The following is a 118,955-nucleotide window of genomic DNA, read 5'->3' on the forward strand; positions in this document are numbered from 1 at the left end:
CCAGAAGCAGGTCGTCTACGAATGATCTAAGCACAGGTTCCCCACAAACGTGTGGTACGTGATGGGCAAGGGGGTGGCTGCCTTTCCAGCCGTGCCCTGTGTCCCTGTATGAAGGGCTCTCCACACCGGACCCCGGTCCTGTGAAGTCTACTAACTTTGTGATTGCCAAACATGTCAGTGCAATCTTGGTGCTTCAACAGGACAGTAATCACCCACTCTGGACTCCATTGGCTGCTCAATGAACAGTCATTTCTCCTCTCCCTTCTTCCTTAGTTATGGACCCTAATATTGTTCAGAAGACAACAGGAGCAGTGAAGTGGGCCCTGCCTCAATCCCCAAGGGATGTTTAAAGTTTAGTATAAGAGCCAATGAGACAACCTCATTCCCTTTTGCCAGGTACTTGCTTCCTCAGCATCCCTTGCAGCTTTGAGTATAAAATGCAAGAATAAAGACATAAATTGAGGTAAGAACTGGTAAGCAAGAAGAAACCAGGACTTGATGATTTGGGAAATTCTCAGCCTATCTAGATTGCAAAAGATGCTAAAATTAGGAGACTCATTGTTAGGAAAACATGCTTTAGAGAGAAAGCTTAGGGTGTGGTTGGACAAACTTTTGCTACTGCCTGGAAAGGATCAGAAGGCCAGAGTATCCTGTTAAGAGTGCTCCTTAAGAGATTTGGCACATGACTCATGGATCCCTCCAGATATTTCAGCAGAAGCCAGGAACAGAGATGGGATTATCTAGGAAAGAGGACTCTCTTGTCCAGTGAAGTGTCCCGTGACATACACAGGAGACCCACAAAATTCTTGAGGATGTTATATCAGCAAAAACTCTGCCGGCAAGGACTAAAAGGAACAAGAGAGGGGGAAATTAAAGAAAGCTCTAAAAGTTCTCTCAAAATATTAGGAAATATGCTAATATGCTTCTATGTTACTCAGCTACAAACATGTGCTACCCTTCAAGAAAAAGGAGTGGTGACTGTGAGGACGGAGGTGCAGGTCCAGAGGGTAGAGCTGAGAGCCATGGAGGATTACTTCCAGGCCTTGAAACCTAATGGAGTTTGCTAGGCTGGATTTCAAAATTGCTTGGAACCAGTGACTCCTTTTCTCTTTCCATTTTCTTCCTTTTTTTTTTTAATTGAAGTATAGTTGATTTACAATATTGTGTTATCCATTTTCTTCCTTTTATTTATTTATTTATTTATATTTTTTGGCCACGCCACACAACTTGTGGGATCTTAGTTCCCCAACCAGGGATCAAAACCAGGCCCATGGTAGTGAAAGTGCTGAGTCTTAACCACTGGACCGCCAGGGAATTCCCATTTTCTTCCTTTTTAAATTGAAATGTCCATAACTGTTATACTGTACCTAAACCAGCATCTTACTTTAGAAAGTGAGTAGATAATTTATTTCTTGAATCTTTGTGTGTGAACTCATTTAATCCTCAGCACAATCACAGGTTCATGGATGGAGAGGAATTTTGCCCCGGGATGGATCATACCCAGAATCTCAGTCATACCCTTTTAGATGATGAGATATGGGACTTTTGAGCTGATGAGATTTAGATGAAATTTTGAACTTGAGTTGATGCTGTAATGTGTTGAGACTTTGGGGGACCTTGGGATCAAGTGAATGTATGTTGCATGTGGAATGGACATAAATCTTTGAGAGCCAGACAGAATGTAGTAAGCTGAATAATAATCCTTGGAGCTTGTAACTATGTTACTTTAACATGATAAATAGGGACTTTGCAGATGTGATTAAGTTAAGGATATTGAGACGAGAGTATCTTGGTTTATGCAGGTGGATCCAATGTAATCACAAGGGTCCTTATAGGGAGGCAGAAAGGTCAGTCAGAAGATGTGACAATGCAAATGAACCTATCTATGAAACAGAAATAGAATCAGGGACATAGAGAACAGACTGGTGGTTGCCAAGGGGGCAGGGGGTGGGAGAGGGTTGGACTGGGAGTTTGGGATTAGCAGATGCAAACTGGTATACACGGAATGGATAAACAACAAGGCCCTACTGTATAGCACAGGGAACTATATTCAATATCCTGTGATAAACCATAATGGAAAAGAGAAAGAATGTATATATATATGTATAACTGAGTCACTTTGCTGTACAGTAGTAATTAACACAACACTGTAATTCAACTACACATCGATAAAAAATAAATTAAAAAAATAAAAGATGTGACAGTGGAAGCAGAGGGTCAAAGAGAGATTTGACAATTTTACATTGCTGGCCTTGAAAATGGAGGAAGGGTCGTAAGCCAAGGAATGCACATGGCCTCTAGAAACTGGAAGAGACAAGGAAACAGATTTTTCTCTAGTCTCTGGAAGAGGCATGGCCCTGCTGAGGTTTGATTTTGTCTCAATAAAACCCACTTCAGGGACTTCCCCGGTGGCGCAGTGGTTAAGAATCCGCCTGCCAGTGCAGGGGACATGGGTTTGAGCCCTGGTCCAGGAAGATCCCACATGCCGCGGAGCAACTAAGCCCGTGCGCCACAACTACTGAGTCTGCGCTCTAGAGCCCTCGAGCCACAACTACTGAGCCCATGTGCTGCAGCTACTGAAGCCTGCACGCCTAGAGCCCATGCTCCGCAACAAGAGAAGTCCCCGCAATGAGAAGCCCACACGCCGCAACTAGAGAAGGCCTGCATGCAACAACGAAGACCCAACGCAGCCAAAAATAAATTAAAAAAATTTAAAAACCCACTTCAGACTTCTGACTTCAAGAATTATAAAATAGTGTTTATGTTATTTTAAGCCATGAAGTTTGTGGTACTTTGTTACAGCAATAGGAAATCAATACAAGGTCACACTGAGCTTTGGTGTAAACAGCTTCTGAGATTAAAAACACAGTAGACAAGAGGAAAGTATGTAGCCAGTCTGTAGCAGAACAGAAAGAGGCAGATATGTGGAGTAGCTCAGTCATGTATGGACAGAGTCTGGGAGAAAAGCTGCACAAACTCTTGCCCTTCCTGAGCTAGGACAGGCCATTCCCTCTGGTCAGGCCAGGCTCCTGAGTGGGAAGCCCAGCGAGGCTGACTGCAATTCAGCTAAGGAGGAACTTTTAACAGGATTGTCTGGAAAGAGTCCCCATTTAGACTGGGGTGTGCCCCCTCAATGGAGGCGGTAGAGATGGAGGGAGGCATCACAGCAACTTCCGGCCTCCCTCTATTCCAATTCTCCGTGTGCTAAATGTATTAGTTATTTTAATCCTGTCTGCTGTTGGATGGGTGAGGCCCTCCTTCATTTCAGAGACTAGATTTTAGGCATTCTCTGGATTAGCACTTTTTTTTTTTTTTTTACTCCTACAATTTTGTTTCTGTTTGACCCCTCTGGGTTTCTTTAATTTTTTATTTTTAAAAATTGAAGTATAGTTGATCTGCAATATTGTGTTAGTTTCAGGTGTACAGCAAAGTGATTCAGTTATATATATATATGTATATATATATATGTATATACATATATTTTTTTTCCCAGAGTCTTTTCCATTATAGGATATTACAAGTTACTGCATATAGTTCCCTGTGCTATACAATAAGTCCTTGTTGCTTATCTACAGATCAGCACTTCTGACTCTAAATGTGCACAAGAATAACCTGGTGAGTTTGTTAAGCTGCAGATTCTGAATCAGTAGGTCAGGGTAGGGGCCCAGGGAGGCTGATGCTGCTCGTCTGCAGCAACTTTGTGTAACAAGGTTCTAAAGATCAGTGACTCTCAAACCTGAGCATACGTCAGCATCACCTGAAGGACTTGTTAACACAGACTGCTGGGCCCACCCAGAACGTGATTCAGTAGGTCTCGGTGGGGACTGAACATTTTCCTTTTAACAAGTTTGAAGAAGATAATGATGATAATAATCAGGAACCACACTTTGAGAACCACCACTCTAGAAGATTCTATGTGTGACCCACAGCTTTCACCCTTTTGGGAATTTGGTGTAGTGTCCCCACTGCTGGAGTTTTGGTTCTTTAGTTTACAAAGTCTTCTCATTGCTCCCAGAGTCGCTCAGGAGGAGTTATTCATTCTTCTTTGTGTTTAGCTTACTTACCTTTGTTGTTAAGAAATGTCTGAAATTTGTGTTTTATTAGCAGGACTTTGGTGAGATTTGTATAGACGAGGCCTCTGCATCTCTGCTGGCTCTGCGGACCACCGTTATGGAATCCTTACCATGTCCTAGGCCTGGCCTCGGGCTCTTTGCAGACTCAGTGAGACCATCCCTCCCTTGACTGCAGCACGGGCAGGCCCCTCTGGCACCACCTGTCCGTGGTCCTCACCTCACGGTTAGTGTCTGGGAATTTGTACGTTACTCTTCAGGGTGGAGGAAGCGTCTTCTTTACCTGTGTATGCAGCTCACCTAGTGCCTGGCATCACATGCTAGCCGGATGACCGACTTTACCACCAGATACACCATTCCCCTCAGAGGGTGCAGGACCCTGATGGTCTGGGGAAGGGTGGGTTAAGCAAGGGGACAACGTGAGCAGGGCAGCCTAGGAAGGACACTGGAAGGAAGGGGGACGGACGGGGCTGTCTGGGTTAACCCAGCCCGTCAGCTCCCAGCAGGGCTCCAAGGAAGCCAGTCCCGCCAAGACACCCAAGGCAGGAAGTCACTGTGAGGCCCACGGTGAAGGGGGTGGGGCCTGTGCAGGGTGGAGGCTCTGATGCGCATCCCCTCCACCCTTCCCCATCCCTGACTCTAGCCATGCTTGTCCAGTTCCTCCACTTCCTCTCTGGCCCCTAACTGCATCCCCACCAACCGAGGCAGACAGGCTGGCCAGGAAACAAACACAGCCTCCTCTTGGGCCCACTTTATTTGGGAGAGGCATGGGGAGGGCTCTAGGCCTGCTGCGCCCCTAGGAGAGCTCGCACCTGCCCAATCTGCCAGTCGACACTGGAGCGCGCAGTGCCCCCCAGGGCTGTGTACTGCTCCACGCTGTGTCCGTAGTCCCACACGTGGCTCACGTCTCCCGAGAACAGGGGGCTGGGGGAAAAGGAGGAGGTGGGCCTGGGCTGGCCTCGAGGAAGGCAGGGGAGGGGAGGGGAGGGGAGGGGAGGGGAGGGGAGGGGAGGGGAGCGCACCTGATGGTCTGTAGCTCCTGCAGCGACAGCTGGTTGAGGGCGACCCCTTTGGTCTCGGCCATGAACACGGCTTTCCCAGAGGCCTCGTGGGCCTGGCGAAATGGCATCTGGGGGTGCGGGGGGCGGGAGAGCGGTGCTGACGCAGGCTTCCTGAGCTCCCTGTTCTGCTGGGGGTGCCGGCCCTCCCCCCGCACCATGACCACCGCCACCCCCAGCCTGAGGAACATCCCTGTCCCCTCGCCCCTCCACCCTGGCTGCCCCACACTTACCCCTTTGCGGACCAGGTAGTAGGCGAGGTCAGTTGCCAGCATGTCAGGACTAAGAGCCCGTGCCATGTTCTCACGGTGAATCTGGGGACAGCAAGCCAGGCGAGTGTGAATCTGGGGGGCCCTTGGTCCTGGAGCTGCCAGCCTAAGGCCTAACCCCCCTCAGCCAGGAAGTCCCCTGCCTTGGGCAGATCCCCTCTTACCCACCCTCTTCTGCTTTCTCTGCTTGAACCATCATTTCATAATTATTGATCATTATTAGCTGTGCTACTGGGGTTGCCTCCTTATCTTTAGCATCAGAATCACCTGGAGGATTTATAATGAATACAGATCTCCGTGGCCTAACCCAGAGTCTCTGATTCAGCAGGTCTGGAGGGGGGCCTAGGATTGCAGGTCTGTCAAGTTCTCGGGTGATACTGATGCTGCTGATCTCGGGACAACACTTTGAGAACCACTGCTTTAGAGACACGTCCTGAACTATTTAGGAATGAAATGATGAGGGGGGTTTGCTTAAAAACAACGGTGGAGGGGGTAGTGGGTAAAGACAGCTGAAGCAAGAATGGCCATGGGTTGATTGTTGTTTAAGCCGAGTGTTGGTACATAAGGGTTCATGATACACAGCCCCTCAACTGTTGTATACTGAAATTTCCCATAGTAAATGGTTGAAGAAGAAATCTGGCCAGGCCAGCTGATGGGGCTCCTTGAGTCTAACCCACTTCCATTCTACTGCATTGTGTCTCTTCGCTCTTCCCAGGGCAGGAACAAGCACATGGCCCCTCCCTCTGCCCCACGGCCTCTGGACCCACCCACGCTTGCCTCCTCTCAAGATCACCCTCCTGGCATCCCAGCCCTGAGCTTAGGGGCCTCGGGGAGAAGAGGCGTGTCTTGCCTGCAGTGTAGAGATGACGCCAGTGGCCACCTGGATGACGGCGCTCATGGTGTTGGACACTTCAAACACGGCTTCCTTGTCCTCCTGGGAGGCACGTGGCAGGAGGTAAGGGCCCAGTAGCCCGGTGCCCAGTGAGGCCTTCCCACTGCCTTCCACTGGGAACACTCAGCATCTCGTACACCCCGCAGCAAGGGAGAGGAGAGCACTCCCAGGGCTGCGTGCGCAGGACAGGAGGTGGCAATTCTGTGGGGCCCCTGCCCAGATGAGCCAGGACCCCGAGAATTGGTATGCGGTGTGTGTGCAACTGGGTCCCCAGCCTCGCACCTGTAAGTCCTTGTTGTAGGTGCTCGGAAGTCCCTTGAGGGTCATCAGGAGCCCAGCACACTGAGGGGACAGGGAGGATCAGGGGGCTGGACCTCGGAGCCTGTCCTGGACGTTCCCTCAGGACCCTCCGGGTCAGCGCAGAGGCCTCGCCCCAACTCCCTGCCCTGCTTACCCGCCCAAACACTCGCCCCGCCTTGCTCCGGATCAGCTCCAGGCTGTCTGGGTTTTTCTTCTGGGGCATCAGGCTGCTTCCAGTGCTGGAGACAGAGATGCCGGGGCTGAAGGGGCTCCGGTGCCCCTTGGCTGGTCTGCTGGGCAGCTCTGCCCGGGGGTTGGGGTGAGGAGGAAAGAAGCCATGCTGGTGGGCGCAGAGCTGGGGGAGGGCAGGCGCAGCCTTACCTGTAGGCATCTGAGAGCTGCACCAAGTTGAATTCCTTGGTGCCATAGAGGATGAGATCCTCGGCCATCCTGCTGAGGTGGGTCATACACAGCGAAGCCCAGAACAGGAACTCAGCTTGTGGGAGGAGAGGGAGAGCAGGCTGTCTGGTCACCAGGCCTTGCCCCTCACCCAGCCTGGAGAAGGTCTGGTGGGCCATACGGGGGTGGTAGGAAGCTGGAGAGGAGGCAGGGCGGGGGGACAAAGGCAGCACGCACTGCAGGGGACTGGCCCTGGAGGGCGGGCGGGCTAGCGCCCAGGACTCACCCACAAAGTCTCGCTCACTGGTGGCATCCATGCTGTTGAGAGTGATGGCCCCAAAGTTCAGTTCTGGCCGATTCGGGAAGGCGAAGGCAATAGGGTTGGGCTGGAGAGCGAGGAGGGGCCTTCTCCCCACCCCCCCCCCCCAACCAGGCTGCCCAGCACCCCCCCCCATGACCCCCTCTCAGGGAGGAGGAGTAGGGAGGGGCAGGAGGTTGGGAAGGTCTTTGGTACAGGTCCCAGGAGGGAGGCGGGAGCCCTGAGTCTCCCCGGCACCATGCACCTCTCCCATGGCCTCCCCTTGCCTCTCTAGCCTCACTGGCCATAGATAATAGACCAGGGTTTTACCCGGACCCCTGCCCTCTCTAAGTGTGTGTCTGCGAGACCTGGCAGGTGCTGAGGGTGGTCTCCTGGGAAAGGAGGGGCAGGGTGCCTCACCTGCTCGGAGCAGCTCCCGGTCCACACCCAGAGGGTTGCCTGCGATGGCCCCGCTGCAGAGATGGGAGGGGTTCTGAGTGACCGGGGCTCCCGGCAGGCAGGCCCTGGCATGTACTTGCACGCACACCTGTGCTGAGCTCTGGTTGCCAGGGCTGCGGCCTGGTCGGCTTGGGTGCCAGACAGTTTGTCCCCACGCGGGGGAAACGGCACGATGTGAGCAGCTGGCTGGCTCTCTGGAGAGCTCTGGCCTGGCTGTGACACACTCATCGCCCCCATCTTAGAGAGAGCTGAGGATCCATTTGTGGTCTCCCTCCCACCGTGGCTGGGGAGGCTGACTGCCTGGCTTCTGTCCCCCTCTGCCCTTCCCGGCCCCTCCTCTTCTCTTGAAGCCCAAGGAACATGCTAAGTATGTGGCAGCAGCCCCATCCTTGGAGCACTGGGCCTCACTCACCTCCCCAGGGGCAGGACGTTGATCCGCTTCTGCACCTCCAGCAGCCTCTCAGAGTCTCTGGTCAGTGCCACAGCATGGCTGTGGGAAGCCAGGAGGCAGGAGGGTCAGGGCAGCCTGGGCTGGGCCCCTCCCCTCCACCACGCCCCTCCCTCACTGCCCGCTCACCTCAGGATCCAGTGGCTCCAGCGGATGGGCTGAGCCCTCTGCAGGTGTGTGTACCCTGGGAAGAGGATGTCACGTTCCCTGTAGGGGAAGAGTAGGGGCAGGGAGCCTGAGGGGCTCAGGAGGTTCAGGCGAGGCCTGCCTGGGACCCTGGGACCCTGCAGTCCTGGGCCCCTGTAGGGAAGAGCAGGGCAGGCTCACCAAGGATCTGCCTGCACAAGGGACCAAGTGATCTCCTGGGGACAAACATGGTGTAAGGGAAGGGTCGGGAGGTGGGGCATTGTGACTGGGCCATGGCTGGGGGGCGTCCAGAGGGTGAGCGTAGGACCAAGTAGAGATTACACCTTCAGCTGGGGCCTCTGCACCTTGGTAGCAGATCTGGGTAGGGGCCAGGGCAGGAGGGGAGGTGCACGGCAGGTACCACCTGGCAGTGAGAGGCCGAGTTTGTGAGCATGAGAGGAACTCCAGAGGAGCCCAGAATAGCTGGGGGCACTTTAAAGTAGGCAGGGCAGTGGCACAGGTGCTGTGAGTGACGGTTCTAATTTTTTTAAATAAACAGCTTTACTGAGATATAATTCACATACAAATCACCCATTTAAAGTGTACATTCAGTGTACAACCATCACCCCAAGAAAGAAACCCTGGGACCTCCCTGATGGTGCAGTGGTTAAGAGTCTGCCTGCCAATGCAGGGGACATGGGTTCAATCCCTGGTCTGGGAAGATCCCACATGTCACAGAGCAACTAAGCCCGTGCGCCACAACTACTGAGCCCACGTGCTGCAACTACTGAAGCCTGCGCGCCTAGAGTCCGTGCTCCGCAACAAGCGAAGCCACAGCAGTGAGAAGCCCGCTCACTGCGTGCACCAATGAAGACCCAACACAGACAGAAAAAAAGGAAAGAAACCCTGTACTCATTAGCAGTCAGTCCCTAATCCTCCCAACACCCACCCTGCCCTGAGGATGACAGTTTGGGGGCCCTTGTTTTCCCCCAGTGAAGTCAGTGAAACAGGGGTCACAGGGAGCTGGGGAAGAGGAGGGGTCAACCCTGTCTCTGACACCAAATAGAGACTTCTCAGAAGTCATGTCACAGAAGCCAAAGCTTGGGATGAAGCCAGTGGGAGGCAGCCCTCAGCTCTGTCCTTTGCCCGCCATGCTGTGTGGGGATGGGGGACATGGGGCACAGGCAGGCCAAGGAGTGACTCTCTGGTTGCCCCGGGCAAGCCGGCCCCTTTCCGCGGGCTTCGGGCCATTTGCCCAGTGCCTTAGCCTCTGGCCTGTGAACCCTCAAAGGGTGAGCTCCCCCTGCCTGCTAAGCTGGGCTGGCTGAGGGTCGGGGATGCCGCAAGAAATCCCCACTCCTGGCTGCTCTGCCTCACTCAGTCCAGGAGTTCTGGACTGGACCCGTGTACTCCAGAGCCTGGCCCCCCTACCCTCATCACCCTGCCACCTAGGTCTGGCATTCAGGCTGCCTGTCTGAGGGGAGCGGAGACCCTGGATGCCCTCATGCCCTCTCTGCCACCTGGTGTTGCATGCACTCACGCGTCTGCCCGATCCACCATGGTTCTGATGAGCTCCCGGAGGAGGGCAGAGAGCGTGGAGCAGTTCTGCCGCAGCCACAGCCTGAGGTCTGTGACCACCTGTTGGGAGGAGGATGTGGCACTCAGGGACCACAGATGTGTTGCCTCCCTGGGGAGCCAGGACCGCTGCTGAGCCCCAGCTCTGCTGTCTGGACCCCCCAAGGTTGGGAAGGCCCAGGGCGGGGAGCTGGGCAGGCTGGCGGCACCTGGTCGTTCCGACTTCGTCCTGTGTGCAGCTTCCCTGCGGTTTCACCGATGAGCTCCTGGGGGTGGAGGGAGACACGCAGTCGGGGTCTGCCTGCTTGTGGCCCTCCCTCCCCGCCCCAGGGTGCCCTGGTTCTGCCCGGTCTCTGCTAAGGCCTCCTGCTCTGAGGTCCCAGTGATGAAGGGAACAGAATGATGGTGCTTATGCTCAAAGTGGCCCAGAGAGGGGAGGGGCAGGGGTGGGGGGTGAGGTGGGGGTGGCCTCACCTTCAGACGCCGCTCATTGGCCGTGTGGATGTCCTCATCATTGGGGTTTAGTTTGAAGGTGCCCTGGGCCCACTCCTCAGCTACCTGTAGCAGATAGCAGCAACACGGGGATCAGGAGGTTGGGCATCAGCAGTTGAGTCCTGGCAGCGCTCCACCCCCGAGGAGAATCACAGGCCAAGAGCACGTTTGCTCAGGAGCCATAGGACCACAGGAGCATTAAGGGATGAAGAGAGCACAGCATGTGGTTAAAGGGCACCTCTCTAGGCATATGATCACTACGAGGGGAGATGACAGACTTGGGATGATACCGCAGCCTGCGCTCGCTCGGGGATTTGGTGAAAGCCTGGGACCACAGGGAGGGACGCTGGGTTGGGCCTGGGAGTGTGGAGAGTACCTTGTCCAGGCCCTGGAGTATCTGGTCCATCTCGGTCTTGGTGAGGATCCCCGCCTTCTGCAGGCCCCGGCTGTAGGCCTTGCTGCCCTGCACGTCCACCTCCCAGAGTTGCTGGTCATAGGTGATGGACGAGTTGAACTTCTCCATGATGGGGTCCACTGCGCCCACAAACCGGCCACCCCACAGCTTCCCGCTCTGGCCAGGAGGGCATGAGCAATTAGTCTCCTCCCCCCTTGAGAACAGTACCTCCCACAAAGGGCCCTCAGGAGAGTTATCAAATCTGACGGCAGTGGGAGCCAGCGGGCAGGGTTATTCTCACTGGACAGATAAGGAAACTGAGGCTCAGAGAGGGTTAGGAACTTGCCCAGAGTCACTCAGGGAGTGAATGTGGGAAATTGGCTGGACACTGAAGTTAGGTTCTTTCCCACCATGGGGCGCTGCTCCAGGGAGATGGTGGCAGGCACCCCTGAGACCACAGCAGAACTTCTGGGACCCTTCCTGCCACTGACCAAAGTGAGAAGTCACTCTGGAATCCAGCTCTGATGTACCAGGGATAATGACAATAATGCTGGCTAACATACGTCGCATTCTCACTGTCTGCCAGGCACCATTATTTGATTGTCACGCAGACAGCAACGCTGTGAACTGGGTACCAATACTATCCTGCTACAGAGAGGAAAAACTGAGGCACAGAGCAGATCTTTACCTTGCCCTTGCTGAGAGCGGCAGAGCCCGGACTGCACCTCGGCAGCCGGAAGTCGAAGCCCTGCTCTAAACCCCACATGCCACCAGGACCTCTCTGCTGGCTCTGCTGTTCTGAACATTTGCTGCAGGGACAGGTGAGGAGGCACTTGAGGAGCCCCATCAGTCTCAAATTACCTGCATCTCCCTCCCCCAGCTTGGGGTGGGGCCTAAGGTCCCAACCCCCCACTCTTCTGGAGAGCACCCCAGACACACCCATTATCATTGGCCTTCTAGGAGGTCACTAGCTGACCCTCTGCCCCCCAGAAGCCAAGGGCAGAGGGATGGGACAGAGACACCTCTGTTTTGAAAGAGGGCATAGGTCAGGGCATGGGACAGATGGGGGAGGGAGCGCAGAACCCCTGAGGGGCAGTCCTAGTGCCCAGTGAGCCAAGGACAGGAGGGGAGCGGTCCGGGGTGGAGATGGGAATGTTACTTCGCTGGCATCTTTTCTGTGGAAGGGGTCTACAGTGGCCACTGGGGACATATGTTCTCCTCTGTCTCCCTGCAATGTCGTAGACCTCAGTTAGCCACCTGACCATAGGAGTGTTATATTACCTCTCTAACCTTCAGGGTTGTCCCTTTATAAAATAGGAATAATAATAGCATCTATCTGATGGAATTGTTAGATTAAGCCATTGAACTGCATACATAGCACAGTGCCTGGTACTCAGTAAGTTCTAGGTATTGCTAAGGGAGGGGCCGAGGGCTGCCAGGGTCAGGGTGTGCCTTAGCTCCACTCGTCACTCCTGTGTGCACCCCCGGGACCTGGCCCCAGGGTGCTCTGGCCCCAGGGGGTGCTCTGGCCCCAGGCTGTGAACTGACCCCTCAGTGCCCAGCAGCCTTGGCTGCCAGAGGACTCTGCCCTGCAGATGTAGCCTCTGCCCCCACTCAGCCTTTTGAGCTGGACCTGCCCCTTACCCCCTGCTGCCCCGCCAGGCCTAGATCTCCAGCAAAGCACCACGTGGGGCCCTGGTCCTGACCACTGGGGCCAGAGGGCCAGGGCCAGCCAGTCAGGATGGGGAGGCAGGCTGCCCTTCAGCCAGGGGCCTGGCATCACCTCCCCCAGCAGGCCCCTGGACTCGCTTCGTGGGTTGCTAGTAATAACAACTATTTAACAAGTGGGGCCGCAGCCAAACCAATTAGTGCCAACCCACAGGACGGCCTGGGGAAAGCAGAGGTCGCCTGGCGCCCTGGTTTCCTGAAGGCAGCCCACTCCGCATTGGGGCCAAGCTCCTACCCTGCCGGCAGTCTTAAAAGGACCCCAGGAGGATGTTAGAGTGACGTGCCGCCACCTGGGCACTGAGAGAGGGGTGAGATGGTGGGAGAGGGCACTGCTGTGAGCCAGGGTACATCTGGGCCAGAAGGATCCCTTTGGGGCAAGGGGACAGGGACACTGGTTCAGGCTGGGATGAAAGAGCAACAGCCAATTTAGAACACATGGGAAATACCGGCGTTGTGTCATTAGCCATGATTTATTGAGCACCTGCTGTTGCTTCGCCCTGTGCCAGGCATTCTCCAGATGCTCTTACACCCTCCTGTGAGGTTACCCCTATTTTACAAATGAGGAAAGACATTCAGAGAGGTCGAGTGACTGCTTCAGAAGCCAAGTCTGTTTGGCCCCAAAGTCCAGGCCCTGCCACGGGCCCTCCACCATGACCCAGAAGCTAGTAGGGCAGACAGTCTTAACCCATTTATTCAATAAAAAACTGAGGCCCAGAGAGGAAGTGACTTGCCAGCTAATGGGGGCCAGGAGGGACTGGAACCCACACCTCCTGCTTCCCAGGCCCAGGGTTCTCTTCTCTGGCATCAAGCAAACAGCCCCTTTTACTTGAAGGGTTCAAAGCAATGACCTCATGATCCAGTACCTTACAGAGAAGGCAGACAGCTAATATTATCCCCATCTGCCGGGTAAATCAACTGAGACCCAGGGAAAGGAACCTGTGCCTCAGACTCCTGCCACTAAGTCAGAAAGAGAACCCAGGAGTCCTCTGGCTCTGAGGGAGAGAGGCCAATGAGACAGGAAGCCACCAGGTCCTGGGGCCACACGGCACGGTCCCCTACATCCTGGCTCTTAGCACACGCAAGAGTCCTGTGGACTCTTGCTACACAGGGACAACTGCTATGGTAGGAGAGGGGCACAGGATGGGGACTGACAGGAGGACGGGGGGTGGGGGGCGGGAAGGAAGGAATGAAGAGGTGAGGGTGCTGAATGAGTGGGCCGCACCTTTCCCGCCCGGCCTAGATCACGGTCAGGTCAGGGCCACCTTCCCCAGCAGTGTGGGTTGGTGCATTTGCCACAAAGGCTGCCTAGGGAGGGGTGAGGGACCGGGGAGAGCAGATGGTGGTGGGGATACCGGGAAGTCGGGGCAAAGCTCTCCTTAGGGCTCTGGCAGGTGCGCCGGGGCGTACCCACTGCCTGGAGCCAGCGAGAACAATTACCAGGAGGGTGGAGGGCGACAGGTCTGGCTCGGGGAGATCGCGTGCGCAGGTCACTGTCCCGGCTGGCGCCCAGGGCGCCCCTCCCCCTCGTTTGGAGGCCTGGAGGACCGGCGTCCTCGAGATCCCACTCACCTCCGATGCCATGTTGGGCGGTTTCTTGCCGTCCGGGAGCCTAGGTCCTCCGGGTCTGGAAGACAGGGCAGGACTGACGACCTCGGCGGCCACCGGGCGGTGTCCCCCGGGCGGGGCCGGCTCTGGGTTGGGGCACTGCCTTTGGAGCGCAGCCTGTGGCGGAGGCGGACGTGGGCAGTGCCCAGCCAGCGCTCGCGCGGGTCCTCTGCGTCCTCCCCTCCCGTCAGTCCCGCCAGTCCCGCCCGTCCAGCCCGTTCGTCCGCCGAGCACTTACCACCGCCTGGCCGCGCGGTGAGTCTCTCCACAGCCGCGGGGCTGGGCTTTTCCGGCCGGGAGAGCGTCAACAGCAGCCCAGCGCTGTCCCCGCCTCCTATCGGCGGCCGCACCAATCAATCCCAGGCAGCCCGGCCCCGTGGGCGTTGCCTCCGCCCTCCAACCGCCTCCGCCCTCCAACCCCGGCTGTGGGCGGAGCCGTCTCCGGAGCGGCTTTGGGCTGAGCAGCACTAGGGAGGCGGTAGGCGACTGTGAGGGTCCCCTACCCCCAGGGCGGCAGTGCTCAAGGCTGCAGACTGCTCCGGGCACTGGAGGGAGACCCAGGCTAGGGATAGAGGTAAAGACACTGGGCCAGGCCTGGCGGGCTCACAGGAGACACAAGGTGAAAAGCCACGCCCGATCATTCGTTCATTCAACAAACACGTACCCGCACCTCCTATGTGGTAGGTACAGAGTTAGACACTGAAGAAAAGGAAATGAGCATAAGAAATGATGCTTGCCTCAAGAAGCTCTAACAAAGCGTGGATAAGGTGTGCAGGGGGCACAGAGGGCAGCGCAGTGGGGCGTCCATCTTGGGGTACTCAGGGAAGGGTTCCCTGACACGATTAATTAATTATTCAACAAAATAGACAGCCTGGGTTCTGGCCTTAGGGGCCCTAGAACTTCTGCCCTGGAAGTTCCACATTCTGGGGGAGATGTCCCCTGAGTTGAGTCTTGGAAATAAAAGGGAGTTAGCTCAGCAAAAAAGGGGATTAGAACATTCCCTGCGCCGGGGTGGGGGGTGCGGGGGTCAGCCTGGGCAAAGTCCGGGAGGCCAGAGGCCAGAAAGTGAATGGCCTGCTTGCAGAACAGGAAACCAAGAGTGGCTATAACAAAGGGTCAGGGGCTTTAGAATGGAGGTGGGGAGGAGAGGTGGGAAGTAGGTTGGGGTAAGATTGTAAAGGGCCTTGAATGTCAAACGAGAGGGTTTGGTCTTGATAGGACCTATGGTCCTCCCATAGGTCATAGAGAGCAAACAGATGTTAAAAATTGAGGGAGCCAAAATTTTTTTAGAAAGATACTTCTGGCAACAGTACTGAGGATGGAATGGAGGGGAGAAGGGACCAGTAGCTGGGATACCTCATGGGTTGATGGTTTTTAGCCCTCACTCAAGAGTGGAATTACTTGGAGTTCCTAGAATGCATCAGGCTGTTGCAAGGTTTCCTAAATGCTCCTCCCTGTGCCTGGAATGCCTTCCCTCACTGTCTGTCTTGCTACTCCCATTCATCTGTCAGCATTTGAGCGAAGCATCATCAGCGTTGGGAAGACTCCCTGCTGATCCAGGTATCCAGCTCTGGGCTCCCATGCGATCCTGGAGAAGCATCTAGCAGTCTTTCCCTGAATTGGGAGCACTGTAGTTGTGGCTTCTGGGTCTTCTCCCCCACCCAACTGTAGGCTCCTTGGAAGCAAGGCCTCATCCTCTTTATCTCTGTGACCCCCTAACGTCTCCTGTCTTCTCCCACAAAAGCCCCAGAACAGGGCTGCAGCAGGCCCCTAGGTGGGCAGGGAAGCCCTTGAGACCAGCTGTGAGCCATGTGGTCCTGACAACTGAGAGAGTGCTGTGGCAAACCCCTGGGATCTACCTGCTAGTGTCTGAGGCCTGACATCCCCTCCTGGGAGGTCAAGTGTCAAAGCCAGAGGTACTTTGCAAATATGAGGTCACATTCCTGAATACCCAGCAACATACAGGGATCAAACCCTTTGGCAAATGAATTGAGGCTGGAAAGGGTGTTGGGGAAGTGTTAAAAAATGCTCAGTCTCACGGTTAAAAGCCTCATGAATCTGGATATGTATGGATGTGTGTGTGTGTGTGTACATATATGTACATATATACGATGTATGTATCAGCTTTATTGAGATTTAATTGATACACAATAATATACAAATATTTAAGTGTACAATTTGATATGTTTTGACATATGTACACCCATGAAAATACACCATAATCAAAATAGTGAATGTACCCATCATACCCAAAATTGTCCTTTTTGCCCTCTTCATAATCTCCTCTTGCCTCTCCCCATCCATCCCCAAGAAAACACTGCTGCGCTTGTAACAATAGATTAGCTTACATCTTCTCTCTATATATACATGGAATTATTATATATATGAAATTATTATATTTTTTTCATTTGTCTTTTCTCACTCAGCATAATTATTTGGAAATTTATCAATGTTAGTACATGTGTCAATAGTTCATTCCTTTTTATTGATAAATAATATTCCATTCTATGGATATACCACAATTTATCCAGCTGCCTGTTGATGGACATTTGATTTGCTTCCAATTTGTGGTTGCTACAAATAAAACTTGTATGTGCAAGTCTTTCTATGGACATATGCTTTCACTTCCCTTGCGTAAATACCTGGTTCTCAGGCCTTTGAACTTGGACTGAATTACACCACTGGCTTTCCTGGTCCTCCAGCTTGCAGATGGCAGATTTGGGGACTTTTTGGCCTCCGTATCAGCATGAGCCAACTTCTATAGATTATAGTTATAATAACTTTTAACATCCTTCTCTGATTTATTAATCCTTCTCCTCGTTACGGTTCATATTTTCTTGTCTTTTTACATACCTAGAAATTTTTGGATGCTAGACACGAGATCTTTATCTTGTTAGGCGTTGGATATTTTTGTATTCCTATAAATCTTTTTGAGCTTTTCTCTGAGATGCAGTTAAGTTACTTGGAAACAGTTTGAGTCTTTTGGGTTTTGCTTTTCATTATCTCTTAGGTCAGAAGCAATGCACAGTCTAGAGCTAATTATTCCCCACTAATAAGGGAAGACCTTCTTGAATACTCTACCCAGTGAATTATGAGTTTTCCCAGTCTGGCTGGTAGGAATAGGCACTATTCTTTTTAATCCTTTTGGATGGTTCTTTCCCCAAACTCAGATAGTTTCCTCACATGCATGCACTGATCAGTAATGCACTGAATACTCGCAGGGAACCCTCGGTAGACCTTCACAGTTCTCTTCTCCCTGTTACTCTTTTTGATGAACTCTAAAGTCCTCTGTCTCTCTAGGCTCCACTTTTTTCCCTCAACTCAGGGGGTCTGCCAGACTCTGTCTCGGTTCTTCCTCCCTGCATCATGTCCTTGGAACTTTATCAAAATAGTAAGCTGGATTACTATAGGGCTCACCTCTTTTGTTTCCTGTCTGCCAGGAATCACTATCTTTCATTGAAAAACTTTGTTTCATGTATTTTGCCTTTTAAAAAATTTTTATTATTTATTTAAGCTGCGCTGGGTCTTAGTTACAGCATGTGGGCTTCTTAGTTGTGACATGCGGGCTCCTAGTTGTGGCATGTGGACTCTTTAGTTGTGGCATGCATGCGGGATCTAGGTCCCTGACCAGGGATTGAACCTGGCCCCCCTGCATTGGGAGTGTAGAGTCTTACCCACTGGACCACCAGGGAAGTCCCTATTTTGCCTTTTTAATTTTGCTTTTTGGTTGTTTCACGTGTGATGGTAAATCAGATCCCAACTGACTCTATCTTGGCCAGGAGCAAAAGTCTGGTGGCAGATACTTAACACAAAAGGTAAGGGTGGCAGAGTCAAACTTACCTTGGCTTAAATTCCAACTCTGTCACCTACTGTAAAATGGGGGCAGGGCAGTCTTTTATATCCAAATGGCTATTTGATCTTTTTCCTCAGACGTTTAAAAGACATCTAAAAGTCAACATGTTCAAAACTGAACCCCTGATCTCCGCACTCCTGAATGTGATTGTCATTTTGTGTTTCCCATGACAATAAATGCCAACACCAACCATCTAGTTGCTCAGACCAAAACCCTTGGACTCCCGTTTTTCCTCACACCCGAATCTGATCAGTCATGTAATCCTGTTGGATCTATTTCAAACTATATCCAGAATCTGTTTCTCTCACTTCCACTGCTTCTTCCTGGACTGAGCCACCATCATCTTTTCCCTTGACTCTTAGTTACAACAGTCTTTCCTCTGGTGTCCCTGCTTCTACCCTTGCCCTTGGAAGGTCCCTTCTTAACGCAGGAGCAGAGGATCCTTTTAAAATCTAAGTTAGGTCACGGTACTTCTCTGTTCAAAACACTCCTTTGGCTCCCCATTCTGTTCAGAGTGAAAGCCAACATCCTTCCAGTGGCCTAGAACTCAGTGACCTGCCCCGCTTTCTCCTTCCTTACGTCTCTGTCCTCTCCTCCTGTGACTTTTCACTCTCTACTCCAGCCACACTGGCTCGGTGTGGTCCTCAAACATCCAGGCCTGGGGACTTCCCTGGCGGTCCAGTGGTTAAGACTCCATGCTTCCACTGCAGGGGGCACAGGTTCGATCCCTGGTCAGGACCTAAGATCCTGCAGGCCACGCGGTGAAGCAAAAAAAAAAAAACCAAAACAAAACAAACAGGTGTTTCTGCCATGTTTTTTTTTTGTTTGCTTGTTGTTTTGTAAAAATTTTTATTTATTTGGCTGCGCCGGATCTTAGATGTGGCACTCGGGATCTTCATTGAGGCATGCGGATCTTTTCAGTTGAACTTTTTTGTTGCACCATGCATGTGGGATCTAGTTCCCCGACCAGGGATCAAACCCGGGCCCCCTGCATTGGGAGCGCAGAGTCTGGACCACCAGGGAGGTCCCTGCCATGGGGTCTTTGTACTTCTTGCTGTTTGGTGTGTGTCACTCCCTCACCTTCTTCACGTCTCTGCTCACATGTCACCTTCTCAGAAAGTGAGGACTTTCCTTGACTACCTTGTTTAAAGGAGCAGTTTGCTGCTGCTTCTCTCTCGCCTCCTCGCCTTTATTTTTCTCCACAGCACCATCACTGTCTGACATACTGTATTTGTCATCTATTTGTTTATTTGCACTTGTCCCTGCACACTAGAATGTGAGTGATTTCTGTCTGTTTTATTTTTTAATGTACTCCAGGTACCTAGAACATTGAAGGAACACAATAAGTATTTGTTAAATGAAAAAAAAAATAGAATGAATAAATGAGTAAAAATACCTAGCTTGTATGATTTGTTGTGAGAATCTGAGTTAATAATATATGTAAAATCTCAACACGAGGTCTGGCAGGTATACAGTCGGGGCTCAATAAATGTGCTTTCATTGCTATTATTATTATTTTTAATTTTTGGCTGCACGCGGGCTTTCTCTAGTTGCTCTAGGTGCACGGGCTTCAGTAGTTGTGGCACGTGGGCTCAGCAGTTGTGGCTCGCGGGCTCTAGAGTGCAGGCTCAGTAGTTTTGGTGCACAGGCTTAGTTGCTTTGCGGCATGTGGGATCTTCCCGGACCAGTGCTCGAACCCGTGTCCCCTGCATTGGCAGGCGGATTCTTAACCACTGCGCTACCTGGGAAGTCCCTCATTGCTATTATTGATAATAATAACTGTGCTCCCAGGAGAAGAGGGAGTCAGGGAGGAAAGGGAGAGGTTCTTACCTTATTACATCTCCTGAGCATCATCCTCAGAAATCCAAAGCTCTGACTCCTGCCAGAGGGAAAAAAAAGTTAAGGAAGAAATTTAAAGGCAGCCTGAGGCATTTCCTATATATAAATAAAACAAGAAACAAACCAACAACGATAGCTGATATTTGTTGAGCTCTGTGTGCCAGGCACTATGCTAAACATATTATAGGGCTTCCCTGGTGGCGCAGTGGTTGACAGTCCGCCTGCCGATGCAGGGGACATTGGTTCGTGCTCCGGTCCGGGAAGATCCCACATGCCGCAGAGAGGCTGGACCCGTGAGCCATGGCCGTTGAGGCTGCGCGTCCGGAGCCTGTGCTCCTCAACGGGAGAGGTCACAACAGTGAGAGGCCCGCGGTACTGCCAAAAAAAAAAAAACATATTATATAGTGATTACGTACTTAGATCCTCACAACCACCCTTAGTGGTCAATGCTATAATTACTCCCATTCTGCTGATGGGAATACTGAGTCTGGGAGAGATTAAGTGACTTGCCCCAAAACACCCAGCTAGGAGGTGGCAGAGCTGAGAATGACTACCAGTAGTCTGGCCACGAAGCCTGTGTTCTGTGCAAGCAGCAATAACATCCGTCTGAGGAGCCTTGACCATAGGGAAACCTTCTGTGTCCATTCTCGTTGCCAGCTTGGGGGTCCATGACTGTTCAGACAATGGACCACACCCATTTTCAGCTGAGGGCTGAGTGCTGTACGGAATTTACCTGCCTCGGAAGAATGAAAACCTTGCCCAGCCTCTCTCCCCTAAAATTTCCACCTTGGTACAGCAAAAGAGTCTCGGAAGGGTCTAGTGCAGAACAGGGAGGAATCCCTAATGTTGAAAGGAGAGAGGTGAGGTTGGAGTTGGCCAGAGAACAGTGAGAACCCTGGCTCTGACACTTCCTGACTCCTCTCTGAGCTTCACTTTCCTCTCTGTGAAATGGGCTGATTATAGTGCTTAACTCTGAGGACTCCGGAGAGAAGTGAATGAGACCCCGCTAACGCCATGCCTGGCATGCATCCCCATAGGGATTTCGTGAGGATTAGATGAGTATACACATGTGAAGAGCTTAGATCAACTCTCTGGCAGCTGGTAAGCACGCAAGTCTTACTATTCTAGACTCTCCCTGGGTAACTTCACTTTAAAGGCTTCAATTTCTACTTATACTTTCAAAAGCTCTATCTGCTTATTTTCTTCTGAGCTCTAAACCTAAAAGCTTCAGTGTTCAACAGGACATTTCCACTTGGGGGGCACACGGGCTTTGTTCATTCTCTAGCCCTTTGTATGTATTTAATACCTCTGCCTAAAAAGCCAGCTGTTAAGGAAAACAAAAGTCATTTTCTAGGGTGGTGTGATTTGGGTGGCAAAGAACAGAGACTCGTTAGGCAGCCTCAAGTTAGGAAAGTTTCAGGGAGGCCCTGAGTGGGGACACGCCAGGCAGGAATTTCAGCTATGGACCGGCCCAGCTTTGTTGCCTGGGTTACCTGTTGCGCAGGCTCCTTCTGGGCAGCCTTCCCTTGGGGGAGGGCCTCTCTCCTGACTACTTGGCTGCCTCCATGCCATAGGTCGGGTGGCTGCATATAGCCCCCAAAGTCTTAGGGTAGCATCCCTTGGAGAACCTGGAGCTTAGCCATTTTATCATGGGGTCCTCAAAGGCACTAGCTTCTCTTCTGTGGAAGCCCATCCCTGAAGCCTTGGCCTTGTGTGTTCCTTCCTGCACCCCACTCAAACACCCCTGGCTTTGGGACGTCTCTCCACCTCATTAGTCATTTCCTCCTCTGTTCCATAGCGTCTAAACACAGCATATCGTAGTTATTGATGTCCAGAGCTCGTTCCCAACTAGGCTGTCAGGTAGGCAGGGTAGGAGGTGTGTATTATTCATATTGGTATCATCACCACCGAATGGGCCATCAGTACATGTTTGCTGAGTGAATAACACAATGGAGACTCTCCACATGAATTAGGCCAGCTGGGTCTGGGTTGGCATTTTATTTACTTGTTGATTTTTAAAGTAAATTAGTTGCTTTAAAAATATTTTTGTAGGGAGTTCCCTGGCAGTCCAGTGATGAGGACTTGGCATGTTCACTGCCGTGGCCCTGGGTTCAATTCCTGGTCAGGGAACTAAGATCCCACAATCTGTGAGGCGTGGCCAAAAAAATTTTTTTTCTTTTGTATTGATAGTTTAAAAATAACATGTATATCGAAAACTATTTTTAGGGCTTCCCTGGTGGCGCAGTGGTTGAGAGCCCGCCTGCCGATGCAGGGGACACGGGGTTTGTGCCCCTGTCCGGGAAGATCCCACATGCTGCGGAGCGGCTGGGCCCGTGAGCCATGGCCGCTGAGCCTGCGCGTCCAGAGCCTGTGCTCCGCAGCGGGAGGGGCCACAACAGTGAGAGGCCCGCGTACCGCAAAAAAAAAAAAATTTTTTTTAAATTCCGAATGTGTAAAATTAAATGTTAAAAATTCCCCTCACTTCTCTTCCAAGCAATCCCCACAGGCAAATAGCAGTAAAAAACATTTTAATGGCTTTATTGATATATAATTTGGATACATACAATTCACCCACTTAAAGTGTACAACTCAGTATTATTTAGTGTATTCACAGGGATGTGCAACCACTACCACAATCTAATTTTAGGATATTTCTGTTTCCCTCCAAAGAAAGTATCCATCAGCTTTCCATCACCACCCTAGCCCCTCTCCCAGCCCTAAGCAACCACTAATCCACTTCCTGTCTCTAGATTTTTTTGCCTTTTCTTGGACATTTCATATATATGTAATCATACAATATGTGTGTCTGGCTTCTTTCACTTAGCATGTTTTTGAGGGTCATCCATGTTGTAGCATGTATTAGTACTCTATTCCTTTTTATTGCCAAATAGTATTCCATTGTATTAATATTGCATATTTCATTTATCCAGTCATGTCACAATTTTTAAAAAAAGTAAATGTATTTATTTATTTTTGGCTGCGTTGGGTCTTTGTTGCTGTGCTCAGGCTTTCTGTAGTGGCGAGCAGGGGCTACACTTCGTTGCAGTGTATGGGCTTCTCATTGCGGTGGCTTCTCTTGTTGCGGAGCATGGGCTCTAGGTGCCCAGGCTTCAGTGGTTGTAGCTTGCGGGCTCTAGAGCGCAGGCTCAGTAGTTGTGGCACACGAGCCTAGCTGCTTTGCAGCATGTGGGATCTTCCCAGACCAGGGCTCGAACCCGTGTTCCCTGCACTGGCAGGCGGATTTCCAACCACTGTGCCACCAGGGAAGTCCCAGTCATTAGTCACTATTAACAATTTAATACACCTCCTGTATTTGTTCAGATTGTCTGGGTTTGAATCTCTACTGGACAAGTTCCTAGAGGAATGACTTTTGGTAAATTATAATCTCTCCAAGCTTGGCTCAGTTTCCTCAGTAGTAAAATTTGAATAACAAAGGAATCTACCTCATAGAGTATCATGGTTGTACTGTCACGGTAATTATTATTTGTTGAGCACTAAGTATGTGCCAGGCATTTTAGGTATCTAACAGATAGATCTATGATTTACAAATTAGGGAACTGAGGTTAGAAGTTAGGTAATCTCCCAGGGTTAAACATCCCCTAAGAAATTGATGGAGGTAAATAGAATCACAGGCTGCCTGCAAAGCCTGCACTATTACTGTTAATATCACGGAATAGCAAAGCACTTATCAAGGGCCTTGCAAAGAGAATGTGTTTAGTAAATGATCTGATATAACTATTAAAAAGTGGGGAAAAAAGACACCTGCCATTGTTAATTTTTGGCATATTTCCTTCCAGTCTTTAGGAAATATTTCAAACCATATCAAAATTCCAGAAAATAATAGACATCAACATTTCACCTTTTTTTTTTTTTTTAAGAACACAAAATTTAGTAGATTAGGTGGCTCTATCTCCCATACCCTTAGGTATTTTTTTCCCTATGCTTATTTTTCCTTAGGTTATTAGAGTCACACCACATCATTTTCCATCTTTTAAATCCTATCTTGAGCATTTCCCTAGCATATCAAATTATGCTACATGGTTTCTCATGGTCACATATATTGATATTATACTGTATGGTTCAAACATGATTTATCAATTTCTCATTGTTGGGTATTTAGGCTGTCTCCCAGCAAAATTATCATTACACATCGATCTTTCTTCAAGCATCTGATAATTCCCTTTCGACAAATTCCTAGAAAGGCTGGAAGGTCACAGACTGCTTGTCATTCAAGCTCTTTGTACTTTCCTGCCAAATAGCTCTGAAGAATGGGAAATGGGAGAAGGGAGGCGGAGATTTTTTCCCCCCACTTTTTAGAACGTTTTATTCAATTATAACACACATAGAGAAAAATGCACATAAGCGTGCAGCTCACTGACTTTTCAGAAACAGAACACATCGCGTACCCAGCACCCAGGTCCTGAAATAGAGCATTTCCAGCGGCCCCGGGCCGTCTCACCCCTTGCCATTGTTACTATTCCCGGGGTTTTTTTTGGTTTTTTTTTGCGGTACGCGGGCCTCTCACTGTTGTGGCCTCTCCCGTTGCGGAGCACAGGCTCCGGACGCGCAGGCTCAGCGGCCATGGCTCACGGGCCCAGCCGCTCCGCGGCATGTGGGATCCTCGCGGACAGGAGCACGAACCCGTGTTCCCTGCATCGGCAGGCGGACTCTCAACCACTGCGCCACCAGGGAAGCCCCCGGGGTGGGATTTTAATGCCGCAAAGGCCTACTAATCCGATTACGTCTTTGGAAATTTACTTTATTCATACTACTTAGATATAACTTAGACCACGAAAACGTGAGCTAAATCCTGTCTGCAAACGCTTAACAGTCTGAAGTCGAGCTGGGCGTAGAGGACAGGGCTCAGACGGCTAGAGGGGCATGCAGGGCTCGCGGCCCCGCCGGGTCCTCCAGGCTCCCGGTGTGCAGCGCGGCGATCCCGGCGTGCACCGCGGCGCGCGGAGCCGGCCCCAGGGAGCTCGGCGTGGACGCCCGGTGCGGCGGCGGGTCTGTGTGGAGCTTCGCTGGTGCTGTCGGCCGGAGGCGAAGAGGCGGGGTCGACATGGAAGTGTAAGCAGCTTGGGGCGCGTCGCTGGGTTTGGGCCGACGCTCACAGCTGGCGACCGCTAGACCCTGGGAGCCGGGAGACATGGGCCTGGGGCGACCCCTCGTCGCGGTGGGGAGGGCGACGGATCGGGAGCCGAGGGAGGAAGGGGCTCTCGCTCTGTCCCTCCGAACCTTCGCCCCCACGCCCACCGCGTGCCCAGTACACGGGGCCGAGTGCCACTTGTCTCGGCTGCCTTTCAGGGTGCCTGCTCCCTCCCTCATCCATTCATTAGCGTTGCAGGCGTCACGGTGGGGAGTCTGGCCCAGTGTTGGAGCGGGAACTCCGAAGGTACAAAGCCCTGGGTCCGGCCTGGAAGTACTTGGAGGAGAGATGGGTAAATGCTGGGGTAGAGCTTTGCTTAGGGGCAGTGGGCTCCTTTGGAACCCTAACTCAGAACAGGTGCTGTCCAAGTTTGATGAGAAGCATTTAGCTATTTGTGTGTGTGTGTAGGGAGGGAGTAAAAGCCATTCTAACAGTTTTAGCTCCACATGGTCTTTTCCGTGTCTGCTCATTGTACCGGGTGCAAATGGAAGTTTTTGTAGCTACTCTGTATGTGGATTTTTGCACGGTTCACGTTAACTTGTAGGCATACTATATTGTGTTCTCTTTGCTACCGATTATTTAATATTGATACTTTCTTTTGTGTTCTTTAGCCTGTTTAATGTCTACATGTACTACTGTTTTTCAGACTTTTAAAAAAACACTGTATGTATATGTAACTGAAACGAAAGCTTCATGAGACAATGCAGTGTGCAGTACACTCTGATAGTCTCTTTTATTAAAATAGGGTGTAGACCGACTAAATTGATTTTGCAATCCACTAATGGGGTTTAATCTGCAATTTGAAAAACATGCATAATATTACTCTAGCCCAAGCCGTCATTATCAATTTTTCCCTCTTTATTAAGCATTTCCTGTCAGCATACAGACCAGCTTTAATTTATCTATCTTAAAAGAAAAATCCCTTGTCTGTCCCCACATCCATGTACACCTGTTGCTCCCTCTCTGCTTCCTGTCACCAGAAAACTTCTTAGAAATGTTGTTTATCCCCTCATTCTCTCAATCATTCTTTTGGGCTTTCATCTTCACCAGTCTACAGAAATGGGTCTTAGGTAGGTTACCTGAGCCTTCCATCTTGTCAAATTCAGAAGTTGATTTTCTGGCCTCAACTTCCTTGATCCCTTAGCAGCAATTGATACAGAAACTCAAGACACTCTCTTGGCTTTGTGACCTGCTCTCTTGGATTTCCTCCTACATCAAGGACTACTTCTCAGTCTTCTTTCCTAGCCCCACCTTCCTTCCTTGCTTGGGCTTCTAAATGTTGAAGTATTTTAGGGCTCAGTCCTGGGACCCTTTCTCTCCACATTCCCTTGGTCATTTTACCCATCTGTATGCAAATGATTCCCCAGAATATATTTCTAGCCCTTTTCTCTTATCCATCCAGTTGCTTAAACCAGAAATCTAGCCCTCTTTCCTCACTGCTAAATCAAGTCCATCAGCCAGTCCTGTCATCTCCACGTTCAGAATGTATTTTGAATGCAGCACCATCCCCACTAATTTTGTAGTTCATCATCTCTGGTCCAGATTAAGCAATAGCCTTTGGTTTCCACTCTTGCCCCGCCCCCTCCGTTCTGTTTTCCACACAGCAGCCAAAGTGAATTAAAATATTAATTGGATCAAATCACCCCCTGTGTAAAAGCCCTTCATTGCTTTTCTGTGTGCTTAGAGGATATCTGCATTTCTTAGTAGGACTACAAGACCCTATGTAACCTCACCCACTCACCAACCTTGTCTCTTGCCACTGTCCCCTCCCCCAAAGAGACACACTTTCCACTGGCAGTCAAGTAATTTCGGTAACTCTCCAAGCCCTTGCATTGCTGTTCCCTCTACCTGGTAGACTTTTCCCCCTGTCCTGCCCACTTCTTATCTTTTTGACAGCTCAGGTTGAGTGTCCTTTTTCAATGTTGTTTTTCCTCTTTGGTAAATCCAAAATAAGTCCTGCTTTTTGTCTCTCATAGAACCTTTGTTTACTTTTCCCCTAAATAATTACAAGTTCTGATAATAGATGTATGTTTACATGTCTAGTGTATTGTCTCCCTCTTGAGAGTGTAAGTATCATGAAGGCAGGGACCAGTGTCTGTTCCCCTAGTGCTTAGCAGCGCATCCTGGCACACAGTAGCCCTTTGGCAAACACAGTCGGCCTTCTGTATTTGCTGGTTTAAACCCCCAGTCGTGGGTTTCACATCCACAGACACAGAGGGCTGACTGTACTTGTGGAGTGAAGTAATATAACAATACTTCATTAACTTAATAAATTAAATTAATAAAAATTAATATAAATTATTTAGCTAGTTTCCTGATTGCTGAGCATATAGATTTTCTGATTTTCCTAAGTGAAATGGTTTCAATCAAGAGTTTTTTCTCCTATATAGTAACCTGTCAACTTCTCCCAAGGAGTCAGTGACTCATCAAGAATTTTGTGGCTAGCAGTTTGTGGGAAAATGAGGTTTTCTGAGGTAGGCATGTGGTTTGGGGGTAGAGGGGCCCCTGGAATGAGACTGTCTGGAGGCCTAATTCTGTGTTCTTTTGGCCCCAGCATGCGGCATGTGGGATCTTAGTTCCCCGACCAGGGATCGAACCCGTGCTCCCTGCCTCAGAAGGGCGGAGGCCTAACCGCTGGACCGCCAGGGAAGTCCCTGGAGGCCTAATTCTAGTTCTTGCCTGGCCTCCAGCATGAGGTGTGACCTCTGGGAGTGTGGTCCTTAGGATCTTCAGGAGACCCCTAGGTCTCTGAGAGGGCAAACACATTGTACCTCTGTTAGGCATTCCTAGGACCTGCAGTGAGGAGGCATGGATGGAAAACTCCCCTGAGTTTTTACTACTTTTTTTTCTTCAATCACTGAGTAATTACCTACTGTGTGAGTGATACATATAGATAGATACACACTAGAAGTTTTTTAAAGGTAAGGAATATTTATGCTTTATTTGGTTGAACGATAGACTTTAAAAATAAAAACTTTTTTTTTTTTTTGCGGTACGCGGGCCTCTCACTGCTGTGGCCTCTCCCGTTGCGGGGCACAGGCTCCGGACGCGCAGGCTCAGCGGCCATGGCTCACGGGCCCAGCCGCTCCGCAGCATGTGGGATCCTCCTGGACTGGGGCACGAACCCACGTCCGCTGCATCGGCAGGTGGACTCTCAACCACTGCGCCACCAGGGAAGCCCTAAAAATAAAAACTTTTTGACCATCACATCGGATAAAAGGATATAAAATATTCATAGCAAAATTAAGTATTTGTATACTAAGGTATTTGCTGTTTGGCTAACTTTCTCTAATGCCTTGGGACTATTTATATGCCTGGAAAATTTTGTGTTCATCCTTTTATTCTTGAACTTAGTATACATAGTTACGGAAAATGGAGTTTCTTCCACATCATCTTTTTGAGATAGTGTCAGAATTTCCTTCTTTTTACAGCTGGAAATACTGAGGTTTAGAGAAGTTAGCTAATAGGTCTTATAGCAATTCAGTAACAGGACTGGAAAGAGGATAATTTGCTAGCTCCCAAGTGAATGCTACAGTTTAAATTGTTCATTGACTTTGAAGGCTGCTCAGTTTTCTTGGACCAGAGTTTAGCTTTTCAGAACAGGACTTGAGTCAGTAACATAGGTTAAACATAGGAGAATTTGAGCAATTCTGTTTGTCATTGTGTTCGTAAGAGTTAACCGTGTGGCAGTTAATAGGCACTGTTTGCTTGGACATTTTTGTGCATGTGTGAGTCTCTAAGGAAAGTCTGTCAGTAGATCATTTTGCTCTGTTTATTCAGAATTTGATTTTCTGAAGTAGTTGTTTGTGTCCATTAAATTGACTCAGCAAGTTAAGCAGATTTTACAGGTTAAATTTCAAATAGTACGTCAGCTTCAGTCAGCTAATTCATGACTTAAGGAAATTAAGTGACTGCCTTCCTGTAAGTATAGATTCAGACAGTCTTTAAAATTCACTTGGAATATTTGCTTTAAACATCTGTAAGTAAAATCAGTACCATTCTAAGTCCTACAGGAGAGTATGAAGTAAACATTGGAGGAGAATGTCCTCAATTACAAGTTATACTAATGTATTTTTTTTTAACTTCATGGAATTCTTTAGTTTTACTTCTCCATTTTTCTCAACTTTTTACCTTGAAAAATTTCAAACCCATGGAACAGTTGCAAAAAGAGCATCTCAAGTTCCTTTATATCCTTTACCTGGAGTCACCATTTGTTAACATTTTTGATATATCTGCCTTCTCTTTGTTACACATGCCTACATTCTCTCTCCACACACACTCTTTACTGAACCAGTTCAGAGTTGTAGAGATGTCATTTTATCAGTCTTAAAAAGACATTCTCCTGTGTAACTGCAATACCATCATCACACCCGGGGAATTTAGTGCTGATATTACCACTATTATTAAAATGCAACCTATATTAAAATTTCTCCAATTGTCCTAATAATGTTTTATCTGGATTTTTAAAAAAAATTGATTCAGGATCCAATCAAGAATCACACATTGCATTTAGTTGTCAAGGTTCTTTAATCTCCTTTACTCTGAGAACAGTTTCTTAGCCTCTTTTTGTGACGTTGACATCGTGACAAATGATAGTGATATTTGAAGAATCTAGGCCAGTTGATTTGAAGAAGGTTTCTTAGGTTGGGTTTGTCTGATTATATTCTCATAACTACATTTTCTGACAGGATTGCTATAAGGGATGTTTCCTTCTCAGTGCATCACCTCATCATTATTGGTGCTGTTAAATTGGATAACTTGATTAAGTTGATGTCTGTCAAATCTCACCATATCCTGTTCTCAACAACCTGCCACTTCGTGGTGGTTACAGTAAGTTCTTCAGGATAAAAACTGCCTTCAAAAAAAATTTCCCAATACACACAGTTCATTTAGGACTCAATGAAAGGCAGATACTATACTCGTTGACATTTAACTGAATAAAGGAATGCCTAGCATATTTTGGCATTTACTCCATTAGTATTTAGCTGGGTAAAAAAATTATTTATCTTCCTAATAAAAGAATCAATGAATAAATCAGCTTCTGCCCACCAGAATGCAAGACGCTGTACTTTTTAAACATCCATTGTTCTCCTGGCTCCAAAACACAGGTTCATGAAAATATACATGAAAGAGAGTTCCTTTCCTTCTTTGTATATTGGCTCTAGAAAAGGCAGAAGATGTTCTTTGGATTCTTGCAATTAACAATATTGACTTGGGCAGTGGGGCAGTAATTTGGAAGAGACAAGGACAGATTTCCCAGGGCATGGAATAATGTACATGACAGAGGGGGGCTGTGATTTGGAAATGAAGTTGTCACTGTGGCACCTGGGATGGATCCACTGGCCTTGAGGAAAAATAACATGTAATTTTTCTCACCCTGTTCCAGGAAGGGATGTTTTAGTTCCCCTGAATGTTAGGGCATGAAGGGAGTTGTAATTCAGTTTCAGGCAAAGATAGGAGGAGGCCTTGTGGGGTGACTTCCTGATTAAGTAGGCAAAGATGACATGTGGTTTGATTTGTCATTTTCAATTTTATTTATTTATTTATTTATGGCTGTGTTGGGTCTTCATTGCTGTGCGCAGGTTTTCTGTAGTTGAGGCGAGCGGGGGCTACTCTTTGTTGCAGTGCATTAGCTTCTCATTGTGGTGGCTTCTCTTGTTGTGGAGCACGGGCTCTAGGTTTGCGGGCTTCAGTAGTTGTGGCGCACGGGCTTAGTTGCTCTGTGGCATGTGGGATCTTCCTGGACCAGGGCTTGAACCTGTGTCCCCTGCATTGGCAGGCGGATTCTTTACCACTGTGCCACCAGGGAAGTCCTGTCATTTTCAGCTTTAAATGAGCCATATCACATACTCTAATTATGCGTTATCCTTCCTGTGTTAGGTTCCATTTATTTATTTATTTAAAAATTTTTATTTATTTATTTCTGACTGCGTTGGGTCTTTGTTGCTGCACGCAGGCTTTCTCTAGTTGCGGCGAGTGGTGGCTACTCTTTATTGCAGTGCGTGGGCTTCTCATTGCGGTGGCTTCCCTTGTTGCGGAGCACGGGCTCTAGATGCGCAGCCTTCAGTAGTTGTGGCACTCTGGCTCAGTAGTTGTGGCTCACCGGCCGTAGAACGCAGGCTCAGTAGTTGTGGTGCACAGGCTTAGTTGCTCTGCGGCATGTGGGATCTTCCCAGACCAGGGCTCGAACCCGTGTCCCCTGAATTGGCAGGCAGATTCTTAACCACTGTGACACCAGGGAAGTCTCCTAGGTTCCTTTTAAGTATGGTGTTCTTTGTAACCTGAGTTCCATTGTGGTCATTTGGGCAAAGCAGCACTTTTGTGAAATCCTGGCTATTTGTTGAATGACCAGTAGCATTTGGTAAGCTTCATGTGCTGATTTGATTAAGTGCTGACATTACTGTGCTGATGACCTAAGGCCTAGGTTGAAGCCTGCGTTAACCACCTGCTTGTTTTGCTTTATTATTGACTGGGGAAACCACCCATCTATTTGGCTCATGTTTTTGAAATTTTGTGTCCTCAATTTCATCATATAGCCCCATTCCTAGTTTAAGAACAAACAGTAATCTTTGTTGTACATTTTGTCAAGTCCATACTCCTTCCTGAAGTTTTAGGATTCTGCATTACTGGTTTCCATTTGTTCAATCCTGTTTTATTTTTCACAATCCCATAGTTATTGTCCACTTCAGTTAGGCTTTCTACTGTGTGCCCTTGAGCAAGTTTTTAAATCTCTGAGCCTCAGTTTCATCATCTATAAAGAAGGAATCATAATAGCTCCTACATCTCATTTAAATTTTAATGAGAATTTAAGTGAGGTGATATCTTTTAACAGTAATAGCCTTCGTTTAGGAGAACCTAATAAGTACCAAGAACTGTGTTACACTTTTAAAATTTGTTTTCCTTTCATCCTCAGAACGGCTTTATGAAGTAGGAAGAAGCGGTGGTTGTGGTGGTGGTAGCCCAGGCAGTAGTGACAATAGATGGTATTTATTGAGCACATACTGTGTTCCAGGTACTTTACATGTTTCAACTCAATCCTGTAACAATGTTACAAGGTTGATACTACAGTTGCCATTTTATAGATGAGGAAATTTAAGCATAGAGAGGTTAAATAACTTGCCCAAATTCACATAGCTACTGGGTGGTGGAGCTGGGTTTAGAATCCAGGCTACATTTCTAGGTACTAGTTATCTGCATTTTTTATTTTATATGGGGATGCTTAACGGGGGTTAATTAACTCACTGAAACTCACATACCTTGTAAGTGGCGGAGCTGGAATATGAACCTAGATTTGTCTGATTTCAAAACTGTATTCTTTTAAAATTGTAGTATAGTTGATTTACAGTGTTTCAGGTATACAGCAAAGTGATTCAGCTATACATATATATATTATGTATATAGGTATTCTTTTTCAGGTTCTTTTCCATTATAGATTATTACAAGATATTGACTGTAGTTCCCTGTGCTGTACACTATACAGTAGGTCAAAACTGTGTTCTTAATTATTATACTGTACTGCCTCCAGACTGTTAAAAACAATAAGTGCTCTCTGATGTGATACTGTAGAATGGATCAGTTGTAATTTAATACACGTCACATTGCTGTGCTCATTCATACATGAAAGGTGACGTTTTGCCTTGATTGACCATTGCCAGTGCTCAACACGTGAACTCTAGTGGTTGAGTTGATAGAAAAGATGAACACCTTGGGAGTTTTGTGGGTATCTGGCAGGATTCCAGATGTTGCTGGAATTTCCAGTAGTGATGTTAGTGTTAAGGATCCCATTTCTGGTGATTCAACAGGAGGACTTGGCTGCCCAAAATGTCAATAGCTGATGGAAGGCAGATGGTACTGTAGAGAGGACATGGCTGTGGGATGAGGTGGCACTCTGTTTCTCCAGTTAATTCTAGCACCCTCTGTTTATTGACATCCCCCTACTCCTGTGGTTTTGCCCCCGTGTTCTTCCTGTAACTAACTTCCCCTAGATATCTGACTTCTCAACTTTTGCCTGCTTGGACCAGGGATAAGTATAGTATTTTAATCACCTACTTGGTGTTGGATGTGTGATATACTGTGGCTGTTAAAAGGAGAATTTGCTCTGAATTTGTCCATCGCCAGCTAAACCAGTAAGACTTAGGACGTTTCTCAATTTTAGGTTGTAGTCCCCAAATTTCTGAACTGGGCTACTGAATCTTGACAGAGGGATTATTTTGTAGATATTTAATTCCCACAGAGGGATGTGAGCCCAGACTGATGATAATTTACTTTATTTTGCAGGAAGGATGCCAGCGCTGCGCTGCTCAGTAACTATGAGGTAAATAGCTTTGGACTATTGTGTTTTCCTCTCTGATCGTTTGCCCTTTGCTTCTGAAGATTATTCAGTTAGTTTTGGTTAGAAATGACTGAATTCATTTAGATTTGCCACTTTAAAATATGAGAGATGGCACCATCTGGTGGACCTTGGAATAGTCTTAGCTTGGTAAATTATATACAGTAATTCAGGGAAGCTGGGAAGCCTTTAGTTTACTGTGGGCAACCTTCTCCAAATCCCAAAGATTTTAGATCTTCATTTGGGATGCCTTCCTGTGATGGAAACATCAGTTTTGGAACTGTTTCTGTTTGCAGAAGTTTTCCATTAAAATGCTTAACGCCTTTTCCTAATTACCACTCTTTAGCTGTAAAATGCTTTTATGAGTTATTATTTTGATCCTCATAATAGTCTCATAAGTATTAACACCTTCATTTTGGAAGTGAGAGTTTAGTGACTCAACATTACGAATAATTTAGTAGGAAGTAACAGGTTTGGAATTTGGGGGCCTGAGGATTGGGTTGCTGGGGAAAGAAAGGAAAGAAGTTGGTGAAAGGGAGGAGAGAACATTATTTTTGCCTACCTTCTATTTTGCCTGGGTGTTGTTTGGTACTAGCAAAACTATCTGATAGGTTGACTCCAGGTATAGAAAAAACCATTCATATATTCACTGTCCATTTTTCTTATGCCAGAGTCTAAACTCAGGAAGACTTATAGGAGATTTGAGTCTCCATTTTGTGATATATGTAGAAGGTAGTAGATTTAACACAGTGGGCCATATTCTTTTCTTCCTAAAGTCATCTTACATGGTTGCTGCTCATAATAGGAAGGAAATGGTTGTTGGTCAAGCCGTTGGCTTTTTTGTGTGTGTGTGTGTGGTATGCGGGCCTCTCACTGTTGTGGCCTCTCCCGTTGCGGAGCACAGGCTCCGGATGCGCAGGCTCAGCGGCCATGGCTCACGGGCCCAGCCGCGCCGCAGCATGTGGGATCTTCCCGGACCGGGGCAGGAACCCGTGTCCCCTGCATTGGCAGGCGGACTCTCAACCACTGCGCCACCAGGGAAGCCCCAAGCCGTTGGCTTTTAGGAACCTCCTTCTCCAGCTTAGACTCTGGACAAGGTGTGTAGTGTTTTATCCATTGGGGAATCATTGCATTAATTGGGTCTCATGCCCCTATTTCTGAAAGGAATGAGAGGCAGGGGATGGGTTGCGTTTTATCTAGCCGTTACTGTGTTTATGATCCTATGCTTCTCTCAGTTCTCTGGTATAATCTCTAACACAGGAGAGAGATTTCCTCCCCTGACCCTTCTTAGCACTAATACACATGTGTTTCTACCTTGTGGAGAAAATTTACTTCTAAAGTTATATAGCTTTTTTTCTTTCTTTCGTTTTTTTTTTTTTGTAAACTACTTTTATCGCTTGCTTCATAATTTTTCTTTTCCAGAAATAAAATAGATTTTCATGTTAGAGAAGCAAGATCTTTTTAAAAAATAATTTATTAATTTATTTATTTTTGGCTGCGTTGGGTCTTCATTGCTGCACACGGGCTTTCTCTAGTTGCAGTAAGCAGGGGTTACTCTTTGTTGCAGTGCGTGGGCTTCTTACTGCAGTGGCTTCTCTTGTTGTGGAGCACAGGCTCTAGGCACTCAGGTTTCAGTAGTTGTGGCACATGGGCTCAGTAGTACTGGCTCGTGGGCTCTAGAGCGCAGGCTCAGTAGTTGTGATGCCCGGGCTTAGTTGCTCCGCGACATGTGGGATCTTCCCGGGCCAGGGCTCGAACCCGTGTCCCCTACATTGGCAGGTGGATTCTTAACCAGTGCTCCACCAGCGAAGCCCAAGAAGCAAGATCTTTAAAAAAAACAATATTTATATATATATGTGTGTATATATATATATATATTTTAGGAAAATTTTTTAAAATTCAGGTATAGTCAGCATACAACATTATATTAGTTTCAAGCATACAACATAATTTTTCGATATTTGTATATATTGCAAAATGATTACCACAATAAGTCTACTTAACATCACTCACCATACATAGTTACATAATTCTTTTCTTCTTGTGTTGAGAACTTTTTAAGATTTACTCTTTTAGCAACTTTCAAATATGCAATACAGTATTATTAACTGACGTTGCCATGCTGTACATTATATCCCCATGACTTACTTAGTTTATAACTGGAAGTTTGTAACTTCTGACCACCTTCATCTAGTTTGCTTATTCCCCCCGCTGTCTCTGGCAACCGTTTGTTCTCTGTATCTATGAGCTTGGTTTCTGGTTTCGGTTTTGTTTTTGTTTTAATTTTTGGCCATGCTGCGTGGCATGCGGGGACTTAGCTCCCTGACCGGGGATCGAACCCACGCCCCCTACAGTAGAAGCATTGAGTCTTAACCACTGGACTGCCAGGGAAGTCCCTTTTTTTTTTCCTTTTCTTTTTTAGATTCCACGTATAAGTGATACCATACAGTATTTGTCTTTCTCTGACTTCTTTCACTTAGCATAATGCCCTCAAGTTCCATTCATGTTGTCACAGATGGCAAGATTTCATTCTTTTTTATGGCTGAATAATATTCCTTTGTGTATATATGCCACAATTTCTTTATCCATTCATCTGTAAATGGACACTTTAGTTTATTTCCTTACCTTGACTATTGTAAATAATGCTGCAGTGAACATGGGGGTGCATATATCCTTTCAAATTACTGTCTTTGTTTTCTTTGGATAGTTACCCTGAAGTGGAATGCCTGAATCATATCGTACTTCTATTTTCAATTTTTTGATGATCCTTCATACTGTTTTCCATAGTGGCTGCACCAATTAACATTCCCACCTATAGTACACAGTGGTTTCCTTTTCTCCACATCCTCCTCAATATTTATTTCTTGACTTTTTAATAATAGCCATTCTAACAGGTGTGAGGTGGTGATCTCATTGTGGTTTTTATTTGCATTTCCCTGATGATTAGTGATGTTGAGCATCTTTTATGTACCTGTTGGCCATCTGTATGTATTCTTCGGAAAAATGCCCATTTTTAAATTAGATTGTTTGTTTGTTTTGCTCTGGAGTTGTATGAATTTATATATTTTGGATATTAACCCCTTATCAGCTACATGATTTGCAGATATTTTCTCCCATTCAGTAGGCTGCATTTTGTTGATGATTTTCTTTGCTGCACAGCAGCTTTTTAGTTTGATGTAGTCCCACTTGTTTATTTTTGCCTTTGTTGTCTTAGCTTTTGGTGCTAAATCCAAAAAGTCATTGCCAAATCCAATGTCAAGGAGCTTACAGCCTGTGTTTTCTTCTAGGAATTTTATGGTTTCAGGTCTTACATCATCAAGTCTTTAATCCATTTTGAGTTAATTTTTGTGTATGGTGTATATAGTGGTCTAGTTTCATTCTTTTGCATGTGGCTGTCCAGTTTTCCCAACACCATTTATTGAGGAGACTGTTCTTTCCCATTGTGTATTCTTGGCTCCTTTATCATAAATTAATTGACCATATATGTGTGGATTTATATCTGGGCTCTCTATTGTGTTCCATTGATCTCTGCATCTGTTTTAGGCCAATACCATACTGTTTTGATTACTATAGCTTTGTAATGTAGTTTGAAACCAGTGAGTGTGATGCCTCCAACTTTGTTCTTCTTTCTCAAGATTGCTTTGACTATTCTGGATCTTTTGTGATTCCATACAAATTTTGGGATTGTTCTATTTCTGTGAAATATGCAGTTGGAATTTTGATGAGAATTGCATTGAACCTGTAGTTTGCTTTGGGTAGTATGGACATTTTAGCAATATTAATTCTTCCAGTGCATGAACATTTATGTGTGTCTTCTTCAGTTTCTTTCATCAGTGTCTTATAGTTTTCACTGTACAGGTCTTTTGCCTCCTTGGTTAAATTTATTCCTAATTTTATCTTTTTTGTTGCAATTATAATAAATAGGATTGTTTTCTTAATTTCTCTTTTAATAGTTTGTTATTAGTGTATAGAAACATAAAAGATTCCTGTATGTTGATTTTGTATCCTGCAACTTTACTGAATTCATTTATTCTAACAGTTTTTTGGTGGAGTCTTCAGGGATTTCTATAAGTAATACCATGTCATCTGCAAATAGTGACAGTTTTACTTTTTCCTTTCCCATTTGGATGGCTAAATTTTATTCCTTTTCTTGCCTAACTGCCCTGGCTAGGACTTCCAATACTATGTTGAATAAAAGAGGCAAGAGTGGGCACCGTTGTCTTATTCCTGATCTTAGAGAAGCTTTTACTTTTTCACTATGGAGTATGATGTTAGCTCTGGGCTTATCATGTATGGCCTTTATTATGTTGAGGTATGTTTCCTCTGTACCCACTTTGTTTAGAGTTTTGATCACAGATGTTGAATTTTGTCAGTTGCTTTTTCTGCATCTATTGAGATGATCGTATTATAGGAAAATTTACTTTCAAATACTCAGAATATTATTTTTGAGAGCCAAGGAGATCAGTTATATGGTGTGTATTGGTAGGAAACACTTGAAATAGTTTATGTAAACAAATGAATTTGCAGTATTTGACTTAGATAAAAGAGCATTTTTATTTTATTTTATTTTTTTAAAATTTATTTTAATTAATTAATTAATTAGGGCTGCGTTGGATCTTTGTTGCTTGCTGTGTGCAGGCTTTCTCTAGTTGTGGTGAGTGGGAGCTACTCTTCATTGCGGTGCACTGGCTTCTCATTGTGGTGGCTTCTCTTGTTGCGGAGCACAGACTCTAGGCACATGGACTTCAGTAGGTGTGGCACGTGGGCTCAGTAGTTGTGGCGCACAGGCTTAGTTGCTCCATGGCATGTGGGATCTTCCTGGACCAGGGCTCGAACCTGTGTCCCCTGAATTGGCAGGCAGATTCTTAACCACTGTGCCACCTGGGAAGCCCAAGAGCATTTTTAAAAAGTCACATGCTTCTCGGACTTATTTGCTCTAATGCAAGAGTTTGGGGGAGGGTTTATGAGAAGAAAAGAGATTATTCTCTTTATCCTTCAAAATCATTGACCTTGGAATAGATACATTTCTCAAATTTATTTATGGAAATCTTTTGTATATCTCTTCCTAGGTGTTCCAGTTACTAACTGATATGAAAGAGCAGCGTAAAGAAAGTGGAAAGAATAAACACAGTTCTGGGCAACAGAACTTGAATACTATCACGTATGAAGTAAGCCTATGTTTTTGGAAGATCTACCCCAACTGCCATTGAAGGGGGTTGGTTTATCTTGCTGATGACTGGCCACTGAATCATGACTACCTGTTATCTGATTTGAGTAGGTTTACTGTAACCCAGTTTTTATCCTGTTTATAGAAGTGGAAAGAGTTTGGCCAATTGCGAGTGTTAACCAATTGCAAAGTCAGAGGAGGGAATAAATAAAAGTCTGCCAGCACTTCTAATACCAATTGCAAGTTGGGGAGCCCCACGGCCACCCTCAGGTTCAATAATTCAGTGGAAGTACTCACGGAACTTGCTAAAAGCTATTATGTTCACCGGTACAGGTTATTACAAGGAAAAGATACAGATTAAATTTGGCCAAGGGAAGAAGCAAATGGGGCAGGTGCCAGGAGAAATACCAAATGCAGAGCTTCCACTGTTCTCTAATGTGGAGTCAGAGCACATTTCTCTTGAAATCAGTGTGTGTTAATACACACAGAATATTGCCAGCCAAGGAAGCTCGGCCAAGCTTTGGTGGCCAGTGTTTTTATTGGGGCTCCATTACCTAGGCATGATTGAATGATTGATTGCCTGTGTAGTTCATGTTAGCCTCCAGGTCTACTGATACTGTATGACCCAAAGCCCCTACTCTAAGTCTCATTGTTAAGACCATCCAGTAGGACATAAGGCCCCCAGACAAAGATACTCCTATTAGATATAATGTTCCAGCAGTATGGAGATTACCTCCCAAAAGCTGAGGGCAAAGTCCAGACTCTCTGTTTTAGCGAAGCCAAATTCTTTATTACAGAGAAAGTGATACTTTTTATGGTAGAAAACTTAGAAAGTACAAAAAAGCATAAAGAAGAAATCAAAAGTAATTCATAATCTTAATATCTAGTTGATAGTTTGTTGCATTCTCTCCCAATCTTATGCTTAAGCTGTTGTATTTGTTATATGATGTTTGATTTTTATATCTGTCATTTTGTTTTTTCTTGTTATTTGCTTTCAATTTTGATTTTGTCTTTAAAGAGGTTTGGATTTAACTCTTTTAATTTTTCTTTTCAAAGACATTTTTAAACTTGCATTAAGGTATCATTAAGGAAAATAAGGAATTTAACACTTTCGTCACCATTCCTTCCCATCTGATTTTTTTCATTTAATTGTGTGTTTAGAACCCTACAGTTCATTTATTCATTCGTGTTCTTTCACATTATATAGTTCATCTCTTTCAGAGAAGAAAAAAAAAGATTGTTGGTAATTAGTTTTATACACATTTCAAACTATCAAGCACCCTTAACTACACAGTTAATTAGTTTATGCTCACTATCACTCTGTTAATTTTTTTAAAAATTTAATTAATTAATTTATTTTTGGCTGCATCGGGTCTTTGTTGCTGCCACGTGGGCTTTCTCTAGTTGCAGCGAGCAGGGGCTACTCTTCGTTGTGGTGCATGGGCCTCTCATTGCGGTGGCTTCTCCTGTTGTGGAGCATGGGCTCTAGGCACGCAAGCTTCAGTAGTTGTGGAGCACAGGCTCTAGAGCACAGGCTCAGTAGTTGTGGACCACGGGCTTAGTTGCTCTGTGGCACGTGGGATCTTCCCTGACCAGGGATGGAACCCATATCCCCTGCACTGGCAGGCAGATTCTTAACTACTGTGCCACCAGGGAAGTCCCCACTCTATTAATTCTTAAGTTCTTGCTTTTAATTTTTGGTGCCTTAAGGAAAGTTACTTTGGTAGTAAATGTGCCCTTCTCATTTCGTGATACAGAGTACATGGTATCAGTGTCTTATTACTGACGCTGTTAACTTTGATAACTTGGTTAAGGTGGTGTCTGCCTGGTTTCTCCACTGTAAAGTTACTGTTTTTCCATTTCCATATTCTGTTAATTAGCAAAGCGTCACCTAGTCCAGCCCACATACAAGGGGAAGGGGAATAGGCTTCATCTCTTAAGGGAGGGATATTAAAGAATTTGAGGACACACATTAAAACTACCACAGTAATTAATAAATATTTTGGGGAAGCTGCTTTGAGACTATGCAAATATCCTACTTCTTAAGCTTTTGCCCATTAATTTTAGTATTCATTGGTGGATCCTTCCTGCAGTAATTATTCCTATGGTGCGATTGCCCAATGGTGATTTATTTCCCTCATTCTATGTTTAATTGTTAGAATTCTTTGTAAGGAAGAGTTGTTCCTTCTAATCCATTTATTGGGTCATTTATATATGGACTTAAGGCTATTTATTTTATTCTTCGGGTTCCCTGTCTATAAAAAATTGATACATGATAACACAGTTGTCAGACTGAGTTTTTTCTTTAAGATCAGAAAAGCTTTATTCTAAAATTTCAGTAATCTTTTTGTTCTAGCTACTGGTTTTATTTTTGAGGAATTCCTATTATATGAAGATTGAGTCTCCTGAAGGCGTTTGTTTTACAAAAGATTTTTGAAGCAAAATTTTAGAATACTAAATTATAGCCATTGGCTTCTCTTTTTGTCATTTGGGGTTGTTTGTCTTATGCTTGCCTTTCCCTTTTTTTTTTTTTTTTTGTAGACATTAAAATACATATCAAAAACACCATGCAGGCACCAGAGTCCTGAGATTGTGAGAGAATTTCTCACAGCAGTGAAAAGCCACAAGTTAACCAAGTAAGTAAAAATAATCTTAAGTGGGAAAAGACTGACACATAATGAAAATGATAGCTTATAAAAGTCATCCTCAGCAACTGTGTATTTATATTAGGTTGGGTTTTGAATTGTAATCAGTACACAGGGCGTAGGGTCATGGTATTGTATAAATTTATTGATTGATTGATTGATTGCTGCTTTGGGTCTTCGTTGCTGTGCGCGGGCTTCTCATTGTGGTGGCTTCTCTTGTTGTGGAGCATGGGCTCTAGGCTCGCGGGCTCTAGAGCACAAGCTCAGTTGTTGTGGTGCACGGGCTTAGCTGCTCCGCGGCATGTGGGATACTCCTGGATCAGGGATCGAACCTGTGTCCGCTGCATTGGCAGGCGGATTCTCACTGCACCACCAGGGAAGTCCCAGGGTCATGGTACTGTAGATGAGACAACTGAGACTTAGACACTGGGATCCTTCTAGAGCCAGAAACAGAATGTAGTGGGCTTTTTAATCTCAAAAATGTTTCCCAAAAATCTTCCCATAACCCCTTCCCAGCATTCAGACTAAATTGGTTGAAAAACGGGATTCACAAATTGAAGGGCTTTTTATAAAGTTGATGAATTAAGTCATTTGACATTTGTGTTTGTTTGGGGCAAAAATGGCTTGATAATATTCTGTCTGCTCTTCTAGTGCCCATTTACTTTCTTGGTGACTTTCTTGAATAAGTTAAGTTTGTAGGAATTAAAAACATTAAGAATTAGATCAGAAGTTTCCATGAGAAGAAAACTAGCTCTAGTCTTTAGAATTGATACTAGAGCTGATAAATCCAAAAAGCTTTTGTCATTCATTGAGAATAATCAATAATTTTATTTTGGAGGAAACATTTGGTGTTAGTTCAGGCGCACAGTTGATACACTATCAGTAAACTAAGTGCCCTTCTCCCCTTGCCTCTCTTCTCTAAATGAACTCTGAAGACAAACATCTTTCAGATGTGTGCATATGTGTGCTTGTGTGTATGTTTACAGTTTGTTTTATTTTTTGTAAGAAAATACACATAACATAAAATTTACCATCTTAACCATTTTTTAAAAAATTTATTTATTTTTTTGGCTGCGTTGGGTCTTTGTTGCGGTGCGCGGGCTTCTCATTGCAGTGGCTTCTCTTGTTGCAGAGCACAGGCTCTAGGCGCACGGACTTCGGTAGTTGTGGCACATGGGCTCAGTAGTTGTGGCTTGTAGGCTCTAGAGCATAGGCTTAGTAGTTGTGGTGCATGGGCTTAGTTGCTCTGTGGCATGTGGGATCTTCCTGGACCAGGGCTCGAACCTGTGTATCCTGCATTGGCAGGCGGATTCTTAACCACTGCGCCACCAGGGAAGCCCTACCATCTTAACCACTTTTTTTTTTTTTCATCTTAACCACTTTTAAGCCTTCAGTTCATCTATATTAAGTATAGTGTTCACATTGTGTGTAACCAATACCCAGAATTTTTTTTTTTTAATTTATTTGGTTGTACTGGGTCTTTGTTGCAGCAGGCAGGCTCCTTAGTTGCAGCTCGCGTGCTCCTTAGTTACGGCTTACCAGCTCCTTAGTTGTGGCTCACAGGCTCCTTAGTTGCAGCATGCGAACTCTTAGTTGCGGCACACATGTGGGATCTAGTTCCGTGACCAGGGATCGAACCTGGGCCCCCTGCATTGGGAGAGTGGAGTCTTCACCACTGCGCCACCAGGGAAGTCCCCAGAACTTTTAAAATCTTACAAAACAATCTGTATACCAATTAAACAACTCCCCATTTCCTGCTCTCCCCAGCCCCTGACACCACCACTCTGTTTTCTGTTTCTGTGGATTTGACTATTCTATATACCTCATGTAATTAGAATCATATAGTATTTGTCTTAAAAAAAAAGTCTGAGTATTATTTAATATTGTTATCTTTTTATTTTAACCATTTTTAAGTGTGTGATTCAGTGGCATTAGGTATATTTAATTGTTGTACATCTCTGCCATCCATCCACAGGACAGTTTTTCATCATGCAAAACTAAAACTCTGTACCCATTAAACAATGACTCCCCATATTCCGCATCCTCTAGCCCTGGTAACCACCAGTTTGCTTTATGTCTCATGAATTTGGCTACTTTAAGTACCTCACATGAGAATCATACAGTATTTTTTCTTTTGTGACTGGCTTATTTCATTTATTATGTCTTCAGGGTTCATTGATATTATAGTATGTGTCAGATTTTCCTTCCTTTTGAAGTCTGCATAGTATTACATTTCATGTATATATGACATTTTGTTTATTCATTTATCAACTGATGTATACCTGGGTTGTTTCCACCTTTCGGCTGTTGCACATAATTATGCTGCTATGAACATGAATGTACAAATATCTCTTTGAGACCCAGCATGCAGTTCTTTTGAGTATATACCCAGAAGCCACGTTTGCTGGATCTTATGATAATTCTATCTTAAAATTTTTGAGGAACTGCCATACTGTTTTCCATAGTGTCTGCTCCATTTTACATTCCCACAAACAGTGCACAAGGGTTCTAATTTCTCCACATCCTCATCAACACTTCTTATTTTATCTTCTCCCTTTTGTTACAGTTGTCATATTTATTACATCTATATATGTTGAAAATAGTGTTTAGCAGTGTTTTATTACTTATGTTCTATACTTCTACATATTTTAAAGAACATAAGAGGACAAAAACAGTCTTTTATATTTACCCAGAATTTTGCTATTTCTTTTGCTCTTCATTCATTCCTGTTCCATGTTTACTTTTTATCATTCAGCCTGAAGAACTTCCTCTATCGTTCTTTTAGCACAGGCCTGCTGGCTACAGTTTTCTTTCAAATGAGAATGTTATTATTTTCTTTCATTCCTGAAGGATAGTTTCACAGGGTTGAATGATCTTTTCTTTCAGCACGTTAAAGATGTTAGTTCAGTGTCTTCTGATTGCCATGGTTTCTGATGAGAAATCTGTGGTCATGCCAATATGTAATGTATTATTTTCCTCTGACTGTTTTCAATACTTTATGTTTGGTCTTTGAAGATTTGATTATGATATATATATATATTTTTTTTTTTAGTTTATCTTTGCTGAGCTTCTTGATTATGTAAATTTTTGTGTCTTACCCAATTTGTGAAGTTTTGGGTCATTGTTTCTTTAAATATTTTTTTCTGCCCCAGTGTCTTCCTCCTTTCTTTTCAGAACTCCAAAGACACAACTGTTAGAACTCTGATAATTGTTCTACAGTCCCCAAGCCTCTGTTTTTTATGTTGTTGTTTAAAGACAAGGAAACTTTTTAATTGAAGTATGGTTGATTTACAGTGTTGTGTTAGTTTCAGGTATACAGTATAGTGATTCAGTTATACATACATATATATATATATATATATATATATATATATATATATATATTCTTTTTCAGAATTATTTTCCATTATAGGTTATTACAGGGTATTGAATATAGTTCCCTGTGCTATATAGTGGGTCCTTGTTGTTTATCTGTTTTATATATGCTAGTGTGTCTGTTAATCCTAAATCCCTAATTTATCCCTCCACACCTTTTCCCTCCTTTCCCCTTTGGTAACCATAAGTTTGTCTTCTATGTCTGTGAGTTTTTTTCTGTTTTGTAAAAAAGTTCATTTTTTTTTTTTTTTTTTAGATTCCACATATAAGTGATATAATATGATATTTGTCTTTCTCTGTCTACTTCACTTAGTATGATAACCTATTGGTCCATCCATGTTGCTGCAAATGGTATTATTTCATTCTTTTTTATGGCTGAGTAATATTCCATTGTTATACACACACACACACACACACACACACACACCACGTCTTCTTTAACCATTCATCTCTTGATGGACACTTAGTCCCTTCTGGGACTCCCAAACTGTATATGTTGGTCCACTTCTTGGTGCTCCACAGACCTCTTAGGCTTTGTCCACTTTTCTTTAATTTTCTTTTTTTCTGTTCAAGTTCATCGATTCTTTGTTCTGCCTGTTCATATTTGCCTTCAAATCCCTTTAGTGTTTTTCATTTCAGTCATTGTACTTTCCAGCTCTGGAATTTGTTTTGTTTGTTCGTTTGGGTCTCTTATTGATATTTCCATTTTGTTTATACATTGTTTTCTTTACTTTCTCTACATCTTCCTTTAATTCTAGGAGCATCTTTTTTTTTTAATTAAAAAAAAATTAATTAGCTAATTAATTTTTGGCTGCATTGGGTCTGTTGCTGTGTGCGGCTTTCTTTAGTTGTGGTGAGCGGGGTCTACTCTTTGTTGTGGTACACGGGCTTCTAATTGCATTGGCTTCTCGTGTTGTGGAGCACAGGCCCTAGGCACACAGGCTTCAGTAATTGTGGCTCGTGGGCTCTAGATTACAGGCTCAGTAGTTGTGGTGCACTGGCTTAGTTGCTCTGCAGCATGTGGGATCTTCCCGGACCAGGGCTGAAACCTGTGTCCCCTGCCTTGGCAGGCGGATTCTTAACCACTGCGCCACCAGGGAAGCCCCTCATTCTTGGAACCTATTTAAGACAGTTGTTTTAAAGCCTTTGTCTAGTAGACCGGCCATCAGGTTTTTTTCAGGGATGTTTTCTATTTATTTTTTTCCTTTGAATGGGCCATACTTAACTGTTTCTTTGTTTACCTTGTGATTTCTTGTTGAAAACTGGACATTTGATCTGATAATGTTGTAATCTGGAAATCAGATTTTCTTCCTTCCCCTAGGCTTGCTGATTTTTGTTTATTGTTTGCTATTTTTGTCTTGTAGGCTGTTTCTGTGCTACGGATCAGCTTGAGGTGTAAACCCAAGGTCTTCTCAGGTCTTTTCTGAGTGTGCCTCTTTCCCTAGGCATGCACAGTCACTCTGATTTTTCCCATATATGCAGTTATTTTTGAATGTCCCAGCCTTTGGTGTCTGAACTTTAGGGAGAAAAAAAAAAAAAAAAGAAGGGTTGGGGGAAAAAAGGACACCAGCCCTTTAAATTGTAAAAGTCACTTCAGCTGGAGGGGGAGGTGCAACAACAATGGCTGCTGCCCCTTTGCTTGCACCTCTGTGATCAGAACCTATAGTCAGTAATTAGAGCACAGATCCTTGATATTTGGAGGACAGGGTACTTTTTGCCCTCTCTAGCTTCCACAAGCTGTGTACAAGCTGCTCCAGGAACGTGGGCACAGCTGCCTGCCCCTGGAGTTGGGGGATGGGTGCTGCTACTGTGCTAAGATCTAAAATTGACCAAAATTAACTGCTTTTTACCTTCCAAAACTTCCCCTGGAAGTTGCAAGCCTTCAGTAGACTTCAGAGTTTCAAAATAGTTAATATCAGACAGATTCCAGGAGTACAGTTGTTTTCTAGGCGGGGAGACAGATTTCTGGTACTTCCTACTCTGGCACCTTTGCAGAATTTTTTTTTTTTTTTTTTTAAGACTTCATGTTTTTAGATCAGTTTTAGGTTTATAGCAACATAAGGGGAAGGTGCAGAGATTTCCCATATGTTCCATCCCCCTCACATCCATAGCATCCCTCATTATCAACATCTCCCATCAGAGTGGTAAATTCGTTATAATCAGTGAACCTACATTGACGCGTCATTAACACCAAAAGTTCATGGTTTATATTAGGGTTTACTTGTGGTGGTGAACAGTTCTTTGGATTTGGACAAATCTGTAATGACGTGTATCCACTATTATGGTATCATACAGATTATTTTCTCTGTAAATCCTTGATGCTTATCTATTGTATGTATAGTAATTTGTATCTGTTAATCCCATACCCATAATTTGTCCCCTCTCCTTCCCCCTCTCTTTCGGTAACCACAAGTTTGTTTTATATATCTGTGAGTCTGTTTTGCATATGTATTCATTTGTATTATTTTTTTATTTTTAATTAAAAAATTTTTTTGGCCATACCATGCAGCATGCGGAATCTTAGTTCCCCAACCAAGGATCGAACCCATGCCCCCTGCAGTGGAAGCATGGAGTCTTAATCACTGGACCGCCAGGGAAGTCCCTGTATTATTTTTTTAGGTTCTGCATATAAGCGATTTTGTATAGTATTTGTCTTTCTCTGTCTGACTTATTTCACTACACATAATATTCTTTAGGTCCATCCACGTTGCTGCAAATAGCAGTGTTTCATTCATTTTTTTTTAGCTAATACTCCATTGTGTGTATATGTGTGTGTGTGTATATGTATGTATATGTATGTATGTATATATACATACATATACACACACACACATATACACACACACATTTTAATCCGGTCATCTGTTGATGGGGCACTTGGGTTGCTTCCACGTCTTGGCTATTGTAAGTAGTTCTTTTGCCCATTTTAAAAATTGGGTTATTTGTTTGTTTGTTTGTTTTTTGCGGTCCGTGGGCCTCTCACCGTTGTGGCCTCTCCCGTTGCGGAGCACAGGCTCCGGACGCGCAGGCTCAGCGTCCATGGCTCACGGGCCTAGCTGCTCCACGGCATGTGGGATCTTCCCGGACCGGGGCACGAACCCGTGTCCCCTGCCTCGGCAGGCGGACTCTCAACCACTGCGCCACCAGGGAAGCCCTGGTTGTTTGTTTCTTTATTGCTGAGTTTTAAGAATTCTTTCTGTGTTTTGGATAACCGTCCTTTATCACGTGTCTTTTGGAAATATTTTCTCTCAGTCTGTGTTTATCTTGTTTTCTTGACTTTGTGTTTCATAGAGCAAATATTTTTAATTTTAATGAAGTCCAATTTATCAATTATTTCTTTTGTGGATTGTGTCTTTGGTGTTATATCTAAAAGATCATTACCATGTGCAAGGTCATCTAGGTTTTCTCCTGTGTTATCTCCTGGGAGTTTTATAGTTTTGCATTTTACATTTAGGTCTAGTTGTCTAGATGGTTGTTGTCTAGGTGGGGGGGAGGCAGATTCCTGGTTCTTCCTACTCTGCCATCTTCCCTGAATCCTCTCTGTTCATTTTTTTCCCTCTTTGTTGTTCAAATGGGGTAATTTCTACTGAACTGTCTGTATGTTGGCAGACTCTTTTCTTCTGTCAACTCTATTTTGTTATTAAGCCTACATAGTGAATTATAAAATTTCATATATTTTTCAGTTCTAAAATTTTCATTTGTTTACTACTTATAATTTTCTGTCTCTTTCCTGAGAACTTTTATTATTCCATTCATTTCAAGAATGTTTAAAAAAAAAAGAATGTGTATATCTCATGTTGTAATAATAGCTACTTTAAAGTTTTTGTCTGATAATTCCAACATCTGGGTCATGATAGATTTGGTATCTGTTGATGAACTTTTCCCTTGAGAATGAGTGATATTTCCCTCATTGAGATAATTTTAGATTGTATCCTGAACATTTTGAATATTATATTGTTTAGAACTCTGGATCCTGTGAAATGCCTCTGGTTAATGTTGCTTTTTTTTGTTTCTTTTGGCACGTGGTCGTCTAGTTATATTCACACCTCAAGTCTGTCTTGGCTTACATGGCAAGGATTTCAATATCAGTTTAGATTTTAAACTGTTTGTTCTGCTGCTTTGGATCTTTTTTGCATATGAGACTGGAGTTATGTTTTAACTTGTTCACTTCTCAGTGTGTTTGCTGTGCTGGGTCTCTGCTCTTTGTTGTTTGGGGCTGTTCTACACATGAATAGCTTGGGCTAAACCTAAGATTTGTGCTGATTGGTACTCAAATTTAGGGAAATCCTCTCTCTTGCTCTTCTCTCTGGGATTGCCCCCAGACTCTCAGGCGCACATGTGCCCCCTTTTTTAGACCTCTGGCCACAAGTACTAGATTTCTCTCATCATTTTAGCTGCCTTTGTTTGCATTTGTTACTGGTGCCACCCTTGGGGCAAAGAAGGTAGGAAAAAAGAGGAGAGGGGAAAAAAAGATATTCCTTGGCACTCTGGACCACAGTGGCTCCCTTCCTGGATATACCCACTGCTAGGGCTCCCTGAGGAACTGCCCTCGAGTTGTGGGCTTTACCTAGATCTCCAGATCTCTGGGGCCCCTTTTCCCAGTCTTCTGGCCAGAAAGATGGAATTTCTCTTGGAGTTTCAGCTCCATGTGAAACTACTGCTGTAGGGCAGTACTGCTAAGGACAGTCCTGAGGATCAGGGCTTATGAGAGAAAGGAGGAAAAGAAAGAAACTCACATCCATCCCCCATACCAACTAGTTCTTTTTTCTTTTTTTAAAAAATATTTACTTTAGGGCTTCCCTGGTGGCACAGTGGTTCGGAGTCCGCCTGCCGATGCAGGGGACGCGGGTTCATGCCCCAGTCCGGGGGGATCCTGTGTGCCACGGAGCGGCTGGGCCCATGGGCCGTGGCCACTGGGCCTGTGCGTCCAGAGCCTGTGCTGCGCGGCGGGAGAGGCAGTGAGAGGCCCGTGTACAGCAAAAAAAATTATTTTCTTTATTTATCTTTGAACGCATCGGGTCTTAGTTGCAGCACAGAATCTTCGTTGCAGCGTGCAGGCACTTTGTGGTGGCACGCGGGTTTTTCTCTAGTTGTGGCGTGTGGGCTTCAGAGTGCAAGGTTCTTCGCTGCGGCACGTGGGCTCTCTAGTTGAGGCATGCGGGCTCAGTAGTTGAGGTGCGCGGGCTTAGTTGCCCGGCGACATGTGGGATCTTAGTTCCCCAACCAGAGATTGAACCCGTGTCCCCTGCATTGGAAGGCGGATTCTTAACCACTGGACTACCAGGGAAGTCCCACCAACTAGTTCTAGCTTTCTTCAAGTTTTGTTTCCCTTTCCAGTCCACCTACTTTTGTTTTCAGAGTCCAGGTTTTTGCTTTTGTGTTTTGTCTTGCGTTTGTTGTTGTTGTAAACAACAGAAAGAGGCTTTAGTGGGTTTACTCCATCTTGTCTACAACAGAAGTCCTAATGGTCGATTTTTAAGACCTCTTCTCAGCTGTTTGCCTGGTGTTTTTCTTCGCAATCCCTACATCTTTTCTGCTATAAATATGCACCTGGCTACTATTCAGTTGCCTTGCAAGCTGATTCATGATTGGCCATAATCTATATATATTTCAAGTAGACTGTAATATTCAGGGGAGGATTTATTTCAGTTCTCTTTCTCCATTTGTGATCCTAAATTTGAAGATTTGTAAAGTCCTTTTTGACCCTTTAATGTCTACTTTTCATTAAATGGTTGATTCCTGGGACAGATGAACATGCCAGGGTTCTTATTGACACACAGGTTATCTATGACTGTAGGAAGCAAAAGCTGCAGGCAGTGTTGTTCTGAAAACAACAGTAGAGGGGGCCGGTAGGCTTCGTTCACTGTCCCTGGGCCCGGCTCCTCTGGGAGGTAGCCAACTATTGCAGCCCACTGGAATTCATTTGGCCTCAGTGCCTGGTGACTCAGGGGGCTGCTTGCCATATGCTATCAAGACCTGGATCATTTTGTGCTAGCCAGTACAGTTTAAGACAGGAATCACATTTATAACAAAAACTGCGGTGAAGTGCTCTTTAATTCTTATTTCTGAATATCCCGATAGAGTTTTTCTCTACCATTCTCTCAGGAAGAGGAGATTCAAGATAATAGCCCTTAAGTGGTCTGGTTCTAGTAGTACAAACTGGAGCTGCGTTAATTTCCTTAAAAGCCTCCATTGCTAGAGTTCTTGAAGGTTTGGGAGGAACCATGTTTTATTTGACTTTATAGCTTTATTCAGCAAAATGGTAGTTTTGAGACTCAGCTTAAAATCACTTTGACACTAAGTCCTATGTCATTTTTTCCTGTAGCATGTTAATTCCCCAAGGCATTTGGTTCTCTAATCATTTAAATTATTTTGCTTGAGGTACTTTGTTCTTAAGAAGTGCAGCCTGGCTTGCAGCCCCAGGTCTCATCCTGAGATCTCCTTAGGATGTACAGCCATGTCTGCCAGGAGTAGAAGGACTTGCCTTTGAGACCCAGGTCTGTAAATAACCCATGTGCAGCAATGAAGACCCAATGCAGCCAAAAATAAGTAAATTCATTAAAAAAAAAAAAAAAGTGGTCAGCATGGAGCTCCCTGTGCCCTTTAATGAGAACAGTTTTGGTGACCAGTTGTGGGGGGAGCTAAAGTGCAGTGAATTAAGTGAAGGAGAGAAAGTAGAGATGATAAAAATAAGCCTGATTATGAAGTCGGGGGGCATGTTTGTAACCACCGCCCCCAGAACTGGCACCTGCAGTACGTGTGGTTCTGGGACTTGACTTCAGCAGGGCTCAGCTCCTGGGGGTGCAGAGCAGAGAACTTGACTGGTTGGTTTGACTCCAGGTTGGGGTTTTTCAGGGAGTAGCTGTAATGATTTTGTCGGTAGAAGACTTATCCTTTTTGCAACTGTAGGAACATTTCCAGCATTTCAGAGCCTGGCAGGATAATGACTGTTCAATAAACTGAGTTCTGTTGCTTTGATTGATTTGTAGCTGAGATGTTCATTTATTCAGCCATGTCTTTTCCTACTCTTTATTCTTTATTCATGCTGTTAGATGATGGTGGTTAAAATAAATAATTTTGTTTTGAGTGAGGATTCATATTTTCCAACTCAGCTGGTCCTTCAAAGCTGCTTGCTTATTCCTAGTCTTATTCCTAGTCTCCTCCTTACTCGATTCTCTGCAGCTTTTAGTCCTGTTAACCCTCTTCACGTCCAGACCTCTCAGATGGTGACCTCACTTTTGCTTCACTGAGAAAACTATCCAAAATGAACTCACGTCCCTTCACATCTCCTTAAATTTGCTTTTTCTTTCCCCATTGCTGTGATCTCAGTGAAACATGAGCCTTTTCACGGAAACTTTGAACTTTTGTTTTTTTTGAGGGTCTTTTCTTTTCTCTCCTGTAATTTCAGCCTCTCCACCTGCTTGTGTTCTTAGCCGACAAACATGCTTCAGTTTCCCTTCAGAACCTGCCCTCCTCAGGCTATAATTGCTTTTTTACTTCTATCCTGTCAAGAGCTCATTTCTGTCCATGACACTGAGCTGAACCAGACCCACAGCCTCCATGAACGGCAGGGGTCAGTATCCACCACAGCCAGCCTACCCTGCGCAGCCTCCTGGGAATCCTGTGTACTCTCAGACCTTGCATCTTCCTCAGGTTCCACCCTGTACTGATGCTTCACCTGCCTGCTCAGAGGTCTGCCATCCAAGCTTTGTGCACTCAGGGGCTGCCACAGTCCCCACCGTGTCAGCTGCTTTTCCTGGCACCTCACGGTATCTTCCCACGGCCTAGTCTGTGGCCGTTGGCCTTTTAGGTTGCAGAGTCCCCATGGCTTAGTATCTGGTTGGTCCCATCTCCAGGTGGTTCAACAGTGCCGGTGGGAGGAGGGTGTGATGAAGGTTCCAGATTTGGAGCTGAGGCTGCTGCTGGCACGGTTCCTCCTACAGCACCGGGTATCCTCCCACTGCGCAGCTTGCAGTCATGCAGGGAGCCCATGTCCTTGTAACTCAGTGGAAGAGAAACTTCTCCATGGGTGGCTCAGATGGTGACTACACCATCCGGTGAGGAACCAAGGCCACCTCTGTGCCAGGAAAGACATCACATAGCTTCTCACAATATAACTGCTTTAGTCACATTAACCTGAAGTTGCGGTTTAGACACATGTTGTTGAGGTGTCTTTCTGGTGCCCAAACTTCCAATCACTTTTCAAACTTAATAAGAAACCATATATATAGTAGTAGCATTACTGCCCTGAAGCATTTTGATATAGGGGGGTGTATCCATTCATAAAATGAATGTGAGTGAAGCAGCCCTAGGGACCTTCCTTTAGTTTCTCTGGAGTAATACTGTACCATACTGGTCTTTGCTTTTAGTAATAAAACATGAAATTAGGTTTGGAGAGAACTTTGATCTTCTGATTAAAGTTGCCAGATTATTCTGATTGGTCTTTAATCTCCTGTAAGTCTTTGATTTTTATTACTTGTTATAAATGAAACACATTGGTTGTCTGCCTTTTCCTTTCCACCCTTTGCCCTAATCCCACCCTTTACCCTAGTCTTCCATTCCCTCCCACCAGTCTCCATTGAATCAGTGGTGCAGGACAGAAAGCAGTCAGACCCATTTCCTTCTCTCCTTGCACTTCTCCCACTTGTCGTCTTTTAACTAGTCTTTTACAAGGATCCTCTGAGGTTCCCTCTGTGCCCTAAGCACAGACCCCTTTATTTCCACTTTGGATCTCCTTAGGCAGAAGTGGAGAGTGCCTTTGGACCCTCCTTAAAGATCATCTCTTTATACATGAACCAAACCCAAATTTGCTTTGTTGCCAGAAAAACAACTTGTCCTGATATCAAAGCATATCAATAGAAACTGTACTGAAACAGTTTAAAATAAGAGGGGCGACAAGGAGGATGCCTTTGAAAAGCCTGATGACTTTAGAGCCAAATTAAGGGGAGTTTTCAGATCACAAATTGGTTACAATTTATTGTCAGAGTGCCTGATGTGGCCACTCACGGCTCCCAAGAATTCCTAAGCTGGGTTAATGGGGTCATATTGTGAATGTCTCACTCCAAAATGACTTGAGTCCAGTGAAATCTCACTAGGGCTAAGAATATTTCGGGATCCTTAATCTTTTGATTTTTGTTTTCTGAAATTGGATTTTATTTTATCTTATAATTTCAGTTCACCTAAATTTTGTGTTCTCTACATGTTATGTTTGTTGTGGAAGTTCAGTGTTGTATGTCTTTAGCTGCACTGTGGTGCATCTGTCTTATGGGTTTTTTATACTAAAAATGTAGAATAAAGACTGTTTTGAAGATTTGAATAAAGTGATGATAATTGAATTACAAAGAAAAAAAAGAGGTATTTCCTCCACAGTTATTCCCCAGTCCCCACACTCCAGTTGTCACCGTAACTGTTTATTCCACTGAACTACTTGCCCAGGCCACCAGTGCCCTCCTTTTTGGCAAATCCAGTGACTTCTGTACCATTAACCTGCTCTCCTCTCTTCAGCATTTGACATTGTTGATAATACCCTCTGTCCTGAACTTTTCCTCTCTTGGTTTCCATCACACCACTCTCCTAAGTTTTCTTTTTCTCTTTTCACTCCTTGCTCCTTTGCTGATTTCTCTCCCGGCCCCTTGAATGGAGGTGTTTTATGGTGTTCTGTCTGGGTCTTCATTTACTCAGCAGCTGGTCTCTGGACTACGATTTCCACTCTCGTGGTTTCACGTAACTCCTTGATAATAAAGCCAGCTCTGTTCTTTTTCTTTAGTTCTAGACCAAACTAGAACTAAAACTAGACAGGCTGTTCGACTGAGACCTCTTCATTGTGGTTCCAAAAGTACCACAAACTCAAATTCAAATTTTCAATTAATACATTTTTTCCAAACAGGCTCAACATCTGACAGTAAGCCTTAACTCTCGCATTTCCTTCACCCCACCCCCCGACCCAACCTAGGCAGTTGTCAGGTCCTGTTGACTGTACCTGAAGGTGACCAGGAGCATTTCACAGGTCCAGACTCTCATTTCCTTTCCTGCTGCTGCTGCTACTGCTGCCCAGGTTCACAACTTTTGAGTATTACAGTGTCTCTGCCTCCATTTTCTCAGGTGTTCTAGACCCAGCAAGCCACTCCTTCCTTCAGTTGCTCTCCAGTGTCTACAGAGTAACATCTGGCCTGTTGGTAGTCAGGGCCCTTTGTGACCTTGTCCCAGATGGCTTTTTCAACCTGTGTCCCACAGCCTCTCTAGCAGCCATTTCCTGAAACTCCATGAATTTTTGTTCTTCTGGGTGTTTACTTGTACTGTTCCTTCCCTGACCGCCCATTCCTCTTTTCCTTTTTGCCTAGAAAATCCTTAAGGGCGCAGTGCAAGAGTCGTCTCCTCTCTGAAGTCTAGAGTGAATGTTTGGGGGACTGTGAGGAGTGGAGTTTAACTATAGCCGCCTTTTTACTGTGACTACCGTTTACAGGGAAATTACTGTGTGGGTCGTCATTATGAACACTATGAATGGTTATGGACATGGGCTTTCATCGCAGAGTCCCAGCTCTGCCATTTACTAGCTGTGTAACCTTGGACAAAGTATTTCTTTACCATCTCAATGTCAAGTTTGAGGGTTAAATGTGCTTGCTATATGGAAGGTATGCAGTAAATGGTAGCTGCTCCTGCTATAAATGGTAAGATTTTCATCCCTCATAATCTCCTTATGAGATCAGTAAGTACTGTTGTCATTCCTGTTTGACAGGTGGTGAAACCAAGGCTTAGGGAGAACTGGGTATCTGGTACTGCTTCCCCAAACACCTGGCTGTGGAAATTGTGGCTTATTCATCACTTTATTCCAGAATTGTTTATTGAATTGAAAGATGAAGTTGGAGGGACTTCCCTGGTGGTGCAGTGGGTAGGACTCTGTGCTCCCAGTGCAGGGGGCCTGGGTTTGTTCCCTGGTCAGGGAACTAGATCGCACATGAGTACCGCAACTAAGAGTTCACATGCCACAACTAAGGAGCCCGCCTGCTGCAACTAAGACCTGGTGCAAACAAATAAATAAATAAATAAATTTTTAAAAAAAGAAAGAAAGAAAGATGAAGCTGGAGCTCCAGGGTCAGATTGAGAGAGAAATGTAGAAATTGTCACCTGCACAAGGGTGGTAATTGAAGCCACTTTCTTTCAAGTCCTGTCATCTTTGAGAGTCCACACATTTCAACCACCCCTTCAGCAAGGAGCTGTAAATTGTGACAGATGATAACGAGTATCTTCACTGTTACTTAAATCTTTTGTTGAAATTTCTTTGTATTTGTCTTCTTTCCCCAACTGGATTGTAAGCTCTTTGAGGGCAGAAGACTGTGTCTTATACTACTGTGTATTAACTGCTGTCCACGTAGAGTCCTTGTTTTTGTTTACTAAGATAACAGGCCAAGTCTGAATAACATTTACTCTTAATCTCAAAAAGGAATTCTCAACCATTTCTAAGTGATGACCAACCAAGATGATTTTGTCAATCTTTTACTTTCTATAATTTGGATTAAGAAAGCATTATTCACATTTTCCAAATAAAATTTATTAAAACTACACCTATGCTATCTGCTATCAATGCATTTCTTGTAATCCAAGCCTCTGTACCATTAGGATTCTAATACACATTTGTGCCCTTGAGTAAGAGTCACTGATATAGGACTCTCTTACTCCCGTTCTTTTGTTTTACAGTTGAAGAAACTGAGGGCCATGTTCCAAGTTGTTCTTCCATTTGTTATCTGACAAAGTGTTCTCTAAACAGCTTGGTCAAGACTCAAAATCCTTAGGGGTATGAGAGTTTTAAGTGCTCTGTACTTTTCTTTTGACAGAGCTGAAAAGCTTCAGCTGTTGAATCACAGGCCAGTGACTGCTGTTGAGATCCAGCTGGTGAGTGAAGGAGGCTTGAATTTGGGCGGGTTAGTTTCTGGGTCTGAGATGTAGAAAGGGTCCTAAAGGCTGAGCTCAGACAAGCCAGGAACTGCCATTACTTGAAAAGACTGCCAGACCACCCATTCTGTAAGTGAAAAGAAACCTCACCAGTTTGATGCTAGTTAGTGTGGACTTCGGGAAAGGGAAGGACTGGAGAAAATTCAATTCCTTCTGTCGGGTCTGGGGCTATGACTTGGCAGCTCCTTGTGTCCCCGATGTCCTACACTATTCTGGCCATTGCTTCCCTGTAGAGGTTATTGCCAACCAGGTAAAAACATTAGATTCGACATGACTCTGGTGTTTATCTCCCCCCACTCCCACCCTTTAACCTCCTTTTCCTGTATCTTCTCTTGGTTAATGGAGTGCATGTGCACTTTCCCACATGCTCGCTCTCTCTTACCCTCCTGGTCCAGTGTCCCAAGCTAGAAGCCCAGAAGTCATTCCCTTCCCTTTATCTCCTAGTTAGTCAGTCAGTCCCAGGTTCTCTTGCTTCTCCCTCCTCTTGTTCTTTCTTCTCTCCATACTGCACTGCATTAATTCCTGTAATTGTTTCTCAGCTCGGCTCTTGCACCTGTCCTCTCACCGTTCTCCCTGCCTCCAGTCCAGCCCCCTCCTGTCCATCTTCTACACCACGATCAGAGTTCACTTTCTAAAGCCACACATTTGATCATCTTGTTTCCCCGCATGAAACCATTCAGTGGAACCTCAACACATGCAAACAGCATAAAGCTTTAGAATTGGGGAAGCCAGAGTAAAAGGTGGAGATGGTATAAGGAGAGTGTGAAGATGAGGCCCAGTGGTGCAGACCCGGTGGTTGCTGTACTGGCATGTGCCACGCTTTCCTTCCATGTACAGGGCAGAGAGCACTGTTAAGCTCCAAATATTAGGCAGGCCATTCAACTGCGAGTAAAAGAAAAGTTTGGCTGAAGAATTAATAAAATGAGAATAAAGCAGTTTTCAAAGTCAGTTTTAGAAGTATTTAGCTCTTTGTCAAGTTTCCTTCAGAAAAATGTAGAAGAAAATGGCCAAAAATACCTCTGATATTTAGAGTTGCTTAAAAACAAAACAAAACAAAAAAAACTTTCTTAAAAAGGATTGTGGGGTATTTAATTTTTGACTAAAACTTTTACTGTCTTCTCAGCATTTTGTTTCTCCCCTTCAGAATGCACCCAAAATTAAATTAGAAGAATTCCTTCCATAAAGGGTACCTTTCTGGGGGAACTGGGCTTCTGGCTAAGCAGAGATCCTTTTTTTTTATATATCCTCATTATTCTGATGCTTTCAACTATGTTGGAGATTCAGCTTAGAAAAGAGAAAAAACAAAACAGCAAGAAACTAATCCCTGTCCTTCTGGTTTAAGGATCACATGTCATGTCTCTTCCAACTTTAATCAGCAACATATGTTATTCATGGCTTAATGACAGATGGAGAGAAGAGATGAGGAGGATTAGCATGACCTCATCCCAGAGCCTGTAGAAAGCTCTCATTACCTGATAAGATTAGCTGCTATTAAGATTGCCTGCTCTAAGCCAGACTTGGTGCCAGGGGCTTTGTATATGTCACCTTTAATGCCCTCACCATAGTCTTGGTTAGTAAGTGGCTGAGTGGGTCTGATTCAGAAACCTTACTCTGTTCCTCCAAGCCATGTGCTTCTACATGGTGAGGAGAAAGGTGTGTGTGTGGCATCCCCTCCTTTCCACAGGTAGATAGGCCTTGTTAAAAACTGGGTGTGTTATTTCCCAGCAGTGGGACTGTTTTTTGGCCAGATTTTTCCCAGCCTGGGATTTGGCTACAAAGGGTTAGCAAATCATTTACCAAGATTTGTAGCAGTGTCTCTTCTCACCAGAAAGGGATAAGAAATGAGGTTTTCCCTAGAGTGGAAAGTGCAGAGGACTTGAGAATTTCCCTGTGTTAACCTTACAGCCACTCATTCTCCCTGGGTCCAGAAGTAATCCCAATATTCAGCATTTGTCAGGACTCACTTTTGGAGACTGAAGCTTCTTTTTTTCATTTCAACTTCAGCCATGATTTGTTGTGATCCTCAGATCCACAGCCAGCTGCCTGCTGTGTGTGAGGAAATGAGGAAGCCACCAGCTCTGTGACCTCTGCCATGCCCTGCTATATATTCATTTGGGACCATTTGTGAGTCCTCTGGCCTAAAGACAGGACCGTGAACCCCCTGAACCCCCTGACCTCACAGGCCACTGTCCTGAACAGCACTACCATCTGTGCCTGTTGTAGTTTAGTGATTGTAGAAAGGCTTGAATTACATAGTTCCATGGCTTAAATTATGTTCTCCTTTGGTCCTTACTGTAGGCGTTACTTTTGTTTTACTTTAGAAAAACTCAAACTATATAGAGGTTAAGTGAACCGTTCTGGGTCATATAGCTAGAAGTGTCTGCTGCTGTTAGACTTTGCGTTGTTTTGAGGAAAGTAGGAGGTTAGGCTTGGCAGCTCAGAGTGAGAAGCAACCATTTTTGGAATGCAGCAGCCCAGTCTGATAGCCCTGATAACCAGTGTGATCTTCATCTATGATAAAAAATTTATCATTTATGTTGACCTGCCTACAAAAACTTTGTAGTTTTACATTTCATTTGCCCTTACATTCAGAACAACTTGAACCCTTTAATGTGTGGGAATGTTGAGACGGTGCTTTGCATTTCTTTATCGGGCTGTTTCCTCTGTTGGAAAGAAAAGCTGAGGAGTAATACAGTTATTATTTACTCTAGCGATCCGAGAGGGGTTAGTAAGTTGTGGTTTCTGCAAGTTTCTTTCTTGTGTATATTTCATTCTGCTTAGTACAGCTCAGGTTTTCTTCCTGTGACTGGGAAAGAAAATTTCCCGACTCTAATTATCCCTGAGGGTTGTTTGCTGATAAAAGCTTCTGCTCTCCGCAAATTTGGCAAAATTAGTAAAGCTTGTCAGCCCTGTTGCTAAGAACACACCTAGATGAAACTGGATCTGTCAGACCCAGAGATCGGGATGCAAGAAGGTGGCCTGTCAAAATCCTCTCTGTTTGGTTTTCTAAAAAGAGCCCTCAGAGGTCATACAACCAAACTTTCAAACCAGTGGACTCTGGTGTGCCATACAATGTCTCTAAGAGAGGAAATGATAGAAACCTCTTACTTGAGGCCGTGGTATTCTAGAAGGAGCTGGGACTCAAAGTCTCAAAAGACCTTGCACTGCTTGCTGTGAGATACAGATCACGTTTTCCTTGTGATGCGGAGCCTCCATGTACTTGTCTGTAAATTGTCCTCATTTTATGTACAGCATCATTGAGAAGAGAAGCTCTGGTGGCAGTGATTGTAGGAAAACCCCTGGTCCACTGTGGAGCACAGATAATGGAGGGAGGTTGTCACTGGTCTAACAACAGTCTAAGTCTCCTTCAACCTCTTCCCCTGAGGAAACAGTTCATCATGAACTGTGTGTGCCAGTTATTCATAAACTTGGAGACACTTTTCTCCCAAATAGAGATCATTTTTTCCTCAAGATTAAATTATCAAGTCAGATATATCCCTCCTTCCTCCTCCTTCATTCTTTGGAGGCGGTGTATGTTAGAGTATTTCCTTTTACAGACCGTAATTTTACATGGCTGATGGTAAAAGTGGGATTTTGAGGATTGTTTCTTGTTCAGTAGAGAAGTTACATGGAACCTTTGAATCTTTAGAATATGGTCATTTTATTTCACAGTATGATGGGAAGAAGCCCCATTGGTTCACCTGGATCTTTACTCTAGAACACCCAGGATTCTTCTCTAGTTGTGGAAACATTTTTGGACTGAGGTGAATGAAGAGACCAGTGGTTTGCCAGGACTTTGATCTTGGGCATGTCACCTGGCTTCTTTAGATTCTGTACTGTTGTTTGTGAAGCTAGGCAGTCAGACTGAAGTCCTTGTGAGGATTGTGAGCCAAGCTTGTCATCATGCTTTACTCAAATCTGCCAGGATTTCTTTCTGAAACTCCTTTTGGTCTTAGTTGCCAGATTTCAGAGATCGTTATGCCACAGGGTAGGACCCTGGACACCTTTAACTGAGAAAGCTATTTGTGATAGATGGCTAATGCCACCAAGTGAGCGTGGTTAAGTAACTTGACCGCCTGCATACTGCTTTTACAGAGGTGGTTGATGACATCATGTTTGTATTAATTAACATATTGAGAATTAGAGGTGAGGCTACAAATCGTGGATATCATCTGTGTGTTCAGATATCCAGGACCATGTCAGAAACTGGGCTCTAAGTGGACCTTTGATGGGGTGGTGGGAGATTGTTTCCCAGCCATCACTCATCAGACTCCTGCATTCCCAGGAGATGACCAAGGCCACGGTGTGTGTGTTAGATTGTAGGTGTTAGAGATGGGCAGGTCTGGCTTGGGATTGTAGTTCTGCCCTTTGCTGGACTTGCTGTGAGGTTTAAAAGAAATAATGGGTGTGAAGTGCAAGGCGCAGTGCCAGGCGCAAGAGCTCCCTGATGGGTCTTGTCAGTGTTGGTAGTAGTGAGGAATAGAAAAATATACAGGCCATTTGGCACATAGCGGGCAGTCATCAAATGAGTTGTTGATACTATTCATAAGTTACAGATGGGCTTGTTGTTATATACAAAAGTATATAAAATGCCATTTCTCTCCCCAGAGGTGAGTTTTCTTTGCATAAACAGCATATTCATGTGTGTGTGTGTGTGTGTGTGTGTGTGTGTGTATGTGTATGTGTATGAGTGTGTGTGTGTGCGTGCACGCGTGTGTGTGTATGAGTGAGTAGAGAGCTGTTAGGCTTTGCTTTTTAAGGAAAAATGCTAACCTGCAACTCGCTTTTTTCACTGACCCGTTTGGAGCGGCCACATCAGCTTACCCTGGAATTTGAGCTGGCTTCCCTCTCCCGTGGAGCCAAGATGGAAAGGACCTAGAGACCCTGGGCAGCTCAGGAGCTAGGCCCTGAGCTCTGTGCTGAGGGGCTGGGCCGGGACCAGGAACAACATGGGCAGGGCCCTGTCTGTGAGGCCCCATTGTAACTCCTGGAGGGTTTTTTTTCCTTCTGCAGATGGTGGAGGAGAGTGAAGAACGGCTGACAGAGGAGCAGATAGAAGCTCTGCTCCACACCGTCACAAGCATCCTCCCTGCGGGGCCAGAGGCTGAGCAGAAGCAAAATACCAGCGATGACGTGACAATGGACGAAGAGGACCCAGCATAGAAGAGCACAACTGGCCCAAGTGTCTCGTGAAGTTGAAAGGCCCAGCAGCTATTTCCCAGACGTTCAGAGGATTATTTATTTGGTTTTACCTTCTATCCCAACAGGCCTGATTTCCCGGTTAGTTGGGTAAACCACAAAAATAAGCCTTTCTCAAAAACAAGCTAAAAAGAAATCCTTGTGCCTCTGAAAGAAGAAACATGGTGGATAGGCTGAGGTTGTCAGGGCAGAGAGCTAAAGAGAGGAAGAGTGAGTCCAAGAGGACAATACTATGGAACTCTCTGTGGTAAAAATATTTCTTCTGTGGCCTTTGCCATGGTTGTGGGAAGGTCCCTGTACACAGCTGGTAAAATACTTGCACTGGCCTTGATGGGCCATATCTTAATTAATTTCACCTGCTTCCCCAGGAGCTTCCCAAGCAGGCATGCAGAGCACTGCTAGGATGAGAGCTGAGTTATGAGAATCCTGTTGGACGACTAAAAACTCCCGAAGCAGCAAATAGTTGCTCTAAGTTAAAATGAGCCGCTGAACTGGGCTCACCTTAGAGGAATCTTTTCCTTGAGAACAGCAGAGATAAGAGAACGCCTGGACAACTCTTCATTAGGTCTAAAGGCCCCTTTCCTCTGCTGGCATGGGCTTTGTTTACAGCTCACTAATTAGTCTTAAATGGTAGGGCACCAGCTCACTCCAGTTGAAAAGAGGCACTCCACACTGAATGACCGTGTCACCTGCCTTTCAGAATACCTTCAGTTTCCTGCCCTGTGACAGGCTCTGCCTGTTGAAGCCAGGTGAGCTTCATTTGCACAATGGGCAAATTGTTTGCATCTTTTAAAAAGGGCAATTCCCTGGGGTTCCAGTGGTTAGGACTCTGCACTTTCACTGCTGAGGGCATGGGTTCAATCCCTGGTCGAGGAACTAAGATCCCACAAGGTGCAAATTGTGGCTCGAAACAAAAAAAAACCCAAAAATGGAGAGGGTACAGTTATGTAGCTCTTTTTGTGGATGGAATATGAAGAGCTAGAGGTTAATTAATAAGAATTTGAATTTGTTGACTGTTGCATCAGTTTTTGAATTTAAAATATTAGAATAATTACCATGTGAAGAACTTGTTAATATTCAGGCTTTGGAGAGTTTAGTAGCCCCAGACATGTAGTTGCCTTAGATCCTAGGAATATTGTTAAAAATTAATTTCCCATATTCACTCTGCTCCCTATTTGGGGAAGAAAATGCCCATAGACATTAATTTTTCAAATTGGTACTCATGTTGTAAGATCACATTTTCAGTGCTTCTGTTAATTGGATTACTTCCCACCCCTTGGAATTCCCAGGTTATTTCAGCCTCCCCACCACCCCTGCCAATAGGCAGTTATGTTCATCTTAACCTTATCATCTAAAGATCAGTTGAGATCTGCTTACAGGCAACATTGAAATTAACAGGGCATTTATTTTTTATTTTATATTTTTAAAATTAATTTTTATTGGAGTATGTTTGCTTTACAATGTTGTGTTAGCCTCCACTGCACAACAAAATGAATCAGCCATACACGTACAGGGCATTTATATTTTTATTTTTATTTTTCATTGCAGAAAGAATTCAGTGAGAGACAAAGTGATAGGTAAGAAGTGGATTTATTTAGAGAGAAACACACTCCGCAGACAGAGTATGGGTCATCTCAGAAGGTGATAAAGGCCCAGGGCATTTATTTTTAAATCTCTCTTTTGAGTATCAGGAATTTTACCAGGAGCTGTTGATTTGTCAAGGCATGCATGTGCTTGTATTATTTTTGTTGCATTTTGACCTTGAGTGTGTTAGGTGCTTTTTCTTCATGGATTTAGGGCTTAATTAGTTAATAATAAATTGTTTGCAGGTGACTGCCAACTTGTGCTATTTTTATAAATCTTTGAAGAGTTTGTTTTGCTATGGATAGGAAGAAGTGAAATGAAATCTGACTTAAAAGCTAACATATATATGTATTTTTTTAATTTTAATTTTTTTCTTAAGTTGAATCTATTTAGATCTAAATTTTTGTGTTGGATTTCAAGAAAATTTTAAGTTTCTTTATTTGGGACCTGAATTTAGCCTCTGATTAAGTTTCTGATTAAGTCAGACAGGCTCTAGGAGACTTAACCTTTATAAGAAATATGGTCTTTGTAATATTCCCATAGCATTAGTAATCAACATTTCAGAAATAAAAGGTTGTAATTTACACAGAAACTTAACCAGGATCATATCTGGAAATGAGAGCTGGGAGTCTATGAGACTTGCTTTTCATTTTATGTCCTTCTGTATGGCTTCAGTTTTTGACCAGGTGACTGTTTTATTCTTTAAAAAGAAAAAAAAAATCTGTTTATTTCCATGTTGTCCTTGGCCTCTGCAAAAGTTATTAAATGTATAGTGGATAGTTAAGTTATGTCCCAAACATGGAGACTGACACCCGGTCCAGTCACTCTGGGAGATGCAGCACTGAGGGGATTGATCTTTCAAGAAGGTACTGCTGAACTCTTAAAAGATGAAGTTGACTCTCAGAGGTTTATCCAAATAATTTCCTTGCCTCTTTTTGCTTAAAAGTTGCTGTATGACCCACTACCACCTCAGAGGACTTGCCACTTATTCAAGGCTTGTTCATAAAATAATGGGTACTGTTTTCCTAATCAGACATTGTGTAAGCATACCAGCTCTCAAGAGCTTATACCCTAGTGAGAGATGAGAGGATCAATCCTCCCGTATATTCTTTGCTAAATCATTTTCTCCCCTGAAATCAATTTATTACTGCTTGTGTAAATGGATCATTTCTCAGTAAACTATAAAACAGACCACATACCCTGAAAAGGATCGTCAATCTTATTTAATTACACAATGAACTAAGGGGATAAAAGGAAGCAAAACTGCCCAGAACTGGCCAGAAATCCTTTTACATATTTTAAAAATAAAGGTATAATTCACAGGGACTTCCTTGGCAGTCCAGTGGAAGCTGCACTTAGCCTTCCATTGCAGGGGGTGTGGGTTTGTTCCCTGGTCAGGGAGCTGGGGTCCCACGTGCCTCGTGGCCAAGGGGCCAAAACATAAAACAGAAGCAATGTTGTAACAAGTTTAATAAAGACTTATAGAAGAGAAAAATGTTCCACATCAAAAAAATCTTAAAAAAAAAAAGATATAATTCATGTACCATAAAATTTATCATTTTAAAATATACCACTCAGTGGTTTTGAGTATAATCACAAGATTATACAATCATCACTACTACCTAATTCCAAAATGGTTTCATCACCCCTAAAAGAAGCCCCATATCCGTTAGCAGTCATTCCCAATTACCCATAGTCCCTGGCAACCAGTAATCTACTTTCTACTTTCTGTCTGTCTGTATTTGCCTATTTTGGACATTTCATGTCAATTGAATCATACAGTATATGGCCCCTTGTATCTGACTTCTTTCATTTAGCATAATTTTTTCAAGGCTCAAATGTGTTGTACCATTCCTTTTTATGGCTGAATAATACTTCATTGAATGGATATACCACATTTTGTTTATCAATTCATCAATTGATAGACATTTGGGTTGTGTCTACTCTTTGGCTGTTATGAATATGCTGCTGTGAACATTCATATATAAATCTTTTGTGACTGTTTACCTTTCTTGAATATATGTACCTAGGAGTGGAATTGTTGGGTCATATGGTAACTCTGTGTTTAACTTTTTTTTTTTTAATTAATTTTTTGGCCATGCCTTGTGGCATGCGGAATCTTAGTTCCCCAACCAGGGTTCAAACCCATGCCCCCTGCAGTGGAAGCACAGAATCTTAACCACTGGACCACCAGGGAAGTCCCTGTGTTTAACTTTTTGATGAACTACCAAACTGTTTTCCATAGTACATGTACCATTTCATGTTTCCACCAACAGCACAAGATGGAATCCAGGGAATTCCCTGGCAGTCCAGTGGTTAGGACTCGGCGCTTTCACTGCCATGGCCAGGGTTCAATCCCTGGTCAGGGAACTAAGGTCCCACAAGCCGCGCGGCATGGCCAAAAATGATGGAATCCAATCTTTCGCTTGTTATTGTCCCTCTTGTTGATTATAGCCAGCCTAGTGTTTGTGAAGTGCTATCTCGTGGTTTTTATTTGTATTTCCCTAGTAGCTCCTAAGGTTGAGCATCTTTTCATGTGCTTATTGGCCACTTGTATATCTTATTTGGAAAAATGCCTGTTGAAATCCTTTGCACCTTAAAAAATTAATAGATTTTGTTTTTTCAAGGAGTTTTAGGTTTACAGAGAAATTGAGCAGAAAGTACAGAGAGTTCCTGTATAGTCCCTTGTCCCCACCCCTCCCAACACACAGTTTCCCCTATTAACATCTTGCATTAGTGTGGTGCATTTGTTACAGTTGATGAGCCAGTATTGGTACATCGTTACTAAAAGTCCATAGCTTACATTAGGTTCATTCTTTGTGAACCTAATGTAAGTGCAGAAAGTGCAGTAATGCATACCTAGAATGGGTTTTGACAAATATGTAATATTATATATATAATGTTATATGTGACATCATTACAGTGTCATCAGAATACTTTCAGTGCCCTAAAAATACCGTATGTTCCACCTATTCATCCCTCCCTCCCTTCCTCTAAATTGTTGGCAACCACTGATCTTTTCACTGTCTTCATAGTTTTGCCTTTTTCAGAATGTCGTATAGTTGGAATCATACAGTTTGTAACCTTTTCAGGTTGGATTTTTCACTTAGGTTACTCCATGTCATTTCATAGCATGACAGTTCATTTGTTTTTAGTATTGAATAATATTTCATTGTCTGCATCTACCAGATTGTTTATCCATTCACCTGTTGAAGGAAATCTTGGTTACTGTCAAGTTTTGGCAATTATCAAAAATAGCTGCTATAAACATTTGTGTGCAGGTTTATGTGGACAGGAGTTTTTAACTCATTTGTGTAAATACCAAGGAGTGTGATAGTTGGATCATATGGTAAGAGTATGTTTAGCTTTATAAGAAACTGACAAATTGTCTTCCAAAGTGGCTGCACCAGTTTGCATCACCAGCAGCATGAATGAGAGTTTCTTTTGTTCCACATCCTCACCAGAATTTGGTGGTGTCAGTGGTTTGGATTTTGGTCACTCTAATAGGTGTGCGATATTATCACATTGTTGTTTTAATTTGCAGTTCCCTAAAGATGTATGTTCAGCATCTTTTCATATGTTTATCTGCCATCTCTCTGTCTTTTTTGATGAAGTGTCCCGATCTCTTGCTCATTTTTTCATTAGGCTTTTGAGATTTAAGAAGTTTTTAAAATATATTTTGGAAACTAGTTCTTTATCAAATATGTGTTTTACAAATATTTTTCTCCCAGTCTCTGTGGCTTCTCTTTTCATTCTCTTAACAGTATCTTTCACAGGGCAGAAGTTTTAATTTTAATGAAGTCCATCCTATCCATTTTTTCTTTCATGGTTCATGGTTTTTTTTGTTGTTGGCCTCACTGTGTGGCATGTGGGATCTTAGTTCTCTGACCAAGGATCAAACCCGCTCCCCCTGCACTGGAAGCGCAGAGTCCTAACCACTGGACCGCCAGGGAATTCCCTCATGGATCATGCTTTTGATATTGTACCTAAAATGTCATCATGAAGCCCAAGGTCACCTAGATTTTCTTCTGTGTTATCTTTTGGAGTTTTATAGTTTTGCATTTTACATTTAAGTCTATGATCCATTTTGAGTTAATTTTTGTAAAAAGTCTAAGACCTTTGTCTACATTCTTTTTTGCGGGGTTGGGGGAGGGTGCTATGCCTCGTGGCATGTGGGATTTTAGTTCCTCTACCAGGGATCAAACCTGCTCTCCCTGCATTGGTTGCGTGGAGTCTTAACCACTGGACTGCCAGGGAAGTCGCTACATTCATTTTTGCATGTGAATATTCAGTTGCTCCAGCACCATTTGTGGAAAAGACTGTCCTTTCTCCATTCAGTTGCTTTTGTTCCTTTGGCAAAGATCAGTTGATTTTCTTTGTGTGGGTCTGTTTCTAGGCTCTATTTTCTTCTATTGGTCTGTTTTCTATTCTTTCACCAATGTCACATTGCCTTGATTATTGTAGCTTTGTATTAAATCTTAAAGTCATGTAGCATCAGACTCCTAGCTTTGTTCTTCTCCTTTGCCCATTTTTAATTGGGTTGTTTGTCTTTATTGTTGAATTGTAAGATTTCTTTATATAATCTAGATACTAGGCCCTTGGCAGATATATGATATACAGTTATTTTCTCCCATTTTTGGGTTGTCTTTTCACTTTCTTTATGGTGTCCTTTGGAGCACCTAAGTTTTTAATTTAGATAAAATCCAGTATATCTCTTTTTGGTTGTTTTTGCTTCTAATTTTGGCCTCATATCTAAGAATCCATTGCCTAAACCAATGTCATAAATATTTGCTACTGTGTAACTTCTAAAACTTTTATACATTTAGGCCTTCAATCCATTTGAGGTTATTTTTGTATATGGTGTGAGGAGGGAGTCCAGCTTCATTCTTTTGCATATCCATTTATCCTAGCACCATTTGTTGAAACCTGTCCCTGTTCCCCGCCGCCCCCCCCCCCCAAAGTATTCTCTCCCTGAAAAGAAAGTGACTAAGTTTCATCGGTCGGTTCCTGTGGACTACTGAGTTCTCTGTCATTTTAGGCCCTTATTAAATGTCATGTAATCCACAGCAGCCTCTAGCCCCTTTAGACTTCACTCTACTGTTTAGAACAGGGATCAGCAAGCTTCATCTGTAAAGGGCCAGATAGTATTTTAGCCTTTGCAGGTCACAAATTACCATCACAACTACATAATTCTGCTGTTACAGCATGAAAGCAGCCATGGACAATATATAGATGAGTGGGACTGTGTTCCAGTACAACTATTTACAGAATTGGGCAGTAATCTGTAATTTGCTGATCCTTGTTTAGATGGTTCCAGAGTGGGGAGGAGAAGGTTCCCTCTCCACCGATAATCTTCCTCATGAGGTCCTCATTGTGTTCTGTAGGACATCTGCACTCTTCCCATGGATGCTTCAAGAGCTGGCATGCTGAATCCTGGTGTAGATTCTACCCACTAGCATGATGCAGAAGTCTTAAAGTGTGTTTAGTCTTGACCTTCTTACCTGCCACACACTATAGGGCTGGCTTGAGGATTCTGTGTTCAGTCACATAAGCTATGATTTTAGGTTCAACAAAGGTTTGTTGAGCACATAGTATGTGCCAGGTTCAGTGCTATATCCTTGGGCCATAGAGTCAAACCTCAAGTTGCATATGGCTTGCAAGATAAGACAGGTTAATTTAATGCTTCCACTGTTTTGATCCATTGTGTACCCTGTCTGTACTTAATATACCTAAAATAGTCTTTCTTTACATCATACCCTCAGCTCAAAAACTGAAAGTCTTCCTATGACATTGAGAATAAAAAATCTATATGACATGAGCAAAATGGAGAGCTAGGAAGCTCCAACCTCTTGTTTCACAACAGAGACATTAAAAACAACCAAAAGCTAGCTAAAGTGAGCTTGTGCGAGCTCTGGAAAACAGTCAGAGGCCTACAGTAACCAAGAATGGCCAATCAAGAAAAAGCTACATTCAAAATGGTAGAAAATTTTGTGGAATTTTTGCTCACCCTTGTCCCCTCACCTCTGGGCAATCTTGCTCTGGAGGAGGCAGAAGCCCGTATCTCAGTTCCCTCCTTCAAACTGAAGGGAGCAGAGCAAACCTTATTTGCAATATTCTAACTTGTCTGGGAGCTGCCTGAAGAACTAGTTTCTGTTTCCCCTAATTGGATCTCTGCAGGGGAACTCAATAGAAAGTGACAATAATTGCTTATAAAATCAGTAGAATTAGACTCACAAGACACCTAAGACAAGACACTGTGGGTGGAGACATACAATAGACTATCTAAGGCCCCAGGGAGAAATGAGTAAGACTCTGTGTAAGACATATAAAAGCAATTTGTATAGAGAGAAATCACAAAAGGTACACAGATCCAGGTGAGATGTATGCTAAGAACACATCTGAAGACTTAGCTTTCTACTTTGGCTGATCCTAAGGCTCACAACATATCCTAATCAGTAAACGATTTTGCTGGCATAGACCCAGTTTGCCAAGGCTAGGAGAGGTGGTTGTTTTTTCAAATGCCCAATTTTCAACAACAAAAAACTTGCAAGGAACAGGATAGCCTGGCCTATTCAAAGGAAGAAAATGAAGTGCAGGAACCTCCCCTGAAGAAACATAGGTATCAGACTTACTAAATATAGACTTTAAAACAACTGTCTGAAATAAGCTTAAAGAGTTAAAGGAAGACATACAAAGGACTATAGGAAATCAGGAAAATGATATATGAATAAAATGAGAATAGTAACAAATTATAAAAAGGAAACATTCTGGAGCTGAAAAATACAATAGCTTAATTGAAAATTTCACTGAGGGTTCAACAACAGATTTGAGAAGGCAGAAGAAAGAATCAGCACAGGAGCAAAAAAGGAAAACAAACAGATCCTTAGGGACTTAACAGCACATCAACAAGAGGACCAATATATGTATATGCAAGTACCAGAAGAAGAGAGAAAGAGGAAGAGATTATTTGAAGAAATATTGGCCAAAAGCTACCCAAATTTGTGAAGACATGCATCTACAAATCAAAGAAGTTTAAAATCCAAGTAGGATAAATCCAGAAAGACCCACACCAAGACACATTGTAATCAAACTATAGAAAAATAAGGACAATGTTGAAAGCAGCAAGAGAAAGGTGACTCGTCACGTGCAAGGGATCATCAATAAGATTATCAGTTAATTTCTCAGCAAAAACTTTGGAGGCCAGAAGGGAACAGGATGATGTATTTAAAGTGCTGAAAAAAAAAAAGACTTTGAACTGAGAATTCTATACCTGGCAAAACTACCCCTCAAAAATGAGAGAGAATCACCTCACACCCATTAGAATAGCTACTATAAAACAAAACAAAATAACAAGTGTTGGGGAGGATGTAGAGATTGGAACCCTTATGTACTGTTGATGGTAATGTAAAATGGCGTAACATATAGAAAACAGTATAGCAGGACCTCAAAAAAATAAGCATAGAATTATTGTATAATCCAGCAATTCCACTTCTGGGTATATACCCAAAGAATTGAAAGCAGGATCTAAAAGACGTATTTGTACACCCATGTTCATAGGAGCATTATTCTCACTATCCAAAAGGTGGCAGCAAATTGAAGTGTCCATTGACAGATTAATGGATAAACAAAACGTGATCTATACATATACTGGAATATAATTCAGCCATAAAGGAAAACCTGACACATGCTACAGCATGGATGAAACTTGGGGATATTATGCTAAGTGAAATAAACCAGTCACAAAAGGACAGATACTTTATGGTTCCACTTATATGAGATATAGTCAAAATCATAACAAACATAGAATGGTGGTTTCCACGGACCAGGGGGAGTAGATAATCGGTTGTTGTTTAATGGTTATAGATTTCAGTTTTGCTTGCAAGTTGAAAAGAGTTCTGGAAATTCATTGCACAACAATGTAAATGTATTTAGCGCTAATGAACTGTACACTTAAAAATGGTTGAGATAGTAAATTTTGTACTTTTCCACACACAAAAAATACTTGTTTTAAATAATTTTGTTTATATTTGGCTGTGTTGGCTCTTCATTGCTGCACACGGGCTTTCTCTAGTTGCGGTGAGCAGGGTCTACTCTTCGTTGTGGTGCAAGTGCTTCTCATTGCAGTGGTTTCTCTTGTTGCAGAGCATGGGCTCTAGGTGTGTGGGCTTCAGTAGTTGTGGCACACAGGCTCAGTAGTTGTGGCTTGCGGGCTCTAGGGTGCAGGCTCAGTAGTTGTGGTGCACGGGCTTAGTTGCTCCACGGCGTGTGGGATCTTCCTGGACCAGGGATCAAACCCTTGTCCTCTGCAGTGGCAGGCGGATTCTTAACCACTGCGCCACCTGGGAAGTCAAAAAAAATACTTTTATTGAGGGAGAAATTATGAGTTTCCTAGCTGAACAAAAGCTGAGGGCATTCATTACCACTAGACCTGCCTTAAAAGAAATGTTCAAGGGAGTCCTTCAGGTTGAAATGAAAGGACTCTGAATAGTAACTCGAAGTCATGTGAAGATATAAAGATCTTCAGTAAAGGTAAATACATGGACATATAAAAACCAGTATTATAATTTTTTTCATAACTTCATTTTTTATTCTTTCACAGGATTTAAAAGAGAAAAGCATAAAAAATTATCAATCTATGTTAAATGGTACCCATTATATAAAGATGTAATTTGTGACATCAATAACATAAAGGGGGAGGGCAGAGCTGTAAAAGAGAGTGTTTTTATATGTGATTTAAGATGTTTGTATCAATAAAAAATAGATTGTTATAACTTTAGGATTTTATATATAATCACCAAGATAAGCACAAAGAAAACATCCAGAATATACACAAAAGGAAATGAGAAGGGAATTCAAACATGTCACAAAAAATCAACAAAACAAAAAGGAAGACAGTAATGGAAGAAATGAGAGACAAAAAGGGTATTAAACATATAGAAAGCAAATAGCAAAATGGCAAAAATTGTATTTCCCTATCAGTAATTACTTTAAATGGATTAAACTCCCCAATCAAAAATCATAGATGGGGCTTCCCTGGTGGCACAGTGGTTGAGAATCTGCCTGCCAATGCAGGGGACACGGGTTCGAGCCCTGGTCTGGGAAGATCCCACATGCCACGGAGCAACTAGGCCCGTGAGCCACAACTACTGAGCCTGCGCATCTGGAGCCTGTGCCCCGCAACGAGAGGCCGCGATAGTGAAAGGTCCGCGGCACCACAATGAAGAGTGGTCCCCGCACCGCAATAAAGAGTGGCCCCCACTTGCTGCAACTAGAGAAAGCCCTTGCACGAAACAAAGACCCAACACAGCCATAAATAAATAAATAAATAAAAATTCTTTTTTAAAAAATCATAGATGGGCAAAATATATTGGAAAAACATGACCCAACTATATGCTCTCTACAAGAGACTCACTTAAGATCTAAGGACACAAATAGGTTGAAAATGAAAGGATGGAAAAAGATATTTCATGCAAATAGTAACCAAAAGAGAGTGGGAGTGAATATACTGATAAGACAAAATAGACTTTAAAAAGATATGAGACAAAGATATTATAAAAAGTTTAATACAGCAAGAAAATATAATAGTTTAAAACATTTATGTATGTAATAAGACCACCAAAATATTTGAAATAAAAATTGACAGAATTGAAGGGAGAAATAGATAGCTCCACAATAATAGTAGGAAATTTCAATACCTCTTTCAATAATGCAAGAACAACCAGGCAGAATCAATAAGGAAATAAAGGACCTGAACAATACTATTACCACCTGGAACTAACAGACTTACAGACACTCTACCCAACAACAGCAGAATACACTTTTCTCAAGTGCACGTGGAACATTCTCCAGTACAGACCATACATTAGGCCACAAAACAAGTCAATACATTCAAAGCTGTTGAAATTACAGTTGGCCTTGAACAACATGAGTTTGAACTGTGTGGGTCCACTTATATGTAGATTTTTTTCAATAAACACGTTGGAAAATTTTTTTGAGATTTGCAACAATTTGAAAAAACTTGTGGATGAACTGCAAAGCCTGGAAATACTGAAACTTTTAAGAAAAAAGTATGTCATAGACATTTCTCCAAAGGAGATATACAAATGTTCCATAAGTTTTTAAAAAGATGCTGGACATTGCTAGTCGTTAGGGAAATGCAAATCAGAACCACTAAGAGATCCACATCAGTTAGGGTGGCTATTATAAAATAAAACAAAATAACAAGTGTTGGTGAAGATATGGAGGAATTAGACTCTTTGTGCATTGTTTGTGGGAATGTAAAACGGTTCATTCACTGTGGAAAACAGTATGGTAGTCCCTCAAAACGTTAAACGTGGAGTTATCATATGATCCAGCAATTCCACTTCTGGGTACATACCCCAGAGAATTGAAAGCAGGAACTTGAACAAATATTTGTATACCCATGTTCATAGCAGTATTATTTTCAATAACCAAAAAGTAGAAAGAACCCCAATGTCTGTTGATGGATAAGTGGATAAACAACATGTGAATATATATAAAAATCTAAGCATTTAACCCTAGCATTCTAGGTCCTTCCCAATCTGGTTCCCAATAAAATTTCCAACTTTATTAGTCTCCTGTACAACCCTCTGTTCCAGCCGAATGGATCCACTCATTCATTTACTGAACACGTTTTTGAGTGTCTACCATGCAAGGCAGTGAAAGTACGATGTGACTCTGTCATCCAGAGCCCCTGCTTTCAGAAAGCTTTATGTTCTAGGGGAAGAGATGCTAACTGATCAGTGTCATAATTCATTATTTCATTATAACTACAGTTGGAATTAGAAGTGAGAATGAGCTAAGAGAGCATATAACAGAGAACCTGACCTAGTCTGGTAGAATCAGGAAAGGTTCTCTGAGAAAGGAATGTTTGGACTTGAAGGATGAGTAAAAGTTAGTGAAAGAAAGAACATTCCTTGAAAATAATCTTTGTTTTCCTATCCCTATGTTTTTGTGAATACTGTGCCATCTGCTTATACTACACGCCTTCTTCAGGTATCCAAGTTGTAACTCAAGATTTGGCTCATACCCGCCATTCTCCAGAAAACCCTTCCTGAGCTTTTGCATGTTGATAATAGTATGTGCTCTTTATATCTGAAAGTCAATTTTCCTGGATACAAAGTCCTTGAGTCACATTTTCTTTTCCTTGAACTTAAAATATTCAGTTACTCTATTTTCTTCTGGCATCAAGCACTTATGTTAAAAAGTCTGACGGTATCCTCATTTTCTTGTATAAGCCACTTGCTTTTCTTTCTTTCTTCTTTTTTCTTTTTTTTTGCCTAGATGCTCAAAGGATTTTTTTTTTCTCCTGAAAGTCTGGTGAATTTACTAGAATATGTCTTGGCAGTGGTTGTTTGAGTCAAGTATTCTTAGATGCGTATGGTGTATATATAGTTTCAGATATTTTTTTCTTCAATTTGGGAACATTTCTGGAATTTTTTTTACATACTTTCTTGATTTTATACATATTTTATACCAAGATATATATATACCTTGATTTTTTATCTATTTTCTTGATTTTTGCTCCCCCCCCTTTTTTTTTTTTTTGCGGTACGCGGGCCTCTCACTGCTGTGGCCTCTCCCGTTGCGGAGCACAGGCTCCAGACGCACAGGCTCAGCGGCCATGGCTCACGGGCCCAGCCGCTCCGCGGCATGTGGGATCTTCCCGGACCGGGGCATGAACCTGTGTCCCCTGCACCGGCAGGTGGACTCTCAACCACTGTGCCACCAGGGAAGCCCTATTTTCTTGATTTTTATATTTATTCTGTTCATTTGCTTCACTTCTCTGCTTCAGAGACTTCTGTATTCTGTATTAGTTCTTTGCCTATCTTCCATATTTGTCATTTTCATTCAGATCATTTTGCTCTCTTCTATGATTTCTTTTTTTTTTTAAATAAATTTGTTTATTTTATTTTTGACCGCACTGGGTCTTCATTGCTGCACGTGGGCTTTCTCTAGTGTGGGGAGCGGGCTCTACTCTTCGTTGTGGTGTGCAGGCTTCTCATTGTGGTGGCTTCTCTTGTTGCAGAGCATGGGCTCTAGGCATGTGGGCTTCAGTAGTTGTGGCACATGGGCTTAGTAGTTGTGGCGTGCAGGCTGTAGAGTACAGGCTCAGTAGTTGTGGTGCACGGGCTTAGTTGCTCCACAGCATGTGGGATCTTCCCAAAGCTGGGCTCAAACCCGTGTCCCCTGCATTGGCAGTTCTTAACCACTGCACCACCAGTGAAGCCCTCTTCTATGATTTCTTTAAAAAATTTCCTCCTATTTTCCTTAAGACATTTTTTTTTAATTGCATTTATTTGGTCTTATGTTTCTTCTAATTTAGTCTTCATTTTTTTCCCCTTCTAATTTTTACTCTGAGTAAAGTAAAACTCTTATTTATGAGTTTTTCTAACTTTATTTACTGTGGTTCATTCATGTCATGTATCATTTCTTATTAATTTTTAGCTGGTTTTAAAATGGTAGGTTACAATTTGAGCTGTTTCGTGTGCATATATTTCTGGTGTGCTCTCATTAGCTTATAGAAATGTTATACTCTTTTTTTTAAAAATAATAACCTTGTATGAAATTTGACCCCAATAATTTTCTGCTGTTTATTTTTATATGAAATTAGTTTTCTGGAACTTTTAGAAGGAGTTGTGTGGTTCAGGATGGTTTTACAAACTTCACAAACCTCCCTCTTTTGTTGTTTTCATATAATATTTAAAAATATGGTGGCTTGCTGACTCTGTTCCCCTCCCACTCTTTTTTTTAGACCAAGGATTGGCAAAGGCCACCTGTTTTTTTGTAAATAAGGTTTTATTAGACCACAGCCCTGCTCATTCATTTACATATGTTTATGGCTGCTCTCAGGCCAAATCTGCAAAATTGAGGAGTTGCAACATGGACCGTATAGCCTACAAGCCAAAAATATTATGGTCTAGCCCTTTAAGACCCTGATTTAGACCTCTTCTTTCTTTGTCTCTCTATTGTCCCTGTTTTGCTCAATTTTGACTTTATCCCAGCTGTGTCTTCTCACTGTGAGGCACTGTCAAGGAAGCCAGTCAGTTTAGAGAGTTCAAAGGGACCCACACTGCTTCAGACCTTAGTACCCCTTACATTTAAAAAATTGTGGTAAAATATACATATAACATAAAATTTATCATTTTAACCATTTTTAGTTTAACAATTCAGTATATTCACAGTGTTGTGCAATCATCACCACTGTATATTTTCAGAACTTTTTTATTACCCCAAACTAAAACTCTGTACCCATTAAACAGTAATTCCCCATTCCCCCTCTTTCTCTAGCCCCTGGTAACCTCTTCTACTTTCTGTCTCTATGAATTTGCCTATTCTAAGTACTTAATGTCCTTCAGTGTCTGCTTTATTCTACTAAGCATAATGTTTTCAAGATCATCCATGTTGTAGTAGGTATCAGAATTTTGTTCCTTTTTATGACTGAATAATATTCCATTGTATGTATATATCACATTTTGTTGATCCATTCATTTATTGATGGACACTTCAGTTGTTTCTACCTTTGAACATTGGTGTACAAATATCTGTCTGAGTCCCTGCTTTCAATTCTTTTGAGTATATATCTAGAAGTGGAATTGCTGGATTATACAGTAATTCTATTTTAACTTTTTTTGTTGTTTGTGTGTGTGTGCCGTTTTGTTTTTTTGGTTGCACTGCGCTTGCAGAATCTCAGTCCCCCGACCAGGGATTGAACCCGGGCCATGGCAGGGAAAGCCTGGAATCCTAACCATTAGGCCACCCGAGAACTCCCTGTTTTTAACTTTTTGAAGAACTGTCACAGTGGCTTTTCCATTTTTCCACAGTGGCAGCACCATTTTATATTCCCACCAGCAGTGCACTTGGATTCCAGTTTCTCTACATCCTTGGCCAACATTTGTTTTTTTCAGTTTTGCTTTTGTTTTAGTAACAGCCATCCTCATGAGTATTAAGCGTCATCTCATTGTGGTTTTGATTTGCATTTCCCTAATGATTAGTGATGTTGAGTATCTTTTCATGTGCTTATTGAGCACTTGTGTTTCTTCTTTGGATATATGTCTATTTGAGTCCTTTGAATTGTATTTGTTGTTGAGTTGCAGAAGTTCAGTTCTTTATGTATTTTGGGTATTAATTCCTTATCAGATATATGATTTGCAAATATTTACTCCCATTTGTGTGTTGTCTTTTCACTCTCTTGATAGTGTCCTTTGATTATTTTCCCTTTTAGAATTAATTAATAATTTGTGGAGAGATGTTTTAAGATTATGTAGATATCCTCTTCCTCATCAGACTTTCACTCACTAATTTAAGCATCTGTCAGTGATTCTTTCCTGAATCAATGGCTACTATTTTTGCACACCAACCATGTTCCAGATGCTGCGCTAGGTGCCTACCATGCATTATCCCTATGTCATAGATGAGGAAACTGAAGCTGAATAGGTGAAATAACCGTGTAAGGACTCCTAGCAAGCAGTAGAAATGGGAGTAGACTCAGGACTGTCTGCTCCAGAGCTAGAGCTCATGTGCTAGAGCTTGGGAAACAAGCGTTAGCTGGAAACTTGGGGCTCCAAGCATCACGTCTATTGAGCTAGCCTGTTTTTGATGCTCCTTCCTTGTGTTTCCCAAACACCCGCGACCTTGAGAGGGGGAAGGACAGGCAGACTTCAGGGCTATGGGCTGTGACGTGCTGGGTGTGTTCTGCAGTCAGGAACCAATCCCCTGATAGAGTACCAGCTACCCAGACTGATCTGCTTACAGTTTATTGGGTCACTGTGTATCTGCAGTGTTCTGCAGGTATGGTTGAGTCAGTAGCTGGGCTCACAGAACCAGAAGTCCCAAGTTGTCCTTTCAATGATAGGGGTGGGGGAGGTGGTCTTAGTAACCTGGCAGGTTCTGGGTTAAACACTCCCCCTCTTTCCTCCTCTGGGGCCTTAGCTGGGAGGAACAGAACATAGGCAGGGTGGAGTCCTGGGGCAGGGAGCCAGAGCCCTGAGTCATAGGGAAACCAAGGAATCGGGGTGAGGGCACAGCATGTTGAGCCAGAAAACCTAGAGGAAAGCCATGGTCTGACTGCTGGGAGGAGGGAGAAGTCAGCACATGCAGGTGAGGTCACAGGAGGGATCACAGTCAGAAATGGAGCCAAGAACAAGCTCCACTGGGTCAGGATCACATGAGGTTGGTATAGGAGATGCTGAACCTGTGTCTGGAGATCTCCACTGTGGGAGGCTTATTCTCCAGGGCTGACAGTGGCCTAAGCCACACAAGGGCAAGTGTGTGCATTAGTCACAGGTGCCTTATTGGATCAGGCTTCGTGGTGGACATTCACCTCTCCAGCTACAATTGGGCATCTCCAGTAGGCCCATACCCACCTCCACTGCCTGGGATTCAGCCTCTGTATCCTATCAGCTGGGGTCACCTAGCTCAGCTCCTCATCTGCTGTGATTACTCAGTCAGACCGCAACCCTCTCTTGGATGAAAACTGCATTCTTCATGAGCTTGACTCTCAGACACTTTCCGTGTAGTGGCGTTTTTTTGTTTTGTTTGTTTTTGTTTTTTTAACCATCCAGAAATAATTCCAAGCTTACAAAAAGTTGCAAAAGTAAAAGCAGCACAATATAAAAATATGCATTTTCCCCCCAAACCATCTTAAAGTGAGTTAAATACGTCATGACTCTTGACACCTAAATGCTATATAATTAATTATTGCTAGTGTTTTCTCCCTTACAATGAATAAGCAGTGCAGGGAGACCATGCAAATTTTCCTTAACAAAATTGCCCCCTAGATTGAGCATCCCCTGATTCTTCCCTAATCCAGTCTTTACCGCAATGGTTACAAAATGGGTTTGCTGACTCCAGCACTCCCTCCGCATCTTCCATTCTGCCCTCAAAACCCCATTTTTTCAAAAGTGCTGCCTTACTTCCTGGGTGGGGTTCCAAGCCTATCTTGTACCAGGCCTGGACTCAGTCATTTCGGTGAGGAGCATGACTCCTTGTAGTGGTGAAGGTATCAGAGATCAAGTTCAGAGAACTGGGTGTCCTCATTGCTACTGGAGTGCCTTTGCTTCCTGGCTCTTTCAATGGACAGAGCTAGGAAATATATGCTTGTGTATGCACACGTACATACATACACATATTTGCATATTCATACATATGTATAACATCAACACGCATATACATATTTTAGAAATCATGAATTTACACTGATACCTCCTCACAGAGTTATTTCTTGCTTTGCCCACTCTGTATTTATGTGTCCCTCCCTCAGTAAGAATCCTGGCTCCCAACCGTATCAACATATTTGCTCAATCCTATATTACATCTAAAGTGGTTTATTACATCCAAGATGGTTTCTGAATTGCTTTGCCCACACCATTACAAACAGCAGACCTACCAAAAGGAGTTCAGGATTTGTTTCCAATTCTTCCCCCTCCCGCCACACCCCTGCCCCCGGTTGAGGGTATGTAGTCAAATACTGTGTTAAGTTACTTGAGTTGATTCTTCTTTTCTTTTTAGTGTGGTTATGGTGCTTATTTGATTATTTCCATTGTTTCAGTTTGCTTTCAGTCTTAACTTACCTCCTTTCCATTCTTATTGATTTAATTTTATTTTTGAATGTGTGACATATTACCATACTTTCAAAAGTCAAATCTATAAAAAAAGGTATGCTCAGAGGACTATCACTTCCACCTATTCTCCTCCGCCCGTTGTAGGTAACCAATGACATTGTTTCCTGATTTTATCCTTCTTGTGTTTTATTTCGTAATGATAATCAGTTATACGTATATTTTTCTTATTTTCCCTTCACTCTCGAGCAAAAGTTAGCATACTATATATGTGTGATATAATAAGAAATATATTTGGTCTTTGTTCCCAGTTCCTTGCACAGAGCTCCTGAGACCCTTGAGATTTCCTGAGTGATGGGATTATCTTTAGTTACTCATAAGGAGCCCATTTTTTTGAGCACACCTGAGTTTATGCTAATGAGATGATATAGTGTGGAGCCCCTGGATAGCTTCAGGATGGGGCTGATCACCAGAAAGACCAAGTGATTAGAAGGTTGGAACTTTCAGCCATGCCCACCAACCATCCCTCCTTCTAGCAGTTGTTCTGGCCAGAGCCCACCTGGATCACACATGAGCCAGGATAAAAGGCCTGAACAGTTTGGGGCTCTATCTCAGCCTCTGGTTACCAGGAATGGGAGGGAACCTTACAGTCCATCAGGAACTTTCTTGGCACTGACAGTGTGGGAACAGCGGTGAAGGCTATAAACAATGTCTTGGAGAATGAGGGTTGGGGCAGCCCCATGAGGTATCTTGAGTAAAGGACAACTACAGTTGGGCTGTTCTGAGTGGCTGAATCCTGTCTATACTTTTGTGCAAGAACATACACCTCACACGCCCTTTAATACTCTCTCTGGTTTTCAGCCTCCTTTGAGTGACCTGGCCCTTGCTCTTGGAAGCCATGCTGGTGAGTGCCTAGCAGGAGTACAAGCCCTAGGCCAGATGAATCCAGGTTCTGCTGTTTACTTGTTGCAGGACCTTGAAATTACTTAACTTCCTTATCTTTCCATCTATGAAATGTGAATAATCAGAGTAACTACCTCCTGGGATATTAGCGGGGGTGTTATCAAATGAAATCATGTTCACAGAGGGCTAATGCATTTCTGGCAGAGTCAGTGTCCAGCAAATGTTAGCTGTCTGAGTTTATGTCTTGGTTCATTTCTGGCTTTGTGCCCCAAGTTCTTCTTGGCTTTCCTGTGGTCCTTACTGTTAGCCTCATCCTTGGTGTCAGCATCCTTGAGTCCAAATGGGAATGGGGAGCAGTCAGTCTCTCAATCTGTCCTGTCCTCTGGGTCAAGGCTTAAAAATTTTTTAACTAAAACTCACAGCAAAATATACAGTTTATATCAGCATATGGACATATATACATATATATGTAACTGAAACCAAAGTTTTATGAAACAGTCCTTATCTTTACCATGTACAATGTTCTCTTATAATTTTCTCTTCTATTGTATTCTAGGCTGTCCTTTTAAACAAATATGTTGATTATGCCTCCACGCAATCTCATGACTCACTAATGGGTTAGCACCCATAGTTTGAAAAGCATTGCTGAGAACTCTTCTGTCTCTGTCTTCAAATAGGGAATTAAAAAGTGAAAAGAAGGACTTCCCTGGTGGCGCAGTGGTTGAGAGTCTGCCTGCCGATGCAGGGGACACGGGTTCATGCCCTGGTCCGGGAAGATCCCCCATGCTGTGGAGCGACTAGGCCCGTGAGCCACGGCTGCTGAGCCTGCACATCCGGAGCCTGTGCTCCGCAACGGGAGAGGCCACAGCAGTGAGAGAGGCCCGCGTACCGCAAAAAAAAAAAAAAAGAAAAAAAAAGAGTCAATAGAAAAAATATATATAAGAACAAAAAATATATATTTCCTCCAAGTAGATTTAATTAATTCAACAGACGTATAGTAGGATATATAATTGTTTCACCATTACTCCTTCCCTTCCCTGTAAGGTGATTATATATACCTTCTCGCTAAGCGGTCCATTGTGAGGTTTGGCCATGTTACTTCTTATGGCTTTTGGCAAGTGAGCAGGAATGACTCATATAATGTCTGAGCAGAAACTTTAAAAGCAAAAAATTGCATAGTTTGGCTTGGTCTCTAGTGATTTTGCCCTCTGCTATGAGAAAAGTGTGTTTCAGATAGGTCTGTTCCTTTGGGCTGGGTCCCAGAGTGAGAAAGTACACAGATCCAAAGTGCAGCCTGTCCTCAGTCCTCATGTAACATGAGAAACAAATATTTGTTGTTATAAGCCACTGAGATTTGGGGTTGTTTGTTACTGCAGCAAAAGCTGACTATTCCAAGAAGCAACTTAATGAAAAAAAAAAAAAGAGAAAAAACCCAAAGCATTCTTTTGAACATTTAAACAATACAAAAATATATAAAGTAAAACATAAAGTTCCCTTTCACCAACTCCCTGCTCCTTCAGGAGTCATCATTGGTAACATTTTGGTGCATGTCCTTTCAGAGAAGGAAATTTTTGAAATGGTTGTTTTCTAATCTTAATGAGATAAAATTAGTACATGATTTCCCATATCGTGTTTTATCGCCTGTTTGTTTACATATGGCTGCTTTCACACTAAAATAGCAGAGTTGAGTATTGCAACAGAGATGGTAATGCCTAACATTTACTGTCTGGCCCTTCACAGAAGAAATGTGCTGACCCTTGACCTAAGTTTACCAAATGTTAACATTTGGCATTTTGTAACTTTTGTTTTTATTTCTCTCTCTTTTATATATGGATTTTTCCCCTAAACTATTTAAAATAAAGTGTAGATATCATGACACTTTATATATTTCAGTATGTATTTCCTAAGAATAAGTGTACTCTTATACATAACCTGTCAACTCTAATTTAAATATAATAGCCAGTTATTTTACTAGCAAAAGTGAGTTTATTTGGGAATAGAAGAGGAATTGAAATTTGAGATATGTGAACCATGGTGGACAATAGGCAAGTCCAGAGAATAAGGAAGGGAGACTTGCTCTTATAGGGAAAAGCAGGGAATTGTGAAGGGCTTGTGATAACCAAAGAGTCCATTGGAGGAAGCTGGTAGGTCAAAGTATGGAGTGTTCTCACAGGTTGGGCTACTACAGTCTCTAATTGCGTGGGTTGTCATGGGTGGAGAGAAGTTTTCTTCTTGTGCTGGATAGTAAAGTAGAGGCATCTTCCTGTCAGAGATGTAGGTATATATCTCTTCCTGTTTGGAGCAGTCAATGATGCGTGGTGGGGCATGAGAGCTTCCCCTACAGGCCTGCCCCAACTCCAGTTTTAGCTGAGGTTTCTTTAATTGTTTCCACATTTCCCCCTTTTGATCAGAATCTTTCCTGGAAAGCATTGCTGATCAAGAGTCAGGATCTCTGCACGTAGTGGTTTGTCCCTCGGTGCCAGGAAGGATCTTCCCTGGTTGTTATATCCCATGTGAGAGGGAAGTACACAAATCAGAAACCTCTTGAGTCTCTATTTGAGTAACAAGGAAAGGTGGTAGGAAGAACTCTCAGGCATTTCTTGTTTAAAGTCCATATTTAGTCAGGGTTGTAAGTGCTAGAAATTACCTCAAAGTGCTGAACTAGCTCATCTTATTAGTCATGTCATTTTTGCAAAGGTTCAACAAGCAATAGGTACAGAACTTAACAAACAGGACCACAGATCATTATAAAATGATACTTAATTATCTACTTGATCAAAGTAACAAAGATTTCAAAGACAAATAGAAAATGTTACATAGTTGTAAGGGAGACTTAGCTCTTTTAATATTGAGAAGATTCCGTTTTCTTAACTAATCAGAGACTTGACTAAGACAACATGAAGCACAGGAAATAATTTTGGTAAAATAGAAATCTCTGTTTTCTAAGCCGATTACTTAAAGGTAAGGAAAAACCTTTCACAATTTTTTGTCAGGAGTAGATCAATATTCCAAGAAAATCTTGTTCTTTTAGCAAATGAAAGAAAATTGTTTTAGTTTTATATAAGTACACCACTGATTTTAAAGCTTAGTCTCAAAACCTTTATAATCTTCACCAGCTTGACCACACATAAAGTTTCTTTTTTCAAAGATTCTTTTTCCACAAATCTTCTACAACTTACTATTTCCATTTAGCTTTGTCCTGTCTTTCCTCTTTCCTATTCTGAAACAATCAGCCTTATTTTAGGACAAAATTACTTTCTTTCCCTCAACAAAATTTCCATTCCTCATACCTTTTAATGCCAAAAGCACATATCCTTCTTTCCTTGCATACAGAGTTATTTTCCCTTATTATTCCTAGTAACTTCACTAGAACGGTCTGTTATTGACAAATTTCTGCATACATTTCATAATTCCTAAAAGCATATTTTCCCCACAGTAAAATTTCCAAAATATGGCATGCTTACCAATAGATCCAACTATCTTTAATTCCTTTGTAAAGGAAGCCCAAAGTGAATGAACCCATTTTTAGTAATGTTTCAGTATTTTATCTTACTTGGGAATGATGTAGATATTTAATGATTACCCATCATTTAACATAGCAAAACTGTAAGATTCCAAGTTACCAGAAAGATTTGGGGAAGCTACCTAAAAGCATTACTTATAAACCTTTATCTCATTCACATCCAATTTACTTGTTTTCAACAGTCATGTTTAGATCACTCACAAAACTTTTTATCATACCAAGTTATTTTTCTTGCTGACAAATTTTGTAACAAAGATAACATGAACTTATCTGACCAGTAAGCTCGGGTAGAATGAAAATGGTACACCTGCATTATTTTCAGTGTTGATAACTCCAAAGATATGCCTATTTTAATTAAATCCCAAACTAGCTTTCATTCACCAACGTTAATCTCAGATCATGTAAACCTGAAAAGCACCTGGTCCAGTCTCTGTTATATTTTAACTCATATAAGTGCTTGTTTGTTTTTAAACCAATTAAATAGAGCTCTTTTATAAATTAATTTTAGCAATACCATCTACAGGTAGAAAAGGAAAAAACAAAACCCACACATCTATAACACATATATACACATAGACACAAATGAAAATACAGACAGATGCAAACAGGGACCTTCTAGGTTTGTTTTAAATTTTAGCCATGTCTCAGATACAAACTCAAAAGAATAGTTAGATCCAAATTGTGTCTCTGGCATGCTGTAAGAATACTTTTAGAGCTGTTTATGGGTGGAGTCAATCTGTCTTTTAGAAGCTTCTGCATACCAATCAAAGAATGCATTTTATTGTCTCCCTAAGAGTTTGGACTTCTCTCTTTTAAGGGTGCTCCGTAAGTTGGACTTTTTTTTTTTTTTTTTTTTGCGGTACGCGGGCCTCTCACTGTTGTGGCCTCTCCCGTTGTGGAGCACAGGCTCAGCGGCCATGGCTCATGGGCCTAGCCGCTCTGCGGCATGTGGGATCTTCCCAGACCGGGCACGAACCCGTGTCCCCTGCATCGGCAGGCGGACTCTCAACCACTGCACCACCAGTGAAGCCCTGGACTTATTTAAAACAAGGTTCCCCCTTTTGAACAGGGTGGGGTGACTCACCAGAAAGCTTCAACAGACAGACAAACAGAAAGCAACTTTTCTCCTATTATCAAAAATCTAGGGCAGTTGATATTTAAATCCTTCCTTCTAGTTGTTTATTTGCTCCAGATAACTTAGAAACAGTAACTAGGGGTTTAGCATTTGGATCCTCAGAGGGTTCGATTTTGAAGGGGCTGCTTTTCCCAGAGGAAAGAGGAAAGTGGCATCGGGGGTGGGGCCAGAGCACAAGGTGGAGTCTGAGACAAAGGGGGCAGAGAAGACACACAAGATGGCCCCTGAGACAAAGAACCTGGGGGAGGGGAACACAAGAAGTATGAGGTTTCAGAAGTCATTTTGTTCTTTTCTCTCTTTTTTTTTTTTTTTTGGGCCATACTGTGCAGCATGTGGGATGTGGGATCTTAGCTCCCCAACCAGGCACCAAACCCACACCCCGCGCATTGGAAGCCCGGAGTCTTAACCACTGGAACACCAAGGAAGTCCTAGTCATTTTGTTCTTTTCTAGTTTTTCGGTTGTTTCTGCCAATTTAGAAACGGTGTCTTGCAAAGAGGTAATTTTAGAGTTTTGTGTGTATTTGGAAGCCTCCAGGTACCAATAAAAATAAATATACCATTTGTTTTGTTTAATTTTAAAACCATGGACCTCCAATTTAGTCTTATAAAAAAAAATGAGTTTGGGAAGACTGAAAACTACCCATAATGGCCACTGTAATTCTGAATTACCTTTAGTTTTCTCAGCCCACTTAGTTAAAAATGTGCATGTGGGGAGCCCATAGTTTTTAAACATGAAACCAGCTGGAGTTCCCAAAGGAGGGCTGCCCTCAGAGCGTTAAGATGGCCAGGGTCTCATTTTCTTAAGTTCTCCTGGAAACCCAAGAAAGTTGCTAGAGTCCTAACCCAGATTCCAAAAGGACTAAAACAAAATCTTATATCCCGGTTAGCTTGGTCTCCAAAAGAGGACCTCACTGCCATGCTCCAGAAAGCAACTGAGTACTCACCAAGGATGAAGCCTTGAGCCAGAAAGAACAAAACCTTTCCAGATCCCAAATGAAGTCCGAGAGCTCAAAATGCAAAAAGAGTGGAGCTTGGAAACCAAGATGAGACTCCAAACTGAAAGCAGGTGGTGACCCACGGAAGCAATGAGCATAAAGGGCTTGGTTCAGGTACCTCATTCAGTTCTGGAGCCATCATCTCTCAGGTCCACCTCCTTTGGACCCCACTTCTGACACGAAATATGTCAACTTTAGTAATATAATAGCCAGCTATTTTACCAGCAAAAGTGAGTTTATTTAGGGATAGCAGAGGAATTCCAATTTGGAATGTGTGAACTACAGCACACCATAGGCAAATCCAGAGAACAAGGAAGGGGAACTTGCTTTTATGGGGAAAAGTGGGGAGTTGAGAGGGTCTGTGATAACCAAAGAATCCATTGGAGGAAGCTGGGAGTCCAAAGTATGGTGGCTTCTCATTGGTTGGGCTGCTAGTCTTTGATTAGCTGGGCTGTCACGGGGCAGAGAGATGTCTTCTTCTCCCTGCTGGATAGTAGTGTAGAGGCACCTTCCGGTGGGAGGTGTAGGTGAGGTCTCTTCCTGTTTGGAGCAATTGATGATGCATGGCGGTCGTGAGAGCTCCCCCTACAGGCCTGTCCCAACTCCAATTTTAGCTGAGTTTAAGAAAATTAATTTCACAAACCACATTATAATTATCACACCTGGAGCATTTAACATTGATACAGTTCTACTAATATTCAGATTTCCCCAAAATTGTCCTGAAAATGTCCTTTATAGCCTTTTCCCCCTCAAGTCAGTATGTAATTAGAGATTATACAGTGCATTTAGTTATCATGTCTCTTTAGTTGCCTTTAATCTAGAACAGTTCTCAGTCTTTTTAGACTCCCGTGAAACTTTTTGACAAGGTTCCATTGCGGAGCACAGGCTCCGGACGCGCAGGCTCAGCGGCCATGGCTCACGGGCCCAGCCGCTCCACGGCATGTGGGATCTTCCCAGACCGGGGCACGAACCCGTGTCCCCTGCATCGGCAGGCGGACTCTTAACCGCTGCGCCACTAGGGAAGCCCTTTGACGAGTTTTTGAAGAGTCTGAGCAGCTGTTCTAAAGATTGTCAATTTGGATTTGTCTGTTTTTTGCCACCGCAGTATGAGATTCAGGTTAATCATTTTTTGGCAGAAATTCTACATAGGTGATGTCGTGTTCTTATCAGGAGGCTTATGCTGTCACTTTGACTAATTATTTGTGATGTTAAGTTGTGTCACTTGTTTGCCTAGTGTCTGCCAGATTTCTCTGCCGTAAAGGTCATTTTCCCCCCTTTATAACTAGTAAGTCATCTGTGGGGAAATTCTTTGAGCTGTGTGGGAAAACCTATTCCCCAACAACATTTTGCCCCGTGGTTTTGGCTCCACTGATGACTCTTTCCTGAATCAATTGTTGTCATGTAGGATGTAAATGGACATCAATGTTTAAAATGGTACCCAAGTGATTTTAAAGTGCAGCAGCATTGGGAATTGCTAGACCGGTGCTTCTCAGTCTGTGTTTACGAATCCCCTGGGGATCTTGTTATAATGAAAATTTGGATTCAGCAAGACTGAAGTAGAGGTAAGATTAAGTATTTCTAACAAATTCCCAGGTGCTGCTGGTGCTACTGGTCCACGTGGACCACACGTTAAATATCAAGGTCCGTCTAGACTCCAGACAATACATACAATTCATTCTGGATACATCTCTTCCCTAATTTAGTTTTTCCCAGTGTGTCATTCAAGATTCTCAGTTACATCAGAACACACTCTAGGTTGTCTGCACAGAAAAGGTATTTATCAGTCAGCATTGGGGAACTCTCAGAACTCCTTGGCACTGAGCTCCGAGGAACAGTGCCCAGACACGTTGCAGAACTGACCTAATGAGGGAACCAGTCTTCCCACTGCTGGGCACTGAGCCCATCGGCACTGATGCTAGGGATGTAAACCAACTGTGACCACTACTGCACCAGCACCAATGTCACATTGATGCTGCATGGCACGGCCAAAAAAAAAAAAAAAAAACCTGTAATAATGTATGATCCCAGATGAGAATAAATATTTGGGGTATACTTGTCATATATATATATGTAATATGTATATATATATTTGTATTTATATATAGGGAAAAAAGGACTTAGACCCAGGCCTTTACATCAACGTTAGCCAGAGCCAGTCAGGATGACCAAGCCCAGAGTCAGTGTGGGAGGGCATCAGACAAGGGCTTGGATAGAGGGAATCCTTTGCTGCAAGAGTCTACCTCAAATATGTTCTCATCTTTTTTTTTTTTTTTTTTTCTGGCCGTGCCATGCGGCATGCGGGATCCCAACCAGAGATCGAAACTGCGCCCCCTGCAGTGGAAGTGCAGAGTCTTAACCACTGGACTGCCAGGGAAGTCCCTCATCTATGATTTTTTTTTTTTTTGGCGGTACGCGGGCCTCTCACTGTTGTGGCCTCTCCCGTCGCGGAGCACGGGCTCCGGACGCGCAGGCTCAGTGGCCATGTCTCACGGGCCCAGCTGCTCCGCAGCACGTGGGATCCTCCCGGACCGGGGCACGAACCCGTGTCCCCTGCATCGGCAGGCAGACTGTCAACCACTGCACCACCAGGGAAGCCCCCCTCATCTATGATTTTTAAGAACTGTATGTTAATAAGGCCAGAAGGAGCTGTCAGAATGTTACTAGTGATTATCTCTGATTGGTAGCTGTCTTTCCATTTTAGTACTTTGTTGTGCGTTCCAAGGTGTTTGTAATAAGTATTTTTTTTTTATCTTTGGAAAAAATTGTTTGAAGAATGGAAAGAAAGAGAGAGAGAGAGAAAGAAAAAGAAAGAATGAGAAGGAAGGAAAGGTGTGAGGGAGGAAGAGAGAAAGAAAGAGAAAGGGAGAGGAAGTGAGGGAGGAAAGGAAGAAATAACTGAAATTGATTTACAGCTAGAAGGCTGGTTGCTTTCCTGGGGCTGAATTTTCCAGAAGAGCAACCTGAGAAGTGCAATACAATCTGAGTGGCATGTTTCTCTCTTCCTCCTCACCCACTCCTGTGTTGCTGGATCTGCAGAGCACCACAAATAGCATCTAGTCCAGTTCTTGTGTTCAGCATCCCCTTGAACAGACTTCTGCTCTAAGCGTCTATGTATTGTGACTTTTGGCTTCACCCAGAGCTTTGGATGGACTATTCCAATCCAAGCTGTGAGACTGGAGAACTATGCTGATGGGGGATTCCTTTGATGTGGAGCAGGATGGAGTGAGAGAAGGGGTAGCCAGGATCTCCTGATGTTTCTGTTAGAGCCTGAGCTCCTTCTTTTTTATAAATTTATTTGTTTATTTATTTTTTATTTTTGGCGGCGTTGGGTCTTCGTTGCTGTCCGCAGGCTTTCTCTAGTTGCGGCGAGCGGGGGGCTACTCTTCGTTGTGGTGCGCAGGCTTCTCATTGCAGTGGCTTCTCTTGTGGAGCATGGGCTCTAGGCACACAGGCTTCAGTAGCTGTGGCACGTGGGCTCAGTAGTTGTGGCTCGCAGGCTCTAGAGCGCAGGCTCAGTAGTTGTGGCACACGGGCTTAGTTGCTCCGTGGCATGTGGGATCTTCCTGGACCAGGGATTGAACCCGTGTCCCTGCATTGGCAGGCGGATTCTTAACCTCGGCACCACCAGGGAAGCCCCGAGCCTGAGCTGCTTCTAGCTGAGGCTGGGACAAACCTTCAGAGCTGGTTTGAAGTGGGAGGTGGAGTGAGAGGGCCTGACTGTTATCCTCTGATGTCAGTCAGTCCTTAGATGAGGGCTGCCTGAGGTGAGGATGTGACCTTGGGTAAGGTGGCTCTCCTCAGCTGAGGCTACTATTCTTAAAGGTGGCTGAGGCTTATCCATGGGGGTCGCTCTGAGGTAATTTGTGCTTCATTCCTGAAAGGGGATCTTCGTTTCTGAAGGGGGATCACAGTGACCCCCATGAATTCACAGAATAGTGTATTGATATGAAACTAGGCAAGAATAGGATGAGAAGACATAAGGGGAAGCAGTGGGAAAGGAGGCAAGGAAATGGTGTCTTGTTTAAGTGGGGGCTCTTTTACCCACCACAGCACAGGCCCCAGGCCAGGCTCACTCACCTAGGAGAGAACCTGGCTTCACCCTTGACGCTGGTTCTGTCTGTCTGTCTTCTTCCGTCTTCACCCACAATCCAGGCCTGCAGGTTTCTCAGACATTCTGCTCCAAGGGACCTGTGCTCAAGGGTCTTTGGTACGTTTGGGACTCCAGGTCTGTTTAGCATCTGGCCTCCCTGGGCCACTCGGAGCTACTCCCTTGGGTACACTGCTTCATCCCGGGAACACCACCAAGGCACATTACAGACACTCTTGGCTTGCAGGACCCAGGCTGAGGACTCTGTTTTTATCTGAAGAAACACTGCCTCTCCTCATCTTGCTTCTGAAAAAAAGAAAAAAAAAAGAGAAAGAAAATATATTTTATGGGATTATCCTTTTAAAAACAAAAGGCGCTGGGAGCCATGGAGATGTGATAGTTGGATCTCCCTCAAGAAAGAACGTGTCCTTCAGCTGCCAGGTGTGCAGGTAGCTGACAGCCTCCAGCTGTCTGCATCTCACGATCTGCCTCAGCTTTCACACTGAGGCCAGGGTCTTACTGGGCAGCCCCAGACCATGATACATATGACAGGGACACTAGGACCTGGATATTTTTGCCCAACATACGATTCCTCTATGGGCTATCTTTGCTCCCTATCAAGAAAATGAAAAGATAACCCACAGAATGGAAGAAAATATTTGCAAATCTTATGTCTGATAAGTGACTTGTCTGCAGAATATATAAAGAATTGTTACAGTGCAGTGATAATAAAAACAAACAAACAAATAATCCAATTAAAATATAGGCAAAAAAGGATCTGAATAGACTTTTCTCCAAGGAAGAAATACAAATGGCCCAAGGGCACGTGAAAAGATGTTCAACATCATTAGCCACCAGGGAAATGCAAATCAAAACCACAATGAGATACCACTTCATATGACCAAGATGGCTAATCAGAAAAACACATGAGTGTTGATGAGGATGTGGAGAAAGTGGAAACCTCAGACCCTGCGGGTGGCAGTGTGAAATGGTGCAGCTACGTGGAAAACAGTCTGGCAGGTCCTGAAATGACTGAAGATAGGGTTACCATATGACCCAGCAATTCCACTCCTACATACATCCCCATGAGAAATGAAGACATATGTCCACACAAAAACTTGTACACAAATGTCACAGCAGCATTATTCACAATAGCTAAAAGGTGGAAACAACCCAAATGTCCATCAAGTGAGGAATGCATAAACAAAATGTAGCATACCCATACAATGAAATGTTATTTGGCCATAAAAAGGAATGCAGTGCTGATACGTGCTACAACATGGATAAACCTTGAAAACATTATGCTAAGTGAAAGGAGCCGGTTACAAAAGACCATGTATTATATTATTCCATTTGTATGAAATGTCTATAATAGGGAAATTTATAGAGACAGAGAGTAGATTAATGTTTGCTTAGGACTAGAGGGAGATGGAGGATGAGGGGTAATAATTAAAGGTACAGGATTTAGTTTTTGGAGGTGCTGAAGTTGTTCTAAAATCGACTATGGTGATGGTTGCGCATATACCTGAATATACTAAAAACCATTGAATGGTATGCTTTAAATGGGTGAATTGTATGGAATGTGAATTACATCTCTATAAAGCTGTTTTTTTTTTTTTAAAGAATACAATGTGAAGAGAACTGTGGTCACAGGGGCATACATAGAGTGCTGTGACAGCAAATCTAGAAAAAACAGAAAAAAAAAAGCCAGACCACCCCAGGCTAGGATGGTCAAGGAAAGTGTTTCAGTGAGGCCCCTAAAACCTGGTGGGACTTAAGAAGAGGTGAGAGGATTCTCAGGGTGAAGACTGTAATCTGGGACCCAGGTGGGAAGCCTGAAGTGGGGAATGGAGTCCGAGTAGTTAACTTTTGAGTAGCTAGCTTGGACATGGAATACAAAAAAAGGGAAGAGAGAAAAGGGAAACCGGCAAGTTCTTATTTGAGCACTACTGCTGTGAGTTGGTTTCGGATTTGTGGAATGTTTAAAGCCAGATCTTTGAGGCTTGGGTACTTGGGTGAGTTCTCCGAGGAATCCTTTTCTTCAGTCACTAGATGTGAAGCAAACACACCTCTCCTTCTAGAAAATTCTCTCCCCAAATTTTCCTCCTTAAATCCAATTGCCAACATTTTTAGACCTTTGACGGGGCAAAGAGTTAAGACTAAAGTAACTACTTTTCAGAAACCTTATAAATTCTGTATTTGGTTTTAGCCCAGGGTTCCTCAGCCTCAGAGCCACAGACAATTTGGTTGGATAATTCTTTGCTGTGGGCACTGTCCATGCACTGTAGGATGTTTAGCAGTGTCCCTGGCCTCTACCAGCTAGGTGGTTAACACCAGTTGACAAGCAAAAACATATCCAGACATTTCTCACTGCCAGATGTCCCCTGGGGGTGTTGATGACAAAATCGCCCCGGGTTAAGAACCACTGACCCAGCCCCCTTGCTACTCAAAGTGTGGACCATGGACCAGTACCATAAGCATCATCTGGGAACTTGTTAGAAATGTAAATTGTCAGGCCCCCACCCTAGACCTGCGGAATCAGAATCTGCACTTGAACAAGATGTGTGATTTGTATGCTCATTAAAATGGGAAGCCTGGTCTAGTACACGGCGGCATGCGGGATCTTAGTTCCCGGACCAGGGATCAAATCCGTGCCTCCTGCAGTGGGAGTGTGGAGTCTTAACCACTGGACTGCCAGGGAAGTCCCGAAACTGACATTTTTAACATAAAAAGAAAAAAAAATATCAAGGCCATGGCCTGGCCTTACTGGCACAGTATTCTCTTGCACTGGCCCTTAACTCGGGGCTTGCATTAGAATCTCCACAACCTTCCCCAGACTACATGGGTCTAGGCCCCAGATTTCTGATTCAGTGGGTTCAGGGCCTATGACTTTTGAGACGTCTCTCCAGGTGATGTGTTCTCAGTTAAGGTCCCCTGGGCTAACTTTACTGGGTACTTAGCTGCTTCCTTCCAAATCAACTATCCAAGTTGCAGAATCTCTTGAAAGAGAATAATTGGCTACCAAGTGAGCCCTGGCCATGTTTCAGAAGCACAGGGGAAATAGGGTCATACTTGAATTCTGGAGTGGAATCTTCTCAGGCCTCCAAACCTGGGGAACTGTTGTCTCTGGGAGTCGCCAGTTGCCGAATCCCCTTCTCTTGCCTGGAGGACCCAGGGAGCTGCTCTTTCTGTCATCACTTCCTGCATTGCACACACCCCTGCTGAAACTCTGGCCACCAAGCTCAGGCATAGCATTCCTTCCAAGAATACCCAGGCTCTCTTAATTTCCTCTGTGTCCTCGGACAAGAGTGGCTGGAAAAAGTGACAGGGCGGGCTTTCTTGGAAAGCAGTCTGGCCTGCATCAGCATTAATGAGTAAAATGTGTTCTCATGTGGCTATTCCCCAACAGACAGCACATTCCCAAGCTATTTTAACTCATCGGTTCAGAAATTCTAGAGTCCCCATCCTCAGTCCTTGAGGTCTGGATCCTTTTTCTCCCAGAGAATCAGACCCAGACATCATTGATTAAAGGTTCTATAAGTCTCAGAGAATAGTTCCCTATCTATCATCTATCTGTGTATCTGTCATCTCTCTATCATCATCTAGATATAGATTGACAGCTGCAGAGATATTTATGTTACAGAGTGTTAAGAAATTCAACTGAGGAAATGTTAAAGATCTTATTGGCTTTATTCAATGATTCCTGAATTGGGCAGCATCCCATCTAGCAGATAGAAAGGAGCTCCCAGGAGCTGTACAGAATAAAAGACTTACTGGCAGAAGGAGGGGGGTAAGGAAGTTAAACTAGCAAAAAGTGGATTGGTTTCAGCAAGGTCACCTTTCTTTAGGGGAGAGAAGGGGTCTATCAGGCAGATTACCTCACTGACCAGGTAATTCCTCATTGACTGATTAAGATTCGATTTCCAGGAGACGCCAAAACTATAATAATTATTATTATTTTCTAATAAGTTTATAATTTGTTTATTTATTTTTGGCTGTGTTGGGTCTTCATTGCAGTGCACAGGCTTCTCATTGTGGTGGCTTTTCTTGTTGCAGAACATGGGCTCTAGGTGCGCAGGCTTCAGTAGTTGCAGCACGTGGGCTCAGTAGTTGTGGCATGCGGGCCCTAGAGCGTGTGGGCTTCAGTAGTTGTGGTGCGTGGGCTCAGTAGTTTTGGTTCACGGGCTCTAGAGCACAGGCTCAGTAGTTGTGGCACACGGGCTTAGTTGCTCCACAGCATGTGGGATCTTCCTGGACCAGGGCTCAAACCCGTGTCCCCTGCATTGGCAGGTGGATTCTTAACCACTGCACCACCAGGGAAGTCCCCAAAACTATAATTATTAAGTCTCACTTAGGTGTCATGGGGCTTAGTATAAGGGACTCCATTTTGGGCCTGTTGTCTTGTTTTTAACAAAAATAATATAATCTTGATTTAGAAAGTTTGGAACATGATACAATTTTTACAACCCTGTTAAAGTTTAGTGGCCAGAACCTTCTTGGAGCTGTCAAAGTAACTTAGAAAATGCCAAGAATAGGCTGCCTTTTAGAATCATAGAAAACTGGACTATCTTTATTATGCTTCCCAAGGCCGTGGAAGCAGGCCATACACCATTTCAGGCCCTGTCCAAAAGAATGCATTTTCCCAGTCTACTGGGTCTTTTATTGTCCTACAAAAGTTAATTTTTTTTTCCTTCACAAATAAACATGCAATTGACTAGTTTCAGTGTGGTAAACACCTGACTTGAAGCCAAAGAGTCACCAATTTTAGTTCAGCTAATCATTCCCACTTCTGTCTCAACTGGGTTAAGTTCATGAGACCTTTGTTTCTTATCACTGACCAGCACTGTCATTTGTATAGTATTTTTCTCTTCAATTAAATATTTAAATAATGACATCAGTTGCTATCCTGAGAATGATGACAACTGGTGATGCTGAAATGGGACTCTTGGCAGCTACGCAGCACCCCCAGGAGTTAGCCTGAAATCATCCAGAGTCAGATGAGAGATAAAAGTGCAAATTCAGGCTTTGAAAAGTGCATTAGGTCTGTCCGTGTATGGTGTATGAAATGTATGAATGTGTAGACTGTTTAAGTCTTGAATTTAGCAAAGTTGAGGACTGTCTGTATATATAGGACAAACCCTTTCCCTGCAGCACCGTATCTCCAAAATTCTTCCCTCCAATCTCCTGAAAACTCAGAGCCTGACTCTCCTATCACTATAACAACCCCTGCCTCATGGTGAATAGGGTCATTATCAAGAGTGGCAGAAGTGGTGAAGACTTTTAGTATTTCTCTTGAAGTCCCATCTGGAGCTTGCATCTTATTTTGGGGGCGTCTTGATATCTTGACCTATGGGACACTTGCTAGTTGGGCCTATAACAGCCCTCGAGTGATCATCTGGGTGATCATAGTGGCAAATATGGTAATTAAATTCTAACCAAAGTTTGCCATCCACACATAAAAATAAGACAAGTGCTTAGAATAGATAAATCCTGTGTAAAAAGGAGGATAAGGGCGATCACCTCTGATTAATTATCCCAAGAGAGGCAGCAAAATTCCTGCAGAGGAAGGGAACAGAGTGCTGGCCTGTGCTAGAGAAGGTTCTCTCTAAGGGCACCAGACTGCAGTCCAAATTGTGAGCCTGTTAAGGCCAGGTGCCGAGGCTCACTTACCTGGAATCTGTTTGAAAATACCCGTTTTCAGTCTACCCAAATGCATTAGGTAGGACTCTTGGTTGTGAGTGGTAGAAACTCAGAATAGCTTAAGCCTGAAGATGAATTTATCTTTAAGGAACACTGGACCCTTGGAACCAATGGATCTCTTGGAACATGGGTGTCTTGGAACCCAGGAGCAAGAATGCAGCTGGGCCTCAGAAACTATATGGAGTCAGAGACTCAAACACCACCAGTCTCTCTGTCTTGTTTCTATGCCTCTCTGAGCTTCACTCTTTTTTTTCAGCAGTGCATCTTCCTCCAATCCTTCAGTCCAGATCATCTGAAACATGATTGTAGAGAGCTCCTAAATTTTATATTTTTACAACCTCAGACACCAACAAGAGCCTGTTTCAATTCTCTATCAGTCTCTGGTTCAAAAAATCTGGGAGAAGGCATTCATTGGATCAGCTTGAGGCAGGTGCCTTCCCTTGAGCCAATCAGCTGTTGGCAGTGGACAAGGTCACATGAAAACCTGGCAGCCTGGAAGCAGGAAGCAAGGAGCAAGGGCAGCAACTAAAAGGCGAGCAGTGCCAGCCAGTCATTCCTGTGGGGTGTCCACTGAGCCAACAATCCCACCATTTTGATGTCTTCTTTTGTATTCATTGATCTATGTCTGAGGCTGGAGAAATATGCCATGTTCATAGATTGGAAAACAATATTTTAAGGATCAGTTCTCCCCAAATTGATTTCTAGATTATACATATCCTTATCAAAATCTCAACATGTTTTTTTTCTTTTTTTGGTATTTGTTTTGTTTCATTTTTAAATTATGATTTTTATTTATTTTGTAAAATTTATTTATGTATTTATGATCTTTAAATGATTATATTCTATGTATTTAGGTCTTTAATTTCTCTTTCTTTTTTTTTCAAAACAGACTTTTTATTCAAGTATAGTTGATTTACAATGTTGTGTTAGTTTCAGGTTTACAGCAAAGTGATTCAGTTACACATACGTGTGTGTATGTATATATATATATATATATATACATACACACACACACACATATATGTATTCTTTTTCCAACTCTTTTCCATTATAGGTTATTACAAGATACTGAATATAATTCCCCGTGCTATACAGTAGGTCCTTGTTGGTTATCTATTTTATATACAGTAGTGTATATCTGTTAATCCCAAACTCCTAATTTATCCCTCCCCCTCCCCATTTCCCCTTTGGTAACCATAAGTTTGTTTTCTATGTTTGTGAGTCTGTTTCTCAACATGTTTTTTGATAGAACTTGACAAGCTAATTCTAAATTTATATGAAAATACAAAGGGCCAAGAAGAGCCAAGATAGTGGTCTGTTCTGAAGCTCCGGTCTAGAAATGATCCACTTCTTACTCACTCAAGATGTGACATTTTAAAAAAATGTTAGAAAGAAAGAAAAACTAGCAGCATACTACTCACAGTTTTCACTAAATAAAGGAAGGGAAGGTCAAAAGCAGGCTAGAGCTCCAAAGGCACAGCCAGAAGCTTGTTCACAGGCACACAGGAAGGAAGATCCAGGGGGTGAAGAAGAACAATTAAGTGAATAACGGGGAGAAACTGTGTGCTATACAGTAGGTGCTGCCTTCCTTCCATCCTCTGACTCTCATGAGAGAGTATCGCTGGTAGCCCACCCTAACTGGAACATACTGGAAAGGGAATTTTGGAGTCTGTAGATCAGCCTAGCCAGCTCGCCACTTCACACGTCCCCTGCACTAATGAGTGCCGGTTTTGATAGATAATGCCAGGATATAGTCATCAGTCTCACCTTATCCTGCACATCATTGACAACGGCTGACCCCCAGCTTCTGGCTGTGCCTCTTGTGGTCAGGCTCTTTCCCCTCCAAGTGGCCCTGCCCACCTTGTCCTTTGAGCCAACCTCAAATCCAGCATGTGCGTGTGTGTTCAGGCCTCTCTGGCTGTTCAAGGCCCAGCTGGTCCCTTTGCTCAGACTCCTCCATCTCACACCCCAGAACTCCGAGCCCCTCCACAGCAGTGCAGAGATTTGCTCTTTGGGGAATGGGGTTCACCCCTGCCCACAAATGTTTCACTTAATCAAGGATTTGTTGTTTTAAAAATGACTTTGCTGGTGACTTTATCTGCATTAAGGGCCTTCACATTCCCCTGCTGCCTGTGGCCTAGAATTGCTGACTTCAGCCCTTCTGGGAGCCCTGGGCATGGAAAAGCCCTGCAGATTCTGCATCCGTATTATGCTCTTTGTGTGTGTGTGTGTGTGTAAATATTTTACCAGAATGTAAACAAGGTGTGGGCTTGCTGCCTTGTTCACTGCTGTGTTTCCAGTGCCTGCACAGGGCCTGGCACGTGGTGGGCACTCAATAAACATGTGTCAAATGAATGAATACAGCATACATGCAGATTTCTGTACAAGGACCTGGGTACAATGTGTAAACATCTCTGTGTAGATATGTTATTTTGTGCATGTGCGTGTGTGTGTGTGTATATGTGTGGCAGGGGGAGGACAGAAATATTTGGGTAGGCCCCAAATAGCCATCAGGGACTATTTTAATTACTCCTAATCAGCAATATAGAATTTGTTAGAGAAATATGTGGAAAACTAACATATACACGAGAGCGTACATGAATTCCTTCCATGGCAAGTTGACTGGTGGCCCCCAAAAGATATGTACTAACTCCCAGAAACTGTGAGTGTGACCTTATGTGGAAAAAGGCTCTTTGCTGATGTAAATAAGTTAAGGATCTCACTATGAGATCATCTGGGATTGTCTAGATGTCCCTGGGATCCTGCCTCAAATCCAATGACAAGTTTCCTTATAAGAGAGAGGAAGAGGAGGCCATGTGACCACAGTGGCAGAAACTGGAGGATACGGCCAAGGAAGCCAAGGATTGCTAGCAGCCACTAGAAGCTGGAAGACGCGAGGAAAGATTCTCCCCTGGAGCCTGCAGAAAGAGCCCGGCCCTGCTGACGCCTCGATTTCAGACTTCTGACCTTCAGAACCGTAAGAGAATAAATTCCTTTTGTGTTAAGTCCCCCATTTGTGGTCATTTGTTACGGCAGCCGCAGAAAATGAATACACCTTCTGTCCAGCACACAAGAACTCGTGGCCAGTTTGTCCCAGGCTGTGTGTGTCCTGTGGGTGTGCACCCCTTACTTTCCACCGTGACTGCCAGCCCAGGGTTGTGTACAACAGCAGAGCAGATATTTGTAAGGAGTGGAGCAAACAGGCAGGGGGCTGTGAGGGAGCCTGGCTGGGAAGGCCAGGCCAGGCCCAGAGGTCTGGAACCCTTCAGATTCGCTGGGGGCCCCCTGGAAATATTCTGGAAATAATGCTTCTAAGGCATTCCCCTCTCCACCCCACTGAGCACTAGGGGCCACCAGGGAATAAGGAGGAAAGGATGGTCTTCCTGCTTCCTGCAAACTGGTTCCTCTCCAGGTCATGATTCTGGTGAAGGGGCCAGTACCCTTGAGGCTGCCCTGAGGTGCCTGGTGTGGTGTGACTGCCACCCACACCTCAGTGAGCTGCAGCTCAGTTCCCAGCGTTAGCACTCAGACTGCCTGCCCTGCTGTCCACACAGTTTCCTGTCCCCAGTGCTTTTCCTTCTCTGCCCATCCCGGTTCTGTGATGTCCAGAGCCTCAGCTCCGGGCCGCCGGCCAGCTCCACTTTCCTTGAATGATTGGCAGGCACGTCAGAGCCAGGCAAGAATCATCATCAGACAGGGAGCAGGATATTTCCACAGTCTCTGAAATGCTAAGTCATTTCAGCAGATTGCTTATAACTACAAAAGGAAAAACTGTAACTTCTCAGTGGAGAAACCCGGCAGATACCACCTTAACCAGATCATCAAAGTCAGCGTCACCAATAATGGGACAAACTGACCTCGTGTGTGCCTCCTGCTGCCATGTGCTGTGAAAGGCACAGCCTCACGCTCGGGGCCTTCCTGCCCCCCCAAATGCATAACCTGAGACAGCAAAGTCAAGTCAAAGGCTATTTTACAAATAAGTAATATGCCTTAAGAATGAAAGAGGGAGAAACTGTTCGATACTGTAAGAGACTAAAGTGATACAACTAAATGCAACACATAGATGATGTGAATCAAAAATGTCACCTGCCCTATCAGTAAACAAAGGATGCTGCAGCCATCAAGCCATCACATTACAGGCACCCCCAAGGGTGAGCCCTGTGGGAACTCAGGATGGGAAAGAACTGGATACTGGCCCTGGATAAAGGTGCCTATCAAAGGAATGATTTCAGTGAGCCCAGACTCTTGCATCTTCCCATATATAGAAAAGCACTAAATTCATTACCTTCAGATGTCTGGTTGTTTTCTTTAATTAACAGGTTTTTTGTTTTTTGTTTTTTTGAGTGTAGAAAGCGAGATTTATTAAGTACACTGCAAGGGAACAGCCGGCAAGACCAGGAGGGTCTGCCAACAGTAATCTTTTGATATGCCAGCTACCAGGTCTTTGTTGCTAAACGCCTGTATACCCTGGATCCTCCCTGACCTCTTTGGAGCTGTCCCTCAGAGCCATCTGCGAGGCTACTCCCAGGCTTGAGTACTCAGAAAGTCCTCCGAGGGACTTTCCTGGCGGTCCAGTAGCTAAGACTCCGCACTCCCAATGCAGGGGGCCTGGGTTCAATCCCTGGTCAGGGAACTAGATCCCACAGGCCGCAACTAAAAGATCCTGCATGCTGCATTGAAGACCCAGCACAGCCAAATAAATAAATAAATATTAAAAAAAGAAAGTCCTCCAAATAAAACACAATTCTCAACGTTTAGGTTGTACATGTTTTTCAGTAGACAATGAGAATGAAAAAAATGGTTGTGAAGGACATAATTGGGACAATTGGGGAAATTTGAATAGGGACTGTATATGTAGATAGTAAATAGCATCATATCAATGTTAAATTTCCTTCATTGGATCATAGTACAAGAGAATGTGCTTATATTTAGGAGGTACCAGTGAAGTATTTAGGGGTAAAGTGACACAAGACACAATGTCTGTAATGTATTCTCAAATGGTTCAATAACTAAAAATAATGATAATTATAGCTAGCTAGCTAGATGGATAGAGAGAGATATTAAAACAATTGTAGCAAATATTAGCAATTGATGAATCAACAGTCACTTGGTAAGGGTACGTATATTGGAGTTAATTGTACTATTCTCACCAATTTTTTTCTAGTTTAAAAAATTTCAAAATAAAGTAAAAAAAAAAAAACAGCTTTGTGAACTACAGAGATGTAGAACAAAGTGAACTGTTGATTCTTCAGGGAGATGCTGTCCCATCATTCAATTTAATCCATCTCAGCAAACATTCCAAGGCCTCTTATGGGCCCTTAAACAGTGTTGGGTGTTGCAGGGAAAATTCCATCCCCCATCTAAGCAGCTTCCTATCTGATGGGGATGAGGGGCGAGAACCAGACAAATACACAAAGAACAAGAATACAAAGTAGAATGGGAGAAAGGCCTTAAGAAAGGTGTAAATTGGGACACAGGTCACAAGAGTCACAGAGATGAGACCCTTGCGTGTGGAGTTGGCATTTCAGTGTAATGTAAGGTTGGCTGAATTTGCACTGGTAGAGTTGCACTGAGTTTTCACTGGCTGGGTTGAGGAGTACAACACAAGTAGAAGGCTATGCATGAGCACGGGACCAGAGCAGAGACAGGGGCACACTGAGTGGTGAGCAAGTCTTTGTTGCCTTGAGTGCCTTTGTTAAGTATGTGTAGGAAAGGCAGTGCTTGTCTTCTGCTCTTCTTAGGTTCAGTGGCTGTAGCCTGAGAATTAAACTGACGAACAACACATTACAGGCACACCCTGTTTTTTTGTGCTTCGCTTTGTTGTGCTTCACAGATACTGTGTATTTTTTACGAATTGAAGGTTTGTGGCAACCCTGCAAGGAGCAAGTTTATTGGCACCATTTTTCCAACAGCATTTGCTCACTTCATGTCTCTGTGTCACATTTTGCTAATTCTTGTAATATTTCAAACTTTTTCATTATTATATTTGTTATGGTGATCTGCGATCTTTGATGTTACTGGTTGCTTTTTTAAAATTTGGCTGCGTTGGGTGTTCATTGCTGCGTGCGGGCTATTCTCTAGTTGCGGTGAGCGGGGGCTACTCTTTGTTGCTGTGCACGGGCTTCTCATTGCAGTGGCTTCTCTTGTTGTGGAGTACAGGCTCTAAGCGCGGGGGCTTCAGTAGTTGCGGCACGTGGGCTCAGTAGTTGTGGTGCACGGGCTTAGTTGCTCCACAGCATGTGGGATCTTCCTGGACCAGGGCTCGAACCCGTGTCCCCTGCATTGGCAGGCGGATTCTTAACCACTGTGCTACCAGGGAAGTCCTGATGTTACTATTATAATTGTTTTGGGAGCCATGAACTGTACCCATGTATGATGGCAAACTTAATCAATAAATGTATGTGTTCTGACTGTTTCACCAACCAGCCATTCCCCCATCTCTCTCCCTCTTCTCAAGACTCCCTATTCCCTGAGACACAGCAATATAGAAATTAGGCCAATTTATAACCCTACCATGACCTCTTAGTGTTCAAGGGAAAGGGAGAGTTGCGTGTCTCTCACTTTACATCAAAAGCCAGAAGTGGTTAAGCTTAGTGAGGAAGGCATGTTGAAGGCCAAGACAGGCCACAAGATAAACCTCTTGAGCCATACAGTTAGCCAAGTTGTGAATGCAAAGGAAAAGTTCTTGAAAGAAATTAAAATTGCTATTCCAGTGAACACACAAATGATGAGAAAGCAAAACAGCCTTTTTGCTGATATGGAATTTCTTTTTTTTTAACATCTTTATTGGAGTGTAATTGCTTTACAATGGTGTGTTAGTTTCTGTATATAACTACCAAAGTGAAACAGCTGTATAACAAAGCTGTATAACAAAGTGAAACAGCTATACATATACATATATCCCCATATCCCCTCCCTCTTGCGTCTCCCTCCCACCATCCCTATCCCACCCCTCTAGGTGGTCACAGAGCACCAAGCTGATCTCCCTGTGCTATGCGGCTGCTTTATAGAAGAAGTTTTACTGGTTTGGTTAGAAAATCAAATCAGCCACAACATCCCCTTAAGCCAAAGCCTAATGCAGAGCAAGGCCCTAACTCTCTTCAGTTCTGTCAAGGCTGAGAGAGGTAAGGAAGCTGCAGAAGAAAAATTTAAAGCTAGCAGAGGTTGGTTCATGAGGTTTAAGGAAAGAAGCCTACTCCATAGTATAAAAGTGCAAGGTAAAGAGCAAGTGCTGATGTAGAAGCTGCAGCAAGTTATCAAGAAGATCTAGCAAAGATCATAAACGAAGGTGGCTACACTAAACAACAGATTTTTCAATGTAGACAAAACAGCCTTCTATTGGAAGAAGATGCCATCTGAGACTTTCATAGCTAGAGAGGAGAAGTCAACACCTGGCTTCAAACTTCAAAGGATAGGCTGATTCTCTTGTAAGGGGCTAATGCAGCTGGTGACTTGAAGTTGAAGCCAATGCTCATTTACCATTCTGAAAATCCTAGGGCCCTTGAGAATTATGCTAAATTGACTCTGCCTCTGCTCGATAAATGGAACAACAAAGCCTGGAATGACAGCACATTTGTTTACAAATACTGACTACTTAAGCCCACTGTCGAGACCTACTGCTCAGAAAAACAGAATTCCTTTCTAAATATTACTGCTTATTGACAATGCACCTGGTCACCCAAGAGCTCTGGTGGGAATGGACAATGAGATTGATGTTGTTTTCATGCCTGCTAACACAACATTCATTCTGCAGCCCATGGATCAAGGAATAATTTTGACTTTCAAGTCTGATGATTTATGAAGTACAGCCATAGCTGCCATAGATAGTGATTCCTCTGATGGATCTGGGCAAAGGAAATTGAAAACCTTCTGGAAAGGATTCACCATTCTAGATGCCATTAAGAACATTAAAAATATTTGTGATTCATGGCAAAAGGTCAAAATATCAACGTTAACAGGAGTTTAGAAGAAGTTGATTCCAACCCTCATGGATAACTGTGAGGGGTTCAAAACTTCAGTGGAGGAAGTTACAGCAGATGTGGTGGAAGTGGCAAGAGAACTAGAATTAGAAATAGAGCTCGAAGATGTGACTGAATTGCTACAATCTCATGATAAAACTTTAATGCTTGAAGAAGTGCTTCTGGGTGAGCAAAAAAAGTAGTTTCTTGAGATGGAATCTACTCCTGATGAAGATGCTGTGAAGACTGTTGCAACGACAACAAATGATTTAGAATATTATATAAACTTAGTTGATAAAGCAGTGGAAGGGTTTGAGAGGACTGACTTCAATTTTGGAGGAAGTTCTACTGTGTGTAACATGCTATCAAACAGTATTGCGTGGCTACAGAGAAATCATTCATGAAAGGAAGAGTCAGTCAGTGCAGCAGACTTCATCGTTGTCTTATTCTTAAAAATTGTGAGTTTTGAGACGCTTCACATTCTGTCTATGGAATATGTATCTCTAAATAAACTTACTCTCACTTAACTATGGCTCGCTCTTAAATTCTTTCCTGTGCAAAGCCAAGGACCCTCCCTTGGCGGTCCCAGGGACTCATCCGAGACCTGGGATATGACCATTCTCTCATCCCCATTCTCCTGCAACAGTTGCATGTCCCAAATTGCAGTTCTTTGTGGCTCCTTGATAAACTCATTTTGCTGATAAAAATAACTGGCTCTTTTATTGTTTTAGATTAACAAATATAAGCCGAATAAAGTCAGCTGGGACTGACTTGTTCACTGCTGTGTCCTCAGCACCTAGAACAGTGCCTGGTGCAGGACATTGGTAAATCCCAAGGGCTGGGGTCCCCCAGATCCTGCTGGGAGTAGCACGCTCTTCGAAGAAGCTGCTTGCCCTAGGAAAGGGACCTGGGAGGGTGGCAAGAAACAGGTAGCCTCTGCAGCCTCTTTAACCAGGGAGGGAAAACCAAAACCACAGGAGAAAATGGCCCTCTTGAATTAGCCCACAGGAGGTCTGAGCAAGCTCTGTCCAAGAGGCAGGGCCCAGGAAAAGTCTGCACTGGTGTCATGGGTCGGCATCCACGGGCAGAGAAGGTTTGCCTGCTCCCTGGAGCACCTCCCATCCGGGCCCCTCCCCTCCCCTCCCTGGAGCTTTTCTTCTCTGAGGGTCAGAGACTTGCCTCAGATGGAGGCAGACCCTGTAGCTACTCTAGCCAATACTCAAAAGCACCCAGCATCTCTCTTTTGTGTAACCTAAACCCCTCATCCTGAACTTCCAACTCAGTGGTTCTGACACCTGGTAGGGGAGCAGAATTTACCTGGGAGCTTTTTTTTTTTTTTTTTTAAATGTAGTGTAACAAACATACAGAATAGTGCACATGTGTGTATAGTTTGATGAATTTTCACAAAGTGACCAAACCAGGTAGTTCCCAAGTCAGGAAACAGGATGTCATCAACTAGCCTCTCTGAAGTTCCCCAAGTGCCACCTCCTAGTCGCTACCCCCATCTCTTTCCCTTGGGAGTCGGGGGGATCCTTCTCCCAGAGTGTCTGCTTCATAAAACTGACCTGATGCCCCGTGTCTATTTTACAAAGCTGCACAGGTGGTTTACTTGCATAGCTAGGTTTGGCAACTACTCCTGGAAGTCATATAATCTTCTTTGTTGTAAGTGGAACCAGAGGCAGCTTTGCTCCCAGTGTTCGGCTCAGCACCAGTAGCTGTCTAGCTAGGTTTACCCGTGAAGCAGTGGGCATTTCCTGCATCTGGGGTCTGCAGAGCCTGGGGGGGGCAACTTCTGGACTCAGGAAGCCCAACTGGTTGGTTCTAGCCTGGGCATGTGGCCCTCCCTCCCCGGCGGGAGTTGCATGAAGAGGTATTTTTGGAAGGTGCAGGAATTCTGTAACCATTTGGAAAATGCCTGCTCATAGGCTGGGCTGGATTCTCATTTTAAAATGATGATGTGGCTGAGCGGCCTGACCTGGCCAGTTTTCCTGGATCTAGGGGTGGGGAAAGTAAAGAGGCATGCTCATTTTTTTCTCTTTTTCTTTAAATTGTATCACCATTTTCTTTTTGTCTCAAATCCCTCTAACCCACATGCTTCAAGAGAATTGTGAGGTGTCTCCTGCAGTTCATGGGCTCTTTGATGCTGCTTGCAGGTAAGTGTTTCATCGTGTCTCAAGTCAGCCAGGGCTCTGGGGTCACTTCAAGTCGAGTGCAAGTTTAACCCTCAATTCCCCATCAAGGATCTTTGGCTCTGGAGCCCTCACCTGGAGTCTCCCTGCCCTTCCAGGCAGGACCCTGAGTGCCCTCCTACTCTCTTCCCTGTGTCTCTCTCTGCTTTGCCCTGCTGCCTTCATCTTTATCGAGAGCAGCAGCTTTTGGTTTTTTTAAATTAAGTATAGTTAATTTACAACGTTGAGCTAATTTCTGCTGTACAGCAAAGTGATTCAGTTACACATATATATACATTCTTTTTTATATTCTTTTCCATTATGGTTTATCACAGGATATTGACTATAGTTCCCTATGCTGTACAGTAGGACCTTGTTGTTTATCCATTCTCTATATAATAGTTTGCATCTGCTAACCCCCAACTCCCACTCCATTCCATCTCTCCCCCTCCCCCCTTCCCCTTGGCAACCACAAGTCTGTTCTCTATGTCTGTGCATCCCTTTCTGTTTCGTAGGTAAGTTCATTTGTGTCATAGTTTAGATTCCACATATAAGTGATATGATATTTGTCTTTCTCTTTCTAACTTACTTCACTTCGTATGATAGGTCCATCCATGTTGCTGCAAATGGCATTATTTCATTCTTTTTTATGGCTGTGTAGTATTCCATTGTATATATGTACCACATCTTCTTTATCCATTCATCTGTTGATGGACATTTTGGTTGCTTCCATGTCTTGGCTATTGTGAATAGTGTTGCTATGAACACAGGGATGCATGTTTCTTTTTGAATTGTAATTTTGCCTGGATATATGCCCAGAAGTGGGATTGCTGGATCATAAGGCAACTCTATTTTTAGTTTTCTGAGGAACCTCCATATTGTTTTCCATAATGGCTGCACCAACTTACATTCCCACCAACAGTGTAGGAGTGTTCCCTTTTCTCCACACCCTCTCCAGCATTTGTTATTTGTAGACTTTTTAATGATGGCCATTCTGACCGGTGTGAGGTGGTACCTTACTGTAGTCTTGATTTGCATTTCTCTAATAATTAGCAATGTTGAGAATCTTTTCATGTGTCTGTTGGCCATCTATATGTCTTCTTTGGAGAAATGTCTATTTAGCTCTGCAGTTTTTGCTAATCATCCATTCACTCACCCATCCGTTCATTCAACCAGTGCCAGGCCCTGTGCTGGGGACAGCATGGAGGGTCAGGCTGACAAACCATCTTCTGTCATCACCATTTCTGCCCCTACCCTTGACAACTCTTTGTCCCCACTTCTCCACTTCCTCCCAAGGCCATGTCCATGCTCTCTGAAGGACCTCTGTTCCTTCCTTTGCATGGCAAAAGTAGCCTGCCCTCTCCATTATCTGCGTCCAAACCCCTTGCTCCCGACCCTCATTTCCAGCTCCCTTGGGCTGAGACAGAGAATACAAAAGTAGAACGTGGCATGATTCTCTTCCCCAATTTTCCATTTCTGAGATCCTCCCCATCCCATCCACCTTCCACCTCCACCACTATCCTCTCTCCATGCCAGATCCTGGAATGGAAGTGCCATGAGTGGGGAGCTGCTGTACTTTTGTCTTTCCAGGGAATTCCCTGGCAGTCCAGTGATTAGGACTCTACGCTCTCACTGCCAGGGCGCCAGGTTTGATCCCTGGTCGGGGAACTAAGATCCTGCAAGCCATTCGGCACAACCAAAAAAAAAAAAGAAACCAAAGCAAAGCCAACAACCTCCCAAAATAAAAGTGCTGGAGGGCTGGGCTGCCTCTTCAGTTCTCCTCAAAGCCTGAACATTCTTAGGTGTGCTGCACGGAGACTCTCCTTCCAGGAGGTGAGATGACTGTAGGAAGGTGTCCTCACTTACTCTCAGCCAGGCCTTCTTGCTGGGAGATGACTCCCTGAAGTAGAAGCCGGGCAAAGTTTGAACTAGAAGACGACAGTGTCTTCCGGGTACTCACTGGGGTGTCAGTGAGCACTTGTCTACTTCCTCTCTTTCCTTGGGCCTACCAGCCTGTTTGGAAGAAACAATCTCTGAGCCTTTGAACTGCCTATCAGCCAGGGGACGAAGCTGTCTAGGCCCTCAGGTGAGGTTCTCTGAGTCTGAGCTGATCACCTGCAAGAGGTAAAGCTGGGGAGAGAGAAAGTAGATCCAGAGTGTTCAGAGTATGTGTACTCAGTATGAGACTTACTAAATGACACAGAGCAATACATATGTCACATAAACCAGATATTCATATAGGCTTGATCAGTGAGTTTTCCAGAAAAGAGTTCTTTTCTTAAAAAAAATTATGTATTTATTCATTTTAAATAGGTAATCCAAGCACAGGGCACAATATTTTAAAAAGTGCCAAAGAGTATATACATAGTGAAAAATAAATGTCTTTCCCTCTCCTGTACCCAAGTTTTTCAGTTTCCCTCCCAGAAACAACCACTGTTGCCAGTTTACTGTGCATCCTTTTGGAGATTGTCTCTGAAAATTACAAGGGTGTGTGTGTGTGTGTGTGTGTGTGTGTGTACTTGAAAAAAATACAAATGGACATATTATATATACTGTTTTTAACATTGCTCTTTTCACTTAAGAGTATATTTTGGAGACTTTTTTCTTAACATATATGGGTTGGGGGTAGATTTGGAAAGCAGAAAAACTTGTTCCCATATGACCCTGAGCTTTGCTTCAGATCAAGCAGCTCCTTGTTTGGGGCTGTTTTTTTTTACAGACAGTGTGGTCCCTGGGCCACCTGAAGCTGTCTTGCTCAGGGAGACATCCTGCCACAGGACGGGCAGGGAGTCAACCTCCCTGCCAGATTTCACTGGGATTCATGTCCCCCCTTCTTACTGAATTCCTCACATTTGGAATTTGTTCTCAGAGTTTATATGTGAGATACCAGCAGCAAGCCCCCACCTGGCTACTCAAATTTTTGTTTTCAGGTCTTGTAGGTAGGTGAAGTATTTTCTGGGTATTGTGGAGGTCATCTCAGAGCTGCATTTCTGGTTTGTGGAGAGACGATGGCAGGGGCTGTGTTTAAGGGATTAACACTCCATGGTGCTGGCCGTGGCTTCAAGATTACTCAGGTCAGGGTGAGCTGTTTCCCTGAAGGGGTCTGGAATGCAGGGAGTGGAATGGGACACAGCTCTTACTTAAAGTTAAAAGACTTGTTAAACAAACAACTTTGGGTGCAGATGTATCTAGAATCACCTTGTAGAATGCTGTGTCCTTTCCCTTTCCTCTTGCTTTCTGCCTGCCGATGTTTTTCATTTTCTTTTGGTGAGCTTTGTAATCCTAGTGGATCATTTCTGATGCACCAAAGCAGCTTGGGTCAAATCAGATCATCTTCTTCATTTGATTTAAATGTTCCATAGAAAAATATTGTGGTGGGTATTTCTTTAAATTTCCTCAGGTCAAACTGCTTACAAGGTTTTGCCAATTGAATAAAGAGAAAACAGTTAGATATACTGAGCCCTGGTTCTTAGAGCGGCATCACAGCCTGGGGCTTTCAGAGGTTTGTTACCTTATTTGCTCTTTTTAAAAAATAACAGCTTATTGAGATATAATTCACATACCGTACAATTCACCTACTTTAAGTACACAATTCAATTTTTTTGGATATTCACAGAATTGCACAATCATCACCACAATCAATTTTAGATGATTTTCATCAATCACTCCCCCCACAAAAGCCCCATAGCCATTAGCAATCACTTTCCATTTCCCCCCAATCTCCTCAGCCCAAGGCATCCACTAATGTACTTGCTTTTTCTATGGATTTGCCTATTCTGGACATTTCATATAAAGGGCCTCATATAATATGTGGTCTTTTGTGACTGGCTTCTTTCACCTAGCACGATATTTTCAAGATTCATCCTGTTGTAGCATGTATCGGAACTTCACTTCTTTTTATGGCCCAATAATATTCCATTGTGTGGATATGCCATATTTTACTTATCCATTTATCAGTTGATGGACATCTGGGTTATTTCCACTTTATTGGCTACTATGAATAACGGTGCTATGAACATTCGTGTACAAATTTTTGTGTGGACTTCACTTGATCTTTACAGCAACTCTCTGAGGTACATATTCTACAGACCTCTTTCTATAGATAACAAAACTCATTCCAAGACGGTAGATAGGCATTGTGAATAAAGCTGTTAGATTCCTGAGCCTATGCTTTTTCCAATGTATGTTCATAGAGTTGAAATAATTGCTTTGACAGGACCTCGTGTGGATATACCTGTAGGCATTGTGAACACGAACGGGTATTTTTCAGTTGTGAAATTTCAGCCCTCTCCCCAATGTCCCCCATCTCTTTGCCCTTTTCTCCTTTCCTAGTTTTCACTTCTTTCTTTCAAGTATCAGTTCCCCGCCCCTGTGGTGGGGACAGAATCTATCACTCACTTTGGTGTGTAATGAAATGTGTGAATTTGATATTTATATTTTTGAGTCACCTCAATGAGATGAAAGCTCCTCTGCCAGCAACAGCACAGAGGTGGTTTCTGAAGCAAGGACAAGCAGAGAGAGGATTTCTTGGAAAAGCTCATTCTCCTGTCCTGTCCCAGGGTTTCAAGGCTGAAGGGCACCCACGCTGGAGGTTGGGGCTACGGTGGACTGCCACCTGCCCCCGGCTCGCCTCCAGCTAGGTCGCGCGCACCGTTGCTCGGCAACAACCCTCTCACACAGGTGGCGGCCCCAGAACCCCGCGGGGAGCGCGCACACGCAGGGACGCAGGGACGCCCGGGCGGCCCCGACGTCAGACCCACCCCGCCCCTCAGCGCCTGTCAGACCGGGAGGGAGGCCGAGCCCCGCCCCCCTCGGGGGGGAAGGCAGCCAGCGGAGCCCACGAATCAGAGAGTCCGACATATCCCCCGACCGGGCGCCGGGCAACCAATCGCCGCACGCGTGTGATCCCGCGCCCGTCCGGGAGGGCGGCTGCAGGCGCTAAGGCGGCGACTGGGGGAGTCGCTGCTGAGGCGGCCGCGGGCCCGGGTCGCGTCGGCGTAGCTCCGCGCGGCCGAGCCGGGCTGGCAGCAGCTGGCGCCTGGCGGTGAGGGCGGGCTCCCGGGTGGGTGGAATGGCCCTCACCTAGGGCGGTGGGAGAAGCAGCTGAACCGAGGATGCTGGGGAGGCGGCGCGGCGGCTCCTCACTCATCCCAGGTAAGGGGGACGCCGCGCTCGCTGCGGCTCGGGTCGGAGCGCCGCCCCGGCCCCGCTGTGCTCCCGCCGCCGCTCACCTAGCTCCGAGTCCCGGCCGGCTCTGTCCTGGCATCCCTCGGCCCAAGTCGCCGCCGGCCGCCGCATCTCCCCTCTGCCCTCGGGCGGTTGTCCAGCCCCGCCCCCTCAGCGCAGAGCCCGGCGGCCCGGCCCGGCGCCCACCCCTTCCCCCAGCGCCGGCGTTTCCCTGTCTCGGGCTTCCTTTTAGCCCGGCTCGCCCCCGCCGTGGTCGGCCTCCCGCCCTCTCCCGCCCCCTCCGCGCCTTTCCCTCTCTCTCGCGGGGCTGGCATCGTTTCCCAGACCCCGCGGTCCTTCGGGGCGCCTGCCGGGGATGAGACGCCCTGGCCCCCCCGGATTGGACTTTTGCCCTCACCTATACCCGGGCTTCCCTTCCTCAGTCTCACCCTATCCTTGCCTCCTATACGGTGTCCTCTGGACATTTCACTCGCGCCCTCCCACCCCCATGCCATGTATTCCTGGGTTTTGCCCGTTTGCTCCCAGTTGCCTTCCTTTCCCAACTCGCCCCTTCTCCCTTCGCTTCCATCAACCACCGTCGCTAACACTTCTTTTCCTTTACACTGAAACCTTCAGATACTGCGACTCTCCTGAATGCCCGGTCTGTAGTTTTAACACCGTAGTTCGTCTTTCAGTGAGCTGCACCCATAACGTGTCAAGTGTATTGCCCAGAGTCTGGCACACAGTAGGCCTGGTACATGGTAGGTGCTCACACGTCTTACCATCTTCCTCCTTCCAGGCCTTTGTACTCTCCCCATGGTGGTAGCAAGAGGTCCAGCATCCAAAGGGAATTGATGCGCTACCTGAAGAGTGGTATAGGAGGTGGCGGGATGAATTAGTGAACTCCAAGTGTGATAGAGATTACATTGTCAGTTATTTACTCACTGCAGTCATCCCGAAGAACTGAATTCTGCTCTCTTTGTGCCATGTGTTGTTTTATAATACTTGGCTTTGTAAAGTATTCTTAACAATGTTTGCAATGTAATTGCCCCCTTAAACCCCCCCAATCTGGTGTTTGCTGAACCTTTATTTTTTAGGGAAGAAAGAGCCCCTAACTCCTAGTTGAAATAGCATTGTGTGTAAGAAGTATTTCACATGTTTATCTCCCAGCTGGATAGTCCAGTCTGCAGTGAATTTTCATCCTTTAAGAGTCTGCCGGGAGGAATCAGGTTCAGATTTCTTGGAATCAACTGTTGAAGGGACCAAAATGCTTAGGAGTGGAAGTTCTGACAAGTTCTCTAAGAGTGAAAGAGGAATTAGCCACCCCCGTCCCCCTTTCTGGCTCTCAGAGGAAATGACTATAGTCGATTTTTAAAAAGAGTAAAATAAGTTTGACTTTTTAAAATTATAAAAGCAGTGTTACTGGCCTCAAGCCATTCTTGCCACATTTGCTCTGATGGTTTCCAAGCCTGGGTGAATCAAACAGTCGGCTTTTTCTGCTCCTTGGGTCTCCAGAGCAGGCTGGAGGAAAGTGTGTAACAGCCGCTGGGGCTGTTCTAGACTTCTGGATCCCAACTCCACTTGCACTGTCTGGAGATGCTTTGACTTACTCCTCAGCTTCCTTTTATGTACCCACACCTAATTGCTGTCTGTAGGTTTTTACCGTTCTCCTTTCCTTGTCCTACTCTTGACTTCTCTACATTGCTTATCTTGTCTCCTACTTCACAGAAGAAATTGGTGGGCATCAGCCCTGAACTCTTAAGGGTGTGTCATTTTTCTTTGTGCTTATACCTCTCTGATATCTGATCTCCTTTCCTTTTACCAGAGGAAGAAGGTGTTACTTTCTAAGGCTGACTAACATCTTTCCTATTCTATATTCTCTCTCTTTTTCTCAGCCTGCACACATGCTCAGGTTTTCACCAACGAAAACAAAACATTGCCTTGATATGCTTTCCCTCAGATTAATGTGGTATTCCTTAGGGTTTTACTTTCTGTTCTTTTTTCTGTCCTCTAATTTCCTTGTGTGAGTACACTTCCCTTCATGGCTTTAAGTAGCACCTGTATATTTTTGGTTTTCAAAGATGTATATTCAGTCCCCATTTTTCTTGAACTTTCAGGTGTTTCGTATTTTCGTCTGTCTATTGGGTAACTATACTTGGATACTTGGTACTTCAAACTTGGTTATTTTTTTCCTTTCTCTTCCCTCATCTTGCTCATAGCTGCGTCAAGCACATCCACAAGCTTCCTATTTTAGGGTCTTCACCCTAGAAACCTTAGAATCCTCCTCTTTCCTATCATTACGTCTACCATAGATCCTATTGTTCCTACCTGAAATTCTTTTCTTTCTCTCCTCATTGCCAGAAGATTGGTTGAGGCCTGGGTTATGTTTTTCCTGAACAGAGTAGGCCGTTTTCAACCCAGGCTCTACTTTAAAACCACCTGGGGAGCTTTTAAAGGTTAAGGATGAGGGGATCAAAAAAAAAAAAAAAAAAGGATGAGGGGATCAAGGCATCCAGGAGATTCTGATTCTTGGTCTGGTGTGGGGCCAGACCTTTTCATTTAAAAAATGTTTCTCCTCTTGTAAAAATAAAATACAGTGTGTGTGTATGAAAAAAAAAAGTTTCTCATGTGGCAGTAACAGGCAGCTAGGGCTGAGAACTGGCTTGAGAGCTCTAAGAGGGAGTGAGAACCCTGAGGAACTATATATAGCATTTAACTCATCCTTTATAAATCAGCATAAATGTCACTTTTGTTGGCATGGTTAGTTGCCTACTTTCCTGATATTTTGTACATGTACCTATTAAACTACTTATCACATTTTATTTAAATTATTTCTCATGGGCCCATTTTTGTCATGACTAGGAGTTCCTTGAGGTCTGGGATTATGCCTAAAGGTAAACTACTGTTTCTTATACTACTCGGAGCACTTCTGATACCAAACATGTAGGTCTTCCCCTCACATTAAATACTTCTCCAACTCTCCAGGCAACAACTGGGTATTCTACAATTCAACTTAATTATTACTAACTACCTGGATTTAGTGCAGACCCCACAGATTAAGGACTCAGTCCTGCACGACTCCTCCCAAATTCAGACCAATCACAAGTCCTAGATTGTGACCTGTACTTCTGACCAATTGGGTATAAACTGGGGCTTCCCACAGCTCCCTCCTCAGGTCAGTAATTTGCTATAATGGCTCACAGAACTCAGGAAAGCTCTTTACTTACCTTTACCCATTTACTGTATTATAAAGGCTGTAACTCAGGAACAACCAGATGGAAGAGATGCATAGGGCAAGGTATGTGGGAAGGGGCATGGAGCTTCCATGAGCTTCCATGCCTCTTCTGGGCTCGCCATCCTCCCAGCACCTCAGTGTATTCACCAGCCTGGAAGCTCTCCCAACCCCTTTATTTAGGATTTTCATGGAGGCTTCATTACATAGGCATACTTGATTAAATCACTGGCCACTGGTTATTAGCTTCTTTCCCCTTCCAGAGGTCAGGGGTTGATTCCTCTGGCAACCAGCTCCCATTTTCCCAGATGTGGTTGAAAGGACCCTATTATGAATAACAAAAGATGTTCCTCTCACCCCTATCAAGATATTTAAGGGTTTTAGGAGCTCTATGCTAGGAACCAGGGATGAAGACTGAAACACTGTTCTATTCTACAATAAATCTTATAATATCACAATATCACAGTGCCTTATTTATCTTTTCATCACTGCCTTGATAAAACATTGCCTTGATATGCTTTCCCTCAGATTAATGTGGTATTCCTTAGGGTTTTACTTTCTGTTCACAATTCTGTTCACAATTTAGCACAATACTTGGTATATTTTAGAAATGATAAAAATTGGCTGAATGAATCAGTTGGTAAATAATGTAAAACAGATCACTGAATTCACGGTTTTGCAAGCTGACCAGCTGTTTATTTTTTGGCTGCTTAACAGGTCACTAGTCATACCTGCACAGTCATTCTTGTTTTAAAAACACACACACTCTATAAATTAGAGTGCATTAAGAGAAATATTTGCTCTTATGCTTTGGCTTTTAAGATGGTTAAACTACGACAGTATTATAGAGGTTCATTCAGGCTTCCTCTTTAGCAGATACTATTTAAAATAGATTTTATTCCATATGGTTGAAGCAGATATATCTTTTTTAAACAAATAGCTCTGATTTTAGGCTTATAAGCTTTGGAATCTTTAGAACAAAAACTGTCCAATTGATAAAGATCTTGAACAGTGGCAGAACTTTCTTCTTTTTTTTTTTTTTTGGCGGTACGCGGCCCTCTCACTGTTGTGGCTGGACGCGCAGGCTCAGCGGTCATGGCGCATGGGCCTAGCTGCTCCGCGGCATGTGGGATCTTCCCGGACCGGGCCATGAACCCGTGTCCCCTGCATCGGCAGGCGGACTCTCAACCACTGCGCCACCAGGGAAGCCAGAGCTTTCTTTTTAACTAAGAGAATTAAGGAAGTAGGATTAAAGCCATCTACCTATGTGAATAGCATTGGTGATGGTGAGGGGGGAAAATCTGTAATTCCCAAATATTTAATTACTGTTATAGGAAAAACTTGTAATTGCTCATATATTAATATCAGCATATTTTATAATTCCTCAGAGCTAAGATGTAAACTGTAGAGTAGTTTGCCGTTTTTTAGTTTTTAGTTTTTTTTTTTTTTTTTTTTTTTTGGCCATGCCGGGCAGCTCTTGGGGTCTTAGTTCCCCGACCAGGGGTCGAACCCTGGCCCCTGGCAGTGGGAGCGCTGAGTCCTAACCACTGGACCACTGGAAACCAATGGATTCCCTGTTTTTTAGTTTTCTTAAGACTTTGTCAGCTATTTCTCTTTATAGAATTTGTGGTTGACAGGTCTTTACTTTCAGCATTTGAAAAATGCCACTTCCTTCAGATATCCATGATTTCAGATGAGAAATCTTCTGTCATTGGGATTTGTGTTTCCCTATAGCTAATGTATCCTCTCTTCCTGGCTGCTTTAAAGACTTTTTCTTTGCCTTCAGTTTTCAGAAGTTTAATTATGGTACGTCTTAGCATGGATTTATTTGGAATTCTGTTAGCTTCTTGAACTGTGAGTTAATGTCATTTGCCAAATTTGGGATATTTTCAGCCATTTCTTAGTATAACTTTTCAGCCCCACTCTCTTTTCTTTCTGTGACTCTGATGATACAAATGTTAGGTCTTTTGTTACTGTCCTACAGGGCATGAGGCATTCTTTTTTTTTTCCTCTGGTGCTCAGATTGGGTAATTCTTAATGTTCTACTTCTAGTTTCAAGTTTGCTCCTTCTTTCTTCTGTCATATTCATTCTGCTGTTGAGCCCATCCAGTGAGGTTTTGTTTTGTTATTGTATTTTTCAGTTCTGTAACTTCCATTTGATTTTTTTCTGTTTATCTTCTCTTTCTTTGATAATATTTTCTATTTTGTCATTTGTTTGAAGAATATGTCTCATTGCTCATTAAAGCATGATGACTGCTATAAAATTCTTGTCAGATAATTCCAACATCTGATTCATCTTGGTGTTAGTCTATGTTAATGTCTTTATTCATTCAAGTTGTGATTTTCCTGGTTCTTGGTGTGATGAGTGACTTTTGATTGTGTCCTGGACAGTTTTGATATTTTGTTAGGAGACTCTGGATCCTATTTAAATCTTTTATTTTATAAGTGAGAGAGATTAAAAGTTATAAACTTCCAGTTATAAAATAAATAAATCTTGGGGATGTAATATACAGCATAGGGAATATAGTCAATAATATTGTAATAACTTTGTATGGTGACAGATGGCAGCTAGACTTATGGTAGTGATCATTTTGTAATGTATAAAAATATTGACTCACTATGTTGTACACCTGAAATTAATATAAATTGTAAGTCAGTTACACTTCAATAAAAAAATGCCTTCTATTTTAGTAGGCAGTCACCCTAAAAAGTTTAATGCGTAGGGCCCAGCCTACTTTCTTTTTTTGGTAGCAGCTTTATTGAGCTATAATTCGCATACCATACATTCACCCATTTAAGGTGTAAATTTTTTTTAGTATATTTACAGGGTTGTGCAACCCTTACTACAGTCAATTTTAGGACATTTTCAAGAAACTGCACACTCCTTACGTGTCACCTCCAACTCTCCCACTTGTCATCCCCTCCATCCCTAGGCAACTGCTACTCTGTTTTCTCTCTGTATAGATTTGCTTATTCAGGACATTTCATATAAATGTAATCATACAATATGTAGTCCTTTGTTACTGGTTTCCTTCACTTTGCATGTTTTCAAGGTTCTTCCATGTTGTAGAATGTATCAATATTTTATTTCTTTTTCTTGCTGAATAATATTCTATTTTATGCATAGACCACATTTATATATTAATCAGTTGATGGGTGTTTGGGTTGTTTTTACATTTCGGCTGTTATGACTAATGCAGCTGTGAACATCTGTGTACAAGTTTTTGCGTGGACATGTTTCATTTCTCTTGGATATATACCTATGGGTGGAATTGCTGGGTCATGTGGTAACTCTAGAACTGTAGGTCTAATATCTTGAGGAACTACCAGATTGTTTTCCAAAATGGCTACTCTATTTTACATTTCTATTAGCAAGAAATGAGGGTTCCAATTTTTCCACCTCGTTGCCAAGACTTGTTATTATCTGACCTTCATATTTTAGCTATCCGAATGGGTATGAAGTAATATCTCATTGTGGTTTTGATTGCATTTCCCTGATGGCTAATGATGTTGAGCATCTTTTCATGTGCTTTTTGGCTATTTGTATATCTTTGGAGGAATCTCTGTTCCTTTGTCCATTTTTAAATTGAGTTATTTGTCCTTCTGTTGTTGAGTTGTAAGATTTCTTTATATATTCTGGATACTAGACCCTTATCAGATATGATTTGCAGATACAAATCTCCTGTTCTGTAGGTGTCTTTTCACTTTCTTTCTTTCTTTCTTTTTTAAAATTTATTTTACTCGTTTATTTTTGGCTGTGTTGGGTCTTCGTTGCTGCGCGCGGGCTTTCCCTAGTTGCGGCGAGCGGGGGCTGCTCTTCATTGCAGTGCTTGGGCTTCTCATTGCGGTGGCTTCTCTTGTTGCAGAGCATGGGCTCTAGGCACTCAGGCTTCAGTAGTTGTGGCACAGTGGGCTCAGTAGTTGTTGTTCGTGGGCTCTAGAGCGCAGGCTCAGTAGTTGTGGCGCATGGGCTTAGTTGCTCCGCGGCATGTGGGATCTTCCCAGACCAGGGCTCGAACCCATGTCCGCTGCATTGGCAGTGGTTAAGTGGATTCTTAACCACTGTGCCACCAGGGAAGCCCTCTTTTCACTTTCTTGATGGCACAAAGGTTTTTAATTTTGATTAAGTCAAGTTTGTCTTCTTTTTTTCTTTTGTTGCTTGCGCTTTATGTTTCATATTTAAGAAACCATTGCCTGATTCAAGGTCATGAAAGCTTACTCCGATGTTTTCTTCCAAGAGTTTTATAGTTTCAGCTCTTACATTTAGATCTTTAATCCACTTTTGTGAATTTTGTGTGTGGTATGA

At 43.7% G+C, this 118,955-nt stretch overlaps 3 protein-coding genes and 1 pseudogene across 13 annotated transcripts in view; 3 read left to right on the plus strand and 1 right to left on the minus strand.

Annotated features, from left to right (window-relative positions):
* Window positions 1-4,706: 4,706 nt before the first annotated feature.
* ASL (argininosuccinate lyase) lies at window positions 4,707-14,422 on the minus strand. Of its 6 annotated transcripts, none has more exons than XM_029220152.1 (17): window positions 14,352-14,403; window positions 14,078-14,132; window positions 10,763-10,873; window positions 10,369-10,452; window positions 10,104-10,160; window positions 9,860-9,957; window positions 8,323-8,400; window positions 8,158-8,235; window positions 7,707-7,759; window positions 7,275-7,337; window positions 6,971-7,085; window positions 6,744-6,828; window positions 6,572-6,631; window positions 6,248-6,331; window positions 5,362-5,442; window positions 5,093-5,199; window positions 4,719-4,994 (listed from the first exon to the last, which is right to left on the minus strand). In XM_029220152.1, the coding sequence occupies exons 2-17, from the start codon at window positions 14,087-14,089 to the stop codon at window positions 4,850-4,852; spliced, it is 1,311 nt and encodes a 436-aa protein (XP_029075985.1). In that variant the 5' UTR covers window positions 14,090-14,132; window positions 14,352-14,403; the 3' UTR covers window positions 4,719-4,849. The 6 variants fall into 6 exon arrangements, with proteins under 6 accessions (XP_029075981.1, XP_029075982.1, XP_029075985.1 ...); XM_029220153.1 differs by having other exon boundaries at window positions 14,078-14,230; window positions 14,352-14,391; XM_029220150.1 differs by having other exon boundaries at window positions 4,807-4,994; window positions 10,763-10,957; window positions 14,352-14,419.
* On the plus strand, window positions 6,294-70,324 carry CRCP (CGRP receptor component). 4 transcript variants are annotated; one of them, XM_029220155.1, is made up of 6 exons: window positions 24,779-24,875; window positions 33,232-33,268; window positions 38,353-38,451; window positions 40,992-41,086; window positions 56,302-56,359; window positions 61,433-70,324. In XM_029220155.1, the coding sequence occupies exons 1-6, from the start codon at window positions 24,868-24,870 to the stop codon at window positions 61,580-61,582; spliced, it is 447 nt and encodes a 148-aa protein (XP_029075988.1). In that variant the 5' UTR covers window positions 24,779-24,867; the 3' UTR covers window positions 61,583-70,324. The 4 variants fall into 4 exon arrangements, with proteins under 4 accessions (XP_029075990.1, XP_029075987.1, XP_029075988.1 ...); XM_029220157.1 differs by lacking the exons at window positions 24,779-24,875; window positions 33,232-33,268 and adding an exon at window positions 6,294-6,352 and having other exon boundaries at window positions 38,353-38,498; XM_029220154.1 differs by lacking the exon at window positions 33,232-33,268 and having other exon boundaries at window positions 24,687-24,875.
* On the plus strand, window positions 52,031-52,531 carry LOC114893875 (annotated as a pseudogene).
* Window positions 70,325-111,193: 40,869 nt separating the features above from the next.
* TPST1 (tyrosylprotein sulfotransferase 1) overlaps window positions 111,194-118,955 on the plus strand; it is a 118,796-nt gene continuing 111,034 nt past the window's right edge. For all 3 annotated transcript variants that reach the window (XM_029221475.1, XM_029221476.1, XM_029221477.1), the window contains exon 1: window positions 111,194-111,405. The gene's annotated coding sequence lies outside the window, so the exon portion shown is untranslated. The remainder of the gene's footprint in view (window positions 111,406-118,955) is intronic.

This window comes from Monodon monoceros, unplaced genomic scaffold (assembly GCF_005190385.1).
Source record: "Monodon monoceros isolate NGI ecotype Baffin Bay Population unplaced genomic scaffold, NGI_Narwhal_1 Super_Scaffold_13, whole genome shotgun sequence".
Taxonomy (NCBI): domain Eukaryota; kingdom Metazoa; phylum Chordata; class Mammalia; order Artiodactyla; family Monodontidae; genus Monodon; species Monodon monoceros.

Bases quoted from the DNA above. Each gene is read 5' to 3' on its own strand.
- ASL (XM_029220148.1), bottom strand. The intron at 9,958-10,103 runs GTGCCGCCAGCC...TCCTCCCAACAG, and splicing joins GACGAAGTCGGAACGACCAG to GTGGTCACAGACCTCAGGCT. The intron at 6,829-6,970 runs GTAAGGCTGCGC...CTCTGTCTCCAG, and splicing joins CAGCTCTCAGATGCCTACAG to CACTGGAAGCAGCCTGATGC.
- CRCP (XM_029220154.1), top strand. From the start codon at position 24,687: ATGCAGGGCTCGCGGCCCCGCCGGGTCCTCCAGGCTCCCGGTGTGCAG. The intron at 24,876-38,352 runs GTAAGCAGCTTG...ATCTCTTCCTAG, and splicing joins GGCGGGGTCGACATGGAAGT to GTGTTCCAGTTACTAACTGA. The intron at 41,087-56,301 runs GTAAGTAAAAAT...TTCTTTTGACAG, and splicing joins AAAAGCCACAAGTTAACCAA to AGCTGAAAAGCTTCAGCTGT.